This window comes from Diabrotica virgifera, chromosome 2 (genome assembly GCF_917563875.1).
Source record: "Diabrotica virgifera virgifera chromosome 2, PGI_DIABVI_V3a".
Taxonomy (NCBI): Eukaryota; Metazoa; Arthropoda; class Insecta; order Coleoptera; family Chrysomelidae; genus Diabrotica; species Diabrotica virgifera.
In genome coordinates, this window is record NC_065444.1 from 162439826 (window position 1) to 162556601 (window position 116776).

General features: G+C 32.9%; 1 protein-coding gene across 1 annotated transcript; it reads right to left on the reverse strand.

Annotated features, from left to right (window-relative positions):
* Positions 1 to 702: 702 nt before the first annotated feature.
* On the reverse strand, positions 703 to 72746 carry LOC114330702 (kynurenine aminotransferase-like). Its single transcript, XM_028280117.2, has 9 exons — positions 72700 to 72746; positions 54228 to 54313; positions 49609 to 49759; positions 45122 to 45358; positions 31527 to 31773; positions 24857 to 25014; positions 18889 to 19075; positions 13142 to 13305; positions 703 to 878 (listed from the first exon to the last, which is right to left on the reverse strand). The coding sequence occupies exons 2-9, from the start codon at positions 54290 to 54292 to the stop codon at positions 819 to 821; spliced, it is 1269 nt and encodes a 422-aa protein (XP_028135918.2). The 5' UTR covers positions 54293 to 54313; positions 72700 to 72746; the 3' UTR covers positions 703 to 818.
* Positions 72747 to 116776: the final 44030 nt, after the last annotated feature.

Below are 116776 nucleotides of genomic sequence, written 5' to 3' on the forward strand. Positions count from 1 at the left end.
CTCACTGCTTCCACAGCTCGTTCAAGCATGGTTTCAGAGTAGTTTACATACTGCCTTGCTCCCAATTTTTTTCTGCTTTTTCTTGGAATTTTGATTGGTCCTTGAACGAAAAAAAAAAACAATTAGGTAAATACTGACATGCTGTTTTACGTAAAAATTAATACTTTGTGGCGTTAAACTCAAAAGCACACCTCCGTTTCCTTTTAAATGCCCCTAAAACATTTTATATAAAAAAATAAAAAATTAATGACAAATGACAGGACAACATTGCCCACTTGGATTTTATTTTATAAAGGAGAAACATGTAATCCCTGATAAACGTTTCATCTCAAATTCAGTTAAAACAATACTAAATAAGGCGTATAAACAAATATTTAGTTAATATTCCTACTGGTGTATACCCAGCAGTGCTTAGCTTTTACCCTAAAAAAACTACAAACACGTGTTCAAATTTCTTACCTTATTACAAGCATTACACTTCACTCACACAGGTTAGATTACACTGTTTGGATTTATGCAAGTTTCTTAGTGCGCGCGTAAACGTCTGTGGTACTTTGTTATGTTGCCAAGTATTTTTTTTTTACAAATATTATAACCCTTACAGTGGGCAAAGTTGAACCCACTGGGCAAAGTAGGCCATGTTTACGGTAAGGAAAAAAGACAATATATTTTGATGTAAGGGTTACTGTACAAAAATAATAATTGATGATTGCTAAAAATTTTATTTTTGTTATTTTATGTATACAAAAAATAATACAAATTTATTCCAGGAGATTTTTTAGCAACATAGCAGATTACTAAGTAGTTAACACATCCATTTACCAGGTTTTTTTCCATTCTTGTAATATAGTCTCAGCCTTTTTGAGAGTTTCGGCACTCTAAAACAAAAAGATGGTACTTACAGTAGACGTGTGACGGGTAGCTCTGTTCGAGCCACCAGACTCAGTAAAACACAAGTATTTTGAAATTTTAAATAATATTTTTAAAGTTGAATAAAATAATTTTATTATTTTTTTATGTTAAATTTTTTTTAAAATCACCGCTTTATAGTACGTATATCCACTGTTAGTTAATACCCTTGTTACAGATTTTATTAAAATAGCAAAAGTTTACATGTTGTATAACGGGAACTCCCCTCGTCACTCTTAAATTGACTCTTCTAACTATTTCGTGACGCGATGTTCGTGACGATCGCCTCAGCATTTTACTACATCATCGACCTCTATACGAAGTAATAAGAAGTCAGTAGACCTCTTTTCGATAGCGAAATACTTGAACTGCAAATCCAAAGCTTCAAGAAAATGTCAAAATAAAGATATTTTAAACCAAAATTCGAGGCAATTCGAACCTCTATTCAAAGTTCGAGTTTGGCAGGCAAAGCGAGAAGTTGTGCGGCCGGTGAGTTTGGCGATAAGGTAAATTCGGAATCGAAACCTATCACAATAAAAACACCGGTTTTAAAAGACCTATCGTTATTGATAATCGTTAAAGATAAAAAGTGTACTTGTGCGAAATAAAAAATAGACTTTAAAGTGTATATAATAATATTTATATTAGTGCTGACGATAACATCTACTAATTTAATTTAAAATGGCCAGTGGCGGAACAATTCGAAAGGAAACCAATAGAAGGAACGAATATAGTAGCGACGAAGAATCTAAGAATAAAGAATATAAAGGGGATGAATTGTATTTTGAAAAGAGTAATATGACGAGACGAACACCGAATAAAAGCAACAATACAAATGAAGAGATGATAAAAATGATGCGGGAAGTTATGTGGAAAAATGATGAAATGATGGCAGAAATAAGAACCATACGGAAAGACCAAAAGGAAACGATGGAATATATTAAAGAGCTAAAAAAACAAAAAATTTAGAAATAATAATATAGTATTAAAGGGCCTAACACTGGATCCTAACGACAGAAAACCAGTAAAGGAGTCAGTAGAACACTTCATAGGAAGAAATCTGAAATTACAGGTCAAACTGAGAGGAGCGGTGAAGATCGAAGACCAAATTTTTGTAGCAGAAATGAAAAACCTAACGGATAAGCAAGTGTACTAAAAAACAAAGGAAAACTGAAGAATCTACAGGGACAAAAGGTGTATATAGAATCAGATTTAACAAGAAAGGTGTGATGTATCGAGCTCTTGGACTATTCAATCACGAGACGAACCGCGAAGTGCGCGCGCCGTAGATTAGACACACACATGCGCGAAGGACTTTCATATTGGCATGGCGTCCTCATGCATTATTGGGTGCGTTCGGACGACCACAGCGGCTGGACAGCTGAGCCAGCAGTAGCTGTCAGACGTCACCGCTGGAAGCCAGCCGCTGAGAGATTTACTAAGCTTTCCCTATCACGGCTGGATGCAACCACTCAGCCGATTTCTGCTGGCAGCCAGCCGCTATGGTCGTCCGAACGCACCCATTGTTTACATGCAATTAGTTATATTTACGTAACATGTACCTATGCTTAAAAAAACGGGTAGTAATTCCAAATTACTGTTGTATTAATTGGATATTATGTCAACCCAGGCTCGTACTTTAAACTGGCGACGAGGATGGGATAAAAGTGGCTTCCTTCCAAAATAATTGAAACCACCGGACCATTAAGCTACAAAGTTCAAACACCTGATGGTAAAATTTTACGTCGTCATTCTGACCAAATAAGAACTCATGTATGTGACCAGGAAACCACAGACGAAGTTACACCGTCAACCTCGATGGAAACGGGAATACGCGAAACTCCGCCACAGCTTTTCCAGCATCCCTACGATTTGGTAGATCCAGAACCAGAACTTGGAGAGCAGGTCTCTGAAGTCAAGAAGCCACCCGCTCGAATAAGAAAACCTCCAAAGTATTTGGAGGACTATGAGTAAATTCATCTAAGAGGGAGGAGTGTGATGTATCGAGCTCTCGGATTATTTAATCACGAGACGAACCGCGAAGTGCGCGCGCCGAAGATTAGGTTAGTAAACATGGCAGCTTACGGAAGCATAGAAAATTTCAATATTAGTGAGCAAAAAAATTGGGACTCCTACGTCGAACGTATGGATTTTTTCTTCACGGCCAATAATATTACCGATCCAGAGAAGAAAAGAGCCACATTTCTGAGTCTGTGTGGGGCAAATACTTTGAAATTATAAGGTCTTTGGTTGCACCAGCAAAAGTTAGTGATTCGAGCTACGAAGAGATCACTGCAGAGTTGAAAAAACATTTTGCGCCAAAAACGTCTGAAATTGTCTGCAGATTCAAGTTTTATAGGCGAAATCAGCAAACTGGTGAAACAATTTCTGTGTATCTAAAAGAATTGCGAAAATTAGCAGAGCCATGTGGTTTCGGAACTGCCCTGGACACAATGCTACGAGATAGATTAGTCTGTGGGATTTTTGATGAGACCTTACAGCAAAAGTTGCTCGCCGAAGATTAGGTTAGTAAACATGGCAGCTTACGGAAGCATAGAAAATTTCAATATTAGTGAGCAAAAAAAATGGGACTCCTACGTCGAACGTATGGATTTTTTCTTCACGGCCAATAATATTACCGATCCAGAGAAGAAAAGAGCCACATTTCTGAGTCTGTGTGGGGCAAATACTTATGAAATTATAAGGTCTTTGGTTGCACCAGCAAAAGTTGTGATTCGAGCTACGAAGAGATCACTGCAGAGTTGAAAAAACATTTTGCGCCAAAAACGTCTGAAATTGTCTGCAGATTCAAGTTTTATAGGCGAAATCAGCAAACTGGTGAAACAATTTCTGTGTATCTAAAAGAATTGCGAAAATTGGCAGAGCCATGTGGTTTCGGAACTGCCCTGGACACAATGCTACGAGATAGATTAGTCTGTGGGATTTTTGATGAGACCTTACAGCAAAAGTTGCTCGCCACAGAAAAGTTAAAACTTAAAGACGCACAAGACATGTGCCTGGCACACGAAGTGGCTGTTCAAAGTATGCAGGTGTTACGGGAGAGTGAGTGGAACACAGAGGTGAACGCAGTAAGTTTTCGTAGAAATCAGCCAGGACAATCAAAACAAAAATCAGCTGATCGCGAACGGAAAGTGTTTTCGGTGCGAAAAGGAACATTCTCCTGAACATTGTGAACACATTAAATCAACCTGTACATTTTGCAGGAAAATTGGACACATTGAAATAGCTTGTTTTGGTGAAAAGAAAGACCAAAATCAAAGACGCAAAGTGCATCAGACTACCGAGGAATCGACATCAAATACCGAGCCGGTTTCGGGAAATACTCAAAGTGTTTGTTATCAAAGTAGCGACTATAATTTTTCGTTATTTAACGTGACGTCTGATAGTATTACCGGTAAATATTTAGTAGACGTGCTACTCAATGACAAAAATGTGAAAATGGAGGTTGATTCGGGCGCAAGTTTCTCAGTGATTAGCAAATCGACCAACCATAAAATATTTAGTGAAAATCGACCTAAATTAAATCAATCCAGTGCTATTCTACGCGATTATCAAAATACAGTGATACCCATACTGGGTCAGTGTCTAGTGGAGGTGCAAAGGGGTCAACGGTCAGCCAAGCTTCCACTTATAGTCACGGAAGGAAACCGCGCCAGCCTTCTGGGTAGAAACTGGTTTGAGAGGTTAGGATTAACCATAGCAGGGGTAAGTCAGATTTATTCCATTATTAATTATCCAGAAGAATACCCAGATGTATTTAACACGGATTTGGGATCTTACCGGGGTCCCCCAGTAAGTTTTTCTTTAGACAAAAATGTAAGGCCAAGTATGCTTAAAGCGCGCACTTCGCGGTTCGTCTCGTGATTGAATAGTCCGAGAGCTCGATACATCACAAAAGGAAAGGGAAATACAAGCAAAAATTAGGAAAATGGCAAAAGAAGAAAAAGACAAAGGTAATACTACGAAGATAGGATATATGAAACTGGAGATTAATGGGAAGGAGTGGAAATGGGACCATAATAATGAGAAAATTATACAAATTCACAGAAACATCGGGGAAAAGACTCCAAAAAAGTAATAGAAAATAATGAGACTGGACACACAACAATGACGACCAAGGCAATGAATGGGAAAAGCGATAGGGAAAAAGATGATGCACAGGTAAACAAGGATGTTATAGAGCAATAATTGAAAAAAATACGATTTGTCGGCGCCATTTTGTTTATAAAAAAAGTAGCATACTATTTGCGGACTTTGCATACCTATATTATTAATATTTATTTATTTATTATTTATTTATTTAAGAAACCAACAGGCAAAGCCTAATTACATGTTTCTATACATTATTACAACGATTATATTGAAATCAAATAACAAAAAAAAGAAAAAACGTAAAGAACTTAAATATTATAAATATTATAAGGTGTAAACGTATACATATAAAAACAAAAAAAAAACGTTTAATAATAAAAAAAAAGAAAAAAAAAAGTGCATTTATATCAAGAACAGAAATAACCTGCGTATACCTATTCGTGCATAGGGAGCTCACCAAGACAGCAAGTATTTACCCACATATTTGGTTGGTTTTTGATGTTATGTTTTTGAAAGTATATATAGATGTTAACACAAACTTAAAATAAAATATTCACCATAAGCATGTGATAATATTAAGAGTGAGGTACTAATGCGACAACATTTAATCATTAGTGTATATCCCTTTGATTTCACGCTTAAATTTTGGTAGATTTGTGCCAAATATATAGTTACAGAAAAAAAGAAGTCATTGTGTATATGACATAGTCGAGTTATCGGTCTATCATCATTTACTAAAAAAGTCTGTTGACGAGGGCGTATACTACGTGGTTTTACATAAAGGTTTATTTGAGACATAAGATAGGAGCTATAGATTAAATAATTCCATATTTTAAAAAGAAACGTAATGGCAAAAACTCTTCTTCTATACTCAAGTTTTATTATACCAAATTCTTTTCTGATATGATCATATGAAGCATATTCGGGATTGGTTCTATGTTTTTTAAAGTACAAATATTTTAAAAATTTGTTTTGGACTACTTCTATAGAACGGTTTAAATTTAGCTGTGTAGGATTCCATATTACATTAGCAAATTCAAGTTTACTACGCACTAGAGAAAAATATAAATATTGTATTATTTCAGTGTTTGTAAATGCATATGTTGTCCTCTTTAAAAAACCTAGTAACTGGTGCGATTTTTTAGCAATATTATTTATGTGCTGATTAAATTTCAAATCATTTTGAAAACAAATGCCGAGGTCACATACAGAAGTCACTCTTTCTAACTGTGAATTTTGCATAAAATATATATAATGATAAGGGTTTTTATTTGTGTTAAATGTTAATACTTTACATTTTGATAAGTTAAATAACAACTTATTCCGTAAGGACCACTCACAAATATTATCTATATCATTTTGAAGCTCTAAGTAATCATTTATGTTTTCAATTTTACGAAATAGTTTGAAGTCGTCTGCGTATAACAAGCAATCGGATGTTACTTGTGAAGGTAAATCGTTTATAAATATTGAAAAAAGGAGTGGTCCCAAATTAGATCCCTGGGGAACTTCTGATCCACTTAAAAATATGTGTGACAATTCACTTTTATATGATACTACCTGAGTTCGTAATCTTAGATACGAAATAAAAAAATTTAATAAATGTTCGCTAATTCCATAGTACTTTAGTTTACATAACAAACTGTCGTGACTTACTTTATCAAAAGCTTTTGCAAAGTCTGTATATATACAATCTACCTGTATTTTATTGTCTATATTCTCCCTTACTTTATTAACGAATGTCAAGAGATTTGTTTCAACTGATCTCCTTTTACAGAAGCCGTGTTGTTCAGCTGAGATCAAATGTTTAAAACTGTTGTACAACTTATCATGTAAAATGAATTCAAAAATTTTCTCTATACAATTTAGGACCGCAATTGGTCTATAATTTTTGACATATTTTTTATCACCATTTTTAAGTATTGGCGCAATCTTGGTTTGTTTAAATTCGTTTGGATAAACGCCGGAGCTTAATGATTTATTAAATATTACCATCAATGGGTAGGTACATCAAACAATCCCTGCATCCTTTAAAAATATAACAAGGAATATTGTCAGGGCCAGAAGACCTTTTCGGTTTCAATTTATAAAACGCTTTTTCTAAATCGGTAGTGCTAATCGTCTCAAAATGAATGTTATCAAAAAATTGTAGGGGTAATTCACGCATTTTTTCGGTAATTACATCTTTATTATACGAGGAATCATTATCATAGACCGAAGAAAAGTAATCAGCGAACTCGCCTGTTATAATTTTAGGATCGGATACGTCCCTATTCTCAACCTGAAAAGTACCATCGGAATTGCTGGTTTGCCTATTATTTTTTACAAAATTCCAAAAAAGTGTCGGGCTTCTTTTTATATTACCCTGTATATCTCCAAGATAAGCATTATATGCATTTTTAATTTTTAATTTAATTTCCTTTCTTTTTTCACTGTATTTTACCTGAAAATCTTCTGATTGATTCCTTCTGCGCCTATAAAACTCTTTTACTTTTAAATCACTTATAATATCACTATTAAACCAAGGCGGAAATATTTTGCAGTTTTTTGGTTTTATATTAAATTTTGGTACCGTTATATCTAGAATATTATATAATATTTGATAAAAATACGACACACAATCATTAACATTTTCAAACTGACCTAATAATTCCCAATTAAAGTCCCTTAACAATTCATAAATAAGCTTAAAATTTGCTTTATTGAAATTATATCTACTTTCTAAATTATTACATTTTTTAAAACTACTTTTCTTCATACTAAATTCTATTTCCAATGAAGGATGTCTTATATCTATTTTTACTAATGGTGATATGCTTTCTTCGACCTTGATACAAAAATTACTCATGATCAAATCTTGTGTCCTATTATCAATGTTTACGACATTATTATATGATTTTAAATTATACGACAACATTAAATTTTGAATTATATTTTCTACTTCATTTCGATCATTAAACTGGTAGTTTATACCATTTATTTGTGGTATATTATAATCACCCGCCAATAAAATATATGTACTGTTGTCAACAAACTGATCCAATCGTTCAAATAAATTAGCATACTCGTGGTACACAACTAATTTAGATGCTGGAGGAATGTATGTAGAGTTTAATATAATAGTATTTCCAAACACCTTAACGTTAACAAATAAGGTTTCTAGAGGAGTGTCTACCTGAATTTCCGAAGAACTAAATTTTCTACTTACTGCTATAAGAACCGCCTCCTCTTGTTTTACCTGTAATTTTTAAATTTCTGTCCTTTCTGTATACAACGTAATTTTTATTAAATAACTCTCCATCCTGTATATCATTAGCTAACCATGTCTCTGTTAATATAATAAAATCGTAAGACTCTGAATGTAAATTTTGGATAAATTCTGCTGTCTTGGTACGCAGACCCCTACAATTTTGGTAATGCGTAGTTATAGATATTTTAAATTAAATTAAACTAGTAACACTTAAAAAGAGGAAAAAAAAATAAAAATTAATAAAGTTAAATAACGTTAAGATAGAATCTGTCTATATGTATGTATACGTTTTGTACAAAGAAATATAAAAGGTAATAGGTATCCACAAGGATCTCACAGTGCAAGCCTTTCAATTTAATAAGATATGCCTAAATAATGTACGTTATAAAAGTATATAAAAAATAAATAAAGTCAATAAATCTTAATAATACATAATACGTAAATCTCTGTTTATTTATTAAACGAGTAATCTCAGTATTCTAATATAAAAACAAAGAACCCAAAAAAGAAAAACAAAAGATAAAAAAATTTGGCGGCTTTTAGCGAACCCATAAAATAAGAATCAACTAGACTATTATACCAATTAAATAAAAAAAAAAAGAAATATATTTTAATACGTATTCTTGGATAAGAAAATAACTTGATTAAACTGACAATACTTTTTTATGATTCCCATTAACTCAGTAATTAATTAATTTAGCTTGACAACAGAAATAATACATGAAATTCTAATAGATTAAAATATTTTAAAGTAATTGGAAACTAATCGTTTACAAAGCCTCATTATAAACATTTTACTGTTAACATAAAAAGAACAAAATACTTTACTCTTAGCGTAGTAAAAAAAACAATTTATAAAAAATAACAATAAAAAAATTAATAAAAAAAAACAAATTAACAATATAAAAAAAATGCAAAAAAAAATACAAAAAAAAATAAAAATTTACAAAAAAAAATGAACAACCAAAACAGAGTATTATTTAGATAATAATTGTAGATAATAATGTTAGTTTGTTATGTATTTAGAGTTAGAAATACAGAAAAAATTCCTCTGATTGAAAAATCAAATTTGTTTGTTTTTAAAATAACAAAATGTCTGGCTAATTGGCTCGGCCAAGGCCATCAAATTCACTCAAAAAAAAAAAAAAAAATACTTTACAAGTTTTTGTGACCAAGCGCTTCCTACCACTTCAACTTAAATCAATTAAGTCTTTGATCTGCACAACAATTGTTGTCCAGTCTTGTATATATTCTTCCGTTCCTAGACCAAACTGCTTGATTGCCATATTTTTGCTTAGCAGCACGTAAAAGTTGATAACATTTAGATGTTAAGTTTTCGTTAACAGATATATTAGAATTTTTGAGCGCTTTACGGCCTGAAAGTAGCTCTTTCTTTTTTAGAAATGATACAAGTTCAACAATAATTGATCTCGGTTTACCTCCTTCTTTTTTGCCTATTCTAAAAACATTATATATTTCCCACGGTGAACATTTAATATTCATGCTCATGGTGTCATTAAAAACGGTCTTCACTTTCGATAATAAATTTTCATCCTCTTCTTCTTTGAGACCCATAATGCTAATACTACTTGCTCTGAACTTCTGTTCTATATCTTCTATTTTAGCTTTTGTAAATGTGATTTCCAATTTATTAGAATTTACGGAAGTTTCTAATGTTGACAGTTTTGTACTTACTTCATTTAATGTTTTTTCTAGTTTATCAAGTTTGTGGATCTACTTTGGTGGATAAAATAGGTGTCAGCTTGTTAACAATAACTTCAATACTTTGTTCATCCAGTATAGCTGTTGTAGATGAACTTCTACTTCTACTCATTCTGTTTAATTCACAGACCGATTTGGCAACAACGCACAGGTATTCGTAATGATATTAAATTTCTAACTCCTTTTTGCAGTTACAAAAATTTTGTGCACTTTTATAAAAATAAAAATTGCTTCCTCTAACTAATAGCAATATTAACTACACTTTTCTCGGCAAATTTAAGACATTTAAATTTAATACAAGCTTCCACTGTCGAAATCGATGTTCACACCAGCATAGTCGACCTACGACTCTTAAAATCTTATATGGGATCTTATAATTTGATTCCAGCAATAAAATTGCGGGTAAATAACTTTTCCATGAACTTTGCTAATTAGCTCAGAGTATTGAACCCTCGGAAATTGGTGGAAAAGATTTACACTGAAAATAACAAAATTAAGTTTGGCAACATTGTGTGATTGTGTGAGTAATCTGGTATATCAACAGGGCCGTATTGTGCTTTAAAATTTCTTACAATGATTTATCAATGTTGCTCCAATTAAAATAAAAAAAGTTATGATTTTAAACAGAAAATCATGCATATGTACATTGTCCATTACATAAAAGTTAAGTCGCCCTGTAAATCTTCTAATTGATAGGGATCTTCTATTGGTGCTCCAACTTCATACTCGGAATTATTGTTCTCCCAAGGACGCCACATTTTAATTTATCACTACAACAGGATAACAATTAAGGATATTTTCTCGAGCTTTGAAGAAGCTGCATTAAACATCGGTCTCAAAATAAATAAAGACAAAACAAAATACATGGTCGTCTCAAAACAAGAACGTCGGCGAATAAGGCAAAACATTACTATAAACGATCACAAGTTCGAAGTGGTTAAAGAATTTAAATATCTAGGAGCAACAATCACAAATGACAACAAATTAGAGCAAGAAGTTGAAACGAAAATAATGGCAAGAAACAGATCTTTCTTTGCAATGCAACATCTAATGAAGTCAAAACTTCTTTCACGAGGTGCAAAAATCCAGATATATAAGACCATAATACGACCAGCAGTCGCGTATGGAAGCGAAACATGGACGCTAACAAAAAGAGAAGTTAATAAATTGCTGGTGTGAGAACGTAAAATCCTTCGAATGATATATGGCCCTTGCAGAGACAGCGTGACAAACGGATGGAGGCGCAGATACAATAACGAGCTAGAGTCTATTCAGAAAAAAAATCTAGTCAGATATGTAAAGGCCAATAGACTCAGATGGGCAGGGCATGTGATACGCAGTAACGACAATCGCCTTATAAACAATGTGGTCTGGGAAAGGCCAGATGGAAGAAAGTCTGTAGGGCGGCCTAGAAAAAGGTGGAAAGATGCTGTCAAAGAAGATCTAGAGAAAATGGAGTGCGACAATGGAAATTAGTGGCACAGGACCGACAAACATGGAAAGCAACAGTAAACGCGGCAAAGACTCACGAAGAGTTGTAGCGCCATTGATGATGATGATTTTCACTACAACAAGCACACGCAACTAAATAAAAAAATTTTAAAAGAATTAATTAACGAATTTTCACTACAACAAGCACACTCAACGAATTTAAGATTTTTTCAAAGAATTACATAATAAAATAATTTTCACTGCAACAAGTACACGCAACTAGTTAAAGAATTTTTTAAATATTAAAAAATTTTCCCTACAAGAAGCACATGCAAATCAATATATCCCAGCCTAGGCTAAGCTTGAAATACAACTGAATAACGAATAACGGTTTTAACGGTATGTCTTGCTCACAACAAACTATTTGCAGTCATAAATATTAATTTATCAAAACATGATATATCTATGATTCACAAACTTTCAAATTCGGTTAAAGTGATTAGCAGATTAAACATTATTCCCATTCCAATAATAATTATTACGTTCGCAAAAGTTATTGTGAGAAAGTCCGGACCTCTTATTCCGCAGTCAGTTATCGGTAATATGACACAGAAGAGATTAAAACCGACGCAATAAGTGGTTATCTTCAAAGTGCCGGATACTCAAATTACATAAACATATACCAAACATTGATAAAAATATTTTTACAGATTCCCACCGATCTGCGCGCGAACCATACCTACATATTTCCAGTTTTGCCATTTACGGGCAAGGGCGCAAAATGTCGTCTGTCAAAATGTTCAATGTGTTTTAAACGTATTTATTTTTTTCGAAACCTGAGAAAACTAATAAATATTTTTGAAAAATTTAAACGTAGAATGAAAGATTACATTATTACTGAAGGCAGAACGTCCCTGAAAACTTCTATAATGTTTATTTTAATAAGTTACAGGGGTGAAAATTAAAGAGAAAATTTAGTGTGATTTTTAATTGCAAATATTTCATTCAAAAGAAACTTTTCATTTATTCTAAGGGACTTTCGACCCTCGGTAATAAAGTAATCTTTCATTCTGTCTTTAAATTTTTCAAAAATACTCATTAGTTTTCTCAGGATTCGAAAAAAATGAATACATTTAAAACACATTGAAAATTTTGACAGGCGTCAAAACTTTGCATTTTGTACCGTTCCCCTTAAACATAAATTATTTATACTAAAATTTTGGGAAAACACGTATTATGACAGAGGTCCTATAAATGTGGGATCTAACCTTTTTTCTATAGTGAACCTGATTTATCAAAATAAATTGTATAGTATTTTTACTACAAAAGCGATATTACGTAGGTCAAAATTTTTGACGTAAGAGAACTGTCAAAACATTAGAATGTGACTTTATAATAAACATGGCAATAATGAAAAGTCACATTCTAATGTTTTGACAGTTCTCTTACGTCAAAAATTTTGACCTACGTAATATCGCTTTTGTAGTAAAAATACTATAACTACATTATGTAAGTAAAAGAACAATGTGAGGCCTCAAAAATATATAACTATGTAGTAACTCGATTGGAGTAAATGATTAAGACTCCAATGCAGCAAATAACAAAGAGATACCTCTAAAAACTAACTAAGGGCAAACCTAAGAACATTATAAGACTTGAAAAGGGCTGTATAACTAAAGCTGATGATTTGTATTTCAATACAACATAAATCTTTACCTTTATAAAACAGTAACGGGCATGGTTTTCAGCTAAATGTTTATGTTGTTCGCTATAAAATGCTGAAACGGGTATTCCAAGGAGTTTAAGATTCTTGATCATCCATTTGGTAAATCTGTAGTCCTTGTATTTATCCTTTTCCGAATTCATATCAACTTTTGACTCTAGAAGAATAATGCTAAGTAAAAAAGTAAATCTGTTATCTATCTTATATGTACATATGTTTAATTTGAGCTTTCTTGTAATGCTGCAGCAGTGAGAATTTAGCTCATTTCGTTTCCACATTAATGTTTATTTCGAATATTACTCATCTGATTTTTATATACATTTCATTTTATACAGGGTGGTGAATCGTAAAGCGGGCCATAGGAAGATCAATGTAAAATTTTAAACTGTTAAATTCCTGCTTCCCTAATTATTTTACATCAAAAATCATGGAAAGATATTTGTAGAGGATTAAAATCTGTATTAAAAACAAAAGTTAAAATTATTCTACGATTTAAACACATTCTAAAATTTTGAAAAATATGATACATTTGCCACAGTAGGTAGGTATGTGTGTAAAATTTAGACCCACTTTACTATTTAACTGACAGTGCGCACTCTATTGATTGAATAAAACATCTTTATTAGAGGAACTGGTCCGAATATGGGCTATGTATTTTATATGGGCCACCCCACTATCTATGAAACAAGTAGTGCTATCTGTTAGAAAATGCCCAAATATACTAGAAGGCCCATTTCTTGTCATATATTTACAGATTCCTCGACCAGTACATATGTTGTTGTTACACAGTGTAGACCCTCTGATTTTGACTTTTGAAAAAATTTTATTGAGTAAGTTTGTATTACATAATATTTGTGTGTATTGACATTGTTTCGGAATTGATATATTATGCTTGTGTGGCAGAAAAAGGAAGGAAAATGGTTTTAATGTAGGTTAGGAACAAAAAATAATTACAAAATCATAGGCTAATATTTTTCTTGAACGTACATATTTTGAAATATGGGCCCCTTGTGTGACGTAAATATAGGCTAGGGGCCCATCCCACATAACAATGATGTTCGTATCATGTTCTAAGCATATACTACCAACATTCGTCAGAGTATATTCTTTTTAGTATATGCGTAGTACAAGCATAGCATGTACCTTAAAAAACATTCTAAATTTCATGTTCTTTGCACATACTTTAAAGTATATTCTCGTACCGAATATACTGAGTACATTCGTGTACGTAGTAACTCGGAATATTCGTAAAAGTTTATTCTTAGAATGTACCTTTACCGAATATTCTTAGCACATACTTATAAGTACATTCTTAACACATACTTATAAGTAGATACTATTCTCAGAATATACTTTTACCGAATATTCTTAGCACATACTTATAAGTACATACTTAACACATACTTATAAGTAGATACTTTTAAAATATCTTAAAAATAATATATATGTATGTATAGGAAGAATAATGTTAGCCTATAGATTATCAACTTCGTTAAGAATAATTAATGAAATTTAAAAATTTATGTATGTAGGTACTATTAATTAAACTACCGAATTCATTATTTAAAATTGTTTTAATTGTATGGTAAAAATGTTTAAGAATTAATTGTATTAACGAAAAAGGAGAAATTGTCGTTTCGCTTTCATAACTGAAATGCATTTACTATTTTGATTAAGTTTATTGAGTATTCTTATGAAGAATTTTATTTTTACATGGAATTGACATTCAGGTAAGCTGTGTGGCTGAGCCAAAACCCACAACCGGCACAAACAAAGCGGAAACGACCGCTGCATACCTGCATAGGGGTTAGCGGGTAGGGGGTTGGGAACAAAGGAAAAATACAAAATATGAAAATAGTTACTGAATAGGCATTTGGCATTTGTGTCTACACTTAACACTAACAATGTCTATGCTGTGTTGTGAGGAAGACCAAGTATTTCAACCAGGAATAGGAACATGCATAATTAAACGTTTTATTTTGTTTGCTGTCAACTTACAAATAAAAAATTCATTTTGGTACTTCAATATTACTTAAATAGTAAGTATGTATATAGGTACATATATAAGCAACATATAAATTTTAGTTATTTACATACATATGTTACATAATATTTATTTGGGTACGATAGGTATATGAATATGAATATATAAATTTATATATTCAGCATTTTTATTTTTATATGCACATAATAACTAAATATATATACCTACTTACCTATATAATATTGATATAACTAACTAAAATTTATATAATATTTTATATTTACTTTTTAAGTAATATTGTAGAATGTACTAACTACATTCTCATATGTAATATGTAAATTTAGTAGAAAGTAGAACCTAGGATGAGATTCGGTGATGCTGAAAACATGCTTCTGAGCAATATAGCACTTCCTTGTAATATTCTTCCCATATACTAAAAAGTACATTCTTCCTATATACTAAAAGATGTGAGGTAGTACATTCTAAGTATATAAATAGAAGGTTTATAGCACCTTCTTAGAATATCCTAAAAAGTATATTCTTGGTATATACTGAGAAGAAGTGCGGTAGTACATTCTAAGTATATACATGGAACGTTTAAGTACTGTAATGTAGTATATACTCAGTATGTGCTCTGCACATTCGCAATGGTAATTACGCATATTCTTAGTATATACTTTTTCTGAAAAGTATGTTCTATGAATCTACTAAGAACATGAAATTGTTATGTGGGATATTCAGACCGCTCGCATAAATCTAGCAGAACTATTGGAAAAGCCATTATTTATGAAATTCCAGGCGGCAGATATAGCTAAGAATGGTTTTAAAGTAACTGAAATAGGGCCAATAAATATAACCATTTTTTCTGATGCTGATATCAGTACTGAGAAACTGAAATCTGAGAAAACTTTTAATTTGACTGAAATTTATTTGAAAGAATTGACAAGCGACCTTGCAAAAACGAATTTCTTCAGAAAAAATAACAGTTCGTTCAGAAGATCAAGGACCAAGTTATTCTAAAGACCCAGATCAACCATTAAGGAACACAACGAACGCAACAACTGTGCCAGAACACCGTTCAAAACATTCATGAGTCCATTCGTTCTTTCAACTGTCCCATCAGTTACGAAGCGAGCGTCTTCAAGAGGAAGAAAAAATTCTCGTTCTCAAGTTATAATTTCATCTCCGTATAAATCAGACCTTGAATTATCAATTGAGAATATAAGAAAATAAAAAAAAGAACGGGGAAGAGAACTGTCTTTTCAGTTGAATAAAAATAAAATGTAAAGGCCAAGGAAGGAAAGGGGAAGAGAATAGTTTCTGCGCTAAAGCCAAAAGAAAATGTAAAGAAACCCAACAGAAAAATCAAAACCAAATTCAGTTCGGATGAAGAAGAGGAAGAGGAATTTTTGCCCGCTGACGAAGACCTTGACGTAGAACAGATAGGCCAGTCTTCTCCTGAAAGCAATGATGCCACATGTCTATTTTGTGAACAACAGTTTTCTGATGACACTAGAGGAGAAACGTGGGTTCAATGTTTAATGTTCAATCTCTGGGCACATGAACAGTGTTCCGGAGCTGAAAAAGACTCTTTACGTTTGCGATTTTTGCAGATAATTTTATTCTACTTTTTCACAGATATGTTTATTATTCTTTAAGCATAAATTGTTAGCTAGGTTATTTCGTATTTTTGTCGTCAAAAGAAAATTTTGTTAGTTTTTGAGTGGGGCCCATATTTCAGACATCCTGGCCTGGTTAGAAAAATATGCCTCACGTCATATTATTATCCGTAAAATAAATAAACTTTATTATAAAAAATACATAGTTAGTAGTTGTTTTTCTAAGGTCTTATAGCATGTATAAATGTTATGTAGCATTGTTATAAACATATAATAAGCAAGTTTCAATAGAAAAACAAATGGGGGGCCCATATTCGGACCAGTTCCTCTAATAATACCATTGTATATAATACTGTTTTCTCAACTGAGGGTATCTTATCAAATTTATTATTTTTTAAACAATAAACGATAAAAGAAAAATTCTGACGGTTCAAATATTGAATAACTTCATTGTGATCGAACGCAACCGTAAAACATTATGACATTGTGTGTGGCCTAACTTTGGCGTGATAGTCTAAAATCTTATTATATTTTTACAAAATTTTGGAATATGTTTAATTGGTAGATCAATTTTAACAGTTGTTTTCATTACAGATTTAAATCCTCTACAAATAGTTTCTTATGTGATTTGATGTAAAATAATTAGGGAAGCAGGAATTCAACAGTTTAGAAGTTTACATTGAATTTCCTATGGCCCGTTTTCCAATTCACCACCCAGTACATATATTAGTCCAGTCGCCAAATAGAGTTCACCGTGGCCTTTTCAATTCTGATGGGCAAACCCAAGTATTTCTTATGTATTTTTGGCTGCTGATTACTAATTTCGTGTGTGAATTTAGATACGAATTTTGAAAAACTTGTTATAAACAATTGTTTTGTTTATAAATTGTTTATAAGTTTGTTAAATTACTGTATTTTTATACATAAGATGTAGGCAGCAACTCAGCCGATGTAGGTAGCAACCATAGCCTAGTATTATATAAAATAAGAATCGTCATGAAATATACACCCAAGAGAACGGCACTATAACACCAACAAAAATCAGTTGTCAGAAGAACTAAATAGGTAATCCACGAAATATTTATACAGAAAAAGAATATCACTGAGACTGAAATATTAATATCGAGGAAATCTGGGAAAAACTCAAAGATAACATATATAATTAACGCAGCAACAGAATCAATTGGAGAGAGAAAAGTAACGAATACTAACATATCAAAAAAGAAAACCCCATGGTTTAGAGAGGAAGTGAAGATGAAATGGCGCGAAGAAAAATCTTTCTATAACATAGAACAAAACAAACACAATAGGCATACAAACACTGAATATAAATGCATCAGAAACGAATACCTACGTAAGTCAAATAAATAAAAAAAAACACTGGCAGATTTTTTAAAACAGATTGAAAACAACAGGATCAGAGGACAATGAAAAGAGGTGAAAGAACTAATTAAAACGAAACACATTCAGAAGGAAATATGGTCAGACTACTTTCGATCTCTATTTGCTAAAGGTGACGATAATGAACCACCAACACCTGAAGTGACAACAAACCAAGAAATAAACATTGAGGAGAGAGATATATATAAAGGAAGCATTAAGGAAATTAAAGAATAGAAAATCACTAGGATACGACAGCATATCGAGTGAACTCCTAAAGTAGGGAGGACAAGATCTAACTAAACAACTAATAAATATAATCCAAAAAATAATATCAAAAGAATGGAGATCAATAATACTGGAGAACGACCAATTAAGTCGAATGACAACAAATAGAGTAGTAGTAAGGATGGCGAGACGGTTCCCTAATAGGAAGACGATCAGTGGGAAGACCAAGAAAACGATGGAATGAAAACTTACTGGAGGCACATTGAAAAACAGACAAATATGTCTACACCAAAAGAGATTTTTATGCAGTTTACTCTAAACAAACCGTTATAGTCATATACAGTGTCGAACAAAACTTAACCAAATGTAACACCGAAAGGTATCACTGTCGTTTTACCATAACAATAACTGCACTAGATTTCGTCATCGTCTTTTTCCTGTTATTATTAGTCTTTCATGGAATTCTTATTATGATGCTCTAAAATGTTTTCATAGTTAAGATAATTTTTGGGACGGAAAAATTACCTACCAATAGGAGTATAATCGGCTAACATAAAGTAGCCTCCATCTGGAATAGTAGGAATCATTCCAACGTCCCTCAGCATCTTAGCCATATAATCCTTTTTGGCTTCCAATTCTTTTGGCAGGGAGAAGAAAAAACAATCATCACGTCCAAATCTACCGATTTCCTTTTCCATCGCTATCGCTACACTTTCCTAAAATATGTATAAATGTTTTAGAAATTACTATACTATACAACCAATGTATTAATTAACAAGAATATTATCATAGTATATAATCATAATCAATAAAATGGACTGAATATTATTTAATTAGAGTAAAATATTTAATCCATTTACTCACGATTTTTGCTGTAAATTTTAAAGGACCGCTTGTATGGACATGAAATTTGGCACACACCTAGCTAACATGCCAAAGAAAAAAAGTGATATTGTGCCGATGTGTGCTTTTGCCCTGGGAGTGTTTTTCATCCCTTCTCGGGGGTGATAAAACATACTTCAGAATAAGTCCGGAATTGGATAAACTGATTGATTCTAAACAGATTTTGTTGTATAGAGTTTTTTGAAGTTATACTTCTTTAGGCACGAGGGTGAATTTTTACATTTCCCGGCGCATGCGCACACGGACAGTATGGTATTAAAAAATAGTCGCTACATCTTTTAAGTTATGCGAAAAGAATATATTATTAGTGTTTTTAGTAAATATATTTATTATAATTTTTATGTCTGTGGATTTGTCTTCCTCCTAATAAGTATTATTGAAAATGTTTATTTTCATTTAAAGTATCTGTCACCGAGATTGTAATTATGTCCGAGAAATGATCCACTGAATACAAAAGCCGTGGTAGCTGATCGGTATGAGCATTCGCCTAGGGATCGAGAGGTTCCGTGTTCAAATCCTGTCAAAGTCTTATCCTTTTTTTTATTTTAATTTTTGGTATACTTTTTGTTCTTTCTAAAATTAGTTTAATATTTAAATACAATACAAAAAACTATTTAAGGTAGATAGGTATATTGATTTCGTTGAAATCATAATATGAAGTTAGATTATATTTAATAGAAGTATAACTTCTTACGTGCGTACAAAGTATACACACATTCTTTTATTACCAAGTCAATACTTTTCGAGTTATTTGAGAGTGAATATGATCATTTTTCGACAAAAAAATACGGTTTTCGACGGTTTTTAGCAACTACCTAACTCAAGAAGTATTTTATCGAAGAAAATATTCTTAGGAAATATAGCTTATAAATAGTAAAAAAAACAGTGTATGTGTAAAGTCTGTAGACTCAGTATAAGCACAGTTTTAACTAATGAAAATTAGGCTCTTATTCGTCAAATTCCAAATAAAATATTTCAACGTGAAATAACCAAAAAATTAAACACTTTCGGGGAAAACTCACCACAGCGTTTTGAAAGTGTTTAAAAAAAAAGCTTTATTTTTAAAAATATTTTTAGCATCAAAAGTAAGCAAATTATAGGGTCAAACTAAAGTTGGTCCTTTTTTTTTGGTAAAAAAATTGTAAAAATCACCCCCTAATTAGCATCCCAAATGAAATTAATCGTTACCGCTTCACAAGTTCCTCTACTTATGTATTGTTCAAATTATCTGTAAGTTTCATCGGTTCAATGTGCTCGTTTTTGAAAAAATTTAGTTTTATATATTTTTTTATTTTGAAAAAAATCACATAAAAAATTATTAGTGATACCAAAAATATCAAAGGGTAAAAAATGTTTGTTTTGCTTTTCTAAATATTTTGTATTTTTGTTTTTCTGTAACACACATATTGGTTAAGATATGACTATTCAAAATTTGCATACACTCGTGATTGGTGACTCGTCCAAGCCCTTTTCACTACACTATTTTCAAAAATAATCACTTTGGACCGATGAACCTTACAGATCATATACAGTGTGTCAATTTTAAAACTTACAATGGCTATATCTCACGAACAAAAGCTGAAAACGAAAAATGCTTGAAACCGTTTCTAGGATAGTAAGGGGGAACTAAAATGACATGAAAGAGAACTCACCCCCATCAACCCCCTAGGTCCCACCCGCCACAACCAAAAAAGTTTAAATTGCAAACCCCTACTTGTGATACATCATTGAAAAGGCTATAAAAAATGCTATCCAATGGTATAAATAATAATTATACAGGATGAAGCAATAATTGTGAAACTTTGGCTTAAATGAAAAATTTTGAGGTTTTGTTGAACTACAAATTTGATAAAAATGTCAATTAAGTAAATATTCAAAGTGGGTTCCGTTGTTTTGTAAACAATAATACAGTCTATTTTCAAATTCTGCACGAAATTTGACAAATGTTTTTCTAGTAACAGGGCGACATGCTTGAGTAATTATTTCTCGCAATTTCTCAAGTGACGCAAGTTAGGTTTTATAAACAACTGATTTAAGGCAAAAATGGTAAATTAAGTTTTAATTAACAAAAAAAATTACGAGCGGACACTTACCATTTAAAATAATAGTCCGGGAGATAGCATTACAAATACAAAAGTCATAGTAAGCCAGCTGATATTAACACCCTGTATAATTATTATTTATACCATTGGATAGTACTTTTTATAGTAGGATAGTATATTACTTTTTTCTATGGGGTTACCCTAAATCAGTTGTTTATAAAACTCAACTTGCTTCACTTGGGGATTTGCGAGAAAGAATTACTCAAGCATGTCGCCCTATTACTAGAACATTTGCTAAATTTCGGGCAGAATTTGAAAATAGGCTGTATTATTGTTTACCAAACAACGAAATTCACATTCAATATTTACTTAATTGACATTTTTAATAAATTTGTAATGCAACAAAACATTATTAAATTTTTCATTTAAGCCAAAGTTTCACAATTATTGCTTCACAGAATTGCTATTGCTATTGAATAGCATTTTTTATAGCCTTTTCAATGATGTATCACAAGTAGGGGTTTGCAATTTAAACTTTTTTGGTTGTGATGAGTGGGGCCTAGGGGGTTGATGGGGGTGAGTTCTCTTTCATGTCATTTTAGTTCCCCCTTACTATCCTAGAAACGGTTTCAAGCATTTTTCGATATCAGCTTTTGTTCGTGATATATAGCCATTGTAAGTTTTAAAATTGACACACTGTATATAAACAATACATATAATAAAGTAACTTTTGAAGCGGTAACGATTAATTTCATTTGGAATGCTAATTAGGGGGTAATTTTCACGATTTTTTTTACCAAAAAGTAAAAGGTACAAACAATATTTTAGAAACTTTTTGAATGACAAAAATAAAGCTCTAAAAAGTTGTATAAGTTTTCCCCGAAAAGTGCTTAACTTTTTTTGTTATTTCACGTTGAATCATTTGATTTAGAATGTAACGAATAAGGACCTACTTTTCATTAGCCACAACTCTGCTTCTGCTGGGTCTATAGCTTTCATATGTATACCTACGATTTTTTTTTTATTTTAATCTATATTTTTCCTAAGAATATTTTTTTTGATAAAATACTTACTTTTTAAGTTATTTGCGAAAAATCGTCTAAAAACGTGTTTTTTTGTTGAAAAATAAACATATTCACTCGCAAATAACTCGAAAAATATTGACTTGTGAAAAAACTAACTCTGTACAACAAAAGTTGCTTAGAATTAATCAAATTTGGTCCAAATCCGGACTTATTTTGAACGTATGTTTTTTCACTCCCGAGAAGGGCTGAAACGTAGTGAAATATCACTTTTTTTCTGGAGGTTAAATTAAAAATCCAAAGCCTTTATTTCTGTATAAACCATCTCGTGTTATAACTACAATTATTGTAGGTAACACGAGATGGTTTATACAGAAATAAAGGCTTTGGATTTTTAATCTAAATTATGTCTTCACAGGTACTTTATTATTATTATTTATATTATTAACCTAATGAATTTTTTTATTCGATTATTATCATGATACCTGTAGGTACTAAAAGTAACAACGAAACCGTCGTTATGAAGTGTAAGATTTATATACGCTATAAATAATTTGAAGACAATACATATTATTTTATAACTTTTCCAAAGAATGTATTTATGTATAAACAATCTCGTGCTATGCCTAGAATACAATATTTTATTCGTACTAAATACTATTCAGTACATGAATATATCATTTTTAGTCTGAAAATATTAAACCACTATAATATTATATTATATACAGAGAGGTCCTAAATTATGGAATAAATTCATTTTCTCTAAAATGGACGACTATAGAGAAAAATCCGGAAACAGGTCGATTTTTGTTTTTAAATTACAACTTTTTGACATATATTTCATACTAGTGATGTCATCCATCTGAGCGTGATGACGTAATCGATGATTTTTTTAAATGGGAATAGGGGTTGTGTGGCACCTCATTTGAAAGGGTTTTCAATTCTCTATTCAGTAATATAAACAATAATATTATTTTTATACAGGGTGACCAAAAAATATTTTTTGAATTAAATTAATTGACACAAAAAGAAGAATGTATGCAATTTATTTAACTCAAAATACATTATCGTGCTGTCAGCAAATACAAAAAAATGTTTATTTGACAAATAAACATTTCTTTTCGCTTAAATTAAATCACAAACAGCCTCCCACCTACCACTTGGCAGTTTGAACATTTAATTTAAGCGAAAAGCAAGGTTTATTTGCCAAATAAACATTTTTTTCTATTTTGTGACAGCGATAGAATGCATTTTGAGTTAAATAAATTGCATACCTACATTCTTCTTTTTTCGTCAATTAATTTATTTCAAAAATTATTTTTTTGGTCACCGTGTATAAATAATGATATTAATTTTTGTATTACTGAATAGAGAATTGAACGCCCTTTCAAATGAGGTGCCACACGACCGCTATTCCCATTTAAAAAAAATCATCGATTACGTCATCACGCTCAGATAGATGACGTCACTAGTATGAAATATATGCCAAAAAGTTGTAATTTAAAAACAAAAATCGACCTGTTTCAGGATTTTTCTCTATAGTCGTCCATTTTAGAGAAAATGAATTTATTCCATAATTTAGGACCTCTCTGTATACACTTTAATATTTTATACAGGTTAGTAAGATTGACTTTAAATATCACACGAAATCATGTAGTACAGAGAGGATTCTCATCGGATGAATTTGAAGTAAACAGAGGTCTTGGACAAGGAGGTCCGTTATCCAGGGCACTTTTTAAATTAGTACATATTGGAAACAATAATCAGAAATAGCCGAGTTAAAACGACCGGATACATCTTCAAAAATGAGCATCAATATCTGGCCTTCGCTCATGATCTTACAATTCTAACGAAAACAAGAAAATAATTAAGAAATCTTATGAAAACGTTAGAGAGGAGGCAAACTATTTTACCTAGAAATAAACTTGGAAAAGTCAAAGTACATAATACTCGGAAATACAGCAAAACGAAGATGGACAGTTTACTTTCATATCTATAATGAAGCAAGGGAATATAATTTCGAGAGAGTGGTTATCTAGGGGTTTTTATAGACGACAATGGTCAGGAAGAATGAGAATTGAATGCCAGATTGACAAAGGGAAACAAAAAGATGCGAAGCCTAATACCACTGATGCAATTCAAATATGTATCGAGAAAAACAAAGCTAAAAATATATAAAACGGTAATGAGACCCACATTGACGTATGGTAGCGAAATATGGACAATGAAAAAAGCAAATACGGAGAAATTGGATAGATGGGAAAAAATGCTCAAAGCTACATATGGAGGCAAAAACATTTTGTAAGGTTGCAAGCGACGAACAAACAAAGTGCTAGAGGAGGCGTATAACGAACCAAGTATCAGTCACTTCATAAAGGTAGTGAGATGATACTAAAAAACTGCTAGAAGCCTGGAGAAAAATTGACTGTCTCGTCCTCAACACAACGTTTTAAAAGTTCATTACAAAAATCATGCAACAATTTATAACAGCTTTTCATGAAACACACTGTTTAGTTAACATTACAAATACCTGTATTGGAGTAACTCCACTGTTCTGCACAACGATGTGTAGATTGTTCATTAAATATTTCGGGCTATACGCCCAGCCCATTTTCCAACCTGTCACACTGAATGCCTTTCCTGCAGAGCCAATGGTAATGGTTCTCTCCCACATGCCGGGTAATGTAGCTAAAAAATTATAAACAACCCAACTCATAATCTTGAACTAAACATTTCAAGGCAGTTTTTAATTTTTTTAATTACATAACGGCGTTCTCGTTCTTCACTCCCTGCTTAAGATTGACGCAATTTACATTGTAGCTGTATTGTACCATACCTATAGTCTGGGCTGATTATCGGAGAATATTCCATTTTAGGGAAAAGTTATTTACCAGCAATTTTATTGCTGGAATCGAAGCTTATGATTATATATATATATATATATATATATATATATATATATATATATATATATATATATATATATATATATATATATATATATTAATAATATAGGTATGCAAAGTCCGCAGATAGTGTGCTACTTTTTTATTAACAAAATGGCGCCTACAAAACGTGTTTTTTTCAATTTTTGCTCCATAACTCCGAACATTTTAACTTTACACCAAAAACACCCTAATAAAAATTCACCGAAATTAAATTCTGCATAAATAAATGTTTTTCCCGATCTGCTCCGACAAAAATTTTCCTCGGAAAATGCAAGTTTTCCCAACAAAATCTTTAAATTTCAAATAAAGTTTTAGATAAGTAATTATCTACCAATAATTAAATAACTCGGTGACATAAAAGCTTTCTTGGTTTAGATTATAGTTTTAGAAGCCGGTGCAAATTAAACGAATATTTTAGCAACAATTCAATTGTTAATTAATAATTTACGGTCGCAATAATAACCAAAATAATTATGATACACTGATCAAACTTTGAAATCTTATAAAGATGAGATGCCTATTTAATATTTTGTCGACAAACTATAAATTTTTAATTTTTTTTAATAATATTTAAATGTTTAAAAAAAATAGTTATAAACAAATTAACGTTTCTCAGAAAGTTTTTATTATATTCTAATTTTAAAAAATAGGTCCAATGCGTATTTCAAAGATCTTGAAAATGAATGCTTTAAAACTTTTTTGCAACCATTTGCAAAAAAGTTATGAAACAGCAAAGTAAACATACGATTACTACGCTGTTTATAATTTTTTTTAATTCTTTCAAAGCGTAAAAGTGAGTTTAAAGTACAAGCTAATTACTTACAAAAAATATCGATTGTTAGTTTAATGGTTAAATTTTAATTAAAGATTAATATTTTTTTGTAATTTACACGCGCGAAAGTAGACTAATACAGTACCATAGCTAAATTTTCACTAGAAGCGACGACCGCCGCGCGACGTACAGTAGTATTTGTATGCTACGTGTCAATCGCTTCGAGTGAACATTTTAGCTCCGGCTCTGTATCAAGCCTACTTTCGCGCTAAAAATTACAAAAAAAAAACATTTTTAATCTTTGATTAAAATATAACCATTGCACTAATGTTTGATATTTTTTAAGAGTACAGTGGAACCTCGATAACACGGATTAATTGGGACCGCGGCTGATCCGGGTTATCTAAAATCCGGGTTACCCGGAGAATAGGGTAAAAATTAATAAAATATGGTATACTTAGAAATAAACTCCGTTATAATTGAAATAACATGAATTATACATGCACAGTACAGATCTAAATTACTAACAACACGTAAACACAAACCTAAACAAACGGAAGCGAACAATACAAGACTGTACTACACACAATACAGTCACAATCGGAACGATGTTATGTTATTTTAGAACAGTGAAGTCTAGACTAAGACCATTGTTTAAAAAAGACTTTTTTAAATAGTCCTTTAGTATTTTGTAAACAATGCTAAGAGAGTTTGATTGAAATAAATAAAGGAATACTACTACAGGTGTCTGTTGTTTCCGATAATTCAAGTAAATGAACGTCGCTCTGCCATGCCGCCGTGCGCCATGAGTGATTTTTATTATCGTATAGTTCAAATTACAAAAATACACATTATCTCGAATATTATATTACATACATACATTTTTATTTTGTATTGTTGAAATGTTTGTCTGATGAAAATCGGTCCGGGTTAGCCGAAATTCCGGGTTATCGGGGGCCGACTTATCGGGGTTCCACTGTAATTAGTTTGTACCATAAACTCACTTTTAAGCTTTGAAACAATTAAAACAAATTATAAACAACGGAGTAATCGTATGTTTACTTTGCTGTTTCATAACTTTTTTGCAAATGGTTGGAAAAAAATTTTAAAGCATTCATTTTCAAGACTTTCAAATACACATTTTAAGTATTTTTTAAAATTATAATATAATAAACAATTTCTGAGAAATGTTAATTTGTTTATAACTATTTTTTTTAATATTTAAAGATTATGCAAAAAAATGAAAAATTTATATTTTGTCGACAAAATATTAAATAGGCATCACATCTTTATAATCTGTCTAAGTTTGATCAATGTCTCATGATTATTTTGGTTGTTATTGCGACTGTAAATTGTTAATTAACAATTGAATTGTTGCTAAAATATTCGTTTAATTTTCACCGGCTTCTGCAGTTTTAATCTATACCAAGGACGCTTTTATTTCACCAAGTTATTTAATTATTGATAAATAATTACTTGCCCAAAAAATTTATTTGAAAATTCGAGATTTTGTTAGTAAAACCCACATTTTCCGAGGAAAATTTTCGTCGGAGCAAATCGGGAAAAACATGCCTCTATGTAGAATTAAATTGGGGTGAATTTTTATTTGAGTATTTTTGGCGTAAAGTTAAAATTTTCGGAGTTATAGACCAATAATTGAAAAAACACGATTTGGGGGCGCCATTTTGTTAATAAAAAAAGTAGCACACTATCTACGGATTTTGCATACCTATATTATTAATATATAGGATCATAATATTCGATTCCAGCAATAAAATTGCTGGTAAATAACCTTTCTTTGTACTTTACTAATTAGACCAGCGTATTATAACTATTCTTTTTTTCAAAATTTAAAGATTATGCAAAAAACGAAAAATTTATATTTTGTCGATAAAATATTAAATAAGCATCTCATCTTTATAATCTTTATAAGTTTGATCAATGTATCATGATTATTTTGGTTATTATCGCGATCGTAAATTGTTAATTAACAATTGAATTCTTGCTAAAATATTCGTTCAATTTTCACCGGCTTCTGGAATTACAATCTATACCAAGAAAGCTTTGATGTCACTAAGTTATTTAATTATTTATTAATAATTACTTACCTAAAACTTTATTTGAAAATTAGAGATTTTGTTGGGAAAACCCGCATTTTCCGAGGAAAATTTTCGTCGGAGAAAATCGGGAAAAATAGATCTCTATGCAGAATTTAATTATGGTGAATTTTTATATGGGTGTTTTTGATGTAAAGTTAAAATCTTCGGAGTTATAGAGCAATAATTAAAAAAAATAAGATTTGCCGGCGCCATTTTGTTTATAAAAAAAGTAGCACACTATCTGCGGACTTTGCATACCTATATTATTAATATATAGGATCTTATAATTCGATTCCAGCAATAAAATTGCTGGTAAATAACTTTTCCATGAATTTTGCTAATTAGCCCAGAGTACTAGTTAACTAGATTACCAATCTAGTTGGAACACAGCTACACTATATGCTCGAAGGCACCGTTGCTAATTATAAACTAAATAATAAGCAAGCAATTGGACTTCGTAAGTCCTAGGTTTTCACCCAACGTGACCGAAAGTAGAACAAGAAGTCGATATTTGAACTCTTCGTGTAACTTTGTGTCGATTGATATCTGATGTAGTCCTGCGACTATAATGGTGTCACTTACGATTACACTTTTTTAACCGGAAGTGGTATAAAAACCGGAAGTATATGTTTATTCTCGTCTTTCAACTCTGAAACCGGAAGTCCGAGGTCATATTTCTCATTTTTAAAACCATTTTTTGGTTATAAGCTCTCATTCGACACCTCATTTGTCATTCTCTCTTTTCTACTGACGAAGCAGTTGTATCCACGGACAGGCAGGCAAATGGACAGACACATGAAACCAGAAGTATATAGGTATTTGTTTCCGTCTTGCTGTGGCACGTCGAAAAATATATGGCTTGTACAGTACTTCCGATTACAAGTCTGAAACTTGAAGTGCGAGGTCAAATTTCTCACCTCTAATACCATCCTTGGGTTATAAGCTATCATTCGACACCTCATTTGTCATTATATCTGTTTTAATAAGGGAGGAGTTATATTCACGAACAGACGGACACACAGGGATGAAACCGGAAGTATATTTGTTCTCATCTTACTAAGACGAGTCGAATAATATGTCGCTTGTACTATTTTGGCGACTTTAAAACAGTACTTCCGGTTGCAACTCTAAATCCAGAACTCCAGAAGCTTCCATACCAATGAAAATGTTACTACATATAATTTGCCGTGTAAAAATTCACATTTATCTGGCTGTATTTTTAAATTTGTTTTCATAACGTTTTAAATACTTGTATCAGTCATGACATGCCATATATGATCATGAATAGTGGGCGAATAAATAATAATTATAGGTTTGTTCCAACACAACAAAGAACCGTCATGTAACGATCACGTTACTATTTAACGTTCCATGGTAACGAAATAATACGTTCCATGTTACTGCGCAGGACGGTGATCGTTACATGGACGGTTTCTTGTTGTGTTGGAACAAACCTAATATCATCAATATATACTAAGCACCTTTCGTTTTGGATTCCTAAGAAGATGTTATTTATTACTCGTTGGAAAGTAGATGGAGCATTCATTAGTCCGAATGGCCTGTGAACAGATTCATAATGTCCATTTTCAACGGAAAAGGCCGTTTTCTGGATGTCTTGTGGCTCAATTTCAATTTGGTGAAATCCAGACGCTAAATCTAGTGTTGTGAAGTATTGAAATGTTCCTAGTTGGTCCAATTGTTCTTATATTTGTGGTAGAGAATAACGGTCTTGTACTGTGAGTTCGTTAAGCTTGCGATCATCAATAACAAATCGCCATGTTTGTTTTCTTGACGCATCTAATTTTTTCTGTACAAACCAAACTGGGGATGATCAGAGGAAAATAGATGGCTGGAATATTCCTTTTTCTAACATTTTATTAATTTGTGTACTTACCTCTTCCTTATGTATTTGATGATATCTGTAAGATTTAGTGAATATAGGTATAGAGTTGTTTGTTTCGATTTTGTGTTTTATTTCGTTTGTAAATGTCAATTTGTCGCCTTTTACATAACATATATCTGCATATTCAGTGCAAATTTCCAGAATTAATTCTTGTTCTTCGTAATTTAAAGGATCAATTCGTAGTTGTTGTTTAATTATTCGTGTTCTGTCTACTATGATTTCTTCAAAATCATTTTCGTTATCGGATATGATTGTCTCCGAATTTTCGAAAGGGTCGATTGAGATATCTGAAAATTCGTACCTTAGGTATAGCATTAGCATTGATGACGGAAGTTAAGAATTCTCAATTTTCGTCTACGCGAACTAACGAATGAGGTAATTTGACTTTTTATATTTCTTGAGCTAATAACATGGCATCTGTATTCGATAAGTTGCATTTTAGTCTGCATATGTTGTTCGGTCCTGCTATCAATGATAATTCTGTTTGTTTTTTCTTTTATTCGTTTTCTCTCCGGTCTTTCAAGATTTTTGTCTTGATCTCGGATTTTTACGAAAGTGTATTTTTCACTCATGTTTTTTTTTGTGAAGGGTCAGGGTTTTAGACTTTGTATGCAACTGCCGGGATTTTAGATCTATTACAAATTCATAATGTTCTAGTAAGTCTAGGCCTATTATGCCATCGAAATCAATGTCTAAATTAAAAATGAAGACCATGAAAATGAAGAAGAAATGAATAATTGTACCAAGATATCTGTATTTTTTAACTTTTCTATTGGCACCCCTCTTATATTATTATGGTTTTTATTGGGAAGTGAAAGAAAATACATACTGATAATTTTCTCTATCGAGTGTATTATTGGTTCCGTGAAAGTAATCGGTTTGTAGATTATTTTCTGTATAATAATCTGCTTCTTTAGCTGCAGGTTTAGCAAATATTCAGAAGGTAGCAATAAAATACTAATTAAAATTATTTTTATAAATACAGTTTTATTCATGAAATAATCTTACCGAATTATACTCAGCTCTTAAAATTGCCGATTTATATTACTTTCGTGACAATTTGACATTAGATACAGAAGTTTAAAAAAGTCGCTTCTATGTATCCACAGGTGGATACATGAAAGTAGCTCTCCCACATACCAGTGTATCCATATGTGGATACAAAATTTATTTTATGTTGAGAATCTGGCATAATACTGTGCAACTTATCTTTAGGCCTGGTTACGAAGGGGTTAATATGAGATACTATTTGTTTTCTCTAGTTCCGTCCTCATAACTGACAATATTGGGGTATGATATGAAAATCTGCTGAAAATGCATATTACGTAATCCTCTAAATGACCAACTGCACTGATTAATAAATTTTTAAAGTATATTTGTTAAATAATACTGATACTGATAATAATACAAGTACGATTAAATATTACCTTTGCTTATTTTAAATCCTGTGGTAAAAATATTTCTTAATACATACCTACCCATTCTAATATGTTTGTGAGGCTGATAAACAATCCATTCATATACTTCATCGTATATGCAAACAACATTCCATTTCTTACATAGATATGCAATAAAAGTTAATTCCTCCATCGAAAATATTTTTCCCAGTGGGTTATTAGGCGAGTTTACAATGATTAATTTGGTTTTTTTATTGAATGCCTTTTCTAACTCCCCTCTGTCGAAAGTCCAATCAGCCGATGTTGGTAATTTACCGCGAGATTCTTTCTGAAAAACGCAATAAAAATTTAACAAAAAACGTATAAATATAAAGGATGAAGCCGGGTTATAGCGAACTTGCATAAAACTTTAAATTCAACAAAATGCTATAAATCAACAGAATATAATTTAAAATACATACACCCAAACTTATATGGAATCATCTGATATTTCTTACTATTCCGTGCGAATTTGAAAAAACGAACAAACGAAGTCAAACAATATTTATTTTAAAGCAATTTAATATCAAATACATAACAATTAAATAAAACAATAAAGTATTTAACAAACAAATTGAAAGTGGTTGTTTTAAAGTCAATAGCATACAAAATTTCAATGTAAAACGAATAACGTTTAACTTGTTTTATTTATTTTTTTTTTGTATTTTGTGGTAGTCAGTGTTATCACCTCTAGTCCTTATGCAAGCTTCAGTTTGCGTGGGTACGCTCCTAATCAAATTATCAACATTTTGTTGTGGTAGGTTGCTCCATCCTTTAAAAGCAGCTTGTACTAGCCGTGCGGTGTTTTGTGGATTATCCCGGCGAGCTCTAATTTTTCTTTTAAGCATATTCCACAAATACTCTATAGGATTAAGCTCGGGTGAGCAAGCAGACCACTACAAACAAGGGATACCTTCTGCTTCAATGATGCCTTTAGTCACTCTAATGGTATGTAGAGGTCCATTATCATGCAATAAAATTAAATTTTCTCCTGTTGCACCTCTCCAGAGCCTGACTACAGGTTATCAACATACCTGTGAACAGTTAAAGTTGATTGGATGAAAATTAAAGGAGTTTTTTTACGGATCACAATTCCTCTCTAGAACATTACACTTCCCCTTGTATATTTGTGAACAGATCTGACAGTTTTCGTTCTTGCTTGTCTTCCTCGACCTCTAAGTACACGGTTTCGTGGGTCATATGATTTTCCATCTGATTACATTAAATCCTGACTGTTTTTGAGAATAGCACATTTTGTAATTTATCAATGTTCCAGTTTTGGTGGTGAAGACACCAATTTAGGCGATCAATATTGTGCTGCCTGGATAACTCGGGAACCCATAACTGTCTCCTGGTGTATACTTCTTGGTACGAACTCTTCTTCTTATCGTTTCAACTGAAACAGTTACACCTGTACCTTCCAAAAGCTGCCTTTGAAGCTGCTGGTGAGACATGGTTGGGTGTCTTCCAGCTGATTAGATAATTAAACGATTGTGGAGAGCCGTTATTACTTTTAGCGACTTTCCCTTTGTTTATTTTTGAGCTTTCCTAGTTCCTGTTACCTAGCATATGTTTTGGACAGAACGCCCTGTATTGCGCCTAGCTCTGCAGCTATGCCCATCTGAGAACATTACTTTCTCCACAAGACCAATAATCTTTCCTCGTTGTAAGTTCTATAACCCTTAATGAGGCATATTTTCGTTTTTGGACGCAAAAGTTAGTTTATTTATTTTCGTTCAACTTGCAACTCAAGCAAATAATCTATACTGTACCGGGCTGTACTATCCGATTGTCTTATATATTTGTTTATTTTCAATAAAAACCTTTAATCTTCGCAACAGTAACAAGTTTTTTTAAAAGAAATAAATATTACTTTGAAATACATGGTGATTCCATATAAGTTTTGGTGTGTGTGTATATATGCCCGATTTCACCAACGATACCTAAACAGTTGCCTTATTAAGTAATTCTTATCGATAGGAACTTCCTAAGTCAGTACTTAAGAACAATAGTGTTTCACAACTAAAAGAACTGCTTATCTAGGAAATTCTTTCCTATGTATTAATTCGGGTACGTTTGAACTATTTTTGATAAATAAAAAGAAGAATAAGATGACATTCCCTTAGTTTTTCGATTATTTGTCAAAATTGTTTGTTTGCCAAGTTGGTTTTATTCAGTTTTGTACCTACTGTTATAGTTATTTTATTTAGTAGTTAGTTATTTGTGAATTCAGTTTTAGTCCAGGGCCCATCTGTTTTGAGATGGACGTTGAGAGGTGACTCAAATTTTTTTGGAGAAATTGCTTAAAAATAACTCAAATAATAATATTTGAGTTATCCTCCCACTCAAAATGGTCCGGAACATTGTTTAAATAATCAAAATGTCAAAATATGAAGGAAAAATTCGATTTATTTATTGGTTTTTTGATTATAACTTTAAAACTATTCATTTCTGAGAAAAGTTGTACTGACATAAAAGTTGCGTGATTAAATTTCCTACAACATACAATTCCTTAAAAATTTAAAAAATAGTCACGCTTGCTGAAAAATACCAATAATTGCGATAAAAACCATACAAAAACAAGTATTCGCATTGTACGTTTTTCAACCATTTATGCTACACTTAGAACCTTCATATTTTACCCAGAAAAACTTTATGATATAGTAAAATAACACTGTAAATTTCATTAAGATCGGTTTAATAGATTTTGCAAAATAAATTTTGCAATCCAGCTTTCGCAAAAAAAATTAATTTTTTTAAATGTTGCAGGACTGAAAATAAAGCAGATAGCAAGTTAATTTTTTTTTGCTTATAGAAGTGTACTGTACATTTCATTTGCAATTTGCAAAATTAAAATCTATTAATTACCACGGCGTCAGGAAATTTTTTAATTAAACATTAATTTTTGGTGCTACGCGCAGGACAGCGGTATTCGATTCACACAAGTTGATTTCCACCAAAATTTCTTCCAATCTTCTTCTAATATATTATTTTCTTACTCTATATTTTATTGTATTTTATTATTTTAATTCTACAAAAATCAAACTAATTTTATTATTGTTTGTGAAATATTGTTTAAACAATTGCATATGTTTAAAAATAATAACCTTTTATACTCTAAGTTCAAATACATGAACAAAGAAAGTTTTTGCTAAAAAACGTGTTATTTCAAACGATAGAGTATGTGTTTTTATTTTGCAATAAACAAATTTATTTATTTATATCGAAATGTAATAAAAATTAAAATGCATCAATCATTATCAAAGGTCATTGGAATGCCCAATTAGAGCAAACTATCCGCTGTCCCGCGCGTAGCACCAATAATTAATGTTTATTTAAAAAAATTCTTGACGCCGTGGTAATTAATCGATTTTAATTTTGCAAATCGCAAATAAAAGGTACAGTACACTTCTATATGCAAAAATAATTTCAACTTGCTATCTACTTTATTTTCAGTCCTGTAACATTTTGAAAAAATGAATTTTTTTTGGAAAGCTGGATTGCAAAATTTATTTTACAAAATCTATTGAACCGATCTTAATGAAATTTACAGTATTATTTTAATGTATCATAAAGTTTTTCTGGGTGAAATATGAAGGTCCTATGTGTAGTATAAATGGTTGAAAAACGTAAAATGCGAATACTTGTTTTTGTATCGTATTTTCGCAATTATTGCTATTTTTCAACAAGGGTGACTATTTTTTAAATTCTTAACCAATTTTATTTTGTAGGAAATTTAATTACGCAACTTTTATGTTACTACAACTTTTCTCGGAAATGAATACTTTTTAAGTTATAATCAAAAAACGAAGATAAAAATCGAATTTTTCCTTCATTTTTTGACATTTTGATTATTTAAACAATGTTCCGGACCTTTTTAAGAGGGAGGATAACTCAAATATTATTATTTGAGTTACTTTCAAGCAATTTCTGCAAAAAATTTTGAGTCACCTCTCAACGTCCAAATGTACTAATATTTTTACAGATGCGCCCTGGTCTATTTGTTAAGTTTTGTATGTTATGTATTTGTATATGTACAGTGAAACGGAGGAAAAGAAAAGAGTTGTAAATTTCACATACAGGGAGAGTTTTTAGTGCGGGATCGGTCGATAACTCCATTATGGTATAAAATATCCAGAAAAGTTATTTAAAAAAAGTGTAGGCAATGATACTCTCCACGCTTGGAAAATATGTCCATTTATACAGGGTGATCAGTAACTGCGTGGTATATCAAACATATAATTTTTTAAATGGGACACCCTATATATTTTTTCATATTTATATTCCCCTCATAATTCTTGTTCATATAATATATGGTTTTGCATTACTATACAGAGTATTTAACAAGTTATGACCATTTTTATTTCGAAATCACTATGAGATTAACACCCTGTATATAAAGAAGTAATTCGTAGACAATAATTTGTTTTATGTAATAAGATAAACAATATACTGTAGTTTTTAAATTAAGTCCAATTCACATCATTGACGAATATTTGTATACAGGGTGAACTACAAAACCAAATTACGATTTTCTCTATTTTTTTAAATGGATCACCCTATATTTTACTCTTCAACATTATTGTATTTAATATACTCTTTCATTTTTATATAGCATTCCCTATATCTAAACTGATTGCTTTCCGAGATATTTTTAGTTTTCTTCGAATTTCGGGAATAGATTCAATTTTTCTGGTAGAAATAAGTTAGTATTGAGTGATAATTAAACAACATTATTTTTATTAGATAAATAACTAACACAAAATATAAACCATAGCAATATGCAGTGAATATACCAATAAATGTGATATTAAGAAATTATCATATTTCCCTAATATACAAGAATCGTAAAATTCCTACAAAAAAAACTTTGTATTGTATATAAAAATATAACAAGATTACTTTTATTCAATAAATAACTTACATGAAATATAAATCAAAACAATATACAACTGATGTAACAGTTTTTAGATTGGTATATCAACAGCATTCTAAGCCAAGAATTTTTTAGTAGAACATTCATTTTTATAATCACTTTTAAACTACAAAACAAAATTACGATTTTCTCATTTTTTTTAATAGATCACCCTATATTTTATTTTTTTGAAATATTGTATTTATGATACTCTTTCATTTTTATATAGCATCTCCTATACCTAAACTTATTAGTTTCTGAGATATTTTTAGTTTTCTTCATTTGCCGGGAATACATTCAATTATTCTTATAAATATAAATAACTTAACAAATAACTATTATTTAATAATATAACAAATATTTTCATTCAATAAATAACTAACAAAAAAATAATAAACCATAACAAAATCTAATGAATGTACCAATTAATGTGATGTTAAGGATATAAGTCTAAAGTAAATGTTGAAAATGACCACTTTCAACGTCTATGCCATTTTGTAACCGATATTCAAATGACCGAGCCACATTTCTAACATTTTGGTAAGTCAATATTATTAAAAGCTTCTTTTATTCTATTTTTCATATCATCAAGCGTTGTTGGATGCTTCTGGTATACAAGGTTTTTTATATAGCCCCACTTGAAAAAAATCAATTTTGGAAGAACTGGAGCACCCTCGTATAAAAACCTCAACCGTCAAAAAATGTGGACCAATCACATAATCTCTAACAATATCACCTTAAACATTTATAAATCACCTAGTTTGAGTGTTAACAAAGTAGGGATTTCTTATTGATGCATATTAATGAAATTTAATATGAAAATTATATTATTAATAACTGCGGGTCACAATCTGCTATTAGGAATGTGTTACAGAAAACTTCTTGGCTTAGAATGCTGTTGATATAATAATCTAAAAAATATTAAATTAGTTGTATATTGTTTTGATTTATGTTTTGTGTGAGTTGTTTATTAAATAAAAATAATCTTGTAATTTTATTATACACAACATACCTATATTTTTTTTGTAGGAATTGTATGATTCTTGTATATTAGAGAAATATGATAATTCCTTAATATCACATTTATTGATACATTCATTGCATATTGCTATGGTTTATATTTTGTGTTAGTGATTTATTGAATAAAAATAATTGTGTTTAATTATCATTCAATACCAACTTATTTCTACTAGAAAAATTGAATGTATTCCCGAAAGTTGAAGGAAACTAAAAATATCTCCGAAAGTAATAAGTTTAGCTATAGGGAATGCTATATAAAAATGAAAGAGTATAATAAATACAATATTTTTGAAAAATAAAATATAGGGTGATCCATTTAAAAAAATAGAGAAAATCGTAATTTGGTTTTGTAGTTCACCCTGTATACAAACATTCGTCAATGATTTTAATTGGACTTAATTTAAAAACTACAGTATATTGTTTATCTTACTACATAAAACAAATTATTGTCTATGAATTACTTCTTTATATACAGGGTGTTAATCTCATAGGGATTTAGAAATAAAAATGGTCATAACTTGTTAAATACTCTGTATAGTAATGCAAAACCCTATATTATATGAATAAGAATTATGAGGGGAATATAAATATGAAAAAATATATAGGGTGTTCCATTTAAAAAATTATATGTTTGGTATACCACGCTGTTATTGATCACCCTGTAGAAAGGGACATATTTTCCAAGCGTGGAGAATATCATTGCCTACATTTTTTCTAAATAACTTTTTTCGATATTCTATACCGTAATGGAATTATCGACCGATCCCGCACTAAAAACTCACCCTGTATATGACGAAAAATTAAAGTTAGGTGAATTGTCAATAATGAAATAATTTTAAAATAAATACCATGTTAAAAATAGCTTCTTTTATTATTACTTTTTAATGATAGACTTTTAGTGATATCATGAACGGGTTTTTGAAACACAACACTAGTTTGTTAGGTAGTAGGCAGACTACATAATTTTGACAAGAGACCTGTAAAAAACTCCAAATGATTTTATTTTCTATATGTATTTTCCAACGCATAGTATATTATTAATATAAAAGAAAATACAAAATTACAACTAATATACCCAATAATACAGAATAACAGAAAAATTAAGGTAAGAAGCAAATTATTGACAAACGTCACAAGTACATTAATTAGTCAAAATTGTAAAAATATAACCTGACTGTCAACGATAAGTAATACCTAAACTTTAGGGAGATCGAAAAACGTATCCTACCGTAAGGTAATGCTTAAGCGGTTTAGGCAATTCTTATCCTATGGTGAAATCCGTTTTAGAGTTAGGAAGTACCTAAACCCACTTAGGTAATTCTTAAATATTTAGGTATCGTTGGTGAAATTGGGCATATTGTTGTAGAATTGTTTTTTTAAAGAAATTCAAAAAATTTATAGTTCATTATTTAAAAAAAAATTAAATTTATATCAAAGACCATGAGATCATAGATTCTCATCCCAATCTAAGTTAGCTATTAAACAGTGTTTCGGGAAAGTGAAAACGATTAGTAATAATGATTCGACGAAATGAATTGGTACACTAACCAACAATTCGGGATTAGAAAGTGGACATATCGTTTGGCGAGAACAATAATGTTTTTTAAAATGTTTCCGGGAAGGTTTAATGATGGTAAACACATTGTTTTAGTTTTTAGAAGTAAAAGTAGCATGTAGGGAAAAACTAATTAGGATATTTCTTAAAATTTGACAAATTGGAAAGTTATATAGAAAAATATTTGGTTCTTAAGAAATGGGTATGAAAGGTGAGAGAGGCTTGTTTTTGATTGGGTGGAAAAGATCGGTAGAAGGGATAAGAAAGTTGAGTCTGAATTTTAGAGAGAAAAGAGGGTCACTGTATAATGGATATCTGAGGAGAGCAGTCGAGTTTTAAAGAGTGAGAAATCAGTGTAGAGTTGTGTGATCGGCCTTTGCGAGCAGAATCAAGTTGAAACCAAATTGTCGACCGGTTGAAAAGTTAAATTTCCTGGTCCAAGGGAGATTTCTTTGTTTTGTCTAGAACGAGTAGCTGATTGATATCTATTTGCACAAGATATCGAGCAAGGAGAAAAGGGAGTAAGAGAATTCGAGCACGTCATGTGTGTTGTTTTGGAAGCAGTTTGGACGAGAGGGACCTTTTCACAACATCCAGAGAGTACGTTGGGAGAATCTAAAAGGTTAGTCAAATCATTTGTCGGAATGGAGAGAATTTGTTTATATCAAAACCATATTTGCTTATTTGTTTATTGAACATTACTTTAACGCAGTTAGTCATTTCAAATTTAAGAATTCAATTCAAATGAATAAAAGTAAATTTTATTAAAAAAAACAGTAAATCCTGTATACAGCCAACTACAGGAAAACTTTTTCCTTGTGGATTTTTAAATTTTATTAAATTTAGTATGAGAAAATAATAAGTTATTTAAATAATTTTTTTTGTTAACACAAAGAGATATCAGAATTAAAGTTTGATTTATTAAGTAAGAAATTGTTGCAACAAAGTTAAATTTAGTATTTTTTAAATCATATGTACACGGCTTATTTGGTAAATAAATAATATATTACATTTATATGATATTGAATGTTTTTAATTTTCCCTGTTCCATTCTGGAAGAAGTAAGCAACTAGAAATACTAGTAGCCACAAATCATGGGTATTGTATCAAATACAAAATTGGCCCTGAGAATAAAATTTATTGGAATATTTAATTTGAATTTAGTTTTGTTTTACATAGGCAGTGATTAAAGTAATTGACTAATTAATTAAATTAACAATTTGCTAATCAATCTAAATAAAGAGATAAAGTAGAGCATGACAATATATCAAAGAAAAAAGTTGTTTTTGTCTTTAGTTTGGCCCCTAAAGACGATTAAAATCGAGAGAAAATTTGAATTATAGCAACCATCCCAAAACACGCCCTCATTGGCCGTGACGTCATATCATTATAATGTTTGAGCTCCGCGTCATTAATTCATTATGTTTAATATTCGTTTAAGGTGAAGTTGGTTAACTGGAACCTAGAGGTAACTGGGCCCTATACCTCTAATTTCATAATCCAACAGTTTACACTTCCCGCGCAATATAACATGATAGCAATCACTCCAAAGCTTATGTTGCATCTAGTTCTTAAGCTCTTGCTATGAGTACCGTTACGAAAATTTTCATGTGAAGTGCAGTAATTTATATTTTAAGATGAAAATTGGGCTGGTACAAGAAGAAGCATCTATAGTGTAATTTATTTGGAACAGTTTGAGGTTATATAAACGAAAAAAAGTTTAAATGCATAGGTTCAAGTTGCCCTGGTAAAATTTTGTATATGAGGCAACTGGAACTGAAGTTTTCGGGTAACTGGGTGTGTAGATTCCAGTTACCCGACATAATTGTATTGTAACTATTAGTTTGATATATTAAAGTTTATCTGTGGGTTTAACTTTACTACAAATTATACTCATACGTTTTAAGAGCATGAGAGTGACAAGGGATAAAATTGCACAATGCAAAGACTCAACCCAAAAATAAAAATTCCTAAAAATGAGTCTATACATCTTCTCAAACAATTTTTAAAAATGCCTAATAGACAAGTCAAAAACGGCGAGTTCGTTGAAAAAACATTCCTATGAGATTTTTTGCATAATCACATTCGTGAGACACCCCAGAATAAGGTTCAAGAAGTCGCCCACCCGAAAAGTGGTCAAATTTTTTTTAACAATTTTTTTAATCAAATTGCAAAAATCAATATTTTCGACCCGGAGAAATTTTTTTAATATTTTTCGGACCATTCCGGACAGAAAAGGTCTCTTATAATTTTTCTCTAAAGTTGATCGTGTTCGAGTTATAAGCAATTTAAAATTTGAAGAACACGAAAATGGCCATTTTTAAGACTTAATAACTCGGTTAAATATGATTATTATGAAAGTCAGAAAGTGGCTAAATGAAATTTAAAGCCCCCCCTTCATGATCCTGAAGAAATTTGTGTCATTAATTTATTACTAAGCTGTTATTTTTAATTGTTAATAATGAGTGGTAAGATCGTATTGACGCGGCTGTAAATGTGAGTGCGAGTGAGCCATTGGACTGCCTGAATGGTATCTCTTTCGCACTCATCATGGACGGCCGCCTAATACGTGCATGGCGCTCATTTTTTTACTTAAAAATAACAGCTTAATAATCAAACAATGACAAAAATTTCTTCAGGATCTTGTAGGGGGAGGTTAAATTTTGATTAAGTTCCTTCTGACTTTCATAGTAATAACTTTTAACCGAGTTATTAAGCCTTGAAAATCGCCATTTTTCGTTTTTTTCAATTATAAAATGTTTTTACCTCGAAAACGATTAACTTTAGGGAAAAATTATAAGAGACCTTTTTTATCCAGAATGGTCCGAAAAACCCAAAAAAAAATTGTTCCCGCCAAAAATATTGATTTTTGCAATTTGATATAAGAAGAATTGTTAAAAAAATTTGGACCACTTTTCGCGTGGGCGACTTCTTGAATCTTATTCTGGAATGTCTGACGAATGTGATTATCCAAAAAAATCTCATGGGAATATTTTCTCCAAAGAACCCGCCATTTTCGCCTTGTCTGTAAACAGAACAATATAAATGGATTTCAAGCAACAGGTATCTATAATTTGGAAAAAGGTATACCAGATCGATCAAAAGTTTCCAAAAATATATTTTCTCAAGATCTTGTAACAACCATATTAGAAGAAAATAAAACAAGTACCTAACCTTAGTTTAGTTATATTTCATTTGTTGTTGATGTACTTATTTTGAATAAAGCATGTTTTATCTATTCAGGACTGTTTTTTATCCTATTCAGGACTACATCTTTAGTTTCTCATCTATCTTTTGAGATAATTTAATAAAATTTTAAACGAGTGCTTCTGATGCTTTGAAAAATATTCCAGTTACCTCAAAGTACTTTTGTATATTGTTCAAAATACAGAATTACACTACATAGTTCCAGTTACCTCAAATTCGAGGGTAACTGGAATCTACTTACAAAAAAATTAAAAAATTCTCTTCAAGCTAAGAAAAGTATTTTAGGTGTTAACCGCTATTGCAGATGACTTACAAAGATCTAAGTTACATACGCATAAAATCTTGACCAATTGTCTTAGCAGCTTCGTCTTGTGCATACGTGATAATTTAAAGTGTTGTAAAATAAGGTTATATTGTTATATTGTAAAATTAAATATGGTGTATGATTACCTGGCACATTTTATTTATTTAGCGTATGGCAATTTGATACACAACATTATCACACATATGTTATGCTGGTGTTGCAGAGGCGAAGTCCAGAGGATCTCCATCATACTTTCTCCGAGGGCATTCGGCAATCATATGCTGGATGGTCTGTTTCTCGGCGCCGCAGTCGCACTCAGCAGAGGTTCTCATTTTCCATTTATAAAGGGAATCTGCGCAGACTCCATGACCCGTTCTTATCCTCTTAAGAGTTGACCATGATTTTCGGGGGAGGTCAAAACCTGGTGGAGTTTCTGTGATGCATGGTGTGTTTCTCATTATTAGGTTCGGTCTGTCGCTCTGCATGTTCTTCCACTGGGAGTTCATTTGGAAATTGTTGGAACTCAAGTTTATTGCATCTCTAGTCGGAGGTTTTCTGGACCGCAATCGATGTGAGTTAGCGTCGGCGACATATGTGTGTATAGGTAACTGCGGGTTGTTAAGCAGCTTTTGGAATTCTCTAAGCAGAGCATGCTGACGACGAAGGTTAGGTGGAGGTATGTGGCTCAGTAGTGGAAGCCACTCCACAGGTGTAGACTTGATCGTTCCAGATATGAGACGCATGGCGACATTGAGCTGAGTATCTATAATTTTTGTGTGAACGCTGTTCAGCCAAACAGGGGAGCAGTATTCAGCTGCGGAGTATACGAGTCCAAGGGCTGAACTTGCTGTGTAGTGTACTTGCTGTTGAGCCCCATGTAGTCCCGCAAAGCTTCTGTATGATGTTGTTACGGGTTCTCAGCTTTGCTGCGGTGTTCTCAAGATGTTTCTTAAAGGAGAGTGTTCTGTCCAGGGTGACGCCGAGGTACTTGGGATTATAGTTGTGCGTGAGCAGTTGGTTATCAATGTACACTTTAAGTTTTGTGTGGGCCATATTGTTGTTCAGGTCAAAACAGCTAACCTCGGTTTTTTTGGGGTTAGGTTTAAGTCTCCATTGTTTAAAGTACTTAACCAGGCGTTCCAGATCTTCCATTAGGATTGCCTCGGAGTTTTGTATTAAGGAGTTTTGAGTTGCAAGTGCCCAGTCGTCTGCATATCCAAATTTTTTAGATCTGGTAGGGGGCATATCAGCTATATACATACTAAATAGCAGCGGTGCAAGTACGGAGCCCTGGGGGAGGCCGTTGTTAAGCGTTCTCTGTTTGCTCACTGTAGTTCCCATGGTTACACGAAAGTTTCTACTGCTCAGCATAGTATTTATGAGTCGGGCGGTTGCTTTGCAGGGGATTATTTTCAGGAGCTTATAGATGAGGCCATCTTTCCAAACCGTGTCATATGCAGCCGATAAATCGATGAATGCCACAGACGTCTTCAGTTTTCTTTGGTAACCTGCCTCTATGTAGGTAGTTATAGAGAGCACTTGGTCAGTGGTGCTTCGTTGATGCCTGAATCCTGCTTGTTCAATTGGTATTTTTTGAAGTAGCTTTGGGCCGATTCTGTTCAGGACCAGTCTTTCGAAGAGCTTGTAAGCTGAACTGAGTAAAGCGATGGGGCGGTAACTCGCTGGGTTGTCTGTTGGTTTTCCAGGTTTTAGAATGGCTATGATTTTTGTTTGTTTAAAGATGTTTGGTAGGTTACCTGTTTTGAGTATGTCTGTATAGAATTTAGACAACCAGGTTTTTGCAAATTTCCCACAATGGATCAGGAATTCGGGAGGTATACCATCTGTACCAGAAGCTTTGTTAGGTTTAATGTCTTTGATGGCGTTTGAGACTTCTTCTGGAGTGAACGGTGCGGAGTACTCTGTATCTGATGGACAGGCAGCTTTTAGATGTTTAAGCTCCCTTTTTATAGTAGTGGTAAACTTTTTATCACATGCTCCTCTGGAGGTGGCAACTATATGTGATGCAATTTTATTAGGGTTGAAGTCGTGGATTTGTCGTGTTGCCAGTTTGTCACTTCCGAGTTTTCTTGGGAGCGACCACGCTTTACGGCTAGACTTTTTGAAATCTAACGATTCGACTTCATTTGTCCATTTCTTCCTTCTTGCTACATCAAGGCTCAGGAGAAGTTCGTCCGCAATGTCACTTTCACCAGTTTCAAGATATTCTTCGTAGAGGTTTTCTGTTATTCGGTTATTCTGGCACAAATTATTATAGATGTCAGTTCTTTTATTTAGGGCAGGTGGATGTTGAAATATATGACACATTTCAAGGAACGATCTATTTTGATAATTTTGTTGTTTGGCCAGTATTTTAACTTTCGTGAGGTCGATCTGATGTTTAGTGGAAATACAGTGTTGAGAAGGGGACAAGAGGGTTTGGAAGTTCTAATGTCGCTATTGTGAGAGGAGACATTAGGATTTTCAAACCCTCTTGTGCGCTTGCACAACACACCATTTTCACTAAACATTAAATCGACATCATGAAAAATGAAAGTCAAATTATTGGCCAAACAACAAAATTAACAAAAAAGATCCTTCCTTGAAATGTGCCCTATCCTTACACATAAACTTACCGGTGTAAGTGGCACAAAAACTGGAATACCTCCAGCGTACTTTACCATTGGTTCATAGCAATCAAAAAATGGTTCTAATATAATAACTTCATCTCCTACATCTGTATGTCCAGTAATAGCTGCGTCTAGTGCACCGTATGCACCAATTGTAGTAATAATTTCATTTTTTGCATCAATATCTCTTCCAATCAATTGCGAATAAAGTTTTGCTAATGCTTCAACAACTCTAGGGTGGCCCTAAAAATAAAAAAAATCAAGACCCCCATAATTGATATGTATTCTTCATCTAAATCAAACTACTCCGTTTTGTATACAGAGTGAGTGGGGAGGAACGCACCAAACTTTAAGACTGTATAAGATACGTAATAATAATTAAAAATAACTAATATGTTGTTATTCGAGTTTCATTTGTTTCCGAAAACTTTTCTTACAAACTGACGATTTATTGATTGCTCTAAAACCGGTTGAGGTGTGCAAATGAAATGTGGTGGGTTTTAAGACATAGTTATTGCGCATTTTTTGACACACAATTGAGAATTTTATATTCACCATTTGCTCGCGTACCGGTAATGGTCTGAAATTTTTTTAAAGAAAAAAAAATAGTACGCCACTGAAATATTTCAAATTAAAAATTATTTTTGAATTCCCTGTTCAATTTCTGACAAACAATATATCTTCCCGTTTGCTCATACGACGCTTTGTTTTCATGCAAAAAATAAAATATCTTAACGCTTATAAAGTATTTGAAATAAGTTTCTACACATTCACTTCGTAAGAAAAACTTCATAGAAAACTTTTTAAGCGTGTTAAAATGTTTTATTTTTTGCATGAAAAAAGGAAAGATAGATTTTATATCACAAATTGATCGAGAAATTCGAGAATGATTTTTTATTTGAAATATTTCAGTGGCGTACCATTTTTATCTTTAAAAAATTTCAGACTATTACCCATAGGAGCGCCAATGGTGAATATAAAAGTCTTACCTGTATGTCAAAAAATGCGCAATAACTAAGTCTTAAAACCCACCAAATTTCATTTGCACGCCTCAAGCGGTTTTAGAGCAATAAATAAATCGTCAGATTGAAAGAAAAATTTTAACACCCCGTATCTCGGAAACAAATGAAAATTGAATAATAACATATGAGTTATTTTTAATTATTATTACGTATATTATACAGTCTGAAAGTTTGGTGCGTTCCTCTCCACTCGCCCTGTATATGTTATAGTCAAACCCCGAAGTTCCGGCACTCCTAGGTTTAACCAGTCAATCCTCAGGTCTTAGCCAAACCCAGAATTAAATTCCATTTTCGGCCTCTGAACTCTTTTTAGTCAAACCTAGGAGTACCTAACTTTTCAGTCAAACGTCGAAAGAAAAATAATATGAAATAGTAAATTATAAAATATGAAATAGTAAATGAAATATGAATATGAAATAGTAAATTATAATATGTAATATGTAATATGAAATAGTAAATTATAAAATAGGATTTTGGAAATCACAAGAGCCACCATATTTGATTGAAATCAAAAATAATTTTGACAAATACCTCATTAATCTATATAAAGAGAATATTAAATCCTGCTTTCAGATCGAACTGAATTATCTTACGGGAACATTTCAGACAATTTTCTCAACCCACAAAAAAATGGAAATCTATACTCATCAGGAATTTCTTAATGAATTTTCAGCTTCATATGGAAATTATACATGGGTATTTACAGATGGTTCTTTAGATCCCGAGTCGAGGACAGTAGGTTTTGGGGTACACATACCTTCAATCAATTATAACTATGCATCCAGATTACATGAGCACACTCAAATATGCACTGCAGAAATTATTGCAATTAACAAGGCAGTATCTGTTTGTATTGAAAAAAATATTAAAGAAGCAATAATTTTTTCAGATGCTAAAAGTGCTATCCAAAAATTACATAACACCACCTGGGGGAAAAACAACCATATTGTAAACCTAACTAAAAGACTTATTATTGAGTCAATGGAAGCAGGATTTAATATAATCTTAGCTTGGATTCCAGGCCATACTGGAGTAAAGGGGAATACAGAGGCTGATAAATTGGCAAATATAGGCAAGACTTTAAATGTTCCTGCAGACATTAAAATAGATAAATTTGACTTTTTGCCTTTTATTAAACAAAAAATTGTAAACGAGTTTAAAGTTAAATGGACAAAGCAGTTTAAAACTAAAGGGAAATGGTATCAACAATGCCAAAGTGATTTTTCTATAAACCCTTGGTTCCACAAATTCACATTTGTGGATCGAAGGCACTTAACATCTATTATTAGAATGCGAACGGGCCATTGTCACACACCAGACCATTTGTTTAAAATTAATTGTAGTGATACTCCTTTTTGTGAATGTGGACAGATAGGAAGTATAACTCATATGTTACTAGAATGCCCAATTAACAAAACAAATCAATTTGACCTGTATCAGGAACTAGTTAATATAGGAAGTCCAACCCCTATTTCAATACAAAATCTCTTACATAATATTAATGACCAAACCTTAAGAAAGATCAATCAATTTTTAACAATATTTCAAATTAAAATATAAAATAAAAATAGTTATTTGAAAATCATATCACAATGAATTTAAAGAAGGGAATATGGAAAAATCCAGACCCTTTGAAAAGAGGATTCCCTTCCAGTTAGTCTAAATACGAGGACTGGCCAAGTACCTAAGAGGTAGAGGCCATGAAACTACAAGAAGAAGAAGAAGAAGAAAAATAATATGTTTCAGGCTTTGCCTAGGCGGTCTTAGTTGCGGCTGACAGACTGGGTTAAACGTGGATGGATCTGTACTGTACTTTTCACTGCCAGATTCAATATGAGAGGTTCTTCAGACAGAGGAAGAGTTAGAAAAGGCTCAGTCAAAACGATCAATTCGTATCGTCAGAAGCAAAATGATAGTGCCACTATTAAGTGATAGTATGGTATAACTAGATCCAAACCCAGACATCCAAAGTGAAAGCTATCATCCAACACCAAATTGTTCTATATCGTCCACATAATGTTCAGAAAAAAGTCACACCATTTTGAACGTCGGGTTTGGGGGAGAGGGGGGAGAAATCGGTAAATTCGTAGTTTTTTAAGTTTTTCGTCAATATTTCTAAAATTATGCGGTTTAGCATGAACAACCTTCTATAGAAAAATGTTCTACATTAAATTTGAAACAAAAAAGGCCCTATGCATAATCCTTCTAAAATGAACGGTTCCAAAGTTACGGAGGTAGTATACAGTTGAGTCAGCGAGTCTTTACCCGTGCGTCATCATTTAAAGCATACGAAATAAGTCGGAAATCTATTTCACGCAACAACAACTGACAGAAAGTGGCTACTGTTCCGATTACGGGTTTTATTATAAAATTTGACGTTATCAAATATATAGAATGTCAAATGTAAGTTTTGCTTCAAAATTTTTGTGCAGAATTACAGCTACATTTGAAGTAGCTTAATAAATTATTTTATTATTATTGATTAATAAATAAATAAACAATTTATAAAAAAATTCAATACCATACCTATTTTATTTTTGTTATTTTATTCACTTTGACGGAAATCTAAACACAATCATTTCTTTACTGTGTGAATGACGTTAGCTTTGTATGTTTTAAATATTAATTGCCAAAATATAATTATTTACCTTAAAATTTCAAAGCCCAATATAAAATTAGTTGTGAAAACAACTGTTTGTGTAATATAAAGAAACTTCAAAACGCAAATATTCGACAAAAACCGCAAAAAGTTTAACTGACTGACAGCCACAAAAGTAAACAAAGCAGAAACGTCAAACAAATTGTGCTTAAAATATGAAAACATACCGAATCGTCTTTTTTTGTACCTATCTCTTTTCAATGCACTGAGTCTAGATGGTTCATAAAAATAACATGTGTTTTTGCTTAATAACAAACGGCAGCTGGTTTGTCACGAGTTTTATGCGTAGAAGAGAATGATGCTAGATAAAAAGTATGTGTTTTATCTCGCCAGGTATTAATGACGCACGGGTAAAGACTCGCGGACTCAACTGTAGTATAAATTGGTCCAAAAAAGGCCTAACCCAGACATTAAATGTAAAAGTTTTCCTTCAACACCAAATTGTTCTATATGGTCCAGATATTGTTCAGTAAAAAGTTACACAATTTTCCATAGTTTTTTTTCTATATTTGAATAAAACGCGCCACAAAAGAGTACCTTTGATAAAGTTTACAGTTTGAGACTCTTTTGTGGCGCGTTTTACTTCAAACGTAGCAAATTCTATGGAAAATCTTTCAAATGGAAGATTTCATTATGGAAATCTTTCTATGGGAAATCTTTCAAAATAAAACTATTATTTAATTTTCCATATACATTTTTGCGCGTCATATTCATGCCAGCTCTTTTGTAGCTATAATATTGTGTGCGCCACTCATTTCTACGGTGTTTTATTCTTTTTAATTTACACAAACATGACAATAAAAATAACTTACGTGTCCTCTGGTATATTGTTGCAATAAAGGATTGGGAGAAACTGCTACTGCTGCTAAACCGTTCGTAATATATTTGGGTACAGCATAATCTTGAAAACCTTGCCCAAGATTAACAGGTTTGTATTTTGAAGCCAATTTGTTATATTCTATCCTGAAATAGACAAAGAAAATCAAAATATACAAAACGTAAATATACCCGTCTAAAGTCCCCCTCCTATATTCTCTCAGCTATAAAATTTATTATAAAAAAGTGTATGAATGATTAAACTAAAACTGCACCTCTTTGGAAATTTTTATAATTTTTTAGTAACTGAAAATTTTTAGCAAGCTGAGCCAGTGAGCCTTGATTGTTGCATGAGTTAGTGGGACCTCTGGATGTAAATGAATAAACCAATAAGTACTCAAATATGTTTCATTCTGCACTAGACCTGGGAGTGCGCCAATACAATATAGTTTACAGAGAACCTACTATCTTCGCTGTGTAATAATAATGAGACTGTCTTTATTGGATGCTACATTGTGAATGAATGAATCTGAATGGAATAATAAATGCTCTTTCTTAGGGGCAATATGTGTTACAAAACGCGTTTTTGGGTCAACTCTCAACTCTTACACGCGTCAATTAATTATAAATATAAAAGTACTAAGGATTTGATAATTTGATCGGCGAGAATAATTCAATTATACAATTAATTAAATACAATTAGTAGGCTGTACATAAATAGTACAATAACAATATTTCGTAAATGTACTATACAGGCGATAAATAATATATTGTTTAATATTCGAGTATGAAAATTGAATATTTGAGATTAAACATATTGCCACGCCAAAAAGAAAGTAGAATAAAATGAATCAGAGATAATAATATAAATTCTAAAAGTAAAATAAACATAATACTAGTTAATATAATGACAATAGTCTTTGAACTGATCATCTACCCCGACAGTGCAACACTTTATGTATTAATATCTGCATCAATGTTTAAATCAAAGTCAGGGATGTTAGTGGAAAAGGTAGTGAGTGGAATATTTGTTTCAATATTAGTAATTACTATTTGATCTAGTGTTTCAAGATTGTGAGCTTGTGTGGAAAATTATTGTATTAATGCTATAATCTATATTTAACCATACGGCCCACACTCCCTCTAAGGGGAAAATTTACTCATCCCAGATACCTACGGTATCAAAAATATTGAGCTCTGGTGGGAGTCTTTCAGTGTTATCGAACCCTAGGTGATTTGGTATGCTGGAGGATCTCCCAAACTGCAGCTGGTTCTCTGGATCGTTGGCTGTGCAGTCGGTCCTCTGGATGGCTGTCTGTGTAGTTGATTCTCTGGATCGTTGGCTGTGTAGATAGTTCCAATGGATGGCTGTAGGTATACGCTGTAGTGGATATGTAGGTATGGACTGTAGATGTAGGTCGTTATCTAGCTTGTCTCTTCTTGTTATAGAGGCTGCCATATCGATGTTTTCTTTTGTCAAAGGACCATGAAAAGGTTAAGCAAGCTGAGCCTTGATTGCTGCAGGAGTTGATTGGACTTCTGGACGTAATTCTCCAATAGGGCTAATCCCCAAATATACGTTTCATTCTGTGTTAGACCCTGGAGTGCGCCAATACAATATAGTTTATAGAGAACCTACTCTCTTGCCTGTATAATAATAATGAATTCTACATTGTGAATGTAGCATTCCATATAGAATGTGTCTATAGTGAATGCTACATTTTGAATGATTGAGTCTGAATTGAATAATGAATGCTCTTTCTTATGGGCAATATGTTTTATAAAACGAGTTTCTGCGTCAACTCACGAATGCATCAATTTATTATAAATATAAAAGAACTAAGGATATGATACTTTGATCGGCGATAATAATGCAATTATACAATTTGTAGGCCGCACATCCCAGCAAACAGGTTTGAGCCCAGTTACGTGATGATTACGTTAAATTTACGGCAAATTTCAACGAATACGTAACTCGGTGATTTATGACGAGAAAAAAACGTATTTCAGTGCCAAATCATTCACCTATATATTAGTGCTTCCTTTATACATGTTTGACATTAGAATAATATAAAATCATAATGACGAATACAGTACATGTTTTTCATAATAGGTGTGAATGTCGGTTACATTGCAAAGGTACGTTTATTTCACGTAATAATCACGAAACAGAAATAACTTCCTTTGGTTAAATTTTGAGAAATATTTTGGAAAACAAAATTTTACAACGGTGTTGGTTAAATGCGTATCTCTTGAATTTTACTCACTGTATTTTATGGACGTCGAAAAATTAGATGTATTTCACGTAAAAGTAATGTAAATAATACCAATATTTAAACAAAAAGTTTATGATTTCGCTTTTAAAATCATTTAGCATAACTATTCCAATCCAACCTTGATTTGAAGCCATTTTTGCTATAATATCACAGGAGATAAAATGATGTCGAGTCTAATTTTAAAATCGCGCGCGGTGATGACGTACTACCAAGCCTTTCTCATCCTTTAAATAATATCACGTGACCAACATAGTTGGTTCGAAAACTAAATTAATCGATTTATCGAATAATAGATACGTTTCGATAGGATTATTTTTTATATTATTCTGGTATTGAAATAAATTTTTAGTAAGACCAATTAGTTAATAGTAGAAGAAATTTAAAAACAAAAAGAAAATACGTAATACTAATTTAAAGTAGGTAAGTAGAATAGTTTAACTATAATTTAAAAATAATCGATTTTTATAATCGATGATCATAACCTCTAATATCAGCTTCTCACATTTCTCACAACTCACAACAAAAAGTGAAACGTGAAGAGCTTTATTTTCCTCGTTTTATTTTAGGCGGGTTTATTTATAATAATGTCTTTCGTATTAATCACGTATTAATTAACGTTTACCTCACTGCTCGAGGGTTGAAGTGCCAATGATGCAATTATGCAATTAGAAAAAACAAAGTGTCGAAGTGTCCTCCTCGAAATAAAAAGTGACCTGTGTTGTGTTTTGTGTTGGCAAATTTTTTAATGTGTCTTTAGGTCGGTACCATTTTTGTTTTATTATCTTGTATAATAATTATACAAGACAGATGTTTTAAAGTCTCTAAATTCTACTAAATAAATACATTGTTAATAGTTTATATGCTTTTTTCATTTATATCATAATATGAGGATAATAATTACGTGATTCATAAGTTAATTAAGGTCGAATTATTTACGTGAACCGAGGACATATCTTTCACGTGAATACTAATATATACATTCCCTAAAAGATACGTTAATCAACACGTATTTGCAACGTGAATTTCCCGAAACATTTTATTGCTATTTAAGGTAAATAACACGTCTATTGAAGACGAGTTATTCACGTAATTTAAAGACGTATTTTCAATGTGACATTCCAACCAAATTTTCACGTGAAATTCACGTAAGCAATTTACGTATATTGGTGACAAATGTACCCAAAATTCACGTAATTAACACGTCGGTCTGTTTGCTGGGATGCAGACTATACTTCGAAATGGTTAAATAATTTAAATATATAGGAGCAACAATCACAAATAACAACAAAATAGATTGAGAACTTGAAACGCGAATAATGGCAGGAAACAGATCTTTCTTTACAATGCAACATCTAATGAAGTCAAAACTACTTTCACAAGGTCTAAAAATCCAGCTGGACATATAAGACCATAATATGACCAGCAGTCGCGTATGGAAGCGAAGCATAGGCGCTAACAAAAAGAGAAGTAAATAAATTGCTGATGTGGAACGTAAAATCCTTCGAATCTTATATGGCCCTTGCAGAGACAGTGTGACAAATGAATGGAGGCGCAGATACAAAGTTAGAGTCTCTATTCAGATATCTATTATCTCTATACAGAGTTAGAGTCTCTATTCGGAAAGGAAAATCTAGTCAGATATAAATATAAAGGCCAACAGATTCGGATGGGCTGGGCATGTGATACGCAGTAACGGCAATCGCCTTATAAACAATGTGTGCTGGGAAATGCCAGATGGAAGAAGGTCTGTAGGACGGCCTAAAAAAAGGTGGAAATATGCAGTCAAAGAAGATCTGGATAAAATGGGAGTAGTTCAATGGGAATTAGTGGCACAGGACCGACAAACATGGAACGCAATAGTAAACATGCACTATATAGGGCGATAAATATATTGTTTAATATTCGGATATGAAAATTGAATATTATTTGAGATAAAACAGTAACGTAATCAATAAAAAATGGTGTAGAAGGGGCTGATTAGAAGAATAATTACGACAGGGTCTTGAAATTTGGAAATCTTACAGGTTAGAGTATGAAGTTGGTATATGTCCTTAAAATAATCGCTTGCATTCAAGCGGCAAAGTAGAAAGAACAAATAACACTTTAGTCAATCTGGGTTAAACTGAAAGAATGACGCTCTATCATCAATAATTAGAAGACAGAGGGACATTTAAGTAGGAGGAGAGAGTCTTAATATGTACATAGTCTCTCCCTGTTCCAGTCATCAACGGCATATCGAGGTCGTCCGCAAATACGAAAGAAGTTACATCTTTTTTAAACCACATCTTTTTGAGTAGTGGATTAATTTTAAAAAAATTGCAAATATAGAAGGTACTCACCACACATTGGGTTTAGTTCTCTGGTATCTCTTCGTTAATACAAATCTCTTCTCCACTTCAGACATTACTGCGTATTTTGCTCTTTTCTGGAATTTTATAAAATGTTTACCTTCACTTAAGAAATACCCAAATAAACAATCGCATTTTGAATTAACACTCCAAACAAATGTGTGTTTAATGTGATAAACTATGTCTGTCGCACCTTGACTTTACGGTATAGGGAACATAGGCAATGCAGTCCTTATGAGAGTTTTTAGCGCGGTGATGCCGATTTTATCAAAAATAATATGTAATCTAACATTAGAGAGATTAAATTAAAACTGTTTTAGAAAGGCAATCTACAATTTTAGGATTCATATGCGTAATAACTATAGTATATAAAATAAACTTAAACTCATAAGAATCTTAAAATTTTAGATTGTCTTTCTAAAACAGTTTTAATTTAATCTCTCTAATGTTCGATTACAAATTCTTTTTGATAAATCACCGCGCTAAAAACTCTCATAAGGACTACATTTTCTATGTTCCCTATACTGTAAAGTCAAGGTGGGACGGACATAGCATAAAACACGACGGTCATAAAAAAAGTCCAAGGGAAGCAAAATCAGTGACCAAACAAAGCCCTGCAGATTCTTTAAAATCTGAGAATCATTCTTTGCTATTAAGAAAGTCTATCTTCTTCTTCACGTGCCATATCAGAATTATCCGACGTTGGCAGTCACTATTGCGAAGGCTTCTCGATCTTCTGCAGTACGGAATAATTGTAACGCCCGGTTTCATAATCACCTTAAAGCGAACATTAACTAAAGTTCACTTTAAAGTTGACATTTAGCCATATGAATTGCATTGATAAAGGTACCAACTTAAAATTTAAAGTCCACTTTAACTGATTATGAAACCGAGCGTAATAAGAAGAAAAAAAAAAGAAAGAAAGTCTATTTTCAATTTTCACATGTAAAAAATATTATTATATTTTTTACTGTGTTAAATCTGTAATACAACCCTTAATTTTAAATAAATTTCAAGCCAACCCTGTCCTGCCAGTTCTACCTAATTCATCCCCACTTAATTCCATCCCTTCCAATAGACAATATTTGGACATTTTGCGAAATTGTGAGAAAAAGAATGACCTCTTCGACTACGATCGGTCGAAGGATCAACTCGAGTACCCGACTACGATCCGTCGAAGGATCAACTCGAGTACCGCTCATCACTTGAGGGTACATCTCATCAATCTCTTCTATAGCGCGCACCTGAGGGTCAACAATGAGCTCTCTTTTTACTACGATCCGTCCAAGGATCAACTCGAGTACCACTCATCACTTGAGGGTACATAAACCTTTTTTGCTACTGCCCGCTCGAGGGTCAACTTGTAGAACCTCGTGCCATCCACCACGCGTTGTAGGTACATGAACTCTTCTCCCAGGCCCGGCCCCAGGGATTTTGCCGCCCTGGGCAAGATTGGCGACCGCCGCTCCCTACCCCTACTTAAGATTGTATTTTTATTGATATGTGCTTGGTGCTAAATTATTTACTATGCCATTTTCTACTGTATTTGAACGATACACGCTCAAAAACACGTATATGTATTTGCAATATTTTCGTGAGATTTTACTACATTACTGTATATTAACATGTTTTACTATCCAAAAACTCACTATCCATATCCATAATTACACACTTACTTCTTTAAGTGAGTAGCACTCTTCTTATCTTAGCACGGGAAAAGTCTTTTATTAATTCTCCAAGATCCAGGGACTCAGCTATTTCGTGGTCAATAGAGATTGTCGCTAGAGCTCTCAAACGTTCCTGGGACATAGTTGATCTTAAGTAATTTTTTATTAGTTTTAGCTTTGAAAAGCTTTTCTCTCCAGAGGACACTGTCACTGGTAGGGTTGATAAAATCCTCAAAGCAACACTAACGTTGGGTGCGACATCAAAATCATACCCTCTAATCATTTTCAGGGTCTGTAGAGGTGTACTCTTCGGCTTCACAATCGTGGAAAGTACTTTGAGTTCATCTTTTAGATCAGCATCAGCATAATTTAGATCTAAAGCATCACATAGCTTAAAACATCTATCTGATAAATTATGCGTCTCTTTTGTGTGTGTCAAATAGCCCTGGAATTTAAATAACTTCTGAGAAACGTAAAATGGTTTTCCGTTTTTTCTAATAAACTGAGAGCTTGATACATTCCTATATCAATACTCTGCAGTGATTTGCTGACTATGTTGATGTGAAGTAAAATGTCATGCCATATTACCACAGAGTAAAGAAAAGTAAAATCACTGATTTTATTTGCCGAACAGCTTGCCTCATGAGCAACAATTTTATCATTGTTTTTATTGGCAGTGATTTCTACAAGAGCATCGTAGATATCTTCAATTTGGTATCTGATCGGAGTAAAATTGCATCAATGATCATCTAGTTCCCATCTAGTTGCGGACAAAAGTTTCAATGTTATGCTAGATATATGATTTTTCAGTATAGCCCAACGATGAATAGATGCTCAGAAAAAGTTGTAAATTTTTGTCACTAAGGAAAAGAAAGAAACTGCAAACTGTGCGGCTTTAGTATCATCGTTCACAACTTGGGTGAATGGCTAGAACATGGGAAAACAAGTTCTTCACTTTCATGTTTGCCCCATTATCATACTCTTGTCCTCTCATATCTTACAAAGGTTTTCTCAGTTCATTTAGTTCTTGCAAAATAACGTTTGTAAGTCCCAAGCCAGTGGTTTCCAGTGCAGGCACAAATCGAAGAAAATGTTCTGCAATTTTAACACTTGTGAACAGGAACCTAAATCGACAAAATGTTCATCAATAATCATCTGTTCCACCCCAGAAATATCAGGTGTACAAAAAGTTTAAAATTTTATTTTTGATTTGGTCATGGAGGAACTGAATAATTTCGTTTTGAATACGTTTTCTCAAGTAGTGATGCTGCTAACATTCGTTGTAAAGTAACATTCGTTGTTCTCCTAATGTGCTCTTGTAAAACAGAATCAAATTTTCCAAATAGCTCAACAAGCTTTAAAAAATTACCATTGTTGTGATGAAAAAGTCTATCAGAATCGCCCTTCAATGGAAGACACTATTGTACTAAGAACTGTATTATTGATATAAGTCGTTCTATTACATTTCTCCAATGATGAGTTTCTGAATTTAGAACTTTTTGTATTTCTTCGTCTATGATTTTGCCCGAATCTAGTCTTATTGCTAGTTCTACCACTGTCGCTGTGACTGTAGATGAGCTGGAGACTTAGCGTGGCTGGACAAAGCTTGAGCCACATGTTTCCAGTTATTATATCAATTTTCAGTAAATTTAATTTTAAGTGAATTTTAGTGAATTTAATTAATATATAAGTTCTGATCACACTATTATTATGCGATGAAGAAGAAGGCGGAGTTGGTTGATTTCCCATCGAATGAACCTTGCAATTATTATTCTTTCACTTATTTAATTCTCGTTTTTACAGCTGCACTTTGGCCCCTCTTGTTTATAATTTTGTTTTTTTATCATATTAAAAACATAATGTATTATTTCTTTAAATTCAAAAATTGGCTGTCCTCTAAAATTTGCCGCCCCTAAATTTGCCGCCCTGGGCGGCCGCCCAGTTCGCCCACCCCTGGGGCCGGGCCTGTATTCTCCTATGACCGCTAAGTCGCGAACACATCTCCTCAAAATAAGACAATATAATTAGATAGTTATAACCGTTAACCGATACGAACAATAACAATTCGTGCATGAACAGTTAATTCGCGAGTGACGGCATACATCAGTTCGCGGCAGTCAAAACGCGAGACATGTGGAACGTGGAACATAGATCGGGCAGTATCGTCGCCCCCGCTAGCGAAATTATTCCGATTCGATTTTTTTGCACAAACTTACTCAAAAAGAGGTTCTTGTAACATATCCACAGGGTGCCGGGCGGTGCCGTGGTCGAAAAATTGTTTAAACAATTTTTTTAAACAAATTCACAAAAATAATTTTTTCATTTCGAAAAATTTTTTCTTAGATAGTTTGGGTAATTCTGAGCAAAAAAGGTCCCTTGTCATTTCTCTCTAAAATTGATTGTTGTCGACTTAATAAGTCAAAGGAAGGACTAATATATGCGATTAAAAATTTGAAAAATGCGAAAATGGCCATTTTCAAGGCTTAATAACTCGATCAAAAATTATTATTATGAAATTCAAAAAATGACCTGGTCCTGAAGGCCCTGAAGATATTTTTGGCATTATTTTATTACAAAGCTGCTATTTTTAATTATTAACAATTAGCGCTATAGTCCAGGATGTATCGTCGCCCCCGTTAGTGAAATTATTCCGATTCGATTTTTTTGCACAAACTTACTCAAAAAGAGGTCCTGTGCTGGGTGGTGCCGTGGTCGAAAAATTGTTTAAACAATCAATTTTTTTTAAACATATTCACAAAAATAATTTTTTCACTCCAAACAAATTTTTTTTAGATAATATGGGTTATTCCGAGCAAAAAAGGTCTCTTGTGATTTTTCTCTAAAATTGATTGTTGTCGAGTTATACGCGATTTAAAATTTGAAAAATGCGAAAATGGCCATAATATATGTTATATATAATCGAGTTATATTATAACTCGACAACAACTTTTCTAGAGAAAAATCACAAGAGACCTTTTTTGCTCGGAATAACCCAAATTATCTAAAAAAAATCGTTCGCAATGAAAAAATTATTTTTGTGAATTTGTTTAAAAAAATTTGTTTAAACAATTTTTCGACCACGGCACCGCCCGGAACTCTGTGGATGTGTTATAAGGACCTCTTTTTGAGTAAGTTTGTGCAAAAAAATCTAATCGAAATAGTTTCGATAACGGGGGCGACAGTTGAACTATAGCGCTAATTGTTAATAATTAAAAATAGCAGCTTTGTAATAAAATAATGCCAAAAATCTCTTCAGGACCTTGAAGAAGGGGTTTGAAACTTGATTTGGCCAGTTTTTTAATTTCATAATAATAATTTTTAATCGAGTTATTAAGCCTTGAAAATGGCCGTTTTCGCATTTTTCAAATTTTTAATCGCCTATAACTCGACAACAATCAATTCTAGAGAAAAATCACAGGAGACCTTTTTTGCTCAGAATAACCCAAATTATCTAAAAAAAATTGTTCGAAATGAAAAAATAATTTTTGTGAATTTGTTTAAAAAATGGTTTAAACAATTTTTCGACCACGGCACCACCCGGTATCCTGTGGATAAGATATAAGAACCTCTTTTTGAGTAAGTTTGTGCAAAAAAATCGAATCGGAATAATTTCGCTAGAGGGGGCGACGATACTGCCCGGTCTAACAGTCAATTCGTGTGTGACCGGTATTAGTGCTTGAGACAATGCTTCACAGAAATTTGGTAAGACTTTTTCTATAGATATTAATATTGTCTGTTGATAAACCCGTTTACATTTCCCTTTTAAACCCAGCAAGACTCGTACAGTCCAACCCTGAAATTATATTTATAATTTCACATATGTAATACAAGTTTTATCGTACAGTATATATCTTGCCATATTTGAGTCATGGGAAGAATTCTTATATTACCCTATATTAGACCATCAAATATTCAGTTGGCTGAAACGTATCGGTATAATGTCTGTTGGTATCGGTATAATCTCATGGCTATTTTCAAAAATAAAAACGTGTCCATTAGTAAAGTTCTGCCAACGGTAGATGTATTCACACAGCATCAAAAACGGGAGTATTTACAAGTTCAGACTTGGTTGTACGGAGAGAGTTTGAATGAAATGTAACAACAGACTGGGTATGGGAACTTAAGGGAAATTCCTATCATACAGTGAAGATAACACAGCCTCTTAGTCTCATGCGTTTAATTTTTTGCAGTTGCAAAAAGACTGTAGTAGCTCATGTGGATATAGAAAGAATGGCTTGGTTTACAATTTAGCATATAAAAATTGTGCTGGGTCCAATTATTGCATGAATATGGAGAACTATCAAGAACATCAATAATTATCTGATACAGAAGAAAATGAAGAAGAAATAAAGTTGAAGGATACGATTATTTGTTATCACTTTTTTTACTTAATAAAAAAGTGTTACTATATTCAAGAAATCATATTTTAAATCTAATTTGATACTATATTTTTATATAAATCTTAAATGACAAATTAACATAAAACCTCAGGAGACGAGATCCACTCTGGGCGCTAGATACCTGGATACCATCGCTGTCGTAATATTCATATTTACCAACCCCAAAAACCCCCGCGTAATAACTTCTTATCGATTTCGCATGGAATTAATTTAAAACACGAAGAGACGAGGTCCATAATAAGGACCACTCAAGGACCATTTGTTATCATATTCGTGTCCAGTGAACTCGAAACCTCCTAGTAATGACTGACGACTGATTTAGAATGAAATTAACATTAAACTCAAGGAGACGAGGTACACCCTGTGTACCAGGTAGCTCGAGGACGATCTTCGTTATCATGTTTGTATTCAGCGGCCTCGAATACCACTGAATAGCAAAACTGAACTCATTCCTGTCGATATTTTATGAGGTGCAAATTTTTCATTTCCTGTGCACTTTGGAAGGAAATGAATTTTCCTTAAGCATAAAATGCAGTTTTTATTTTACCACCATGAATTTTGATCATAAACTTTCCTGACACTTTCCCGAAGCGAATGACAAAAGTTGCATAGCGATTCATCTTGCTGCGAAAAATTGGTAGGTTTAGTGCTTTGTTTCCTCGCCTACAACTCTTCCTCACAAACGATCTACTCTGGTGACTTAAACAGCCATTAATATTGGCTGGGAATATAACAATAACAATTAAGAAGAGGAATTGTTGGTTCACCAAAAAAATTAACATCACATTCACCTTTCGTTTGATGTAAATGGCAAACGTTCCTTAAAATTTAGAACTCTAATGAGGGAATATACACAATGTTTCTACAAATGTATCTGTCTGTATCTGTAGAGTAGGGAGTATGAGTAAAGTTCCACAGCACTTAGGCCACAATTGACCCATTGTACATCCTCCCAGGGGGTTGTCGTCCTTAGTTCATTATCCATCCTGCCATTTCCAGGAACAGGGCCGTCTTAACCCGGGGGTGCAAGGGGTGCGAGGCACCCGGGGGTGCAAGGGGTGCGAGGCACCCGGGCGCCAAGTCCAAGGGGCGCAAACTGAAAACTTGCTAGGCTCAAACTTGCGCTTTTTGTCCTTAAAAAAACTACAAATAACAAAAACATACAAGTGCACTTTCGATATTTTTTACAAAGGCTATTAATTCTTACTACACCTACGATATGGAAATGAAATATGAAACCCATTTAGATTATTCCGACAATAATTTCAAAAAGGTGACGCCTATACTATTTTGACCAATATTGAATATCGAGTGACAATGAATCACCGTCTTGTAAGATTTGAAATGTTGAGGGAACATAATTATAATTTTTCTTTCATGGAAAGTATAATATATTGTTTTGTAGAAACTCCTAAGAAAACTTAAAAAACAACACAATGTTTAAATTTACAAAAAAAAACTAGCGCTTGGAAGTAGATCTGATATAAATGGTGAAGATCTATTCCATGAGTTAGAATTGTTACCAATATTTTTTAAAAATATAGACACAACTCCACTCGATATCTTAAGTTATATATATTCTAAAATAATTTACTCTCCGTTTTCCCAAATATTTCTACATTCTAAGGATATTATATTTAACAATTCCAGATAAATAGCTGAAGGACAAAGGTCTTTTTCTAAACTTAAATTGATCAAAAATAATTGGCTTTAATAAGTAGGTACCTATAGAAAAGTAAGTAAATAGTACATTGTACAACAAGTGAGAAAAAAGACATATATTTCACGAGAGCAGAAGTTTGTTGGCACGAGTCGAGTTCCGCAAATCAAGAGAGGGAGAAATATGTCATTTTCTCATGTGTTGTACATTGGATTTTCTATGGATGCGGTGTTGCCAAGAGTTCAAATTCAAATTTCAAAATTAAATCATTCAGGTGCTTTTAGGTATATTATATGCATAAATTAAAATAATTTACATATGCTTACATGTAGGTATTTAATATTCTTATAATTTATATACCTTATTTATTTAACATCCTAATTAAGTTGTTATTTTTGAACAATTTTGAAAGGTAATTACTGGTAACACATTTTGCTTGACAACATTAATAAAATTGTGTTTGTATTGTGCATGTTACCATTGAAACGGCGATCATATGTATGAATCCGTAGGAAAACCCGTGAGAAAAAATATTTCTCACTGCAATGACCGACTTTTCTCACTGCTGTGAAATTGTTCATTTTGAATGTATGTAGTGAGAGAAGTTGCACATTGTATAGCATCCATAGAAAAAATAGATATCACCGAAGCAATAAAAACTTTTGCCAACTTAAAAGCTAGAAAAGTTGACTTTGGTATACTTTGAAAAAATATGGTACCTATAGTTTATAAGACTGATCTTTTTTAAATACTGAAACCATGTTTTTTAATATACAAGGTGGGCCAAAGGAAACAGTCCACCTCGATATTTGGCAGTAGTTATTAGATTTTAAGAAAAATCAGAAGCATTTCGATTTTTATTTTTATATTGCAATTTTTTGGCATATACTTCATACTGGTGACGTCATCCATCTGAGCGTGATGACGTAATCGATCATTTTTTAAAATGGGAATAGTGGGTCATGCGTAGCTCATTTGAAAGAGTATTAAATTCCCTATTCAGTAATATAAACATTAATATCATTATTTATACAGGGTGGCCAAAAAAATAATTTTTGAATTAAATTAACTGACGCAAAAAGAAGAATATATGTAATTTATTTAACTCAAAATACATTGTACTGCTGTCAGAAAATAGAAAAAAATGTTTATTTCACAAATAAACATTTCTTTTCGCTTAAATGAAATCACAAACAGCTTCCCACCTAAATTGACAGTTTGAACCTTTAATTTAAGCGAAAAACCATGTTTATTTTGCCAAATAAACATGATTTTCTATTTTCTGACAGCAATAGAATGTATTTTAAGTTAAATAAATTACATAGATTCTTCTTTTTCTGCCAATTAATTTAATTCAAAAATTATTTTTTTGTTCAACCCTGTATAAATAAATATATTAATGTTTATATTGCTGAATAGAGAATTGAACATCCTTTCAAATGAACTACCACACACGACCCCTATTACCATTTAAAAAAATCATCGATTTCGTCATCACGCCCAGATGGATGACGTCACTAGTATGAAATATATATCAAAAAATTGTAATTTAAAAATAAAAATTTACCTGTTTCGGCATTTCCTTAAAATCTAATAACTACTGCCAAATATCGAGGTGGACTGTTTTCTTTGGCCACCCTGTATAAATAAAGAAAGCAAAAATAATTAGTTTTAATTTTAGCGTACCTATAACCTATATATTCTGCTGACAAAAGGGGGCGCAAAGATGAGTCTTGCACCCCGGCGCCGTGTATGGTTAAGACGGCCCTGTCCAGGAAGGCGGACAAATCACCTGGTGACATCTCCCCTATATCGGCAGGTGTAGGCCAACGCTCGCCGAACGCATACTCTCGTATTGACGATAACTCCGGACATTCACATGGGACATGCTCGACAGTTTCGTCATCTCGTTCACACCTCCTGCATAGAGATGTGTCTACTAGCTTACTAGCCCCAGTGTGTGGAGGTGTTTTCTTAGTTGACAATGGCCAGTTAAAAAACCAACTGTCAAGCGTAGGTTTTTCCTGGTCATTCTCAAGTACTTTTCTGATGCTGACTTCCCAAGGTTCCTTAGTGTTACCTTGGCAAGTCTACATCCTGGCCCTTCTTCCCATCTTTTTACGGTTTGTGTGTGGGAGTGACATTTGACAGTTTCCGCGATTGTTGCAGTTGACAAGCCAAAAATATCACAATAAGGTCCTAAGAGTCTTAGGCCTGCGGCCCTTCTAGCTAGCTGGTCAGCAATGCGGTTGTCTTTATTTCAGTTGTGTCCTTTAACCCACCTCAAAATGATGTTATTACCATCCGAAGCTTGGGCTAGTGATTCATGACACTCCATTACTAGCCCTGATATGACACGTGGTCTGTTCAGGGTTAGTACCGCTTGTTTGCTGTTTGTGCAGATTATTACAGTTTTGCCGGCTATACCTTTCCCGATTATCTCTTTTGCGGCTATGGAGATACCAGCCAGTTCAATCTGAACTACGCTAGCTTTTTTGCCCATACCCCATTTTATACTAAGGTTCAATGATCTGGAGTATATTCCACATCCTGAGCCTTCCTCCGTTTTGGAGCCATCGGTGTAGATGCAATATGCATTTGCCACGTTTGACTCCCTATGTTGTCTTGTTTCGATTTTGTAGGGTTTGTCGAAGACAAACGTAGGTTTAATTTAGTCGCATCCATGGCCCGCATGTAGCTGGGGCAGTGCCTCCAGCTCACCCCGCCAGAAACGACATCTCAATTGTCCCATTCCTACATCAAGGTTTTGCACCCGCTGAGCGTAATCTCATCATCGTCATCAGCGCCACCTCTCTGACATATTGTCTAAAGGGGTAATGCCAATGAGCATCTCCATTGCAGCAGTTGGTGTTGTTTTCATGGCACCTGTTATATTTAGGCAAGCCATCCGTTGAATATGGTTTAGTTTGTTGATCGCTGTTGCCTGTAGCACTTTTGGTACCCAAGCAATAGCTCTGTAAGTTAGCATTGGCCTAATGACAGTAGTGTAGATCCAGACGACCACCCTGGGCGAAAGGCCTTAAGTGCGTCCGACCGTTCGCCGACACTGTTCATAGGCTCTTTTAGCTCTACTATCTAAGTGAGAGTACCATGTTAACTTCCTGTCAAGGGTAATACCAAGGTATTTCACCTCTTCAGAGAAGTTCAGACTGCAGTTTAGAATCCTAGGGGGTATTAAGCCCGTGATCCTTCTTTTTCTGGTGAAGAGGACCATCTCTGTCTTTTTTGGATTTATAGATAGTGAGTGTTCCTTACACCATGTTTCTATTAGTCTGAGAGCAACTTGTAATCTCTCGCATAGTTCTACAAATGTATAAATGAGCTAGTAGTAGTATCTAGATGCATACTGCTGGCCAAATAGCCGAGACTGAGTATTCCTCAAAATGGAAAGTCTTAAGGAAAGTGATTTCCAAAACACAGTCATTATTGTTGCATTAGGATAAAAAATGAAGTTAATTAGGTACTTACTAGAAATTACTAGGGCGGTCCGATAAGTAATAAGCCTCCAAAAGAAAAACTAAAATTTTGGGAAAAGTGGTGATACATTTCTGAACGTAGTCTCCTTTTAGCTCGATATACTTGACCCGGCGATGCTCCAATTTTTTAAACCGTCTGAAAAATATGTTTTCTCGAGGTCTGCAAAGTAGGCTTCCAAGGCGGCGATGAACTCCTCACTTGACTTAAAACTCCCTCCGGCGAGCGACTTTCTCAAGTTTGGAAACAAATATCTTTCGTACAGTGCCAAGAATACGGTGGACGGGACAAACTTCGTAGCCTACTTCGACCAGTTTAGCTATGACAACGGCGGAGATGTGAGAAGGTAGACGTTATCATGGTGGAAGAGCTTTTTTCTTCCCCAATTTTCGCTGTTTTTTGCAATTTGATAGCAAATCGCCTCAATAATGGCATAATGAAGTCCTGTGACCGTTTTGTCTTTTTCCCGCAAGTTGATATAGATCACACCTTGTGTGGGTCGCTGGGTGACGTCCACTGTATCGACTGTTCCTTGGTCTCTGGTAAGTATCGATGAATCCATGTTTTGTCGTCGGTTATGAAGCAATGTAGAAATGCAGGATATGAGCCACTCGATCTTTTGATATGTATACAGTCTCAGGCTCATTTAAATAGAAGATGTTCCTTAGCATGGGCAGCATGTGGTCGATTACAAACAGTATTTCAATCAAATTTACGAAATACTTTAAAGGCAAAAACGTTCGATCAGTACGTGTTGTTAGTTCTAACATCCGGAACTGAAACTTGGGCTTTTAACAACAACGTAGCCCACAAACTTCAAGTGACTCAGAGAGCTATGGAACGGAGAAGGTTCAACATTAAGCTCAGTGATCGCAAATCCAATGAAGAGATAAGAAAACGATCAAAAGTAACAGATGTGATCCAGAAGATCGCCGGAACTGGGCAGGATACAGGAAAAATGGAAGACAACCGTTGGACAAAGCGAATTCTCGAATGGCGACCAAGGGCATGCAAGAGAAGTAGAGGCAGACCTCAAACAAGATGGACTGGTGACATCAAGCGAATGGTTGGCTACGAAGGGATGCAAAAAACAGCAAACAGATATGAATGGTTACGTTCACTACGTAGACCATCGCATGGTATCCTAGCCTAGAGCATAGTATCCTACTCTTCATATTCGTGAATATGAAATAATGCATTTTAGTACGTTCTTTAACGGTAAAATATTGCACAACCTCTAAATTTTAAATAACCGCTTGTATTGACATGAAATTTGGCATACACATAGCTAATAAGTCAAACAAAAAAAGTGATATTGTGCCGATATGTGCTTTTGCCCCGGTGGTGGTTTTCACCCCCTCTTGGGGGTGAAAAAATATTCGTCCAAAGTAAGTCCGGAAATGGATAAACTGACTAATTTTAAGTAACTTTTGTTCTATAGAGTTTTTTCACTAAGTCAATACTTTTCGAGTTATTTGGCAATGAATATGTTCATTTTTTTCAACAAAATAACCACGCTTTTAGACGGTTTTTCGCAAATAACTCAAATAGCAAGTATTTTGTCAAAAAACATTTTTAGCAAAAATATAGCCTGTAAAAGATTTAAAAAAATGGTGTACATATCACTTCTCTATACGTAGTAAAAGCAGAGTTATAGCTAATTAAAAATAGGTTCATATTCGTCAAATTCCAAATGGAATACTTTAACGTGAAATAACCAAAATTGAAACACATCTCGGGGAAAACTCATTACAACTTATTTAAAGTGTTTATAAAAAGCTTCATATTTGTTTTATAAAAAAAATTTCTAGCATCAAAAGTAAGCAAGTTACGCTCAAAATAAAGTTAATCCCTTTTTTTTGTAAGAAAATCGGGAAAATCACCCCCTAATCAGTATCTCAAATGAACTTAATTGTTACGACTTCACAAGTTTCTTGACTCGTGTATGTATTGTTTATATGATCTGTCAGTTTTATCGGTTTAAAGTCCTTATTTTTGAAAGGGCTGTAGTTAAAAGGGGTTGAACGAGTCACTGATCACGAATGTATGCAAATTTAGAAACAGCAAATCTTAATCAATTTTTGTCTAACAGAAAAACAAAAAAATTCATGATATTCAGAAAAGCAATGCTGACTTTTTTTGCTGAATTTTTAAGTTATTTTGAAAAAAGCATATTTTTCAAAATTTAAATTTTAAAAAATTTTACTTACCAAATTTTTTCAAAAATAAGCACTTTGAATCGATGAATCTTACAGATCATATAAACACAACATAAGTAAAATAATTTGTGGAGCGGTAACGATTAATTTCATTTAAATTGCTAATTAGGGGGTGTTCTTCCCGATTTTTTTTTTTTGCCAAAACAAAAGGTACCAATTTTATTTTGAGCGTAACTTGCTTAAATTTAATGCTTGAAACTTTTTATAAAAACAGAAATAAAGCTTTTTTAAACACTTTAAAAAAGTTATAATGGGTTTTCCCCAAAAAATTCTTAATTTTTTGGATGTTTCACTTCGAAATATTCTATTTGAAATTTGGTGAATATGAATCTATTTTTCATTGGCTTTAACTCTGGTTCTACGAGGTCCAGAGACCTAACGCGTACACCATTTTTTTTACTTCTTTACAGACTATATTTTTGCCAAGAACGTTTTTTTCGACAGAATACTTACTTTTTGAGTTATTTGCGAAAAACCGTCTAAAAATGTAGTTATTTTGTTGATAAATGAACATATTCACTGGCAAATAACTCGAAAAGTGTTGTCTTGGCGAAAAAGCTCTATAGAACAAAAGTTACTTAAAATTAGTCAGTTTATCCATTTCCGGACTTATTTTGGACATATATTTTTTCACTTAAGTAAGTCACCCCCAGGGCAAAAGCACACATCGGCACAATATCACTTTTTTTCTTTGACATGTAAGCTATGCGTATGCCAAATTTCATGTCAATCCTTATGTCAATCCCAATTTCCTTAAAATTTAGAGCAAAAACCGTGAAAGAATGTACTATTTATTTTACCTGGCGATCGAAACTATATTATCGATCGCTATGTAAAATAAATGCATTATTTTGAATGCCAGAATTCACGAATATGAAGAGTAGGATACTATGCTCTAGGCTAGGATACCATGCGATGATCTCCATAGTGAACGTAACCTTACATCCGACGATGGATGGAATAACTGTTGATGATGATGATGATTATGACTGTCTCAGCTATCTCAGGAACCTTCGGTCAGCGGTCTGTCAATACGAGATCGTGAATTTCTTCCACGTTATCCACCGTGGTAACCGTTTTCGGAGTACCTGGGCGTTGACTTATCAAAAACCGACGTGCGATCACTTTGAAACTCGTTAAACCAATTTTTGTCGGTCGCCTTCGAAGTAGAAGAGTCACCGTACACAGCATCCAATCCCTCTTTGATTTCACTGTGCGATTTCCCTTAAAAAACAAGAATCGAATCACCGACCGATATTGTTCTTTTTCCTGAGATTTTCGAGTCCAATTTCGCTGAGATTTTGATATAGGACGTTTACAAGAATGCATTATACAAGAGTATATATCTCTTGCGATAGTAGTAGCGCCATCGGGAGGAGAGGCTAAATACTTATCGAACCACCCATTAATACTAAAAGAGGAACCTTGGCAGAGAAAGGAGAAAAAATCTATAAGATCAAAGAAATAAGAAATTTAAAAAGAAATAAAATGCTGTAATATAATTATTTTAATTAACATAATGATATACCCGAAAAATTGGTCATAATTTATACCACAGATTCTGGGGTCAAAAATATAGGTTGATTGAACCTAACTTACCTTAGTACCTACAAATGTGCACATAAAAATCGTTACAGCACTTTGAAGTTCTTCTTCTTGTTTTACTTCTTGGAGATCTTTCGATCTGTTTAATTCTGAAGCTGCCTCTGGTTAATTTCCTGGGAGGTAGATTGCCAACTATCCCTCCATCTTTTAGTTGGTCTTCCGAGGGGTCTTGAACCGGGCGGGTTGATTTCTAGGGCAATTTTTTTTTCAAAAAAAACTGGGTCGTCTGATGGGTGGATCGAGTAGCTCATCGGATGACACTGCCGCGCCGGTCCCAAGCCCGGATAAAGGAGGGTTCCTATGGTGAGGTTAGCCACCTAACTGGGAGAAAAACCCATACTGGCTCACAGAACTGAAGATACAGCAGAGATTTTTTTATTGTAAATAGACATGTGGTATTATTATAGCAGGAACATCTTAAAAAAAATTATATTGAAATTTGTTCACCCCATAAAAAGTTTATGGTTGTTTTGTTCCGTTAAAGAGTGATCCCTCTAAACTTTTTTTATCTTCTTATTAAATTATTATTGTAGTACTATTAACTTAAAACTTTTTTGCCTCTTAGTACTTTCTCGAAAAGCCAATTTTTATCGATATATTTTGAATATTTGTCAAATTCACCACATATTTGTATATGGTTAAGTACGATTATAGAGACCTGGTACTGGTAATAATATGACAATTTATTTATAATGTAATTTAAATTTTTGGGTATATTTTGAACCATATTAAAAAAAAGCCACATCTCGATTAAAGGTGCCTTATCGAAAAAATACTAACAGACAAAAAGTTTTAAAATCACTGTGTTTAACCAATGGTACCGTAATAATAGTTTAATTAGAACGTACACAAACATTCGGAGGGTTTAAAGGAACGAAACCCCCATAAAATTTGTATGTGAACATATTAAAAAAGAAGCCGCATTTCGATAAAAACTGGCTTATCAAAAAAATAATGAGGCAATTAAGTTTTAAAAATATTGTGTTTAACTAATGGTACCACAATAATAATTTAATTGAAACGTACACAAAAGTTTGGGGGGGGGGTTAAGGGAACAAAACCCCATAAAATCTTTATGAGATGTACACCTTTCACTGTTGTTTTTTTAGATGTTCCTGCCATAAGAATGCCACATGTCCAACTAAAAGTTTTCTATATATGAAAAAAAATCGATTTTCATTTTATAACTTAAAAGGGCTGTAACTTTTTTTGTGTGCACTATTGTATACAGGGTGTCCAGAAACTCTACCGACAAACGAAGACAGGAGATTCTTCAGATGATTTTAAGACAATTTAGCTCAATTCGCCTAGTCCGAAAATGCTTCCTAAAGGAGCTAGAGCTCTTTAGAATAGAATAGAATAGAAATATGCTTTATTGCCATGAAAAATTTTACAATTTTATCGACAAAGCTTATAAATAGTAAAAAAAAACAAAACAGTAACAATCCAATTTACTAAAATTACATAAATCGTCAATAAGTTAAATAAAATAAATAAATAAATCGAAGTTAAAACAGAAATAATCAATTGCAAAAATTTAAATAAATTGCAAATCCATAGTCCATAGGCTATCGTTGCCATGCCTGAAGGCCATCTTTGAAAATGGCTTCTTGTAATTAGTTTTTCTTAAATACCTCCAGAATGCTTCAATTTAGAAAAACGAAAATCGGTACGTTTATTTATCTTCCAGAGATAAATCGATTCCATCCATTGCCAATTTCTAGTACCGATCATAGGCGTCCGTTTTGGGTAGGGCAACGGTTATTTTATCACATAACTTTTTTGTCTTTAACTTTTAAGCATTTTTGACACTGGATTATTAAATTGTGAGGTATTCTAGTACTAAAAGGTACTCTTGGTTTAAGTCCGTAGGACACACGGTTTTCTAGAAAAATCGAATTGAAAATTTTTCGTTTTTTGAATTTGAATAAAAATTGAAAAAAATTTTCAAAAATTTCCACGAGTCCTCTAAATTTTATCGATAAATTTTTTTGTTTTCACGAAAACTTCTTTATTTGGTAAAATTACGAAAACAAACCGAATGATAAAATCACGAGTCCGAAGGACGAGTGATTTTATCCATTTCGGTTTGTTTGAGTGATTTTACCCTAAATAAAGAAGTTTAAGTATGAAAACGAAAAAATTTAGAGGACAAGTGGTGTTTGAAAAGATTATTTTGTGAACCAATATGTATTATTAGTAAATACGGGCATCTGTGAAATATTTCTAAGACAACTAGGATCAATGTCTTAAGTAGGTTATAGATAAATTATTTTATGATTTAAAAATGAACCAATTTATTTATTATATTGTTAATAGATAAAAAACTGTTTAAATCGAAAATGAACGATTATTAAAAACACAATTTTTATAATTAATATGAGATTTTCCAATGTCGTTCGTAACGTATTATGTGAAATTTAGGGTACCTTAAGTTTTATCAGGGAAGAGACTGTTTTATCAAGGAAGATGCTGTTTTATCAGTATTACACTCAATGATTGGCTAGAACGACGCGTGGTGATTGGCTGAAAAAGCAAAAACGTCAGAATTTGACAGGTGAAAAAAATAATAAAAAAAAACGGTGTATTTTATCAACTTAAAGCAAGAGTAACTCTTAATACTAGAATACCTCATAACTTAATAATCTAGAGCCAGAAATGCTTAAAAATGAAAGACAAAAATGTTATGCGATAAAATAACCGTTGACCTACCCAAAACGGACGCATATGACCCGTACTAGAAATTCGCAGTTAATGAAATCGATTCATCTCAGAAATATAAATAAACGTACCAGTTTTCAGATTTCTAAATAGTTTTTTTTTTTTTTGGAAATTCAAAAAAAGAAAAATTTTCAAATCGATTTTTCTAGAAAACGGTGTATCCTATCGACCTAAACAAGAGTATCTTTTAGTTGTACAATATCTCACAATTTAATAATCCAGAGTCAAAAATGCTTAAAAATTAAAGATAAAAAAGTTATGCGATAAAATAATTGTTGCCCTACCCAAAACTAGAAATTCGCAATGCATGGAGTCAATTTATCTGTGGAAGATAAATATGTGTACCAATTTTTGTTTTTCTCAATAGAAGCGTTCTGGAGTTATTTAAGAAAAACTACTTACAAGATGCCATCTTCAAAGAGCTCTAGCTCCTTTAGGAAGCATTTTCGGACTAGGTGAATTGGGTTAAAATATCTTAAAATTATCTGAGGAATCTCCTGTCTTCGTTTGTCGGTAGAGTTTCTGGACACCCTGTATAGGTAAGTGAGGTTTAATCAACCTATTTTTGACCCCAGAATCTGTGGTATAATTTATTACCAATCTTTTCGGGACACCCTGTATAACTAAGACACAATAATTAGATAGTAACCGATCCAACTTGATAAAATAACAAGGAGAAAAATTCTAAAAACCTACCTAACGTACTTTTGCAAACCTTTTCACAACACACTGCACTACATTATTGCTTGGGACTATTTATACAGGTACCTATTTGAAATGGTATAAAGCGAATTTAATTCGTGATATTACATATTATCGTGTGAAATGTTGTTAGTCAAGTGAATGTAAATATGTATGTATATTGTAAGCATGATTCCTGTTTTGTGTTTTAGATGCAGGGTCCATGGGACATATAATTCCGAATTTCCTACGAAGATCTTCAGATTTTAGATTGGGTTTAGAATACTCTTTTGGTTTATGTACTCAAAACTGCATTATTTCGTAGACAAAGTTTTGTTTTAACCAAAAAAAAAACCTCCAAAAAGAACAAAAAATGTAACATTTTTGCTACAGCCAACACATTCTAAAGTGGGAAGGAAATACATACAAACTAGTAAACTAGACCCTTAGAATCTTAAGGTCTTCTTCCACATCATCGATCCATCGTCGACGCGGTCTTCCTCTACTTCTTCTATCCTCTAAGTTTGAGAATCTCAATCTCTTCGTGTAGGTACTCATTATCTAACATCCTAGCAATGTGTCCAGCAGCCCATCTTAGTCTCTGAACCTTAATAAATTTCACAAGATCTGGATCTGTGCGTAGCTGGTATAATTTAAAATTATATATTTTTATTTACAGCCCCACAAGTCGTTCAAAGAATTTTTCTCTCAAAGATATCAAAATCATATCATATCTCTCGTTGTTTTGACAAAAATTTATGTTTCAACCCCATAACAAAACTGGTCTTATTAAGGTTTTGTAAATATTAAACATTACTGCTTTAGGTTATTATTTCTCAGATGTTTTTGAATTCCATGAGGAGTTATGTTTGATATTGCTAATGTGCGTTTTTTTACTTCGTCGTTTGTCGTGTTTGTTGTATTTACTAGCGATCCAAGTGAATTCTTTGACTTGCTCAAAGGATTAATTGTTGTTAATTTGGATTCTGTTTTGAGTGTTAATAGCAACATATTATGTAGAGCATCCCAAACCTTTTTTCAGTGCGTCACAGATTATTGAATTCTCTCAACGCATTACAGTTGGAAGTGACAGAAAAAAACGTACCTCTTTGATTATTATACATTGAATTTAGAAAATTATGTATGTATTCCTTGACGGGTGTTTGCATATTAAAACGACTCTTATAGATGTATGTAATTGGTTGGCGATTACAATACTCTAAATAGGTAACCAATCAATGATACGAATAAAAATAATTTGACACAAAAGTAATCGATTGTGAAAATTGTCACAAGAGCATAATATGGTAAAATGACAATTATTGAAATTTCTACGTTAGTATTTTTCAGCGACGTAAATATAAATATTTTATGTCATTGGTATATTTTTACATTGTATAGTGAAATTTGATTTTATATTTATTTATTTTTACATTAAAATCTTTTAAATATTATATTCTGGCAAATATTTATATAAATATAAATATTCTGACAACTGTCAGATTTAACTAAAATGTCATGTAATGATTTGCGGCATTCTTAAAATCCTATATTACGTCAAAATTAATGACGTACTGAAAAAAGGGTTTGCGCTCATCTATATTGTATTTGGTTTTTTCTCGTTTACAACATGTCCTAGTTGACTTGCTGCATTCGCAAAACTTATAAAAAAACAGCAATAAGTCTCTCATACTTTTGCGCTTCTGCTCACTGCAACGATGTCATCAGCGAATATGAGAATTTGTGTCGATCCTGTCTCTGTGTCTCGTACCATTATTAATATTAAAGAACGTAGAGTTTCTTTCTTATTGGAATTCTTCTTGAATTCTAATTAATGCACGAGCTTACGTTTTTTATTGTTAGTTGTACCAATTTGACTAACTTAGGTGAGGTAGGATCCTAAAGGCTAGTATTTTCGGACAATCTAGAAGACATTATGAACAAAATCACATATTAGTCAACAATATGGACTCAATATAAACCTAAAGAAGAGAAAATGTATGATCATTAGCAAGAAAAAGATAACAGAAGGTCAACTCTACGTCAACCAAACGTTGTAGAAAGAGTGACTCACTACAACTACCACGGCACTATAATAAATGAAGAATGGACCATCGACTAAGAGTTCGCATCGGAAAAGCTAGATAGACCTTCAACCAGATGGGGGCCTTCTTCAAGAGCAGCATTCTATCTGTTGTAGAAAAGTAAGAATGCTGCGATGCTAGTTTTTTTCTGTTTTTTTTTATGGTGCTAAATCGTGGACCTTAAACGAAGATATGTGCAGAAAATTGAAAGCAATTGAGATATGGCTTTATCGGAGAGTATTCAAAATCCTGTGGACTGACCGAGTCACAAACGAGGAGGTTCTCAGAAGAATGAAGAAGAACGGAGAGGTAGTGACTACCCACATAACAATGATGTTCCACATAACATGGTGTTCCACATACCCACATAACATTCGTGGGAGTATATCCTTTTTAGTATACCTATGCGTAGTACAAGCATAGCATGTTCCATAAAAAACATTATAAATTTAATGTTATTTGCATATACTTCAAAGAATATTCTCGTACCGAATATACTGAGTATATTCATGTACGTTGTATCTCGGAATATTCAAAAAAGTTTATTCTTAGAATATATCTTTATCGAATATTCCATAAAAGTATATACTTGACACATACTTATAAGTACTTTTAACATAATATCTTAAAAAGAATATATGTATGTATAGGAAGTATATGTTAGCCTATAAATTATCAACTTCGTTAAGAATAATTAATCAAATTTAAAAATGTATGTATAGTATTTTTACTACAAAAGCGATATTACGTAGGTCAAAATTTTTGACGTAAGAGAACTGTCAAAACATTAGAATGTGACTTTTCATTATTGTCATGTTTATAATAAACATGGCAATATAATGAAAAGTCACATTTTAATGTTTTGACAGTTCTCTTACATCAAAAATTTTGACCTACGTAATATCGCTTTTGTAGTAAAAATACTATATGTAGGTATGTATCTATTATTAACTATCCAATTCATTATTTAAAATTGTTTTAATTGTATGGTAAAAATGTTTAAATATTAATTGTATTAACAAAAAAAGGAGAAATTCTCGTGTCGCTTTCATAACTGAAATGCATTTACTATTATGATTTAAGTTTCTCATAAGTATTCTTATGTAAAATTTTATTTTTACATGGAATTGACATTCAGGTAAGCTAGGTGGCTGAGTCAAAACCCACAAACAAAGTGGAAACGACCGCTGCATACCTACATAAGGGGTAGGGGGTTGGGAACAAAGGCAAAACACAAAATATGAAAATAGTTAAGTACAGTTAGGCATTTGGGATTTGTGCCTACACTCAACACTAATACTGTCTATCCTGTGTTATGACGAAGACCAAGTATTTCTACAAGGACTAGGAACATGTATAATTAACCTTTTTATTTTATTTGCGGTCAACTTACAAATAAAAAATTCATTTTGGTACTTAAATATTACTTAAATAGTAAGTATGTATATAGGTCCATATAAACAACATTTTTATTTTTATATGCACATAATAACTAAATATACTGTTATATTTCTATTTGATCTGAAAATTAAATTTTGATAATTATAAGCAGAATTCAATTTAATATAAAATATTTTCAATTTTCTCAACCACGGGCATATAAATTTAGAACAACCTGTATACAACAAATTGTTATATTTAATTTTAAGAAGTGATTAGAAGAAGCATACGAAACTCGGGACAATGCGCTTAGAATAAACAAAGTGAATGGCGCGTACCATTATCGTTGTTCGCGGAAGGTTCGATCATTAGCCTATGCTAAATAAAACTCAAGTGAAATCGATAATAGGTCATTATCGTTGTTCGCGGAAGGTTCAATCATTAGCCTATGCTAAATAAGACTCAGTTGAAGTAGAGAATAGGTCATTAAATTTTGTAAATAGTAGAAAGTAATTTTAGAATGGGAATTAACTATTTCTTTTTTGAAATCCATTAAGCATATTTAGAAAGATTAAAAATTGGTTTTGAGGAATACTGCGAATGAGAGTTGGTGGTGGAAGGTTGATTTGTGAATCTGGAAGGGATATTTAGAACGTAGGTGAATGACTGAAAAGAGAGATCAGAATGTTTTGAGCTGTCGAGAAGTGAAGTCCAGTAGTAGACGGTAGTGTACGGAGAGTGAGAAAGCCGGTGTAGTTCCGCGAGTGTGGAGTATCTATCGTGGAACGAGAGGTAGGCCAGGTTGAGAGTAAAAGAACCTCCTTGAGCCAAGAGTGTCCCGGTAGCTGATTGCAGTTTCGAAAAAGGTAGAATACAGCATCACGACAGAAGCAGGAACGAGAGATATACGAGCTAGTTTTCAAAGGAGAACATTACTGAAAGCCAGGACGAGGTTTTGATCGCAGCCAAGGATAGCAGGAAACGGGTCTTGTGTGAAGACATTCTCAGTTCACCAGAAAAAGGTCAGTCTCATTTGTTTGGACATGAATGTATGGGTTTTTCGTATTAAATACCACATTATAAATTGAAGAACATAATAAATAATATCAGAAAAGCTTCATCAAACTTAAATAGAATTGTTGCTAATAAATCCTAATAGTTAAATGTTAATAAAAACTTTCAATTGGAAACCAAAAGGAAATAAGATTCCCATTTGTAAATGTTATGTTTAAGAATAATAAGATCTAGCAAATATTAAGCAGTGATTGCCATTTAAATAAAATAAACAATATTTTGATTATAATTGTAACCCATATGTGTGTATTATTTTACTCTTTTCTTTCCTATCCCGATTAGGAACCATTGAGAAATACTTAGAAGCCACGAGAGTAAGTAATTAATTTTATAATTCGCCCTGAGATTGAAAACATATTGATATGTGATCTGGTAAATTAATTAGATTATTATTAATGCATTGATTAAATTAAATGACATATAGGAATATTATCTCATATCAATAATAAAGATCACATCAACTGTCGTCCAACGTGGAGGGCATTCAAAAGTATTTCTAGTGGCAAATTTGAAGGATAGAAAGAGTAAAGCCGGTATTTGAAGATTTATATGCCTGTGGTAAAAAGTGAGATACTTACATTTGATAACATAAAATTTTAGATCTCTTTAGGTACAAATTTTACATAACTGATTTAATAATTTACTTTTACGATATTTACATTTGATATATTTATTGATAATTTATAATATTTGGGTGAGAAAAAGTCGTCTTGGTAACATACTAGTAAAATTTCATATTTGGCGGGGATAGTACTTCTTGAAAACAAATGTCTGTGACAAGAAGCCAAAGCAAAGACAACAAAAAACAAAAAGAACATTCAGACCAAGAAGATATTTTAGACACGACAATCATGGCATCAGAACAGCAAGAATTATCAGGAATAGATAAACTATTACAACTGATGCAACTCCAGTCACAAAAACTGGATGAAGCAAAAAGGACAATGGATAAAAATCAGGAGGAAACAAAACAAGCAATGGATAAAAATCAGGAAGAAACATCAAAGAAAATGGATGAAACAAAAAAAAATGGATGAAACACAACAAAAAATGGATGAAACACAACAAAAATTGGATCAAAAAATGGATGAAACACAACAAAAAATGAAACAAGCAATAGAAGAGAACAACAAGAAAATGGAGGAACGCATAGGAAAGTATGAAAAGGAAGTAAAAGGATGTTTGACAATGATCAAGAACGATATGGGACAACAAGAGACAGAGATTAAAGAAATCAAAAGCAAAATAAAGGAAATAACGAATTGCCAGAAAAAGGAAATAAAAAATTTGGAAAATAAGTTGGAAAATGCTATTCAAGTAGACAGAGAAGAAGTGGAAAAAAGAATCACAGAAATAGAAAAACAAGTCACCAAAAACCGGACGCAACAAAATGTAGGAGAAAAAAGAGAAATGGTTATACATAGCACAGATGACGTGAAGATAAGGTTTGGCGGGGATGTAAGAAGATTACAACCAGTGCCGTTCATAAATAGCCTGAAAAAGAAAATACAGCACATCGGAAATTTCGAAACAGCAAAAGAAACTATCAGAAACCATCTAAAATATGAAGCAAGCCTATGGTTCGATTGCAAAGAAGAAGAATTTGGCAGTTGGCAACAATTTGAACAAAAATTTTTGAATTATTTCTGGGGAAAAGTCCAACAATTGGAAATTAACAAGGAATTGCAAAATGGGAAATACAATGATAGGATGGGTATATCAGAAAGGACATATGCATTACAAATTTACTATAACGCAAAACATTTACAATATAATTACTCATCGGAACAATTAGTCGAACTGATTGCAAGACATTTCGAAGAAACGCTGGAAGACCATATCACATTGCAAAACTACAAAGACATAGATAGTTTATGCCAATTCCTACAAATAAGAGAAGCACGTTTAAGAGAAAGAAAATCAAGAAGGTCGCGAGAAGATTACAGGCCCCGAGAAACACAGGATTACAGAGATAGAAATCAAAATAGGAGGGACTATACAAGACGAGATTTTAATCCCAGAAGGGAAAACGAAAATAGAGACAACGTAAGAGGAAATTATGAACAAAGAAATAGGCAATGGAATGAGGACAGAAATCGAGAATACCAGAATAGAAACACCACACTCGCAAATCAAGAAAACAGAAATAATGGTAGACAAAATGAACAGGGATATCGAGAAAACCGAAACAGATCCGACAGACCAAGAGAAAATAGAAGAGAAGTAAATAATACCCAGACAGATGAATATGACGGAGAGAGACATTATGACGAAAATATAAACAACGATGAGCAACCGGCGTTTTTTCACGACGGCGCTCACTAAAAACCAAAAATCAAACAGGAATCTTTTGTAACCCCAAGGAGTTTATTAAATTGGCAAGAAACAACGAAAAGAAAAATGGAGTTAATTTAAAATTTGTGGATGGATTTATCAACGAGAAACCAATTAAAATTATGATAGACACTGGATCTGAAATAACATTGGTCAACAGAAAACTAATAGAAGAAGTTAACTTAACAAATTTAATTTACAAAATACCTAGGGTAAATTTAGTGGGCGCAAACAAACGGACATTGGCAACTATAAATGAAGGCATACGAGTAATGGTACGACTGGGTAAGAAGATGTATGCACTACAATGTGTAATAATGCCAAACATGTCACATGACATGATAGTAGGAGTTGACGAATTGGCAGAAAAACATGTAGTGATAGATTTTAAAAATAATACGATGAATCTAACAGAAGAAAAAGAAGAAGAACAGGACAAGGAACAGGAGAAACAAAATACGGACGAATCAGGTAAAGAACAAACAGTGGAAATGAATTTGGCAACGAAGCAAGGACAAAGAAGAAAAGAGAGAAACAGTCAGAAAAAGACAAAAGAAAATGAAACCTGTGGCTCCTCAAAAGAAGAGTTGAGCCCAGAAGAAGAAAAATTGAGAGTATCAAAAGCAAAAGAAAACTGGGATTCCTCAAAAGAAGAGATGAGCTCAGGAGAAGAAGAAATAAAGCTAACAAATGAAAGCGAAAAAGATATGATCGAAACAGTGGCATTTGAAGAGGAGGCATATGAAAACGAGGATGCAGAATACACGGTAAAAGTATGTGAAAAATCTGAGGAAAAAGACAGAAGATTGATATGGGAAAAAGGGAAAGACAACATAATAGCCGACACTCTAACACAGGATGAGGACACTGAAAATAAGGAAACAATTACTCTACAGGTGGGACTAATTAGAGTAATACAAGAAGAAGGGGTATAAGACGTAGATTAAAGTAAGGAAATATACAGGGAGTTGGTTTTGCCTCGAGAAAATTTATTTAAAAATGCAGTTAAATTTTATCGAATACAAGGCGGGGATTTGTTATATTTCTATTTGATCTGAAAATTAAATTTTGATAATTATAAGCAGAATTCAATTTAATATAAAATATTTTCAATTTTCTCAACCACGGGCATATAAATTTAGAACAACCTGTATACAACAAATTGTTATATTTAATTTTAAGAAGTGATTAGAAGAAGCATACGAAACTCGGGACAATGCGCTTAGAATAAACAAAGTGAATGGCGCGTACCATTATCGTTGTTCGCGGAAGGTTCGATCATTAGCCTATGCTAAATAAAACTCAAGTGAAATCGATAATAGGTCATTATCGTTGTTCGCGGAAGGTTCAATCATTAGCCTATGCTAAATAAGACTCAGTTGAAGTAGAGAATAGGTCATTAAATTTTGTAAATAGTAGAAAGTAATTTTAGAATGGGAATTAACTATTTCTTTTTTGAAATCCATTAAGCATATTTAGAAAGATTAAAAATTGGTTTTGAGGAATACTGCGAATGAGAGTTGGTGGTGGAAGGTTGATTTGTGAATCTGGAAGGGATATTTAGAACGTAGGTGAATGACTGAAAAGAGAGATCAGAATGTTTTGAGCTGTCGAGAAGTGAAGTCCAGTAGTAGACGGTAGTGTACGGAGAGTGAGAAAGCCGGTGTAGTTCCGTGAGTGTGGAGTATCTATCGTGGAACGAGAGGTAGGCCAGGTTGAGAGTAAAAGAACCTCCTTGAGCCAAGAGTGTCCCGGTAGCTGATTGCAGTTTCGAAAAAGGTAGAATACAGCATCACGACAGAAGCAGGAACGAGAGATATACGAGCTAGTTTTCAAAGGAGAACATTACTGAAAGCCAGGACGAGGTTTTGATCGCAGCCAAGGATAGCAGGAAACGGGTCTTGTGTGAAGACATTCTCAGTTCACCAGAAAAAGGTCAGTCTCATTTGTTTGGACATGAATGTATGGGTTTTTCGTATTAAATACCACATTATAAATTGAAGAACATAATAAATAATATCAGAAAAGCTTCATCAAACTTAAATAGAATTGTTGCTAATAAATCCTAATAGTTAAATGTTAATAAAAACTTTCAATTGGAAACCAAAAGGAAATAAGATTCCCATTTGTAAATGTTATGTTTAAGAATAATAAGATCTAGCAAATATTAAGCAGTGATTGCCATTTAAATAAAATAAACAATATTTTGATTATAATTGTAACCCATATGTGTGTATTATTTTACTCTTTTCTTTCCTATCCCGATTAGGAACCATTGAGAAATACTTAGAAGCCACGAGAGTAAGTAATTAATTTTATAATTCGCCCTGAGATTGAAAACATATTGATATGTGATCTGGTAAATTAATTAGATTATTATTAATGCATTGATTAAATTAAATGACATATAGGAATATTATCTCATATCAATAATAAAGATCACATCAATACATATATACCTACTTACCTATATAATATTATATAACTAACTAAAATTTATATATTTTATATTTACTTTTTAAGTAATATTGTAGAATGTATTAACTACATTCTCATATGTAATCTGTAAATTGTGTAAATTTAGTAGAAAGTGGAACCTAAGATGAGATTCGGTGATGCTGAAAACATACTTCTGAGCTATATAGCACTTTTTTGGAATATTCTTAAATGTACATACATCTTTCCCATATACCTACTAAAAAAATGTGCGGTAGTACATTCTAAGTATATAAATAGAAGGTTTATAGCACCTCCTTAGAATATTCTAAAAAGTATATTCTTGGTATATACTGAAAAGAAGTGCGGTAGTACATTTTAAGTATATAAATAGAACGGTACTGTAATGTAGTATATACTCAGCATCTGCTCTGCACATCCCCAATGGTAATTACGCATGTTCTCAGCATATACTTTTTCTGAAAAGTATGTTCTATGAATATACTAAGAATATGAAATTGTCATGTGGGTACCATCAAATTTCGAAAGTTACTTCGGACACACTATGCTACAAGCCGTCCTGCAGCGAAAAATATTTGGAAATCGAGGTCCAGGAAGAACATCCTGACTGAAGAACCTCAGAACCTAGTTCAACACAGCATCTATGCAGCTTTTCCGCGCTACTGCAGATAAGATTAAGATTGCCATGATGATCGCCAACGTTCGTCACGCATATGCATATCAAGAAGAAGGTGTGATCTAAAAGTCGACTACTGCATTAAGTAGTGCAGTTCCTTTAACACTGTCATAAGCTGCTTTAAAGTCGATGAAGAGATATTGTGTATGTGTATCTATAATATAATCTAGTGATTTTCTAAAATTTGCATGTGTGTATGTATTTGGTGTATAGTTGACTTTCCGGCGACGAATCCCTATTTTGAGATGTCTAGTTGTCTTCGAGTTTAAGTCTACCAGTAAGTATATCACCGAATATTTTATATGCAAATTCTAATAGAGTAATAGGTTTGTAATTCTTGCAATCAAGTTTATCACCCTATTTATGTAGCATTCAGAGGCGTGCGGTCCATGGAAGCGTGGGAAGCGCCGCTTCCCTATTTATTCGTCGATATAAGAAAATATATTATTAATTAATATTTAATAATAAATTTTTTCCCTAATCCAAATAATCTACATATAGTCCAGAAAGCCACTGCGCATCCGCTAGAAAAAATATTCTAATTCGGATTTTTTGCACAATCTTACTCAAAAAGGACCATTTTTAACAAATTTGCATGTTGCCAGGACCAAAAGTTGGTCAAAAATTTTTTAACGTTTTTTTTTGTTGTTTTCCTAAAATTATTTTTTTTGCATGGAACAAAATTTTTTTAGGTTTTTTTGGATCATTCCAAATAGAAAAGCTCTTTAGTGACTTTTCTCTAAAGTTGATAGTTTTTGACATATAAGCGATTAAAAATTGAAAAATTGCGAAATCGGCCATTTTTAACCCTCAAAAACTATGTGAAAAACTGAAAATTTTAATGTTACCAAGGTAGGTAGATATTCTTTAAACATCGATTGATGAAATCACGAAGAGTTTTTTGCAATACAATATCAAAAACCCCTTTGTTTTTTAATTGCCAATCAAGTGTGCGCGACACTATTTTCCACTGTTGCATGTGTATGCAGTATGGTGCAAATGAAAGGAATAAATTCGTTATTTCGTAAACCGGCGACTTTAAAGAAAATCCCGAAACAGGTCGATTTTTATTTTTAAGTTATGATATTGTGACATATATGGTATACTAGTGACGTCATCCACCTGGGCGTGATGACATAATCGATGATTTTTTTAATGAGAATAGTGGTCGTGTGCTAGCTCATTTGAAAGGTTCTTCAATTCTCTATTCAGTAATATAAATATTTACATAATTATTTATACAGGGTGTCCAAAAATTTAATTTTTTTGTCAATTTGCCAAATGATTTAATTTAATAAAAATTTTTTGGACACCCTGTATAAATAATTATGTACATGTTTATATTACTGAATAGAGGATTGAATAACCTTTCAAATGAGCCAGCACACGACCCATATTCTCATTTAAAAAAATCATCGATTACGTCATCACGCCCAGATGGATGACGTCACTAGTATATTATATATGTCACAATATCATAACTTAAAAATAAAAATCGACCTGTTTCGGGATTTTTGCTTAAAGTCGCCGGTTTACGAAATAACGAATTTATTCCTTTCATTTGCACCATACTGCATACACATGCAACGCGTTGTGGAAAACGTCACAAGCGTCGCAACGGTGGAAAATAGTGTCGCGCACGCTTGATTGGCAATTAAAAAACAAAGGGGTTGTTGATATTGTATTGCAAAAAACTCTTCGGGATTTCATCAATCGATGTTTAAAGAATATCCACCTACCTTGGTAACATTCAAATTTTCAGTTTTTCACATAGTTTTTGAGGGTTAAAAATGGCCGATTTCGCAAATTTTCAATTTTTAATCGCTTATATGTCAAAAACTATCAACTTTAGAGAAAAGTCACTAAAGGGCTTTTATGTTTGGAATGGTCCAAAAAACCTAAAAAAATTTTGTTCCATGCAAAAAAATAATTTTAGGAAAAAAACAAAAAAAAAAAACGTTTAAAAAATTTTTGACCAACTTTTGGTCCTGGCAACATGAAAATTTGTTAAAAGGGGTCCTTTTTGAGTAAATTGTGCAAAAAATCCGAATTAGAATATTTTTCCTAGCGGATGCGCAGTGGCTTTCTGGACTAATATTACCTAGCCAATAGGCATTGGAAAAAATTAAAAATTAATCGCGTACGAACGAACTCAATATGCACACAATTCAACTATTTGGTCCACTCCTGGCAGAAGCGCATCTCAAAATCGCCGCTTGTCATGCAGTTGTCCCTTTTAAAATTGGTCAGGGTTCAATGACCGCAGCCACTAGTCGCGCGAATTTTGGTATGCCATGGAAGCGCTCGTCGTATCGCCTTCCCGAAAGTGAGATGCTCCGACTGTTACTGCTGCTAAGGGGTGCTTAGGTATTACATACATTCGCTTAAAGAATATTTCGATTTAAATTTTTGCAGAGATTTTTCCTTTCAAGCTTTCAAAATTTTAACGATTTAAAATTTGTAGAATTATATATAATCTTAATATATCTAATTATAATTCATCAACATTTCCCACAGAGGAATTTATGTCATTACGATTAAATAATGAAAATTTTTTGATATCCCAGCTTTGCATTCTCAGTTAAGTATCATTTATGAAACAACTGACATGAATGATAAAGAAATACCCAGAAATCTGGGATTTCTTTATAACTACTGGTTTAAACAAGTCGCTGTGTGAAGTGGTCAATTTGTGTGAATTAGTACTACTAACTATCCCAGCCACAAGTGCATCAGTTGAACGAAGTTTTGCAGTATTAAGATGCATTAAAAGTTTCAAATTAAGAGTTTAAAAGAAATTCAACAAGCGAAGACAGACTTTGAAAGTTAGCCCTATTATCCATTAAAAAGACTGCATTCAACAATTATCAGAAGTTGATAGGAGAATAGACCTCGAGTATAAATAAGTGTCATTTTAGTGAATGTTGTGTGTTGTGGAAAATGCCTCGGAGTATATTTTTTTTTAAATATGATTCTTCTTTAGAAAACCAAGCCCTGCGCGAGGACTCAAGGCCCGAGCTAGCAATACAGATCAATTATAGGTCACTAGTCACTAGAAATAGCGGGAATAGAGTGCCTCACGCATTCACGCGTCACGGATTTAGTGTGCGAGTCCTTGTACGCAGGACGTCTCACATAATTAAGTACTTTGCTGATAAAGAGCCCCTGCGCATCAGAGTGTTATCAGGTGGAAAGTTGCTCGACCCTCGACCCTTAAGAAAATATTTTTATATCCTTATTGAATCGCTTCCCCTTTCGAAAAAGTCACCGCACGCCACTGGTAGCATTATATTATTTATTCCCTTTAGCTAGTCCCATGGTATCAATTCATTCTGCCATATAAGTACTGTCAGTTTATGGATTAGTGCCAGAAGATGGTCACCAACTTTCTTATACATTTTAGAGTAAATTTGATATAATATACCATATGGTGCGTATGGTATACTATACAGATACACCATATGGTGCGTTTTTGCTGTTTGTTGCCATCTTGCACTCATTATCAAAACACTGATTTCTTCTCTCTGCTTTACAACACATAAGTAGGGTGAAATATTAGTATAAATTGTATACCACTGTTAACAAAGTTAAGAACCATAAACTAGGGAGAATATTAAGTACACGTTTATAGATTAAGTACGGATCTGCTTTGTGCTCGACTAGCTTATATTAATACAACTTGTGTAAGCGCAGAGACAGACGAACCATACGATAAAAGTGACTTCTTCTTGTGGTTCCTATCCGTTTCGGATGTTGGAAATCATATTGGCAATCTTTAAAGTACAAGCCTGGGTTGACATAATATCTAATTAATACAACAGTAATTTGGAATTACTACCCATTTATTTAAACGTAGGTACATATTACGTAAATATAACTAATTACATGTAAACAACCATTCATGAGGACGACACGCTCATATGAAAGTAGTTCGCGCATGCGTGTAAATAATTCTTCGTTGCGCGCGCCCGACGCTGTTGATAGTCCGAGAGCTGGATACATTACACAATCATAACCTTGCTCGCTGTGGCTCGTTCCGCAATTCCGTTTAGGTTTTCTTAAACCATGTTCTCAAATTTCGCAGCCATGGTATTTTCCTTCTACCGGGCCCACGCTTACCTTTGACTTTACCTTGCAATATGGACTGCAGCAGGGAGTAACGATGCTGATTTCTGATAACGTGTCCCACATACAATTTTATGCGTTTGATGTTAAACACAATCTCCGGTTCCTCTTTCATTCTTCCTAGAACTTCCATGTTCGTGATCTTTGCTTTCCATGATATTCTCAGCATTCTTCTATAAGGCCACATCTCAAATGCCTTAAGTTTTTTAACAGTGTTGTCTGTAAGCGTCCGTGCCTCCACTCCGTACAATAATACATAGAAAGCATAACATCTCGACATAACATGTCTCATTTTTGTATCTAGGCATATGTTGTAGCTTTTGAAGATGGCGCTCATTTTGTTAAAGACCGTTCTTGCCTTTCCTATGCAGCACTTTATTTCATGTAAATTGCTTCACTGCTGATTTATAATAGTTCCCATGTAACAATACTGTTTTACGGGCTCTATCTGCGTTCCATTATTCTATAGATGAGCTCCGTTTATATTCTGCTTGCTGATATGTAATCATTTGTTTCGTTTTTTTGATATTAACGTTTAGCCCGTATAGTACGGGATCCGAATATAGGTCGACCTGCACCCATCTGCTTTGGGGCTGTCCATTAATCACGTGATGCTCGAAAGGGGGGGAGGGGTCCATAAAAAATCACGAAGCATCACAAGGAGGTAGGGGGAGGGGTGTAGTAATATATCACGTGTATTTTTTTTTTCGGAAAATGGGCGATACTTAACCCGTTACGTGTATTTATTTTTTCGTCAAATGCGTACAAAAATCGAAAGCGGCATTGCTGTGACTAATATTAAAAAAAAATCCATTTCTCTTTCATAATATACACAACCCAGCAAATTGGTTCCACCCAAATTATATTGAATATTATGATAAGAAGCGACCCATTTCAAAGCGTTTTGTTGTGAATGTAGTAGCATATGTTTCCACTAAATAGGAATACTGATACTGACCGGGACTCTGTCGGACTCTCCGACTTTTTATTTATGAGCCTTTACATGTGTTTTACCTACTATCTGATGAATTGGAAATTCTCAAAATCCTGTCAGTTTTATTCCCTTGTTTTGTCACTGAATACAAGCGTTTAAACTGTTTTTAACTTCCTACTTTTTTCATCACAATGTCTAAGCTAGGTGATTTGTATAAAGAACTATTTACACAGTATAAGAAAGGAAAAAATCCTGGTGTTGCTCAAAAAGAATTTAATGAATTGTGGGTTAACGGGAAACAAAAATATACAAAGGAAGAATTTTTGTAGATACTAAAAAATACACGTGATATAGGGGGTAGGGGGGGTTAGTTTTAAACCTCACCATGTATCACCAAGGGGGAGGGGGGGTTAAAAAATGCCAAAAAAAACATCACGTGATTAATGGACGGCCCCTTTCCGGATGAAACATTTTTTTAATAAATTTCATACATAGACAAATATTTCTTGCATGGGTCGCCTATCAAAATCGTGTGATAGTTATCCTAAAGGGGAGGGGCGTATGGGGGGACAATTCATAGATTATTTAAGAAAAAATTCAAGGAAAAACATTGAAAAATGAGCTAATGATGGCAAATTTGTAAAGACACCTCAAAAAACAATGAATTTTGCGGTGAACATCAGAACTCATCATTGGATCAAGGTAAACAAAAGATCCAAAAAGTTTTTAGTAGATTATAAGTTTCTTGAGGTAATGCTGTCAAGTTTTTTAGTTTTATCGAATTTTGACTTTTTGATATCACTCAGAAGTCAAAACAACGCATTGTTTTTGCAAAAAGGGTGAAAATCAACATAGTTATTATTATTAAACAAAAAATATCTCGACAGCGTTACTCAAGGAAAGTCTAAAGAAAATATATACAAAATTCCAGGTGGGTTGTAGTCCATGTGGTGAGACCGCTCCCGTCTGAATAAAATTTCTGATTCGGTTTCTTTGTGGATTCCTATTCAAAAATGTCCCCTTTAAACAAATCTGAAAGGTGCCGGACGGAATTTTTGGGCAGAAATTGTTTAAACAATTTTTTTAACAAATACAAAAGATCATGTTTTTTTGCTCTGGAACATATATTTTTAGATTTTTTGGGTCAATCTAAACATGAAAGGTATCTTGTAATTTTTCTCAGAAATTGATAGTTTTGGAGTTATAGGCGATTTAAAATCTGAAAATGTGAAAATACGCATTTTCGAGGCTTAAAAACTCATATTTAAATTAGTATTTTTGAGGTTCCAGATACTTACATTGAAGACTAAACATTCACCTTCAAGATTCTGAAGAGTGATTGCGTCTAACTTTAATTTACACCGTTGTTTTTTAATTGTTAAATATACGTGTTTATCCGATTTTTTTGCCGGTGCGCCGCGCTATATTTTAAAAATCTCCTATTTTCCTCCGAGAATTATTTTTTCTGGATTCTTTGTGATATTCTAAATAAAATAAGTTTCTTGCCATTTTTCTCAAAAGTTAATAGTTTTTAAGTTATAAGCGATTTAAAATCCGAAAAATGACAAAAAACGCATTTTCGGATTTTAAATCGCTTATAACTTTAAAACTATTAACTTTTGAGAAAAATATCAAGAAACTTATTTTATTTAGAATGTCCCAAAGAATCTAGAAAAAATATTTTTCGGAGGTTAATAGGAGATTTTTGAAAGGGAGCGCGCCGCGCCGGCAAAAAAAATCGGATAAACACGCATATTTAACAATTAAAAAACAACGGTACAAATTAAAGTTAGACGCGATCACTCTTCAGAATCTTGAAGCTGAATATTTAGTCATCAATTTAAGTATCTGGCAACCTCAAAAATACTCATTTGAATATGAGCTTTTAAGCCTCGAAAATGCGTATTTTCGCATTTTCAGATTTTAAATTGCCTATAACTCGAAAACTATCAATTTCTGAGAAAATTTACAAGATACCTTTCTTGTTCAGAATGACCCACAAAACGGAAAAATATATGATCCGGAAAATATATTGTTATATATATTGTATATATAAACGAAAAAAAATTGTTTAAACAATTTCTGCCCAAAAATTCCACCCGGCACCCTTTAGATTTGTTTAAAGGGGAATGTGGAATATTAATCCACAAAGAAACCGAATCAGAAATTTTTCCAGACGGGAACAGTCTCACCACATGGACTATTGGTCAAGTAGTTTTTGAGTTACAAATGTCTACAGGGATGTAGAAGCACCTTCAGGATGTTGAGGTCTTCTAAGGGAAGTAGAAGCATCTGACCTGAATTGGATGATATGAACACCATCATGTGGTTTTAACTAGATGACATATTTATCACACAGCTCAATATTTTACGAAAGTTGGTTACTAACTGTCTTTCCTAACCTCCAGACATAGTGGAGCAGGTTTGTGCCTTATCCAATAAGTTGTTTATTCCTGAATTTTGTTTTTAAAATTAAAAATAAAAATGTAATTTATAATTACAAACATAATTTAAATAATCAATTCTGTTCAATTTACCACCAATTAAAAGCGTTTTAAGTTTGTTTTTCTCAAAAGTTTAATTTTCCGCAATTAAGCTTATATAATTGATGTGAACAGTTAAAAAATATAAAATCGGTTATCTATTGAGTTAATATTTGTTGCACATATACTTACCCTTATATACAGGTGTTCAATTCAACCAATTATAATTGCTGCACCTAATTGAAAATTAAGGGTAGAAAATTGTTATTGTGTTGCCTATTTACCAGTATGTACATAAATATTTCATGTGTTCATTTTCGATAGTGTTATTGTGGCAATCATTATATTGACTTTACAAGGTGGTCAAGAATAACAAAAGTCAAACAAAAGTTTACAAGGTGGTCAAAAATTGTAACAATTTATCAGGTTATTCCAACTAGAAATTACCTGAAGTATATTGTCAAAGAGCCTCAGGTCCAAAACGACAAATACCGATACTGATGTCAAGCCCAAGAATCCATCCAACATCTTACCGGGGACTGCTAGGCATTTGACGGATCTGATTTATAAAGAACGCGATGACTCAGTAGGAAAGATTATTCGCCAAACACTAGTTAGCAAACTGGAACTCCTCCAAAGCGACCATCTCCCTTATTATCAATACGGCCCTAACAGAATGCTTGAAAACGACCACTACAAGCTATACTGGAATCGCACTGTGCTCACAGACTAACCAGTAGCACGCAATAGACGGGATCTCATACTAGTTAATAAACTTACTAGACAAGCAACACTAATAGATGTGGCGATACCTAACAGTCAGAATCTAGGTGTTAAATACAACGAAAAGATCGTCAAGTACAGAAAATAGAAATACAAATCAGGAGACAACGAACAGCGAAAAGTACCCAGACGATACCTATTATTTTATTTTCTCCCCCCCCCCCTTCTCAGGGGTGAAAAAACATACTTTCAAAAAAGTCCAGAATAGGGCTTTTCATTCACAGTCATTTGTTTCGAGCTTGTGTCATATGTCGTATAATTCGTGTATATTAATATTATACATAGATTATACAACATATATGATAGAAGCTCGAAACAAATGACAGTCGATGAAAAGCCCAAATTGGATAAAATGACTAATTTTGAACAAATTTTTTTCTACTCATAAAGTTTTTTCACTAAATCAATAATACTTTTCAATACTTTTCTAGTTATTTGCGAGTAAATGTCTTAAAAGTGAAAAAAATGGTGTACAGTGTACCTATATATATATATATATATATATATATTTAAAAACATGAGATGTATATTTTATATATATATATATATATAAACTATATATATATTCAAAAAATTTTTCCCAACCCGAAATGGTGGATGTGTGAATTGTTCGTAAGGGGATTTTTCCACATTCTCTATTTCATCTGTTTTATATATATATATATATATATATATATATATATATATATATATATATATATATATATATATATATATATATATATATATATATATATATATGAAGTCTGTAGACCCAGTAGAAGCAAAGTTAGTTGTAGCTAATGAAAAGGTGGTTCTTATTCGTCAAATTACAAATCGAATATTTCAATGTGAAATACGTGTTTAAAAGAAGCTATATTTTTGATTTTTTTTTGGGGTTTTTTTCAATATCAAAAGTAAGTAAGTTCAAAATAATTTTGGCCTCTTTTTTAGTAAAAGAAAAATCGTAAATTACTCCCTAATTAGCAATCCAAATGAAATTAATCGTTAACGCTTCGCCACAAGTTATTTTACTTATGTATTGTTTATATGATCTGAAGTTTCATTGATTCAAAGTGCTTCTTTTTGAAAATGCTGTAGTTAAAAGGGCATAAACAAGTCACTAATCACGAGTGTATGCAAATTTTAAATAGCCATAACCAATTTTTGTCTTACAGCAAAACAAAAAATCCAAAATATTCAGAAAAGCAAAACCTTACTTTTTACTGCTTGAAATTTTTACTACTTGTGATTTTTGGTATCACTAATAATTTTTAAGTAATTTGGAAAAACGGAATTTATTCAAGAAGATCAAGATTAATAACTCGAAAAGTATTGACTTAGTGAAAATGTCTATAGCTCAAAAGTTGCTTATAATTAGTCAATTTATCCAATTCGGGACTTATTTTGAACGTATGTTTTTCCAACCCCTAGAATCAGTGGCGGATCTAGACTTTTGCCTTGGAAGGCGAAATTTTCCTTAGGGCGAAACTTTCAATGAAACACCAATCAAAAGACATAAAAAAATGTCAACTCGAACTACTATATAATAAAGCTCAACAGTCCTTAAAGGCCCATGGGTTGGAATTTCTCCAAGGTTTTTCTCCATTTTCTCCTGTCCATGGCCGCAGTTCCCCAATTTGATACCCCGATTGTTTGCAGGTCTTCCTTACATGCTTCTAGCCACTTTTTCCTGGGTCGTCCTCTTCTTCTCTTTCCTTCCCCTCTCAGCAGCGAGTCCTTTGCCCACCTTCTGTCAGCCATTCTCGCAAGATGACCTAACCAACTTAGTCTCTTTGTTCTGACCATCTGACTTATTTCTGGTTTCCGGTACAGCTCTCTGATCTCTGCATTTGTTCGTCTCCTCCAAACGTCTTCATCGTTTTTTACTCCCCCGAATATCTTCCTTAGGACACTCCGCTCCCAGATGTTCAGCATATTTTCTTGGTTTTTGTTCATGACCCATGTTTCGCTCCCGTAAAGAACTGTGGGCTGGATCACTGTTCTATAGAGTCTTAATTTTGCCTCTCTGGAGATGTTTTTGGCTCTTAGTAGTTTGTGTAGGGCTCCGACTGTCTTTCTTCCTCTCGAGATTATTTTTTCAATTTCCTGGCTTTCTTCCCCTTTACTTGTTAGCGTTACTCCTAGATACTCAAACTGCGTCACCTTTTTGAAGCAATACTCTTTATTCTCGTTGTTTGTGGTAGTTTTCAGTTGTGTGTCTTCTTCTGAGGTCTGTCCCATTTCCATATACTTTGTTTTTTGCTCATTAATTCTCAGTCCATACTGCTTAGCCTTTACTTCAAAGAGTTTGAAAATCCTCAGCAGTTCCCTTTCCGTTCTTGCAATTAGCACTACATCGTCCGCAAAGGCCAGAACCTGGTTTCTGTTGTCAAAGATCATACATTTCGTTCGTATTCCACTCTCTCTCAATATCGCCTCCAACAAGAAATTGAAAAGTACTGTGGACAGCGGATCTCCCTGCTTTAATCCCCTTTTAACTTCAAATTTTCCTGATAGGCTTCCTTCTATCCTTACTCTGTTGTCGGTCTTCACTAAGGTCATTTTTACGAGTCTGATCATCTTTTCCGGAATTCCAATTACTCTTTGGGCCTGGTACAAACGCCTTCTAACTCGAACTACTAAAAGACATAAATAATAACTTAATGCATTAAGTTCCCTTAATTTTCCTAACTAGTAAGTTTATTGGGTTGAATTTGCCTGTCTATGTTTTAACTTTTATGTCAGCTAATATATTTTATGCTTCAATCATTTTTTTCTTTAATTTTGGACTCTTGTTGGGGGGAAGTTTCCCCATTTTCCATCCCCGTAGATCTGCCACTGCCGAGAACACTCCCAGGTACAAAAGCACACATCGGTACAATATCACTTATTTTCTTGTTAGCTATGTGTATGATAAATTCCATTTCATGTCAATATAAGCGGTTCTTTAAAATTCACAGCAAAAACCGTGAGTAAGTAGACTATTATTTGTAGACTAAAATAATACTCTGGAATCGAATCTTATTATTGTATGTATTAATAATATAGGTATGCAAAGTCCGCAGATAGTGTGCTACTTTTTTATAAACAAAACGGCGCCCGAAAATCGTGTTTTTTTTCAATTTTTGCTCTATAACTCCAAAGATTTTAACTTTACACCAAAACACCCAAATAAAAATTCACCGCAATTAAATTCTGCATAGCGACGTGTTTTTTCCGATTCACTTCGACGAAAATTTTCCTCGGAAAAAGCGGGTTTTTCCAACAAAATCTTTAATTTTCAACTAAAATTTTAGATAAGTAATTGTTAATTAATAATTAAATAACTTGGTAATGTAAAAGCCCTTTTCGTAGAGATTATAATTCCAGAAGCCGATGAAAATTGATTACACAGTTTAGCACCAATTGAATTGTTAATTAAAAATTTACGGTCGCTATAATAACGACAATAATTATGATGCATAAGAATATCTATGATTTTTCATAAAAAGACTCTATGCCTATTTTTGGCAATTTTCACACGTATTATCGATAGTTTTTATTATAATAATATATGTTATGAGTATTTTAAGGATATGAAAATTGATTTGGAGAAAGAGGACAGAAATAAGAAGATGATGGTTTGAAAATTATGATCCTATTGTTTATATCTTTGCCGTAAATTCCGGTCAACTTTGACCGGTCATAGCTCAGGAACTACTCATCACAATTAAACGTTTTTCTTTTAGAAGAAGCGTCCTGCCACTGAACTTTGAATCCTGTTTTCACTATTTGATATAGTTAAATATTTCCCGAGATATTCTATTTGTTTTTAAGCCAAAAAATTCTTTATAATTTTAAAACATATATAAAAAAACACGATTTTCGGGCGCCATTTTGTTCATAAAAAAAGTACCACACTATCTGCGTACTTTGCATACCTATATTATTAATATATAAAATCATAAGATTCGATTCCAGCAATAAAATTGCTGGTAAATAACTTTTCCCAAAAATGGCCTATTCTCCGATAATAATTAGCCCAGACTATAATAAAATATCAGAATGAAATAAGCAGAATAACATTACAACAAAATAAATTAATATGCCCGACTTCTGATATCTTCTCGCAAATGAGAATCGGCGGCATTAAGTGGTTGATACACTACATAACTGATAACTGGTTGATACACTAATAAAATTTCGTGTTTGTTGATACTTAATCCTATTTAATTTGTCAACTTTTATTTTAAAGAAAATTTTTGTTTCTTTGTTTGTTTATTTTTTTTGCAATTTTTGACCCCGGTTTTGGCGCCCCTAAAGCGTGGCGCTCGTGTGCATTGCACACTTTGCACATATGGTAGCGGGGGCCCTGCCAATGTACATAATATTAATTATTTACATCACCAAGGTATGTAGGTATTTACACTGTAGAAACTTATTTTTTGTTTCAGATTTATAGTCGCGGCATCGAAGCACAAAAAAGGCCTGACTGTCGATTTTTGGCGCAGTAAGACGGATTTTAATGCAGTTTGGTGCGTTGGGTTCGTGAGAATGTCAGGAAATTTTGTGAACTAATGTAATGAACAAGAAATCTGAAATTGCATTTGTGCATAAGAAAAATGTATTTCAAAAGTGCATTTTGAAATAGGCAATTATTATAAATTTGCAACTCGGTAAATAGTGGAAAAAACTGACTCAATTTTCTTACTCTGGGGGTTTTTGGGTTCGCTGAACGAGTGTGCAAACTACCTGGTGCCTGCAGCGGGTGTAATAAACGTCTTATTCTGGAGTATTGTGGTAATTTATCATATAATTGGCTTAAACTCATTATTCAGGAGTTTTTGGGGTCGCTGAAAATAAATATGAGGTCGGAGAGAGTGTGCAAACTACCTGGTGCCTGCAGCAGGTGTAATAAACGTCGTATTCAGGACTATTATGGTAATTTGTTAAATAATTGACCCAAACTTGTTACTCGGGAGTCTTTGGGGTCACTGAAAATAAATATCGCAACGACTAAATTCTAATTTCATAGGATATTATAAAAAAAACATGATTAATTTGTTCAGGATCTTTATTTTTTTTTAAATTTGGCGCTTAAAATTATGTTGGCAGTATTGATACATTCTTGACTAATTATGTAGGATTTATTGCCTTTCTCCCTCACACGTTTGTATACACTAATATAACAGTTACACTGTAAGCAAAACAGAACACGTTTTTTTTCTTATTTTGTTTTCCTGTTATTTAAATAATGTATTATAAAGAAGTGTAAAAAATATATTTTTTTATTTAAATTAACGTGTCTCAGCAAAGCAGGCCATTGACACAGTTACAAAAGTAAGGTTTACAATATGTTTAAATTACAAGAATTAAGAAAATTAAGAATTTAAATTAAGAAATTGCAATATCAGCAAAATGATAAAAAACAACATTTATATGGCGTAGTATAACCGAGAGTCTTTGAGAAACATTATCACATTATTAAAGTTACTATTATCACTAAGAGTGGTGGTTTGGTCTTCATCCAGTTTATGTTGTCTTCGGGTGTTCGTGTATATAGCTGGCACTCAACTAGTATATGTGTTTGACGGTGACACGAGTGTTGCAGGTATGACACCAAGGAGGATTTTCCTGGCTCATCAGGTACCTAACCATGTGTAAGACGGCAATGTCAAATTCTTAGTCTTCTCATGACAACTTTGTCCCTTCTACAAAGTGCTGGTATTTTTAAGGCAGGTATTCTGGGTTGAATATTATGGAGTTTTGAGTTTGTTCTATTCCAGAGGTTTGCCAGACTCTCAAGCACATTTGGTTTACTGTATGTTGTAAATCTACATCAAGTTGTATACTTTCCATTGGAATGTCAGAACGGGATGCCTTTTTGGCAGCTTGATCGGCGTTTTCGTTTCCTGTAATACCCACCTGCAATGGAGTCCAAATAATGCTAACCGATACGTTCTTATCTAATAAGTGAGTTTTTAAGCCCCTTATTTCAGCAACGTTAAACGTTATACGCTATTCTGCTCATGCGCATTAACTGAAAAATAACGTATTACCTTATTAGCGGATAAGGTGTCCCCTTATTTAGGTAGAAATAAGGTTCACGTTATTAAGGGATTATGTATTTGTAAGATTGCCAAATGTCATATATCTAAATCATAAAAAGCAGTCGAGTGCGGAAAAGAGACTTTCTGCAAGAGTTAGGAACAATATTTTTTCTAAGAGTCTTTAAAAAATTACCAAATCTTAATCAATTAATTTAATTAATATGAAAATACATACACAAATTAATTCTTTGACAAGGTTGTCAAATCCAAACTTTCAATATAATTAGTTAGCATGACGACGATCTTGGTTTCCATGACGATGATTCAAAACGACTGTTATTGTCTACCGATTTGACTTTCGAATATTGGAGCTATTACACAGGGAAAGCCCCTTGACACTTTAGTTTCTTATTTTTTTATTGTTCTGGACAAACTAATCTGAATGAAATATTTTTTATTTTAAAAGTACATGACGCCTTTTTTGTAGTTTGACAATCAATTCTATTTTTTTACAATGGCGATGTGACAGTAGTTATGACATGAACAGTGGCGTGTTCTATACATTTTAATAAATACTTAACATACCGGCCACCTTGAAAGGCACACCTTTCAAATAATAATTATGAAATTACACTGAACATAAGCAAAATAATAAATGAACAAACATAATCAAATGAAATTATTAAGAACTTAACATTTAAATTATTAGTAATAGAGTTCCAAAAAATAGTAAACACTTTGATATTGTTCATCAATTATCATTGCACTGTGTCTATAGGAAGCGGACATATTGTACTAACTGCTCTCTTGGTAAGACCCTTTGAAGTGCGAATAGTAACCACTCTGGTTACACCATCTGGACCAGGATGAAGTGAATGAACACGACCCATCAACCAATTTAACGGGAGCTGTCCCTTATCCTTTATCAGGACTAAATCTCCAAGCTGAATGTTTGACATGTGTATTTTCCATTTTTGTCGACTCTGCAGTTCGGATATATATTCCAAAGACCATCGTCGCCAAAAGTGCTGCCGGATCTGCTGGAGTCTTTGAAATTGATGAAGTTTTCATTTCAATTGATTCCATTGAGCGCCCAATCAAGAAGTGGGCAGGAGTGATTGGGGTAAAGTCGGAAGGATCAGCTGACATTGGAGTCAAAGGTCGAGAGTTTAATATACCGTCTATTTGAACAAGAACAGTGTTGAAATCCTCATAAGTAAGATGTGAATTTGAAATGACTCTTTTCAAATGAGATTTCATAGACTTAATACCCGATTCATAAATTCCTCCGAAATGAGGTGAATATACTGGTATAAATTGCCAATTTATTTGATTATTCGCACAAACATCTGATATATTTGATTGATTAATTTTAAGAAAGTTACCTAAATCCTTTAATTCATTATAAGATCCTATGAAATTTGTACCATTGTCAGACAAAATCTGAACTGGTTTTCCACGTTTGATATAAAACGTTTTAACGTAGATATAAAAGATTGAGCAGTAAGATCGGTTACTAGTTCCAAGTGAATTGCTTTGGTAGAAAGACAAATAAATAAACTTGCGTATGCTTTATAAAATGACGGATTACGGCCCTTTTTGGTTTTTAAGGTAAAGGGTCCAGCGTAATCAACACCCGTAACGGAAAATGGGAATGAAGGAGTAACACGAGCTTTGGGTAAGTTGCCCATTATCGGATAGACGTGTTTAGGATTGAAACGAAAGCAATGAATACATTCTCTTACTATTCTTTTTGCTGTGTTTCTGCCATTAATAGGCCAGAAATTTTCTCTAACAACTGCCAAAAGAAGTTGAGCACCTGAATGAAATAATAGTTGATGCTTCAAACGAAATATCAATATTGTTAAATGATGCTTAGCTGGCAACAAGATAGGATGTTTCTTATCAAATTCAAAATTAGAATTACATATTCTTCCACCAACTCTAATTATACATTTGTCGTCAAGAAAAGGGTTGAGAGAAAGAATTTTACTCTTGGGAGAAATTACTTTTCCTTTTGAAAGATTAGATAATTCAGTAGAAAATCCTTCACCTTGAGCTAACTTGATTAAAATATGTAGAGATTGATCTAACTCGTCAGCACAAAGGCGACCTGACTTTCTTTGAGTTTTATCGCGTGTGGAACAATTATAAATCAAACGTAACCAATAAGCAACGAGTCCTTTTAGTTTAATAAGGAAGGAGAAATCATTGAATGGAAACTTGAAGGAATTGAATACAATTAAAGATTGAACTGAATTCTTCATTTCGGGAAGAGACATTTGGGAATCAATACTAGATACTTCCCATGACTCTTCCGGAAGAGACAAGAATTGTGGTCCATGCCACCAAAGATCACAAATTTTAAGAAGAGGCTTATGCCGCGTGAAAGTAAATCAGCTGGATTTTGACTTGATGTAACATGTCTCCAATTGTGAGCCGCTGTCATTGATTGAATCTCACTGACACGATTGGCAACAAATGTTTTGAGTAAATGAGATGACGTATTTATCCAACCAAGAACTATTGTAGAATCGGTCCAATAGTATGAGTTTCGAAATTGAAGTTTCAAAGAATTATTTACTTTATTAACAAGCTGAGCCAATATAAGGGCTGCGCATAGTTCTAGATGAGGTATGGAAACTCGTTTGAGGGGAGCTACCTTTGATTTGGCAACTAATAGGTTTACGGATATTTCACCTTGTTCATTGATACTACGAACATAGATACAAGAACCATATGCTAATTCACTAGCATCAGAAAACGCGTGCATTTCTAACACAACAGAATCCTTAAGCTTCACATGCCTAGGAATTTTTAGTTCATTTAAATGGAATAATTGATCGTAAAATGTTAACCACTGGGTATAAATATCTGGAGAAACAGATTGATCCCAATCAATTTTCTGTAACCATAATTGCTGCAAGAGAATTTTGGCTTTAATCACTGCTGGACTGACTAGTCCCAACGGATTAAATATTTGGGATATACTTGATAATATAGTACGTTTCGTAACCTTTGATATACGTAGAGAATTAACCTTGTAAGAAAGTGTGTCCGATTGAGAGCACCACTGAAGGCCTAAGGTTTTCGTATTTTCATTTGAGCCAAATGAAAATGGAATATCTAACGAAGATATAGAATCATGTAATTTATGAAGAATATTAGGATCATTTGAAATCCATTTACGTAAAGAAAAACACCCTGATTTCAGAATGTGTATTACTTCTGAACACAACCGCGATAGATCGTCTGCCGATTCGGAACCAGTTAGAATGTCATCTACGTACATGTCATTAGAAATAATTTGAGAAGCGTGTGGAAATTCAAGTGCAAAATCTAATGAAAGCTGACGTAAGCATCTAACAGCTAAGAAGCTGGCCGAAGCGGTTCCATATGTAACAGTATTTAATTCGTAAGAATTTATAGGTTGATTTGTATCAAATCTCCAAATTATTTTCTGTAGGCATCTTTGAGAAGGTTCGATGAGAATTTGCCTATACATTTTTGCTATGTCTGCAGAAATGACATATGAATGCTGTCTGAAGCGTAATAAGATGGAAATGAGATCATCCTGTATGACTGGTCCTATCATCTGTAAATCATTAATAGAAATACCTGAAGATGATTGAAAAGAACCATTAAAAACAACTCTGTGTTGAGTAGTTAGACTTTCTTTAATAACTCTGTGATGAGGAAGATAAAATTCTATTTTATTTGAAATACGACTGGTTGGCTCAAATTGCGTCATGTGTCCCATTGACAAGTACTCAGACATGAATTGAGTGTAGCTTTGCCTTAACTTATCGTCTAGTTGAAGCTTACGCTCTAAAGTGTAAAAACGTTTAGTAGCAATTCTTTTAGAATCACCTAGTTTGGAAACAGAATTCTTGAGAGGCAACGATACACCAAATCTACCATCTGATAGCTGATAAGTATTTTGGAACTGTGTTTCGCAATCCTTTTCTTCTTGAGACAGAGATTTGGAGCTGGAAGCATTGCATTCTTCTAGTTCCCTGAATTGATTACGATCAGAACACATTTCACCATGCAGTAGATTGCACTGAGTAGTGGTAGAAAATGATTGAAGAATTGGACCTGGTATTATCCTACCAAACTTGGTTATGCCTATAATATTTGTAGATTGTTGTGCTGAAGAAGAATTATGATTAGAAGTAGAACTAGATTTATTAATTATTAGTTGGGCATTTGTTATCGTTGAATAGTACAATGAAGTGAATTCTATGCGGTAATTTATTTCTTCTTCGGAAATTTGATCCAAAGATGCTTCGATTTCACGTTGAATATCTTCAAATTCGCGTATTAAATGTTTTGCATTATTTAATCTAGCTTGCAACTCAGTAACAGATCCATCTGCTGTATTAAAGTTATCTACGAATTTACTAAATACAGTTAAGTTGATTTTGACAGAATTCCTATTTTTACGTAATTTATCAATAGCTTCTGACATTTTTGATTTTTTAGTTTTTGACATTAGCAATAAATGGATAATAAGATTTTAAAACACACTGTATAGAAATTAATAACCTTTATAGAAATGAATTAATTAATCTTAATGAATATCGAAATTATTAAGTTAATTTTATTACCGCTAGTTTATTTACTAATGTTTTAAAAAACAAAGAAAAATTGCAAATTCAGATCTCAAATATGACAATTATCAACACCTTTATTTATGATCAGATAAGAAAGCAATATTTTAGGTAAAAACTGACTCACAGACTTTAAAGTTCTCGATGAGCGACGTAAAATGAGTTTTTGAATCGTTTGTTTGTCCAAGTAACGATTTTTCTTGAATATGATGCTGGAAAGACACTGAAATTCGTCCAAAATTTACCAATCTTATATATGATGCTGGAACGACAACTGAAATTCGTCCAAAATTTACCAATATTCCACTGGTATCGAGGCTAGAAGGACCATTAGTATGGAGCTATTACACAGGGAAAGCCCCTTGACACTTTAGTTTCTTATTTTTTTATTGTTCTGGACAAACTAATCTGAATTGAATATTTTTTATTTTAAAAGTGCCTTTTTTGTAGTTTGACAATCAATTCTCTTTTTTTACAATGGCGATGTGACAGTAGTTATGACATGAACAGTGGCGTGTTCTATACATTTTAATAAATACTTAACAAATATTATGTCAAAATAATTTTATTTCATCGAATTGTCACGTTAATTTCATTAAAACAGGAACACAATAAGATATATTTGAAATAAATTAGTAAATAATATCTAAATATTAGTTTATTGCATGTATTATAATTACTTCAAGGCCATATTAACATATCTAAATTACCACGCGTGCGGAAAAGTAAAAAACCGCGTGCGGAAAAGTAACACGCGTGCGGAAAAGTGAAACTTTCTAAACTAAATGCGTGCGCGAAAGTAGACATTTTTGCACGCTCGTAGAAAAAAAAAGTTAAAGCACACAACTGCCGTTTTATAGGTTACGTTTGCCAAATGTCAATTAACGTTAATTTGTGTGTGTATTTTCTTAAAGGTTTCAAAAACTATTTTAAGCAAATACGTTATCCCTTATTTATCATTCATTGCGCATGACAAGTATAACGTTTTACGTTTAACGTACGTCAAAAAGTAGAGGGTCTAAAATCTCTCTATTAGGTGGCATGCATTGTGGATATTTTGAGTTAGTGGGTTTTGGGAGTAAAAGTCCTTGATGGATGATAGTATGGAGGATAGCGAATCAGTGCAGATTGCAAGGTTTTTGCTTTTGTTGGTTGGACAACTAAGTGCTTTCATGACAGCATATAGTTCGGCTATGAAGATGCTACAGTAATATGGAAGACGGTAGGTAGCTATAACTTCGTTGGTGGTAGTCGCAGACGAACCAAATTGATCTTCGAGTTTAGAAGCATCTGTGTAGATGATTGAGTCATACTGTTTGGTGTGGATGAGTTCGAGGGAAGGATGACTTTAGGGCGGAACTAGGGGTTTCCTTTTTGTTATATTGTGTTGATAGACTGGTGTTTATAGTGGGCAATGTTATCGTCCATGGTGGAGTGTTAGAATATGAGATTGGAGTAGTAGTTCGTAAATCTAAGGTACCTACTAGTTCTTTAAGAATTTGAGAAACTGGTTTTATGGTTCTGGGTTTGTTTACTATTGTTTATTTGGTAGAGTTGATTAACCCGTTGACTAGATTATTTGGATTAGCTGATGCTTTGACAAAGTATGACAAAAGAAGTCGCTGACGGCGAATATGAGTAGGTGGTTCGTTAGCTTCGACTTGAATACTTTCAATGGGACTAGATCTAAACGCACCAAGACATATTCGAAGAGCGGTGTTTTGGATTATATTGAGGCAATTTAGTTGTGAATTGGGGGCTGACATGTATAATATACTTCCATAGTCTATTTTTGAACGAATTAAAGATCGGTAAATTCTCAGAAACATATCTTCATCTGTTCCCCACTGATGATGCGCTAGTGATTTTTTTTGTTGATGTACTACTTGTAGTGGGGTTCCATTTAAGGTTAAATTAATTAAGTTAGGATTATGTTTTTTACTAAAATGAACTGTTTTAGATTTTTTTGATGAAAATTTAAATCCTGTTCCTTTTGACCAACTGTGGATATCATTTAAAGTAGTTTGAATTAAGGCGCAAGTGGATGATGTGGTTTTGCCTTGAGAGAAAATTGCTAGATCGTCTGCGTATATTGTATATTTGACTGGGGGTCGAATCAGTGTGCCAATTTTATTTATACTCATCAAGAAGTTCGTTTAGAGAAAGGATATTTTGTGGATTTTTGTTGTAGTATTCAGTTATGTCTTTTCGATCACTATAGTTACATCGAAGAAAATAGATTACCCCAAAAACCCCCGAGTAACGAGTTTAAACCAATTATATGATAAATTACCATAATACTCCAGAGGAAGACGTTTATTACACCCGCTGCAGGCACCAGGTGGTTTGCACACTCTCGCTGACCTGATATTCGTTTTCAGCGACCCCAAAAACTCCCCGAGTAAGAAAATTGAGTCAATTTTTCCCACTATTTACAATCCGACAAATGATAGCTGGCGGGCAAATACACGATAATACGAGAAGGTTAGTCGCCATGTCTCGCTTGTCAAATTGTACCGAGTTGCAAATTTATAATAACTGCCTATTTCAAAATGCACTTTTGAAATGCATTTTTCTTATGCACAAATGCAATTTGAGATTTCTTATTCATTACATTAGTTCACAAAATTTCCTGGCATTCTCACGAATCCAACGCACCAATCCGCATTAAAATCCGTCTTACTGCAAAAAAATGGACACTTCAATCCTTCAATGCCTCGACTATTAATACTGTTGGGAAGATTATTGAAAAGTCTTATACTTACTCATATAATACAGGGATTTTTCATCGTGTTGTATTATGTTTTGGTAGTCTGATAAAGTTATTTTGCCTAGTTGAGTAGGCACTGATGATAATCAGAGTTTAAATAATTATATTTTACATAAATATATTATATAGTATACTTCTAAAAATACATTGATGAGCACGCTAACAACTGGAAAAATAACGCAAAAATGGAAAACATATTAAGTTGTGAGACTATTAACTGATTCGTGAGCATTAAACTGTGGCACAACCCCAAAGATTTATAATATGTATAGGGAAAGTTTTTTATACGCATTTATTAACAATCAGAATTCAAAATTATATAAGTTAATTTGACAACAAGCACTACTTATAAATATAAACTATAATATTGTACACTATTATGGCGTTATGAGGTACATCACCCAGCGGTTTTACCTCAGTTTCAGCGAAGATCTGTGGGCCATAATCTTGGCAATCTTCTGCTGTTTATAGTGTGACTTCATAAATGTATTTTTCATTCGGAATTCCGTGGAAACTGTTGCAAATTTCACATGCAAAACGTTTTTCACCAATACAAACTATCAAATGTCTTTTTAAATGAGAACTCCTTGAATAAGCATAGTCAAGAGAATTTCGTCTAGTCTTTATCTTGTCCCTATTTTTTTTACTATTTTTAATGGAATTTAATCACTATTTCAATACATATTTATAAAATTAGAGCATAAATTACTTTGCATGTGATAGTTTTTTTCACTAGTATGCACATATGATACGTGAGTTTTTAAGCCATACTTTGTTGAAACTTGTTTTTTTCAAATATCGCACGAAAAAGGCTTTTCTGCAGTGTGCACTCTACTATGTTGTTTTTAAGTTGTAATGTTGTGAAAACTGTTTGGTACAAACTTCACATGCAAATCTTTTTTCACCAGTATGAACTATTAAATGTCTTTTTAAATGAAAATTGTTTCATGCAGATTTAACATGAAAAACGTTTTTCACGTTCTTTTCGTTTTTCTACAGAATGTACTATAGTATGTTTACTACAAAAGCGATATTACGTAGGTCAAAATTTTTGACGTAAGAAAACTGTCAAAACATTAGAATGTGACTTTTCATTATTGCCATGTTTATTATAAACATAGCAATAATAGTCACATTCTAATGTTTTGACAGTTCTCTTACGTCAAAAATTTTGACCTACGTAATATCGCTTTTGTAGTAAAAATACTATACCACTATAATATAGTCTGAAAAATGAAAGAATACCCATGAACGATTACATCAAATCACTTATTTTGTATTTGCTCTTTTTCTATAAATAACAAATATTTGTAATAGAAAATGGCAGCAAATACAAAGTAAGTGATTGATGTGATCGTTCATGGGTATTCTTTCATTTTTCTGACTGTATGCACTTTTAAGCTACAACTTCGTAAAACTGTTTGTTGAAAATTTCACATGCAAAACATTTTTCACCAGTACGAGTTATTAATGCCTGGTTGCATCAACATATCTTAAGCTTAAAACGTGCTTTACGTTCAGCTTACTAAACATACGTGTTGCACCATTGAGTCTTAGATCAATTTTCAGCTTACCACAATGGATTGCATCTTAAACTTTGTCTCAGTTAAGACGTACTTAGATAAAAATCGAAAATTATAGTTCTATAAGCTGGGCTTAGCTAAAGCTTAAGATTTGTTGGTGCAACCAGGCATTAATGTCTTTTTAAATGAGAACTCCTTGAATAAGTACTTCGCAAAAATTGTTTGAGGCAGTGTCAAGAGGATTTCCTCTAGTTTGTATATTGTCCCTATTTACAGATATTAACAAATCGTATAACAGAAGTCAGCAACAGATATACGGACTAGCTCTTAACATAAAGAAGAAAAAATTTATGACAATTAGTAAAAAACCAATACTAAACGTTCAACTTACAATCAACCAACATAATATTATTACAATTACTCAAAGAGTTGAGCAATATACATATCTGGGTACGAATTTAAATAGCCAATGGGACCACTCAACAGAAATTAAACAGCGAATAATAAAAGCGAAAGCAACATACGTTAGAATGAGACCCATTTTCAACAGTCGATACATATCATTAAAAACAAAATACCGTCTGTTGAAATGCTACATATTCACAGTTCTGCTCTACGGAATGGAAGCGTGGACACTAACTGTTGCATCTATGAATCGGCTCGAAGCTTTCGAAATGTGATGTTATATAGGCGCATCTTACGTATATCCTGGGTTGACCGAATTACTAATGTGGAAGTCCTGCCGAAAATGGGGAAAGAGTGTGAAATTCTCATAACCATCAAAACAAAAAATTAGAATATCTAGGACACGTAATGAGAAATCAAGAACGTTACGGCCTTCTCCAACGGAAGGTAAATGGTAAAAGAGAACCGGGAAGAAGACGCATTTCGTGGCTTCAAAATTTACGAAAGTGGTATAACACGACTACCACTGAACTGTTCCGCGCTACGGTAAACAAAGTCAAGATAGCCATGATGATCGCCAACATCCGGAACGGATAGGCACTTTAAGAATGAGAATGCATTCACTGCCAATCACACCACTATGGCGTGCTAGGCTCTGTGTGCTGACCACGCCAGAGTGGCCTGGCATACAGGTTTGTGGACAAGAGATTTTTAAGTAGTCGGCACCCGACGTTCTATTCAAATTTTACACCGGCAGTGAACAGGTTAATGGGAATTAATCACCATTTCAATATTCTTCTTCTTCTTTCAGTACCCTGTCCGAATATCGAACGTTTGCGATCATATTGGCAATAATAACTTTGTTTACGGCAGCTCTTAACAGGAGATTTCGGAGCCAGGATGTTCTTCTTCGGCCTGGGCCTCTTCTTCCGGCGACCTTGCCCTGTATTATGAGGTGTAGGTTATATCTCTCTGGATGTCTCATTACATGGTCGAAATATTGTAACTTTCGAATTTCTATTGTTTTTTTTTTATTTCGGTACTATTATTCATTCGATGTAAAACTATTTCATTTCTTATTCGATCAGCTTAACTTATCCGCAATACTCGTCGATAGATCCACATCTCAATCCAATTTTTTCATTAGTGTCTCTGTAAGGGTCCAGCTTTCCATGCCATACAGAAATGTGAGAATATGTAGCAGCGTATTAATCTGATTTTAAGGTTTAACGTGATATCTCTATTAATAAGAATTCTCTTTAGTTTATAGAAGGCAGCTTGGCCTTTTTAATGCGTATTCTTATTTCTCTATTTATATCGCAGTTATCGTTAACGTTGGCGCCCAAATAGGCAGTACAGTGGAACCTCAATAACTCGGATTAATCGGGACCGCGGCCGATCCGGGTTGTCGAAAATCTGGGTTAGTCGGAGAATATGGTAAAAATTAATAAAATACGGTATACTTACAGATAACCTCCATTATAATTACAAAAACATGAAACACATATGCACAGTACACATCTAAATTACGTATACATAGTTGTATAGAGTGTAGAGTTTTGTTCATTTCTTGGTAAAAAACTCAGTCATACTGTAGAGATGTACCGACACCATATGATGCTGCAATAAATTGATTAAAGATTCGCCTTTATCAATCCTACCTAATGTTTCTAGTTTCTTTTCCATTGTCACTACAACATTTTTACGTTTTGTTACCATTACGTAGAAAAAAATCACGCAAACACAATCTGAAGCACGATTACAGAACGGAAGTGATTAATACGACTGTACTACACACAATACGGTCACAAGGAACAATGTTGTTATTTAAGAACAGACTAAGACCATTGTTTTAAAAAAGAATTTTTAAATAGTCACGTCTATTTTAAACAATGCTAAGACAGTTTGACATAAATAAAGGAAAAGGAATACAGACAGGTGCCTGTTCTTTCCGATAAGCCGAAACGGTCGCTCTGCCGCCGTGTGCATGAATAATTTTTACTATTGTATATGTATAGTTCAAATTACACAAATACACATTATCTCTCAAATATTATTTTGCCTACATACATTTTTATTTGATAAAATTGTAAAAGTGTTTATTTGTTAAATTTTTGTCTGATGAAAATCGGTCCGGGTTAGCCGGACTTCCGGGTTATCGGGGGCCGACTTATCGGGGTTCCACTGTACTATGGACTCTTTAAAAATAGAAGAACAGCTTGGTGATACACAGTTTGGATTCCGCAATAACCTTGGGACCAGAGAAGCACTGTTTAGTATTCAGGTTATGGTACAGAGATGCAGAGATGTCGGACATCCGGTTTATATGTGTTTCATTGACTTTGAGAAGGCCTTTGATCGGGTAAAACATACGGAAATGATTGCTATTCTTCAGAAAGTGGGTATTGATGATAAAGACCTAGGCATTATCAAAAATCTTTACTGGCATCAACGTGCAAACATCAGGATTGGCTGGGACACGTCTGAAGAACTTCAAATACGAAGAGGAGTAAGGCAGGGCTGCATTTTGTCCCCACTAATATTTAACATCTATTCTGAGTTTGTTTTCAATAAAGCAGTGGATAATGCTCAATGTGGTATCAAAATGAATGGCGTCAATATTAATAATTTGAGATATGCGGATGACACGGTGTTAATTGCGAGCAATTATGAAGAACTTCAACATCTGATTAATAGGATTACCACAACGTGTGATGAATATGGACTCAAGCTAAACACCGCAAAGACCAAGGTGATGGTTGTCAGTAAGACGCCAATACAACCGGAAGTAGTAACAGCTTATGGTGAACAATTAGAGAGAACTAACAGTATCACCTACCTTGGTTGTAATCTAAATGAGAACTGGGACATGAGCAAAGAAATTAGAATACGTATAGAGAAGGCCAGAGCTGCATTCTTTAAGATAAAGAAACTTTTATGTGGAAACAACATTACTTTGAATCTTAAAATTAGATTAGTGAGATGTTATGTGTTCTCTACTCTTTTGTACGGTGTCGAAGGTTGGACTTTAACAGATACTCTTCTCAAGAAATTGGAAGCCTTTGAAATTTGGGTATACCGAAGAATCCTACGAATAAGTTGGGTGGATAGAGTTCGTAACGAAGTTGTTTTGCACCGGATGGGAAAAGTCACAGAAGTCAGAACAGTTAAAAATCGAAAACTTTAATATTTTGGCCATGTTATGCGACACCCAGAGAGATATAATATACTCCATTTAATAATACAAGGCAAGGTAGACGGAAGAAGAGGGCCAGGTCGAAGAAGAACGTCATGGCTTAAAAACCTGAGAGAATGGTATAACAGATTATCTGCATCCCTTTTCCGAGCTGCCGTTAACAAAATTGCTATAGCCAATTTGATAGCCAACGTTCGATAATCGAGCACGGCACATGAAGAAGAATAAGATGGACTCTTTCTTACGTTATTCCCAACGCTCTGGTGTTCATTGATTTTAACTCCGTTTTGCTGCTAACCGTTTTGTCTTAGAAGTATTAAGTTTTAGGCCATATTCATCACATGCTTCGGTCACCCTGTTTATTAGTCGTTGTAAGTCTTCATCATTGGAGGCAATTAATACCGTATCATCTGTGTCTGAGAGTTTGGACATTAATTCCGTTGAATTAATTCCTGCATATTCATCTAAGACTTCTTTGAAAATGAATTCGGAGTAGATATTAAAAAGTAGAGGCGATAAAGTACATCCTTGCCTCACTCCGTGTCGTATTTTCACTGCTTGGTCTTGGTCATCTCCAATATATCTTTGTAAAATTAGAGCAAATTACTTTGCATGTGATAGTTTTTTTCACTAGTATGCACATATGATACATGATTCAGTGAATTTGTACTCTACGAGCTCCCTAGTGGGAAAGTTTTGGGGTAGTTCTGATTTCTTTCATTATATATGGATTTTGGGCTGCTGAATCCGAATACGAGGTTTGCGGACAAAATTTCTTGCCGAAACATTGAAAAAATCGAAAAATTTCAGATTTTTTCCGCTTTTTTGCTCAAATCTCGAAAACTATCAACTTTTAGTAAATTGTCTGTTAACAGAAATTAAAGTACTTAATATTATCTACAAATATCACTATTTACTTTTTTTTCAGACGAACCGTTCGGTCTAAAGTGCAAGTTGAAAATTGCCAATTTTTAACGGTGTCGGCAAAACCCACTTTTTACATTCCAAATCTTTAGTTTTTGTTAGAATGCTGTCATTTGATAAATTTCTTCTAGTTTTCTGTACAAATAATAAATGTTAGTTCATAATATGAATATGCTGTGTCTCTTCTCACAGCTTCCATGAATCCATTCCATTTTAAAATACCGAGAATGTCTCTGCTTTTCCCTTAGAGCCACAGAAGATCAGGCACAGATGGAGTCACAGTTTCAGTTGGTGTGAAAATTCCCTTCGGATCTTGATTTCTGATAAACCTTGAGGTTTTGCCCTTTCAAAATGTATTAGTTGAACAGCTCTCTGACTTCCATAAACCTCAGGTGCGGGTTTAGTTTTTAGCCGAGGAATGGATTGGTTAGGAGCTATTGCATGTTTTGGTGCAATCCAATAAATGCCACCCATGACGTAAAAAGTGTGGTATCCGTCGATTGTCTGTACGTTAACCCTTTCTGTCCCAACGCTGCATATATATGTTTTTGAAAAAGTGGGTCTGTATTCCCAGCCGCCATATATATACGTTCAAGGTGTTATGGTCTCAATTTACCGAAGCCGAAAATATGCATTGCTTATAAAATTTTAGACTCATTGGTGTCCCAATGCCGTAGAAATATGTCCGAAAATGTTCATTATTGTTCCCAAAGCCTCAAAATGTTGGCACCTTAGACAGGTCATGCGGACCCATTGCCGTATATATATTTGTTCACATATTTTAGATATATGCTATATTGTAGCGCCGGTGGAAACGCCTATAGGTAGCTGCTAGAAGGTGAAGCGTTTGTAGCCACAGAAAAGACAAAAAAAAAAGAAGTGAATCGAGATACATGTGTGCAAGATGCGGAGTCGGCCTTTGCGTAGTGTCATGTTTTGAGGAGTACCACACGAAAGAAAACTTTTAATGTTAATTCACATTACATTATTTTTTTTAAGTTAGTTACATTTTTTTCAAGTTGGTTTTGCTCTCTGATGAGTACTTTTGAAAACAAAACGCTTAAGTTGGTTAAAAAAACTCATTAAAAAACATGTTTTGGTCATTTATGTGTTTATTTATATCCGACGTATATATAAGGCAATGGGACTCTAAGCATGAAAAAACAGATTGAGGGACAAACATGCAAATTAACGCCTGGCATAGAAAGGGTTAAAATCAACGTTTTCGTATACCTGTTGTGTAAAGCACGGCTGGTCAATGTTCTGCGGATCGCCTGCGATTGCTGACACTTCCAGATAAGCAACGCGCTTGCTCAAAGTCTTGTAGCGGCAGTAAGGCCCAGATAGTTGGTCTCACCATTCCTTGCAGGGTTGGCCGTTTTCTCTACAAAAAGTACGGCTCAAGAAAATAAGTTGATGTAGTTTCCTCTTTGGGGTTTTGTTCATCCTATACAGAAACTGTTCGCCTGCAGAAAATTGACCTGCCGTGCTTTACACAGCAGGTGTACGATAACGCTGATTTTAGCGTGCACACAATCGACGAATACCACACTTTTCACGGCATATGTGGCTTTTCTTGTATATCACCAAAACATGCAGTAGCTCCTAAGCAATCCATTCCTCGGATAAAAAAGAAACCCGCGCCTAAGGTTTATGGAAGTCAGGGAGCTGTTCAAATAATTCATTTTAAAAGGAAAAAACCTCAAGGTTTATCAGAAATCAAGATAACAGATCCGAAGGAAATGTTCACACCAACTGAAACTGTGACTCCATCTGTGCCTGATCTTCTGTGGCTCTAAGGAAAAAGCAGAGACATTCCCGGCCTCTTAGGACGGAATGGACTCACGAAAGCTGTCACAAGAGACATACCATACCTATGAACTAACATTTATTATTTGTACAGAAAACTAGGAGAAATTTATCAAATGACAGCATTCTAATAAAAAATAAAGTTTTGGAATGTAAAAAGTGGGTTTTGACGAGACCGTTAAAAATTGGCAATTTTCAACAACTTGTACTTTAGACCGAACGGTTTGTCTGAAAAAAAAAAGTAAATAGTGATATTTGTAGATAATTTTAAGTGCTTTAATTTCTATTAACAGACCATTTACTAAAAGTTAATAGTTTTCGAAATTTGAGCAAAAAAGCGGAAAAAAGCTGAAATTTTTTGGTTTTTTCGCGATTTTTTCAATGTTCCGGCAAGAAATTTTATCCGCAAACCTCATATTCCGATTCAGCAGCCCAAAATCCATATATAATGAAAGAAATCAGAACTACCCTAAAACTTTCCTAGTCAAAACACAATTTTATTGAATCAACATGATTTTTAGGCCATCTTTTGTTGAAAATCGTGTGCTACAAATATCGCACGCATAAGGCTTTTTCTCCAGTGTGCACTCCACTATGTTGTTTTAAGTTGTAATGTTGTGAAAAATGTTTGGTGCAAATTTCAGATGCAAAACGTTTTTCACCAGTATAAACTATTAAATGTCTTTTTAAATGAGAACTCCTTGACTAAGCACTTCGCAAAAATTGTTTGAAGCATAGTTAAGAGGATTTCCTCTAGTCTGTATCTTGTCCTTAATTACAATTTTACATAGGAATTAATCACCATTTCAATATATCTTTGTAAAATTATAGCAAATTACTTTGCATGTGATAGTTTATTTCACTAGTATGCACATATGATACATGGCCTTTTAAGCCATTTGTTGAAAATTGTTTGCTGCAAACATTGCACGCAAAAGGCTTTTCTCCAGTGTTCACCATAACCATACTATGTTGTTTAAGTTGTAATGTTGTGAAACTGTTTGGTACAACTTTCACATGCAAATCTTTTTTCACCAGAATGAACCATTAAATGTTCTTTTAAACTAGAACTTCGTGAGAACTGTTTAGTGCAAATTTCACATGCAAAACGTTTTTCTGCAGAATATACTACCATATGTAATTTTAATGAATAACTTCGTGAGAACTGTTTGTTGCATATTTCACATATAACTGGCATTTCACCGGTATGAACTCTTAAATACATTTTTAATTCAAAACTCCTTGAATATTGCTTCAAGCTAATTTCACATGTAAATGGTTTTTATCGAGTGTGACTTCTCAAATGCATTTTTAATTCGGAACTCCGTGAAAACTGTTTGGAGCAAATTTCACATGCAAAATGTTTTTCTACTGAATGTACTACCATATGATGATTTAGAGAAGATCTTCGTGAAAACTATTTGTTGCAAATGCACGAGAAAAATTTTTTTCCTGTAGTTGTCTGTATACCATATATTATTAGAAACAAGTAAAATCCTTTATAAAAGGTATATTTATTAAAATTCCCTAGAAAGGGCTACATCAGAAGCATGTATTATGCCCAAGGTACCATTCGACCCCAAATTGAGCTGTTCACATGTTGAATGGTTGGTAGCAACTCAAACTATTTGTTGCATATTTCACATCTAACTGGCTTTTCACCGGTATGAACTCTTGTAGTCATATAGATTTTCACTTCGGAAAAAATCAAACAAGATAGAACTTTTTATAATTTCATTAAGAAATGTTTAATAAACAACATATCGCAAAGTTCTACTCGAGAAGTGGGTGCTTCATTTTTTATTAAACAAATGAACTACGAAATTAGATTTTTTTTAAATAACTCAGAAAATATAATTTTTAGAAAAAAACTGACTTGACCATTGAAAAATTCAGAAAATTTTACAAAAAAAACCCTATATAAAGAATTTTCTAAAATTAAATCTGTATCTTCTATAATTTTTTATTTATAACGCTAAAGTCACCCTTCTCACAAACATTGGCGCACTAGCGTACGGCGAAGTGAACCGTTGAGTTATTTTAATGTAATTCTTTAACTAATGGATCAAATGAAATTTTACAAATTGAACATGAAAGAAGAATAATTAAGCTATCTTGTGGTTATAATAGAAAGAAATAAAATGTATGGGCATAAGTACGGTGTGGGCGGAAAATGAGCCTTACATGAATTTTGTTTAAAAATGATTTAAAAATGTGTAACTAATACAATTTTTCTTGTAAAACTCTCAATTTTGCACAACATACCTTTCAAGCATCTTACTAAATGATGTTTCATTAAAAAAATCTCAAAAATTTAATTCAAATGATATGACGTCTCAAAAAAATGTAATTTTTGAAATCTTCGTAGTTTTATAGAAATACCACCATTTTAAGACGGTATTACTCAAGTTTGAACAGATCTATTACAGTTTTATAAGTGCTTTTTTAAATCTTAGGTTGCCATCTTTAAAATGCACTAAATTATTTTACTTTAGAAATGAAATAAAACTATTTATTTTTGAGAAAATTAAGAAAGATAACAACAATGTAATACAAAAACAGAAAATTACCAGCTAAAAAAATGTTTATACAAAGTGATCAAAACTTTTTTCTGTAAAACTTACCTAAAATATATTTAATAATAAGCTTCAACAATAATAAATATTCAGCAAAAAAAAATTTTTAGCTCTTATACAGTATGTCTGCGAACCTATTAATAACTTTTTTATTATCAGCTTTACGAAAAAAAGTTATTATTTATAAAATACTCTGCATCATATATAATCTAAGATGCAATCATCAAATATCAATTTTCATGAATTTTATACGAGGTATGTCAAAAAATATGAATTTCACTCAAGAAAAGTTGTTTGGAATTAAAAAATTTGTTTTAGTGTTCAATTAAATCCTTCTAATTAAAATATTGTGAATAATAAAGGCATTTAACTCTTAAGAAAAATTCATATTTTTTACATACCTCGTATAAAATTGAAAAAGTTCGATATCTGATGGTTGTATCTTAGATTTTAGACCAGGGAGAGCATTTTATGAAGAATAACTTTTTTTCGTAAAAGTGATAATCAAATAGTTATCATTAGGGAGCGGATTTTATGCTAAATGCATATTGCATGCATATTTCGCATATTTGAGACCTCTACTAAATTTTGCATATTTAAAAAAAAACATGCATATTTTATGCATATTTAAAAACATTTAAGTCCAAAAAAAAATTTTAATTTTTTAATTTGACACAAAATTTTTCCCCCCACAGGCTGTTCTATTAATTCGAGAACTACCTGAAGAGAGACTGCTCATTCTCTATCTTTTCATTTTTTTTCTTAGAAAATACCCGATCTTTATACAAAGTATTTTAGTACTTATAATACGCCGTTATAAAATTTAATTATTGTAGGATGTTAAAATGATGAAGGATGGTTTACCAGGAAATCCGAATTTTATTTACTTTTATTATATTTAGTAGGTACCTATAATAATTCTGGTGATCCTTTTAAATCCCCTATTGTTAAGAGAATTTACACCTTTAAACCATAGTTTTACGATTTTCTGATGGAAATTATTAACATTAACGGAACATATTAGGGGTGAATTCCCTGATGTAAATATACTCATACTAATAAGTAGCGTAAAAAAGGAACAGGAACAGATTACCTAATATAGCTTTACCTCCCGACCCAGTACTGACTAGGTGGGGAACTTGGTTGGAAACTGCAATTTGTATGCTGAACATTTTGTCCCAATTAAGGAATTGCTTTTAGAATTTAACGCCGAAGACAGTGCTGCTATTATAAAGGAATAAAGGTACAACATATTGTTAAAACAACTTCATTGGCAAATCAGTTAACTTTTATCAAGACGCATTATAGTTTTATAGTAAAAACCATAAATAATTTAGAGAAGCGGAAAATATCTTTAACAGAGTCCATCGAAATAGTTAGAAATTTTAAAGCAAACATTTCGAAAGTTCCCGTTGAAATCGGTCATTCAGTTAAAAAGAAATTAGAATTGGTTCTATAAAAATGGCTTTAAAACTTTGGAGGACATACGCGAAATTTTTAATGGAAATTTTTAAATTGATTTTGGTGCAGAATTTTCGGCTTTAACAAGTTATTTTAAATACGCCCCAATTATTTCTAGTGATGTTGAAAGGAGTTTTTCAAGTTATGAAAATATTTTATCTGATCAAAGAAAATGTTTCCTCGTAAAAAAATTGGAAAAATACATTGTAGTGAATTATAATCGAAGATATAATATATAGTGATATTGTTGTTTTATTTTAAATAGGAGATCTTGCAACTATTGGTATCAGTTTTTGTAAAAAATGAGAATAAATTGCATCTATAAAAAATAATGATTTTATTTGAAAGATAATAAATAAGTTTGCCGCCCCCCCCCCTCCTATAAAAGAACCCACTAGAAAAGAATAGAACAGAAAATTTGTGGTTCCTCGAAATGCGTATTTTTTGAATTTTTGTGCATATCTTGCGCATATT

Coding starts and splice junctions, on each gene's coding strand:
- LOC114330702 (XM_028280117.2), bottom strand. CDS start 54,292: ATGTCTGAAGTGGAGAAGAGATTTGTATTAACGAAGAGATACCAGAGA. Junction 45,359..49,608: donor AACAATATACCAGAGGACAC/GTAAGTTATTTT, acceptor TTTTATTTTTAG/GGCCACCCTAGAGTTGTTGA. Junction 25,015..31,526: donor TCACAAACATATTAGAATGG/GTAGGTATGTAT, acceptor ATAATTTTTTAG/CTACATTACCCGGCATGTGG.